This window comes from Phalacrocorax carbo, chromosome 3 (genome assembly GCF_963921805.1).
Source record: "Phalacrocorax carbo chromosome 3, bPhaCar2.1, whole genome shotgun sequence".
Taxonomy (NCBI): Eukaryota; Metazoa; Chordata; class Aves; order Suliformes; family Phalacrocoracidae; genus Phalacrocorax; species Phalacrocorax carbo.
Window position 1 is genome coordinate 30581995 of NC_087515.1, and position 116275 is coordinate 30698269.

The 116275-nt window shown below is 43.6% G+C and overlaps 3 protein-coding genes and 2 long non-coding RNA genes across 21 annotated transcripts; 2 read left to right on the top strand and 3 right to left on the bottom strand.

Annotated features, from left to right (window-relative positions):
* Positions 1 to 20101: 20101 nt before the first annotated feature.
* ACBD3 (acyl-CoA binding domain containing 3) lies at positions 20102 to 40408 on the bottom strand. Its single transcript, XM_064446367.1, has 8 exons — positions 40111 to 40408; positions 31962 to 32103; positions 30772 to 30912; positions 29944 to 30102; positions 27757 to 27931; positions 24031 to 24223; positions 22707 to 22991; positions 20102 to 22198 (listed from the first exon to the last, which is right to left on the bottom strand). The coding sequence occupies exons 1-8, from the start codon at positions 40385 to 40387 to the stop codon at positions 21987 to 21989; spliced, it is 1584 nt and encodes a 527-aa protein (XP_064302437.1). The 5' UTR covers positions 40388 to 40408; the 3' UTR covers positions 20102 to 21986.
* On the top strand, positions 40211 to 42647 carry LOC135312500 (uncharacterized). Its single transcript, XR_010372065.1, has 2 exons — positions 40211 to 41022; positions 42237 to 42647. It is a non-coding gene; the product is annotated as an uncharacterized LOC135312500 (long non-coding RNA).
* A 1347-nt stretch (positions 42648 to 43994) lies between these two features.
* On the bottom strand, positions 43995 to 67758 carry LOC135312499 (uncharacterized). 5 transcript variants are annotated; one of them, XR_010372061.1, is made up of 6 exons: positions 66441 to 67100; positions 57070 to 57310; positions 56375 to 56619; positions 49257 to 51734; positions 48942 to 49048; positions 43995 to 47224 (listed from the first exon to the last, which is right to left on the bottom strand). It is a non-coding gene; the product is annotated as an uncharacterized LOC135312499 (long non-coding RNA). The 5 variants fall into 5 exon arrangements; XR_010372062.1 differs by having other exon boundaries at positions 43995 to 44845; positions 47083 to 47224; positions 48942 to 51734; XR_010372063.1 differs by lacking the exon at positions 66441 to 67100 and adding an exon at positions 67477 to 67758 and having other exon boundaries at positions 48942 to 51734.
* Positions 66120 to 67100, top strand: MIXL1 (Mix paired-like homeobox). The gene is made up of 2 exons (XM_064446368.1): positions 66120 to 66491; positions 66560 to 67100. The coding sequence occupies exons 1-2, from the start codon at positions 66183 to 66185 to the stop codon at positions 67013 to 67015; spliced, it is 765 nt and encodes a 254-aa protein (XP_064302438.1). The 5' UTR covers positions 66120 to 66182; the 3' UTR covers positions 67016 to 67100.
* A 2106-nt stretch (positions 67759 to 69864) lies between the features above and the next one.
* On the bottom strand, positions 69865 to 110650 carry LIN9 (lin-9 DREAM MuvB core complex component). Of its 13 annotated transcripts, none has more exons than XM_064446381.1 (18): positions 110557 to 110612; positions 104412 to 104487; positions 100895 to 100927; positions 98520 to 98614; positions 96503 to 96564; positions 94603 to 94707; positions 92542 to 92675; positions 89435 to 89560; positions 84426 to 84583; positions 83225 to 83358; positions 82126 to 82245; positions 81852 to 81953; positions 77304 to 77387; positions 76852 to 76932; positions 73302 to 73427; positions 72780 to 72962; positions 72571 to 72668; positions 69865 to 71247 (listed from the first exon to the last, which is right to left on the bottom strand). In XM_064446381.1, the coding sequence occupies exons 6-18, from the start codon at positions 94612 to 94614 to the stop codon at positions 71142 to 71144; spliced, it is 1464 nt and encodes a 487-aa protein (XP_064302451.1). In that variant the 5' UTR covers positions 94615 to 94707; positions 96503 to 96564; positions 98520 to 98614; positions 100895 to 100927; positions 104412 to 104487; positions 110557 to 110612; the 3' UTR covers positions 69865 to 71141. The 13 variants fall into 13 exon arrangements, with proteins under 13 accessions (XP_064302451.1, XP_064302450.1, XP_064302452.1 ...); XM_064446380.1 differs by having other exon boundaries at positions 96503 to 96575; XM_064446382.1 differs by having other exon boundaries at positions 94593 to 94707; positions 96503 to 96575.
* Between the last annotated feature and the right edge of the window lie 5625 nt (positions 110651 to 116275).

A 116275-nucleotide genomic window follows, 5' to 3' on the forward strand; every position in this document is an offset into this window, starting at 1 on the left:
TTGTTAGCAATATATTATTTTTATATAATTATATACGCATATAGAATATATGCTATAATATGTTGTTATTTAAGTGTATGAGGTTGGGCAGATGCTTTTAATATGCTTAAATAATATATTCATTTTAATAAATATATATTTAAGCATATTAAAAAACATCTGCTCAACCTCTTACCAAAGTCACAAGGTGAGAGGAATCGCATACTATGATGGAAGGCTGCTGCTAGCTTTATACATCTGGTTTTTTTTTTTCCTGAAGGGCTGGTAAAGGTAGGTTGCCTAAGGTTTACTTGTTAATGTTGCCTTTTCTGTATTGTTTTTTAAGAAGAAGCAAAAGTTAAGTGGATTCTTCAAAAAGAAGAGACATTTTTGCAGATGTACAGCTATTAAAATGGCACTAACAAAACCATGGAGCTCATCACTATTGCCCAGGCCACAGCCACCAGGGGCCAGCCCAGGCACTTTCTTTAGGTTGTGTGACATGCTGCAGCGCCGAGAACTGTGGTTTCTCTCCCTCTCACGCATGTACCTGCTCTCTTCTGCCCTCTCCTCACCTCCTCCAGGAGCCCCTTTGCAGTTTTGCAGCAGATGCAACACAGTCCTAGTGATGACGATGTCTTTCTTGCCTATCTATCTTTCATTAGACACTAGAAGGCTCATTTCGTTTCTCTGACGGCCTGCCACCCTGAAGAGATTCCAGCACGTGCTCTGCAAAGCAGCTCAGGGCCAAGGTGTGTGCCTCTGGTTCCAGCTTGCAGAGACGATGTGCAAGGGAGCTGAGGAATGGGCTACGGTAAAGCCAGTGACAGGGCAAGCGTCCAATTTCAGCAGCCTCCTGTGTTGAGCTGGTGTCGTGCAAAGATGTGGTTTTTCCTCATGCCAGCAAAGGTCTTGTTGGGTGGTTATGGTTTTTACTGCCAGATGGGTGAACATGGCTCCGGTTGGGGACCAGAAAAGCTGCCTGTGCTTTCTTCTTCTAGCTTGAGGACTATGCATATCCATCCCCAGGGTGGAGACTGTGCATGTAGATGTTATATCTCCCTCTGACTCCATGTCCCTACCGCATACATGTGAGGGAAAGGCAGTGCTGTTAATCTGTTAGCCCTGTGCAAAGGGTCTTTGTCACATGAAAAATGGTTAAAATTGGTAGGAAAAAAGTGTTTTAGTTCTGGGCTTCCAGAAAAGTGCAACACCAAGCTAAAATGACCTTCTCAATACCTGACCAGTGGAGGAGCCTCATCCCTAGCCAGTCTAGTCTGGCTAAGGTATGCTAAGGTGGTACCAGTAAAAACTAGAGGTCACCCTCGATGTAAGATGTGTGTGCCGGCTGTGAAGTCCAGCTGAATGTGGTCCTGTCCCTGTCCCTGCCTTGCTGAGAGCCTGTCTGCAGTCAGCTTTGCCCCAGGGCTCCAGGGTCACAGCAAATGGTCCCCTAACCCTCCAGGGCCCACCCAGCTGCCCTCTCACTAAGCACCTGGGCGATGGCTGCTCCTGCAGGGAACAGCCAGTGGCGGTCTTGCGCCTGCAACTACTGCAGATGACCGAGGCAAGTCCACCTGCGGTTTGCGCTGTGTCAAAATGTCACCTACTGAGTACTGGGAAATCGTGTGGGAGGGATGGCACAGACCACGTTTGTGATTCCTGAGCTCCAAAATCCTGTTTCACATCAGTGTTCCTCATTTTTCTTTATACCTCTTTCCCCACCACATCCCCACTGTTCTTCTTCCTGCAAACAGCTTAGGCAGGCTCTGCCAAGAGTGAGAAATATTGGATGCCGTCTGGAGCTTGCTTTAAGCAAGGTAAAGAGAGAGCAGACAAGGTCCGAAGTAAGCTGTTTGACACTATGTAGAACTGCCTTTATTTAGCACCGTGGTGCTACTGTCATCCTCAGGATGTAGCCTGGCACAAATTGCTTCTCCTGTTGGTTTAATTACAATACATTGGTCCTGAGATGATGATGCTGCTTTTAATATTGTGAAGATTCACACAGTACCTGCATGCTAGATCCCATGGGTGCTGGTTGCTGCTGGACCACAGTGCCAAACCTCAGCTCCCCAGTGAAACTTAGTAAGATACTGAGTTACAGCTTTGGTGTGAAGGCAGTAAAATTAAACAAGACTCTACCCAATGGTACTTATGCAATGCCAAGGTTGTGATTAGTGTTTCACAGGTTGAGGAGGAGCCTGTTGGAAGCATTTTTGTATCAAATAAACCCAGAACCAAGTACAATAAACCACAGGGTGGAGCAGAAGTGTGGCAGAGATGCAAAGAAGCAGAAGATGAGAACCGGGGAAGAGCTGCACTGAGATGCAGTCAGCGGCAAGGAGGCAGACACCCAAACGCCCTGTGAGCCTGTGAGCAGGTTTTCTCTTCCTTGTCTTGGCCTGAGAATTACTTTCTCAACAGCTTTGAGCAACTTACATCAGTTCTGGACTTCCCTTTTCTCTCCTAAAAACAGGGTTACTGCTTTTATTCCTTTGCAATGGTGCTGGGAGGACTGTTACCATTTGCAACATGCTCCAAATAGCCACGAACCACTATGTGAGATTCACCCTGGAGATGAGGGGTTTAGCCCCCGAAACTCACCCTCCTCCTATTACAGGTCCTCTGAAAGCTGGAAAAGATGCTCCCCTGCTGGCAGAGCAAGAATTCAGGTGGGGCCGCAGGGGGGGTCTCTCCTGGGCAGCTTGGAGAGGAGTACACTCTTGCTGATGGAAACCTACTTTCAGCAACGTTGTTGAACACCCTGCTGTGCTAAATGCTAGCCTAGATGTTAATACTGATATTACACATTGCTGAACAGATTCAAACAGTGGGAAATACACCCACCTTATTTAAAGGCAGCTAAATATGTGCACTTTATTTAATAAAGTGTCATAAAGCATTTTTGGCATTACACCTGTCCTTGGTGCCAACAGTGTTGGCTCCTGTGTCTCTGTTGGGTACAGGGCTCCGTAGTGCCCACGTCAGAAGCCAAATTTTGGTTTTTTTTATGAGGAACCAACATCTTTGGCTGAGGATTTTGGCTCCACTTTGTGAGTGCAATCAGCCAGTGACGGTTGAAGATTATGACATTAAAAATATATTTTTTAACTACAGTTAATTGATTCTCATGGGAAATTAGCATGCAATGGGCCATTTACTCTCTATTTATCTTTGCTAATCGACATCAGCGCTGCTGTCTGTTACTGTGTCTCTGCTGTGACTGGTGAATCTCCTCATACCTCAGTGGTGCTGGGCTTTGATTTTGGAAGAGAGAGGTTAACCCCAGCTGGGGCCGGCAGCAGCCACCCAGCTCTGCAGATGCAGTTGGAAGACAAACGCTGCTGGATGATTTTAAGTTATTCTGTGGATACCCCGCTGTACCCTCCACCCCTATATTTCTTACTACTTCTTTCCTTTTCCTGCCCCACTGCGGCTCCGTCTGGGAAGCCAGAGCCACGTGCATGTCTCCAGGCTATACATCAAAACTAGGATTTCTGTGACCGTGGCTCTGCAATAAACAAGGAGAGCATGTCCCTGCTTGACTGGTAGGTTAAGCAGATGTTCGGTATCTAGGCCTCATTTCAGGCAGGCAGAAAAGGAAAGGAAGAGGAGGATGATTTTCCTCTTCTCCCTAACAGCCAATGATGCCCTTGCAAACCTGCGTTTGCAACGCCAGCCTGCAAATTCAGCGTTAACAGCTGTTCTTGAGCTGCTGGCTGGATTGCAGGAATGCTACCTCCCAGGATATTTGAGCGTGTGTGGAGCTGGCTCCAGCTGCAGAGATGGAAAGGGCTAAAAGGATGTTTTAAAGCCAGTGAAGAAATGCTGAAAGAATATGCTGGAAGCTTGGGGGTTATTGGGCTGTGTCACATCCTGGCTGACCGCTTTAACTCTCCTTCGAGCTAGTCTCCTTTATTTCTTACAGTAGCAGGTCAATTTTTCATAACTTCCCTGGGTGAAAGGCGTCTTATTATCTGTTGTTGTTGTTATTAGTCTCCAAGGTTACATAGCATCTCTGTGGTAGAAATGCAACCCTAAGAGCGAGCTGAGCCATCTTGGCTCTTGGTCCCATTTTCGCATCCATCCAGACACCTTTGCCCTCACGCACAGGCACCAACAATGGGGAAATGGCCCATTGACAGAGGGATTTCATAAGTGTTATTAATATAACAGGGTTTTATAGGCACAAAGCAAGAGCTAATTAATGTGTAAGTGTGCTCTAGTTAATTGGGGAGACTATAATTACCACCCTACCTGGGCTGGACACAGTTAAGATGATGTGGCTTGCTCTGTTTCATCTGAGGGGTGAGGAGCAGAGCTGGAAGTTCCCAGCCCTGTGCTCCCGCTAAGAGGTCAGCCTTCCCCTTGCCAGGTTAATCACCCCACCGCCTTCATCTATGTTGTTAAAATAACCCCTCACATTCCTATTTAAGCTGCTTTAACTGCACAAATGACATCTATGTAGGTACAAGAAAGACAGCGGTCAAAATTATAGCCAATGGCTATCTGGAGAGCAGAGCATCCATGCAACAGTGCTGTTAAGTTCTGAGTATTTTGTGGGAGAAAATGGAAGGGCAGTCCTGCCCTTTTTAACCTGCTCCAGAATAAATCCATCACTGAGCAGAACCATTTTAATCCGCAGGTTTCATAAGGAAGAAAAAGCCTTTCAGCAGCAGCACAATGGTCACTACAATGGGATGCTCGTAGCAAAAACCATCTGAGGGCTGTGCCAGGCAAAGAGTCTGTGCTTCACAGGACCCCGTGGGAGTGACAGTCACCTGGCTGGCTTCCTCTGCCCGGCTGCTGAAAAAATCAGAGAGCATCAGTTGTAGTGACAATGGTGGAAGCTGTTTTGCATAAATGCTTCAACTTCCCGTCATATTAAAAGGGTTCTCCTATAGTAAGGTTTCTCCTTAGTCTTACGTCCACGTGGAAGAGTGCCACTGGATCCGGTCAATGAGGCTATGCAGCTTCGCTGGGCATGAGGGACTGAATCCGGACCCTATCGAAGGAGGCAATGGCTTTCTCAGCTTCAATTCGTTCCTGCATGTCTGTGTTTCAGAAAAGAATAAACATTTTACAAGTTGAGGAAGAAGGGGAAAAAAAAAACCAAACCCACTACCCTCTTTGATCAACTATTTTGCTAAAGTAATTGAAAATTTCTCCTGCCTGTTATGCATCTTTTCTGGGAGGAGTGATACCGAGGGATTTAATGAGGTGTTGAGGTTGGCTGTTCGGTGTGCACAGGGGCATTTTGGATGGCTTTCTGCTCTTTTAGCAATAAGACAAAAAGGATTGGGAGTAAGAGACTCATCTGGGAGGAAAGCCGCCTGGGACACAGAGTCGATTCAGACAGGTAATAGGGTGCCTGTGTGCAGGAAGAAAAGTGATTTAACAGAACACAGGTCTCCATTTCCAAAAGTGCGGAACAGCTCAAGCCTGGGGGGAAGTTTTTGCAGGAACTCACCCCTTTGACAGTGCTCCTGAGGGCAGCAGCCACCCCAGCACCCACCTGGCTGGGCTCTCGCCCCTGAGATGCCAGGCACTGCACAACGGCGAAGGTCATTGCAGCTTTACCAGAGCACCCCACACTGATTGCTCATCCAGAGAAACCAGCAGCTGGTGCTGCAGAAGAGGAGGAGAAGGGGTGGGGAGGTGATTTTGGGTAGTGGGGGGAAGAAACTGAGGGTGTTTGCTTAGCAGATACGCTGAGGCTGCCCAGCACTGAGAAAGCTGGATCCCTTTCTTCTGCTTACCTAGTGTCATCGAATGAAAACAAGAGGCCAAAGGCTGAGGTTTATGACTTGTATGTCTGAAACAAATCAAAGGAAAGAATATTTGGCTTGCTCAAGTATGGCAGAGAGTGTGCTAAGTCTTTCATGTGGGAGCATGGCTGAAGTGTTACTGCACGCTGGGGCAGGGGTGGCATGTCCTGATGGGCGGGGATGGTGGTGGCTGCAAGGGACAGGCCAGGAATCACAGATATTGGACTGGTATATAAAAAGCCCCATAGAATAAACTATATAACTCAATGAGACAAGGAAAGGAAAGCTGGATGTCACCCCAGTAGTCTGCGGTCCCCTTTAGGGACCTCCAGTTGCACTGTGCTGCCTATTGCCTGCCTTCCCAGCCCCTTCCCCATCCCACCTCCCACCTGTGGCAGAAGTTGGCTATATGAAAGGATAGAATTTTGGAGATGAGATGAATGTGGTCTTTCATTTTCTTCCATGTGTGTTTGCTCACTCAGTTGTCTGCCTGACTTCCTAAGTCAGACTTTAGCACATATCACCTCCCCCTCCCATTTCCCTGCCTTGCCATTTGGGTTTTCCCTGAGCATTTTCCTACCCCTTGGGCTGCGAAATTTCCTGCTATGGTCACCCCTTGAATTTATATGTGCAGTGCAAAGGCTGACACGGGGAGATGAGAAGTATGGCAGCCATGCAAGGGGAATATTGGTTGTGTAAAGCTTGCAGCAATGACAGGACATCGCTGAGCTGGACAACAGGGAAGGCTCTGCAGCCTGATTCCACCATGCCAGGCCAACTTCAGGATGGAAACAGGTACAGGGCTGGAGGAAAACGTCTGTTGTTGGGCGAGTTGCTAGAGGAGCAACAGAAACTCCTGCGTGAGCTAAGCCAGACAGAAAGAAGCATTGTCATGTCTATTTTAGGATTTTGTCCTTCTGCTCCTTGCCATCCCGTCCAAATACATCCCTTTAATGGATGTTGCTCGAGAGAAAGCACATACATTCTCCTGCGAGAGGGTGTCTGTGCCCGTAAGACTGTTTTCCCAACACTATAAATTGGTCCTATAAAAGATGTTACCTCTCCCTGCCGCTCCTTAATAACTAGGTGTTGTGGCTATAACAACACTTTGCTGCCATCATATTTTTCACCCAGACTCAGTCCCCCCTCTTTTTCCCTCCTGGGTACTGAACAGCTCTCAGCAAAACCAGGCAGTCAATCATCTCAGCATCCCACAGCCCAGCATGCCAGTGCTAGTGGCAGACACTAGGTATGGCAGGGGTGATTGGGCACATGGATGTCAATAGAGGGCTCTGGTGAGGATGCTTTGGAGGAGGTGGGATGTTGGGCACAGAGTGGAGGGCAGTGGCATGTGAGAATTCAGGAGATGGGTGGGGTGGCTTGGGTACACATGGTGTGGTCCTGGACAGCCCTCCTGGGACCCAGCTCTGCAGTCATGCAGATAAAAACCACTATTTATTCACATTTGCCCTTCTGAGACGATGACTCTTTCACCACGTTGTGGCACTCTGTGGGAAGCCCAGACCTGAGACATGAGCTGCAGTGCAGGCTACAGGCTCATCCTTGGAGACTCAGCACTCCTTGTGTGTGAGGAGCCTTTTTGCTGCCTTCATCAAGCAAAGACAATCAGCGCTTGCCTGGTGGCAGGCACTGCCCTCTGCCAAACCCTCCTGACAATGTAAATCTCGAGGCGAGATGGAGCAGTGACGATGCCCAGCTGGCACTGGGGCTGCCCATCTCTTTCCCATCCCAGCCCTAGCATGTCCATGGAGAGCACCAGAAACCCTGCTGATGGCCCTGGCAACTCAGAAGGGGAGTGGAAAGGGCAACTTCCAGTTTTATTTAAAAACGATAAATGCCCGACTCCCCTGCTCACGTGGCCAAGCAGGAAAGTGCTCATCTGCACCCAGTTTCCTCCCATCGAGTGCCACTGGGACCAGCAGCAGAGTTAGGTCCTCTCCGCATGACCGGCATCCAAGTTGTGGCACTTGCCGGGTCTTCATGTAGCCACTACTTGGTGCTGCTCCTCTTCTTCACACACATGCAACAGGGATGTAGCAGAGCAAAGCGCATCTGAAAGTTCACGTTTTCAGATTTCTTTTCCCTGAGGACCTCGGAGCCCTTTCACTGAACACAAAAGATGCAGCGTGTGATCCTTCAAAAATGAAGCACAGTGTGTAAGCAGGGTGCAATGTGGTTGCTGAAAATCTGTGCAAACCCAATACCAGGGCATTATATATTACAATAATAAAGGTTGAAAATAAACCCTTAGTGGTTATTCGTACAGCTGAAACTTTGAGGTATCCTTCGGTTACTGGGTAAAGCCTTGGAGGGGGGACGACTTTCAGTCATGGTTCACCTCTTCTTGTCTCACTTGTATGCATGGCTGGGTGCCTTCAGGGTAACGAGGGGGAGCTATATGCTAGCGAGGATTCATACATCTTGGGTCAATCGCAAATCGCATCTTTATACTTAAAAACAGGACTTAAACATGTTGATCCTCTTTGCCATTCATTGTGTGAAGGAAAAGGGGAACATTTAAAAGGCAACATATCTTGTCAGCTCACAGCTGGCACATCCTGGCCAATAGGCTGAGCAAAAGCAAGCAGCTGAAATGTTGTCTCTCTCACTTGAACCTAGGTTTTTTACAGAAGATCCCACCCTCTTGCCACATGTTCATTCCCTCTTGGCTAAGCTGCGAATGTGAGACCCCCCTGCTGCAATGCTGCGGTAAGTTGCCATCAAAAACAGCCTCTTTGCTTTATGCTATTACAGTAAATCATGGCCAAGCATTTGCATGATGACAGTTTTAACAAGCTAGTTTTCTGACAATGCATATAATCTTGTTATCTTCCTGATAAATTAATGCTTTAAAAAAACCCCTTTTTAACTATCTAAAATGTTAACCATTATTGTGCTTGGGCTTATTAATATTTTGGTGTACAGTAGCAACACTGGAATAATGCCAGGAAGTTGTAGGTATTAACGCTTCTTTGCCTGTCAAGATATATAAGTCTTAGGTGTGGGATGTGGGTGATTTAAATAATTCCCATAGATTGATCAGCTTCCCTTGTCACATATATGGGAATGGGAGAAATCACACATATGAGCATGCTTAACAAATGAGCTGTCTAATGAAGCGCTTTCATCTACAGTCATTAACCACCTACTGACAAACAGAGGAGTGGAAAAAAAACCCAGGCATAATCCCATGTCAAAGTTTTGTACTGTGTCCCGCCATCTTTGACGACGGCAGCCGCTCTCACCTGTCACGTGAGAGATGCTCCCAAAATCACATTGGTGTCCAATGCATTTGGCCACCAGTGAAATGTAAGGCCCCGCAGTAAACAAACCCAGTTAGTGGGAAGATCATGATTAACAGGAATACACTAAAAGAAAGGTATTACAGAGTCTGATAGGAAGAGGCTTATTTAACAAACCCCGATGAAATCTTTAATTAGGCAGCTTTGAGCAGAGAGTCGCCAGTCCCACAAAACAGAAGAAATCCAAAACAAATAGCTCGTAACATGAGCATAAATTTAATATAAGAAAAAAACAGTCACAATTTTTCATACATGTATGTACTAAACAGAGGCTTTCAAAAAGATGCTCTGACAACACACCTTTACAACACGAAAGGGTCAAGGGCTCGCCAGCTGCAGGCACTGCCCAAAGCAAACGGGGGCTGCAAGGCCAGAAAACCAATGTGCTGGGCAGTGCTGCTTTGTAAGAGTCCAGGTAAATCAAAAAAGCAGGAAAGCCACCATGGAAACAGGAAAAAACGCCACCTACGATCTGTCCAAAACCTGTGCATTGATCAGCAGTGCTTTTGGGCCATGCAAAATGTCACCTGGTGCTTTTGGATGCGGGGCACCACGCTGGGTGGCCACCAGCTCCTCCCAGCTTGCTGCAAGCAGTTAAAAAGCATCTCCTGGGCTCCAGCCTTTCTGCCCCTTAGGTTGGGACAGAGCTATTTACCCATGCATGGTATTTCTCAACCCATGAGTGACCTGCCTCTTTGTTTCCCTCCTGGAGCAAATGGGGGGTTATTGAAATCAGGGTCCCCATGGGCTCGGAGAGGATGGGTGGCATTGGTGGTGGTTGACTCCTCACCGGGCTGCTGGGAGGGGTTTTGCTGCTGGGGGTAGGATGTCCATATGGGTCCTGAAGAGCTTGGTCCACATCTTTTCTAGGGTGTATCAAATACACATTTGTCATCTCCAAATCCAGGGCTTTTGACACATCAGGTGGGATTTTACCTGTGGGTGTGGGCTGTGAGTTTCCATCTATTTCCCAGTGCTTTAATCTATTTTCCCAGAGGCTGTCTGGGGCCCTGGCCCTGCTCAGTCTGGCCTGGGCATCTCTCCCATAAATGTTTCCTGACTCCCTGTGTGCAGGAAGCAGTTTTGGGGGATGTTGAGGAAATTCTTTGTCTCCACTTCCTATTTCTTTTCCTGCTTGACCCCCACAGCCAGGCACGTGCCCTGCCAGCTCAGGCAGCCTTGTGCTTCCTTGTTTTGCTCCATATCTCACCATTTATAGCTTATAAAAGAGATGGAAAGGGCTGGTTTTTTAATAGCTGGTGTTAGCCTGGGCGATACCCCAAGTGCTCGAGTATGCCCAGGCGCTGGTGCGGCTGTCCCTGGAGAAGCACAGCAGCTTTTGCCAGGCTGTTCTGTCCTTCACAGAGACCAGGGTGGCCCTTGCTCTGCAAAATATCCTCCCCGTTGGGTGGCAGGGGAGCAGAGTGGGTTTGGGTGCAGGCTGAGGGCCTGACTCCTTCTTTCTCAACCTAGCTAAATGGCTTTATTCCCACAAATAACAGGAGGTGGCATGCTGTGAGCGCTGCCAAAATCCTGTCCCTTTGACAGCATTGTGGTTTTTCCTCTGGTTTCCTTTGTTTGGGATTAGAAGGTCAATTGAAAAAAAAAAAAAAAGGGTCTTAAAATAACTTTCTGGACTAGCTGGTGCTCTAGAAACCGCCCCAAGTGCCCAGGTAGGTCTAGTGAGTCTGGAGACACAAACAAAAGGCTGTGACTGATGTTTTCCCACCAGGACCGATTTTTGGCAGCGGCCTGCCCTGCTTGACCCGACTTGCATGATAAGCACTATGCCTTAGTGAGCCAAAAAATAGAAAGCTTTGAAAACTGAGAGCCCTCGGTGTCTCAGATTAACCTTTAAGACCACTGAGCACTTCTCCTTGGGCTGTTGACCCATGCTTTGTGGGCACAGGTTCAGGTCTCTGCATGCCCCCTCCAAGGGAAGATGCTCACCCTGCAGCCCTGGGCCGCGGAAGTTCCTCTCCACCCTCCCTGCTACAGCTGAGGCTGCTCCCAGTTCCCTTTTCCTGCTGTAAAAAGAAATTAAGGTTAAGCTTCAACAACATGGTTTTAGTGTCAGGATTTTTTTAAATGCGAGACTTCTGGGTAAATGTGAGGTTTGCTTCCACGCGCTGCAGCGCCAGCCACTGCTGGGGGGGCAGCAGCTTCCCAAGATTGTTCAATAGTCACTTAAGCAGAGTAAGATCAAGTTTCCCTGTTGGTAATGCAGCCTTTAAAGAAAATTTCTTTCTTGTTGCTTAAGGTAAGGGAGGGACTTAATTTTCCTCCTGCAGACCCCGCCCCCCTTGCCTGTGCCCTGGGCCCCAGGCATCACGCTCACCGCTCACCGTGTGCCTCTATTGCCTTTACGGCAGCTGCTGCTGACAGCTCTGGCTCAGGGATGGGATGGGGTGCAGTGTGATGAGGTGGGTGGGACAAATATATCTGAAATCTATGGCTTTCCCTTACCGATTTTAATGAAAGAAAAGCATTTATTTTTCTTTTGCCCAGAAGAAGGAGCCATGGGAGCAGAAAGCCAGCAGCTATTCCCAGGCACTCATGTCCTTGAAGAGAAAAAGGGCTGGAACTAAACCACTTAGGTAGTAATTTGCAGTGCTAGGAAGTGGATTTGTGCTACACGGAATGCATCTGTGCAGGAAGGAGGCCAGCGGCCATGCTTGCATCAATGGCAATCAGGTAAGGGCAGCTCTGGGCTGAGAAAAGATGGGCGCGTACGTCAGTCCCATCCCATGAAGGCAGGAGCATGGCACCAAGCTGTGGCCTTGGCGCAGTCCATCAGGTGCGACCTGCCCACTTCCTTGTGAGCAAAATGTTACAATTCACTGGGAACCTGCTTGGGAGTAAAATAAAATGTTTATGGAAAGTAGGGAATATCAAGAGCCCGATGACACGGAGCAGTTTGGTTTTATGGCTTGTAATCCAGTAGTTACGGTATTGTGGTAGGAGAGATGCTAATGCTGGTGTGGTGAGAGCCAGCCCAGCTCCTTTGCCTCTGGTGCTGCTTTGTGCACTGTGAAGCCACCTGAGCTTGTGTGAGATGGCCTCGTGGCAAAGGAGTCTCGCTGTGGCTTGGCAAACCCTGGCCAAGCTCTGCTCTGTGTCTCTTCTCCCCAATCAGTGCCACTGACATGCTGATGACCCCAGGGGTCAGTAGGCTCGGGATCATTTTGGAGCTTCAAAATCTTTGTTGGATTTTTTAAAAAGATTTTAGCCTGTACCTGCAGCTCTGACAGTTAGCTGGTTTAGGTCAGAAATTGGTGAGGCTGAGCCTTTCTGTAAGGCAAAAGGAGCCCACAGCAGGCTAAACACTGGGCATCTGCCTTTGCTATGGGTCTTTTCCATTTCTGTGCTCTAAGTATTGCACCATGGACAAATGGAGGGTATTACAGGGGAATTAGGATGGATAAACTTTGGAACAACAGGAGTGAACACTGGCAATTTGGTAACTTCTCCCACCTACATCTTCCCACAGGCTCTGTTGGACCTCCTGTCCCTCCCGCCATGCCTCTGCATTCTGGAAGCATTCACACCCCCCCAGCAGACAGGGACAGCGGCAGGGGTGGCCATTACTTACCTGCTGCCTCTGGACAAGTACGGAATGGAGTCCAAAATGTAATTTACTAATCCTAATTCTTTAACTATAGCCCCATCTAATGGTATGATCCCAGCCGCTCCCTGTACAGCACTGGTGTCTGGGTAGATGCGAAGCCTCCCCTGGAGCTGGGGCTTTCTTGCCACACCAACGGCACTGCTGGGCCAGATCCAGCCCGCCAAATGTTTCTGGTCAGGGGCACAGAAACAGTGAGGGGCTGCCGCTGTCACCATGCTTGGCACACCAGCAGCTCAGGCCATGCCCCAGCCTGCTCCTTGCAGTGCTGGTATGGGCTTTCCCCTCTTCCCCACCCCCCCCACCGCCCCTTTTTTACTGGCATAAAAAAGCAGCAGCGCCTGCAGCCACTTTGATGAGGCATGTCGGGCTCTGGCTCCCGCTGCCTGAGCACGGCCGTGCCAGGCAGGACGCAGGCTGCCGGGCTCGGCGTGGGAGCCAACACGTGCGGCTGTTGGGAGCAGCAGGATCTGTGCTGCAGAAGCCTTGTGCCGGCTCTCCCTGAAGGCCCCTCCAAGGTCCTCTTCTGTGCCCAGGCTGGCGTCTGGCACATCTTCTGATGGGCGCCCATACCAAAGCAATGCAGAGCCCAGGGTGTGAGCAGCTTGATGCCGTCAGTGCTCCTGCACAGACCATGGGGAAGGAGCAGCGTGCCCGACACAGCAGGTATTAGGTGCTCCTGTGTGCATGTAAGCAGCACTGTGAGTAACCGAAAGCATTTAACGGAAATCCCTGCAATCCCTTGCCTGGAGGGTCCCCTGCATGTGAGCAGGAGCACATGTGCGCTTCAGCAGCAGCCCTGTGGGACACGCTGTCCTGTCCCCATCACATGCCCCAGCTGCCATGGGACCAGGGCACTGCCTGAATCTCAGGCAGAGCCATTGGGGTGTGGCTGCCTCCCAGCCTTTTCCAGTAAGGAAAATGGGCAGCAAACCCAAAGAACTGGTCCCAGGGCATACAGCCCGTACAGCCACCCGCTTCCCTGGGATTGCCTGCTCCTGGGCTGAAGCCCTGTAGCCATGCAGAGCTACACACCAATGTCCTAATAGTAACAGAAAGTTCACCTAATGGTGATTTCAGTTGAATTTAAGCTCTATCTAGGGTTAAGGTATGAAAAGCCATGAGACCCAAGGGCGGTGGGGCTTGCTTCACAAGGATGACTTGGCCCAGCTGCTGCCTGGAGGATGGGATCCTGCGCCTGCTTTGTGCCTTGCTGGCTGAAGCATCCCTCTCCCCACTTCTGCAGGCAGGGATGCAGGTGGTGGTAGCACTGGTGCTGGGTATGGGGGTGCTGGTAGGAACTGCCCATAGCCTGTGCTGGGCATTGCTGCTGCCTTTGCAGTACAGTTTCACATCAGGCAGGTTACTTGCTGGTTTAGGGTGGGTTGATTTTTTTTTTTTTGGAGCTGTATTTGTACATATCTTCAAATGTTGGTTGTGGCTGAAACCCAACCCCTAGAGCCAGACACAGCTGACCTTGTCATCCGGAGCCTACTGGTGATGTTGCAATGATCCAAAAGAAGTCTGGAAAGCCCGGCTGCATTGCTGCATCTGCCCAGGGCGAAGAGAGGCAAGCAGGCGGGAGGCGTCCCGCTGCCCTTTGTGATGGTGTGGGCACATTTTAGCTATGTTATCCTGGTGTTTCAAGGGGTGCGCTGGCACTGTGTGTGCATCCACAGCCCCATGTGCGTTACCAGGCTGGCCTGGGTAAATTCATTAAGGACTTGGGCTGCTAACAATGTGGAGTTGGCAAGTACTGATGATGGATGCCCAGCAGGCACCCAGCCACTGGGCTGCTGCTCTCTTCCCTAAAAACAGCTGCAGGGTTACAGTCAGGAGTGAGGTTTTTCCCAAGCCCACCTGAGAGAAATGCTCCTACCAATGGGCAAAGCAGCTCTTCTGTGCAAGAGGAGGTTTGCTAGACCACTTCCGGTTATGGTGGGTTTTCCCCTTCCCTCCCCTGCTTTCTCTATGAATGAGGTTGTGCCCTGACCTCCCGTGTGACGCAGGCCCCAAGACCCTCATGCTGGCTGAGTCTGAGTGGAGATGGTGGTGTTGGGGGTCTTGAAGAGCCCGAGGGCACGTGGACACTGGGAGGGAGGTGGCATCATCAAGCATCTTTGGGCATGATCAGGCATCATCCCTTTGGCTCCAGACCATGCACCACGGTGAAAGCGAGCCCCATCTCTCCTGCAGCCCCACCCCAGCTCTAAGTTACTCACTAGACCACAAAAGCACAGAAATCCGGCAAGCCAACTGCCACAGCCTTCTGCTGTTTCTCTTTTTTCCACTGTTTTTGGTGTTTGCCCTTCTCTTGGCACTTGGGAAGGGGCTCCTCTAACAGCCAGGGCCGGACCAGGCTTGCTGGGCTGGCACCCTCCAAACCAGCCAGCCCTGGCTAGGCTGGGTGGGGAGGTGGCTCCCCACTCCCCTGTGGTTTTCATTTGCCTCATGGCTGCTACAGCAAGGCTGGGGTGGGAAACCCAGCACATCTCCCGGCGGGCTGGCTGATTTCAGGGGGAGCAGACAGTGTCTCTTTGTGGGGTCCCTTCTGCTGAGAGGGGGAGCTCGCCACCCCAGCGCCCTGTTTATCCAGCACCAGCGGGCTGGCTACAAGACTACCTGTAACAATTAGTTTTGGCACAAGCATCCTGGGGAAAGCCTTTGCCAAGGGAAAATATTGTTGACAGGCTCTAGGAAAACAGCATTACTCATCCTGGGGAAAATAACCAAGCCAGGTTGAGCAACCTGCACAAATTTATTCAGCACAGCTTTATCTCTGACTGGCAGTGAGGTGCCTGCAAAAGGATAGTGCTGTTCCTCGGTGTTACTCCATGCCACCGAGCTTGCCTTACCTCAGCTTGGTGCAGGCTTAAGGGTCCCCATTCCCTGCTAAGGGATGCACTGGGCCAAAAGGGGGGCATTTGTGGGGTGTAGCTGGCTGGGGCAGGGGGTGGTTTCCCTGCCAGGGCCATACTAGGGTGCTGGAGGTGCTCCTAGCCCAATGCTGTGCTGGGGCAAAGCCCAGCCCTGGGGCACTGGCTGGGGGCAGCTGAGCTTGGCAATGGGCATGGCTGAAACCGACATTAAAACGTTTCCCACCTTGTTCTTCCCATCACCGGGTGTGCACTGAGGTCACTTCCCTGAGTGTATGAAGCAAGCAAAGGCTTAATGACTCTTTTTTTTTAGACAGGAAAAACCTCTGTTCTCTGCAAACCAGAACCAAATTTTACAAGCATCTTGTAAAGCTCTGCTAGTTGCTCTGTGCTCACGCTGCAATCTTGTTTGACTATCCTGATGCAGGCTGCAGAAAACTTTCTGGTGTTTTACAGCATGAGCCAAAGGTAAGTGCCTGAGAAATCAGATTCGAGTCAGTAAGTGACCGTTGAAGCCCTCCAATGCAAATTACAGCTGCACTGCAAAGGGCAGAAAGTTCTTTTGTAGCTTGTATTAGCTTGGAAACCTCTTTCTCTCCCCAGTGTGTAGCTGCCCTTCGGCTCTGAGCACCTGCAGACCACCATCCGAGACACAAGGTTGAGCCCACGACTGGCCTGGGCAGCCTGGTTTGCTTCATCAGATACAAAAACCTGGAGATGAGGAGGAAAGCGGTTTGTCTCCTATAAAGCTGAACTGCCCCTGCCTTGGGGGGGATCAGGCCTGCTGGGCAGGGGCACGTGGCTCTGGGGGCCGAGCCCTTGTTGCCACTCACCTGGGTCAGGGGCTGTAGTGAGTTGCACGGTCTCAGCCCCACGGCTCAGTGGCCAGGCTCACAGAAAGGGTACGAGCAGGGGCTTTTTTCAGTGTGACACTGCCATATGCATTAAACATCAGTTTGTGTTGATTTTAATTTTAGTTTGTGGAGGTACTTTTTGGGGGGAGGTACTTTTCCCTAGTAAGGCGGCGTATGAGGTGTATCTTGGTGGGTCTAGGAAGTAAGCCTGGGTCACAGCTGGCTGCTCGTGGGGTGCAGGAAGGGTCTGAAGGCCATAGCTAAGCCATTTTCACGAGCAGCCACAGCCAAACCAGCCCATGTCTGGCCCCGGGGCAGAGGAGGGTTTGGCTGGGGTCGCCACGGCTGTGGGGACAGAGCTACCCCCCAGTCCATCCTGCAGAGCCTGTCCCCACATGCCCGTAACTCTCTCCCTTGCACCCTGTGCTGTAGCTTAATAGCTGTACAGGCATTTTACTAACAAAATAGCGGCAGAATGCCAAGCATTTGTTTCGCCGGGTGAGCGGCGGCAGCCCTCCTGCCCACAGTTTGTCAAAAGTGCCAGGGGAGACTCTGCGTTTGAGCTTCCCTGGGCAGACAAGATGCCAGCAACCCTGTTCATGCTTCCCCAGCACATCCCTGCTGTGGCAGGGATGCAGCTGTGGTGGGAGAGGAGCCGTGAGTGGCCTGGCAGGGTGGCACAGGAGCAAAAATAGCCCTGGGGAAGGCGAGTGGTGAACTGGCCAGGCCAGGGGAATAGTCGTCTTTCTTTCAGACCAGCTACTCCATCAGGGGAGCACAGCTGAGGGATATTTTTGCTCAAACACCCTGCAAGGGATAACACCAAACGTTCTCCTGGGCCCTGGCACAGACCAGCCACCAGGTTGGGTGAGAACAGTGACCGTCACCAAGCAGGCGCTCCTTTAAAACAAGAGGGCGTACAACGCCTGAGGTCCAACACGGAGGAGAACACTAAACTCAAGTGAAGCATAGCCTGAAATAAGGGGTTACTTCCCCAAGTCTAACTACCAGCTAAGTGTGCCAGTGTTCAGCCCCCTGATTAAAAGCAGTGGTGGGTTTCTCACCAGCTTCACCATGACTCTGTATGAAGAAGATGGTACAAGACGAAAATGGTGAAGGCCAGGAGCAGAACTTCACCTCCTTTTCCCTGTTCCTTTTGATTTGCTTATTTTTAAGATACAAAAAAATAACTTTGCATACGCAATGTCTACATTGCATTGCAACATCTAAGTTTCATGCAATACCTATATCAGCACTAATCCAAATGTTTTGCTATTCTTCTTCAAGCCACTGCGACACTGTACCAACAAACCCCACACCTTTGAAAGGCTTTTCACGCGCATCTGGCAGGTCTCAGACAAGTGTATTTGGGGAAAGATTTGGGATACTGTTTCATGCTTTGCTTAATCTTCCTGTACGTGGTGCTGGATGTAGGTGCGGTGTGAGGTTGGAAGTTTTATTTTCGTAAGCAACAGACCAAAAATCACATAGCTCACACTTGTAACCTGCCCTATCAGACCAGCAGTCAGTGCAAACACTGCTGGCACACCTGAGCCCAATGCAGCAAGTAGGAACGAAAGCACCAACAGCCTGGCATTGGAAGCTGAAAGCTCTGCCACTGAGCTTGGCCTGCAAATGAACTAACAGCAGGAACTGGGCTTATGCATTTGAACTGTGGCTTTGGAGGGAGGTGGAATGGGGGGAACCAGAGCAGAAATAGCTAGGAAGTAGCAGTTTGCAAGAGGGGAACTATAATTTCCACAAATCCTGGATGTACATGCGTTTTAGCTGGGCTTTCGCTTTAAGCTGGTTCCTTTGAGCAGCACCATGTGTATGGAAGGTGCTGGCCCAGTCAAACACAGCAGAGGAGCTGAAAGAAGGGCAGGAGCTATGGGACTTGAACCTAGAGGCCAGGAACAAGAATCAAACAGGCCGGGAGGGCTTAGAGGTCCATCTTCCCCTTGCAGTTTTTTCACTGCAAATGTAGCAGGGGGGAAGAAAGAAGAGGATGGGCATAGGAGGATCTGGTGCTGGAAAGAAGGGAGCATCAAGCTGTCAGAAAGCAGCCTTCACATTGCTATTTTAGATTAATGATGCTAACAACTGCCCTGAGTGGTTACTCCGTCTGGAGAAGTGGCTAGCACTTGGATAAAGGGTGGCTGCTTTGCTTCTTTGTACTTCAACAGGTCTATGCAGCCTACTCTGACAATTTCTAAAACAACTGTATAAATAGGAGGAGGTTAAACAGCTAAACCACCCCTTAGACCTCCTCTGACAGCAGACAAGTTATTTTTATGACCCTGCCCATTACAGTTACCTCAAAGGCTGCATCCAGCTGCTCTAAATCACAATGTGTTTAATCTGTGACTTACAAAGCAAAGTACAAAGCAGAAAGAGCTAAAAGCCAAGGGGTGGGGAAGGACAGCAAAGAGGACAGGCAAGGATAATTTCATAGAGCAGCCAAGTGGCTTAATTAGCAAGTTGTTTCAAGTGTTGCTTATCTTTCTGGGACAGCACAGTCAAGGAAGACCATGCCTTGGTATCTCCCATGCAATTGCCTCAAAGAGGTGGCTCCACAAGCAACATCCCTGTTGACGGTGCTTCTGAAAATGATGTCATTCCTAACAACTGTTTGTCCCTCAGACTATTTAGCTTTTCTCAAAGAACCAGTATATTTGGAACTGAGGTTTGTCAACCTGTTCTGTTGCATCACCTGGATTTATTGCCAGTGACTCAGTTCATTTCAGAAAGTGTTTACAATAACTCTCTTGTGGAAGAGAGCTGCCTTAGGTGAGCTGGGAGGAATACAGTGCTTTCCTTTTAATTGGGGAAAGGGGAATTTATACATGCATGAGATGGGTAAAATAGGTCCAGTTGGGGTAGGCTTGCTGCTGTAATTACTTTGGTTTTCAATGCACTTGCACATTTCACATGGAACTAGTCTGTAACATACCCAGACTATAGGGTACATTGAACTTCTCAGCATCTTGCTTCTAACAGCACTTGTTTTGTTCTCACTGAAGAGACCTGCTCCCCAGATGAGACCTGGAACCACTAGCTTGAGAGGCTGCTGTCTACAGGGGCAGGTGGGGCCAACAGGACCTGGACCACAGATCAAACTAGTACAAAACCCACTTCTGACCTCAGCTCCAGGATAAGCTACTTACTAGTAACAGGTAAGCAGCAAAGGGTGATTTTGACCAACAGAAACCTTAGTGTAAGTAGCTGTTTTTGCCTCCAAGTTCATGCTTTTCTTCTTGTTCAGTCTAAACCATGCATGGTCCTGCCTGTCTCCTGCCCTTCGGGCACACCTTGGGGCTGGGTTCATTAAGCCTCAGGGGCAAAGGCAGGCACCTTTCTCCTAGGCAGAAAATAGTTCATAACTTTCAGCTGCCCACATCCAACCCTTTCTGCTACAGAAGATCACTTTCAAAAACCAAAGTGATTATGCTGTTCAAGCTGGGCTCTTCCAGTATTGACAGACGGCCTCATCCAGAGAGCTAGGAACACTTCTTGTGCGGAGCCTCTGGCCCAAGGGATGTGGCTGCTAGAACTACAGTGTTAGCATGGTACTGAATTTTTAAAAATGGGAGGGAAGATGACAAGCTTATCTTAGCTGAATAGCCATACACAGCAAGGCCAAGGTTTCCAAATTAATAAAAAGCCAACAGCGTTACAGATAAATGTATTTTAATTAGGATTAAATACTATCTCAAGGTATCTTGAAATCGCACTTGTACTGTACTAACCAACAGCCAGAGGCAATAAAAAAAGTCTGAAAACGTGAAAGTTCTAACATCCAACACATGACAGAAAGTGCTGCCATTTAAAGCGACAACCACCGCTCCCAAGAACAGATATTTTTAGAGGAAAAAGTCATAACATTTTTGTATGGACAAAAAAATTTAAATTGAAGACCGGAAGAAATATATTAGTGCCTGCCTTTTTTAAAAGTTTTTTCTTTACATTAAATACAGTTTTCTTTAAAAGCAAGGTACTTTCTAAATTAATGGTTTATATACTGTATGTACACAAGAGCAGAACATCGTACAGTGTTTTTGGATAAAGCAGCACTAACTAGCTATAAGCTGGTATGGTGTTGCTGAACCAAACGCAAGGTGACAAGCGCTCTAGGAGAAGTACCTCCATGGTTGGTAGGAGAAAAGTAAAATATCATGTATGTACAAACTGATTATTCAAACAAATCCTGCAAACTCAACATCATTTGCCATCGAACTGTACATGCTGCAGCTAATCAATGGAAGTCTTACCGCAAGAACTGATCTGAGGCACCCAAAGTAACCGTTTTCTTTCAGTAACAAAGTGCATTACCCATGCAGAGGGCACTTACAAGAGTTGTCATTGCAACACATCACCCCTGGGGTGCAGGGCTCCAAGGACATCGGATTCTCACTGCAGCCTCAAGTCAAGTAGCCACCTGCACTCTTCCACTAAACAAAATATTAAATGCCCCAAACCATATGAAACTGAGATTAAAGCTACATTATTAAGTATCTCTGTGCACACTCTGCCTTTCTGCAGACAGTTACGGATTAAAGCAGGCAGTTTACACCCAAGTATCACCAGTTCAGATTAAAACTGACTGGCAGTGATTTCCATAACTAGTGCAACTAACTCCTACACTTTATCAAAGCAACTTACTGTTCTTCAGATGCACAACGTGCTTATTCAGGTTTTACAAAAACAGACAAAGCAGAACATTAAGCAGGAAACTCAGGAAAATGGTTTCCAGTTTGTAGATTTGGTTTTTTAAGTCTACCCCATTAAAAACCCAAACTTAGAAATAGTTTGTGCCCTGGTTCAAAGTCAATTGCCTCAAAAAAATGACTTCTTTTATTCTAGGGTTAGCAGTGGGGCAGAGAGATTAAGGTGGTTCTTCTAACAAACTTTCAATTGTCATTCAGTTTACATCTTCAGAAGAGTTTATTTTCTGTACTTTCAGGATGCTGTTCATCCTTGTCTTCGCCACTACACTGGTTTAAGGAACTGAATGTTTCTTTTTTGATGAGGACAGAAGCAAGACAACTTGTTTCTAAACTGCATCAACTTAAAGTTTCAAGTTTTAATGGTGTAAAAATCTGACATTCAATTACAGTTAAGAGAAACTTGCTACACAGCAAACTGCATCCAAATCTACCAGTTATCGATGGGACCTTTAAGTTAACCGTTAACAAGTTATTCAAAGCATCCAGACCTGGAAACATCAGATCACCCAGCCAGTGAGCCAGCAACTCCCTCCCCCTTTTTCATGAGGCTTTAACAAATGCAACTGGTGTGACCGTAGCACTGGAGCCAATGACTTCCATTGGTTAACTCCAATACCCAAAAGGGCTAGGGAGATCCTGTGTTAAGCCCAATGCAATATGCATTAGTGTCATAGAGCAGGAAGATCCCAGTGTCTACTTGTTAAAGTTCACACAAACCATACAGATATAGACAGGATAAAACACAGACTCAAAAGGATCCATTATGCTTGAAGAAAATTTCAAATAAAATGACATCTTCTGCACAGGCCAGCCTCAGACACAGCCACACCTTTATCTAGTATAATAAACTCTGTAGTAAACTGTTTTTGACCTCCATAGAGAGTAGGAGTTGTCAAATTTAAGGAGGTAAACTCCTCTCCCTGGGTACTGGTGGCTGCCAGCATACACTTCTTCATGACAGTCTCGTCTGTACACAGGCACTATTTCATCTAGCTGAGGCTTGTTGGCGTTCTTTTTGGCTTTTTCTTCACTGCTAGTATTTTCTGCAAGGGGGGGGAAAAAATAAAAAAGGTGTCAGTAACATGGGTGGGTGCTTTGCAAGAAAAAGTTAGACTGATCCGTAGCGGATAAGGCACTCAGTTTAAAAATCAGACGGGTCAAAGGGGTTTATACCAAGGCCCTCTAGAAAGAGTTCATGATCAGCAGGGCAGTATTTTTCTTAAGGCTTTCAGCATGCAGATCCATGATGCTTATTATGGCATGGGTTTCGGTCTACCTTACTAAACAGCTGAACTGGACAAGAGGGCACACTAAGGAGTAAGTAAAACTTAGGAAAAGGGTTTCTCCACCCTCAAACTGCTTCAACCTAACTGTGACCAAACAAGGTGACTGAAGTTACTTTCAGAACTTCACTTCCTATTCAAAATTGAAGACAAGATTCCTCCTAGATAGAAGCTGGGGGAACTAGGAGATTATACAAGACAATCAGTTGGGTTTTCCCCCACAGCAAGCTCTGTAGGACTGGCAGTTTATATAAATAAGCACGCTTACCTTCTTCTTCATCTTCATCATCACTGGATTCACTGACATGCACACTGACTGCAGTATTGGGGGAGTCTGTCCATTCAAAATACACCCCAAAACCAATGTCATAATTGTCTGTAGCAAACTCCCAAAAGAGGTAAGACCCCTCTTCATGTGTCGGTACTCTAACTGTAACTACTTCTCCTCGGCCCACTGTGATCACAGAGTCTGCATCCTGCCGGATTTTTTCCTTGAAGTCTTTTATCTGAGGTCGTGTCCACATCGATGGGGCAGCTATCACTGGAACAGAATCTGGAGGGAGGAGGGGAATATCCGAGTTAAGCTTTTGTTTCAGCTTTTTTATGTTGCATGCTTAACTGTGCTTTAGGGGAACTTGAGGACCACAAGCATCAGAGTTGCTTCTAAGTAATTATTTTTTTTTAACTGAAGAAACATCCTTTCACAGGTTAAAAGTTGCATGAAATGCAGTGCAAGTTTAGATATAACCACACACACAAATCCTACCAAAATACCCATCTGACACATTTAAACTGACAGTGTTTACACAGAAAAGACTCAGAAGACAGACGTACTGCTACAGGTGATGGGGTTACATTGCACAGAACCCTGCATTGAAAGGAGCTTTAATGTGACAGAACCAGAGGCTGTGATTTGTCTAGAAATTGTCATATATTGACTAAAATTACTGAACACTGCTATGCAGACAAGGACCATGCTAGTGCTGGTTCCATACCAGGATCCAAGCAAGTCTTTTCAGGACTACTGATTGTGGCATAGAGGTAACACCCAGAAACACCAGTGATGAGAGAGCTGCTGGGTTGCTACTTGTCCTGCTCTACTTCCACAGCTTCCTAGAAGCTGTCTGAAGAAGGTGGGAAATGTGAGGGGACAGCAGTCTGAACTGCACATAGGACAGGGCTACACTACAGCAGAGAGAGTAAGAAGGATTTTGTTTATTTTAATCTGCAAGGCTAAATCAACACTCAGTTTTGACCTGAGTTCCAAGTAAGTTTGAACACATTGCACAGAACAGCTTTCTGCTAGAACTTTCGTGTTCCTTTCCTTCAAGTCAAGAGTAAAAGGAGGTTCTGGATCCCATCCACTTTGCTTAAAATGATTTTGCTGCTTCCTCTTTCCTGCCTGCCAAAGCTCAGTTTTGCCTATGCAATATTGTTCTCCCTTGAGAGAAACTGGACCCAGGAATCAAACCTAGCTCTTGCATAGCCCAATGAAGCCAAGCAAAGGGCCACAGTAACCATACTTGAGATACCTGAATCTTAAGAAAGGCTTTCGCTATTTATTTTTAATTGAGGAATCTAGCAGGTCCTACCTTTTGGTCCATTCTCCAGTGCTTCTTCCAAAGCCTCTGTATCCAGCTCTTTTTCAGGGCTGTCTGCATGTGTACTGGCCTGCCCATTAACAGATGGGGTGTCCCCTGGGGCAGGTGTATTCACCTTCGATGCAGTAGTCAGAGGTGTCCCTGTCGCTGCCACAACTGCCTCCTGCTGTTTTTGTAAGGCTGCCTAAAATGACAGAAATTAAGTCGAGTAAAACTAAAACCTCCCAAGATGCCTCCCTCTTCCAGCAGAAGGTATAAAGACACTTTTAAATCTCCCCCTGCACCCCACAAGGAGGCTTGACACAAAAGACCAGAAGCAGCGCACATTAACCAGTGAGAGTTGCATGTACTTAGTATCAGGGGAAGTGAAGTCACTTTGTTCTAGGCTTGTGGACAAACCTGAAGAAAAAGATTTAACTTTCAAGATAATTAGGGCATGCACAATAAATTCTTACACTTAACTATGGAAGTTCTGCATTGCAGTAACTTCTATAACATGTCTTTCAAAATTGAAAGTGATGACTTGTTTGCTGTTTTTTTACCAGTGGGCTGAAAGCATTCTGGCCTGAGCTCATCCAGGTCTAAAAAGAACTGGAAGTATTTAAGGTCTATCAAGTACTTTGCCAATTTGTGAGTTAACTTGCTCAACAGGGTTCTCTATCAAATCCATGACAACCAACAAAGGGAGTTACTTCATATGAAAGCAGGAAGCACAAGAAGCACAAGGACTGTGAGTGGTCTGGGAGAAGAGTTATTAAAGCTCAGAGGCGCTTCTTTTAGAACATGACTTATGTACATTGAAACTCTTTAGATAGGATTTATCATGCTGTCCCTGTGCAAAGGATTAAATGCACCTAAAAAGAGATTATACAAGGTAACAACAATCCTTCTGGATTTAAGCAGGATGCATTATCCCTTTAGCTTCAAGGCTTATTCCCCCACCCCTAGTTATCAGTACAGAGCAATTACATACACTTTTTTGTTGGGGCAGGGAAAAGGTCTGACGGTACCATTGAAGAATAACCTAATAAGCACATGACTTTGATGAATGAATGGAATACAGGTATCCTGAAGAAGTATAAAGACAATATAGTAAAAAATTAGTTAGACTTCAGATTTGAGCAACTCTACAGATTCTGCCCAGATCCACCTTCTACTAAAGAAGTTCTATGGAGTGATGCAATCTAGAGTTGTGAGAGCTTTTCCAGAAAACTATTGCATATAGCCTTTCCAAAATTAATAGTATCAGAAGCTGATCTGTAAGCAAACATGACAAATCAGCACTTTAACTGTACTAATGGATCCCATGGCAGCTGAGTTTCAGGCATCCAAAAGCAAAGCATTCCTCAGAAATATTATGGAGACTATGTGAGTCTTCTGGAAAGCCAAAGCAGAATTAGGTAATTAGCTCTGTTATACACTACTTCTCTACAAGAGCTGTCCTAGTGAAGATTTGAAAGATAAACTTCATTGCCTGGCAGGCTTAGTATTTTGTAAGCCTCTATAAAGGAAAGCCTGTTTTGCCCTGGGTCTCGGAGAACATTAGTCTTCTGTACATCAAAAGCAGACAGCCATGACTGAAAGGAGCAGTGCTGATAGCATTGAAGAAAATTGGCAGCAGCATCTCTGACACCTCAGTCTCAAGGGAAGAGTATCAATTACAGAAGGCATCAAGGACAAGAGGAAATGGCCTCAAGTTGCACCAGGGGAGGTTTAGATTGGATATTAGGAAAAATATCTTCACTGAAAGGGTTCTCAAGAATTGGAACAGTCTGCACACAGAAGTGGTTGAGTCACCATTCCTGGAAGTATTTAAAAGATGTGAAGATGTGGTGCTTAGGGATGTGGTTTAGTGGTGGACTTGGCAGTGCTAGGTTAATGGTTGGACTCGATGATCTTAAAGTTCTTTTCCAACCTAAACGATTCTATGATTCTATGACAAGACTGATAAGGCTATAGCTTTTGCTTACCACTATGACACCAAAGCAGCATTAAGCTTCAAGAGTAGCTATTACATGGCAGGAAGCCTCTGACTTTCCTTTATCACTTCAGCTCCACTGAATGATGGTTTGGGTTGGAAGGAACCTTTAAAGATCACCTAGTCTGATGCCTCTGCCATGACCTTGAACACTGCTAATGATGGGGCATCCAGAATTTCTTGGTGCAAACTGGTCCAGTGTCTCACCACCCTCATTGTAAAAAAATGTCTTCCTTATGTCCAAACTAAACCTACTCTCTTTCAGTTTAAAACCACCGCCCCATGTCTTGTCACTACAAGCCCTGGTAAAAAGTCTTTCTTATAAGCCCCTTTTAAGTATTGAAAGGCTGCAATAAGGTCTCCCTGGAGCCTTCTCCTCATGGTGAAACCATGCCGGCTCTCAGCCTTTCCTCATGAGAGGGGGGTTCCAGCCCTTTGACCATTTTTGTGGCCCTCCTCTGGACCATGCCTACCTTATACTGGAGACCCCACAGCTATATACAGGACTCCAGGTAGGGGTCTCATGAGAGCTGAGTAGAGTGGGATAATTACCTCCCTTGGCTGTCTGGCCACACTTTTTATGCAGCCCAGGATATGCTTGGCTTTCTGGGCTGCAAGTGCACATTGCCAGCTCATATCCAGTTTTTCATCCACCAATATCCCCAAGTCCATCTCTGCAGGGCTGCTCTCAATCCACTCATCCCACACTCTACACTGATACTGGAGGGTTGTCCCTACCCAGGTGCGGGACCTTGCACTTGGCCTTGTTGAGCTTTGAGGTTCACATGGGCCACATGGTTTCACATGGGTTCCCTCCTTGGATAGTTCTTTGCTGAAGGCATCAGTCTCATCAAAATACAGGTGACTTCATAGGAAATTAGTTACTGAATTTTAAGTCTTTAGCTCAAGAACAATAGACCTCAGACTGGCAGTTATAAGCCATTTACAATTCAGGTCCTGCCCTGAGAGGTCAGACGTACTCGAGTCTGGCTTACATATGTTTAAGACACAGACGGACATCCCTGAACTTTAAAATAGCTCGAGATGTGAATACAGCATATTTGCCAGAGATGCAAGATTCCCCTAAACAGAGAGGTAGCCTTCCAAGCCTGGGCACAAAACCCTTGCAAAGAAGTAAGGTACTGCTGCCACCCGTTGCTACCAGAAATATGAAAGTCTGTCCTCCCAACCAAACCGTGAGCAGCCTATTGCAGGCAAGCAAATTAGATACTGATGTCAGACAATAGATGAAAAAGGAGAGAGAACTTGGTAGCACTCAGGTTGACAGGGAGGAGCAATCTCAAACCCAGTAGTGATGTAGACAGTGCTGCCTGCATGTTCAGCTGGAAACACATGGCTGACCAAAGCCTGCTGCTCTGCACAGATCTTCAGGTACAACACCTACACAGAGTAACTTGAATATATTTGTTCATGCTCAGATGTGCTGGTATGTGCCCCCATTAGATTACACACACAATAGATGCTGCAGCAGAGCGCTTCACATTTGGTCTCCAAGAATTGTACTGAACAAAGTAATTAAAGGCTGCTTAGAATTTTCTTAACAGATGCTTCAGAAAACTACTCAAAAAGGTTAAATAAAGAGGCTTTAGCATTTGAATCGCAAAACTAATTGCTACAAGGAGAGATAGTGTTTCAAAGGGGATAAGGGTAGACAAGGTAACATCTCCCAAAGACAGCCTGGGACACAAAATCTAAGTTTCTCAGCTGGTCAGCCATACCTGTTGCTGTGCAAGCTGGACCTGATACAACTGCTGCATATATTGTTGATAATGCTGTTCCTGGAGCTGCCGAATTAGGATCTGCTGCTGCTCATAGTTGCCCGGATACTGCTGGGCTGCATACTGCTGGAACTGAATGGCAGTCTGGGAGTTCAGTGCTGCCATTATCTGTTGCCTAGATTGGCGGGAGGAGAGCAGAAATATTACAAGCAGCTGAGGGTATTGGGGAAATCCCTGTACTTAAGTGATTTAAGTGGCCTCAAAGACAGTTAATTCAATTCCTGCAAAAACCAATTAAAACAAATCTACATAATAGAGCAGAGCCCAGAGGTAATGTAAGCATGAATTTTGCCTAAAAATATGCTGAGAATATAAAGAAGGGAGCAACAATTTCTAACTCATGCTTGAAAACATCAAGTGTTAAAAAAAATCAAACCACAAGCTCTTATAAAACTCTCAATTTGTAGTCTTACAAAGAGGTAGTGCTAGAAAAATGCAAGACTAAATTTCTGAAACAAGCAAGGGAAAACCCCCACCTTTTGTTTCTCCAGAAAACATGCAGAAACTATCCTTCTAGCAGCCCTTCTACAAATATTAAGGATAGACCTGCTGTGGTACAGCATGGCAATGCTTTCTGGTAAATTTAAGAACAACACACCACATTACAGTCTTAATTTCCCAGGACGGTATGCAAACATATGAAAAACCTGACTGACTGTGGCCTGATTTCAGGAACAAAAGAAACACTGCCAAACAGGGCATCTGTGCCTCCAATAAACTCAACTGCTGAAACTTTAGGAGGAACACATGGGTTACTTATGCACTGGAGAGAGGGGGAAAACTGAGCCTAAGGGCTAGCAAACTACATAGTAAAATTACTAGCTAGATCCAGGGTTCGTTTTGTCCCACTTGTTATGTCCATCAGGGACGAGCTGTCAATGCTTCAGAGGAAGAAAAAGTATCACACAAATGCCAGAGTAATTCTTTCACTCCCATCCTCCTTCCTTCCCCAAAAATCATCCTCTAAAAGCTCCAGTATTAGAGTAGTTTGTGTCCTATGGGGCAAGATTTACTGCCCTTCAGCAAGCTATGACCAGTTTTGACACTTGACCTGTATATATGTATCCACATTCCTTTTCTGTCTAAACTATCTCTGTAACCTCCTACAACCACTTAACACACAATTGTTATTCATGTAAAAAAAACACTAAACAAATGCTTAACTTCAAGGCACACCACACTTAGCTCTGTGCAACACTTTTCTTGTATTCTGTGTTCATTTATGTCCATTTTACATTTCTCTGGCTCTCACCACGATAAACAAGCAGTAAAATTTGTGGATTAATTATTTGTTCCCTTCCAAAAACCACTGTATGCAGGATCTACTTCAGAGACATTCCCTGCAAAGACATTTTTGTTATGGAAAATGGTTGCTGACAGACGTGGAACAGTTTTGATGACCTAATATTCTCTTAAATATTATGTGTGCAAAGCCAGATCCACGTTTTCAGCATCTGGATGTGATGGGAAAAATGAAATATAACTAAAGCTGTATATTCTAAGTAAACAATTTAATTCAGGCTACAAAGAGAGGTCAAGTGCATTTAAACATGAACTTTGAACTCCTTTTAGAAAGGTGCTATGATCCAGTGATTGCCAGTGTACAAGTGAGATCTGCAGACACTTCACACTTCCTAGAAAGGGGGCACTTTTAAGGAGGTAGTGGTAGAGTACCAAGGTAAAAAGTTTCAGCCATGCATTCAAAAAATACCCCAATGAACTGCAATTACCCTTTTTCAAGGCTCTGCCTTCTCTGAAAGGATAGAAAATTTCAAGTCACAGTTCAAACAACACTTGCAGTTGGACACTTTGCTCTGCTCAGTTGAGTGCAGCATTAATCATTTAAGAAGCAGAGCCATAAGTTTTCACGCGGTGCAGCCCTTAAACCCACAAACCCCCAAACAGAGCTTCTCTTCAAAGAAAACTTCTCTGGCCTTTCATCTGAGAAGGCTGCAACAATAACATATTAGGATAATTACTCTCTGCAAACTGCGTCCCTCAACTACTGGTACAAATGCCACCACCAGACTCGAGTTCTCTCAATTCTAGCATAACTATTGAAACAGATACAATTGTCTCAAGTGCAAGACAGCTATTTACTTTGAAGTGTTTGTTTCAGCTACTCACTTCTGTTGTTCCATCCGAAGACGTTCCTCCTCTATTCTCCTCCTCTCTTCTTCTTCTCTTCTCAGCCTTTCCTCTTCTTCTCGCCTACGTTTTTCTTCTTCTTTTTGTAAGCGCTCACGCTCCTCCTCTTCACGCCGCCTTCGTTCTTCCTCTTCTCTTCTGCAACATCCACTCAATAAGCTATTTCAGCATGCCTACAATCCTAGGATGAATTATTTTCAACATGCTGTAACCTGCCTTTTGCCTGCCCAATAAGGCTTTTTGTTTGGTACCATCTCCCACTTCAATTTGACTGATGTGTCTTATTGGACACAAGAAGACAACACATTAATGCTTACTTTTACTGCACTGTGCAGTACGACAAGTGGAAATTATATTATAATTTGATATTCTAACCTATTACTTAGCTTAGCAGATAGCAGTAGAAAAAAATTGTCTGGAAACCTTAAACACATCTTCCAAGCTTTAATATGTGTTCAATAATTACATGGATTCTAGAGCTTAAAAATCAAATTATATGTAAACAATAGTTCTGTATGCGTTTAGTCCACAGACATATCAGGGCAGACATTTTGTGAAGCGTGGATTTCTTCAACAGATGACAGTATCAGCAAAATTTTAAAAACTCCTCATATGCCAGGTGTCTTTACCTCAGAAATAATCATTCACGACTGGGAAAGTAAAAAGGCTTAAAGATATCAAATGGTACCACAGCCACCTAAACTTCAAGCACTTCTCTTGCCAAGATAACTTCAACCTAAGCTAGCTAGTCACATTGTCCATAAGTCAAGAGTTAAACACTCCAACACCAAAGGACTCAAACATTACCTTTTCTTTTCTTGTTCTTCTTTCTCTATCTTGTGGGAAGTGACATATGTTGAAAACAAGTGGCAGCACCTATTCAGGAGCTTAACAAATTCTGTCATAGCTTTTTGCTTTGACATGTTTCCAAGGGCAGCCCATTCCTTCCTGAGAGAGAGAAATCAGCTGAAATAATGGAAGTCTCAACTCTTTTCAAGTCAGTAGTGAAATCAGAGCCCAAAGAAAAAAGGTTGGGAGACCAGGGCCCAAATTTATCATACACAGTTTCAAAGAACCAACAACTTTCTCCCATTCAAAGACAGACATTAAACCTGTCAGTTTCAGTGCTCTCTTCTGCCTGCACCAGAACAACCCTTTCAACCAGATGTACCTGAGTGCTTATATGAAATCTCATACATACCATTAACCCTACTTCAAATTCTGAACTATGTTCAAAAACTTCCCAGATACAAATGAACCTTAAATATTTTTACCCCTTTTCCACTATAGTTTGTAGAAAAAAGGCATATATTTTCCCAGGTGAACAAACATAGTAACAACCATCGATTATAGTGCTTGAGTTATTTGAATGCAACAGCCTGACTCTTCCTAAGGAAGGCTACGTCCATTTGGGAAAAGGCAGTGCACTGCCTCCAGCTCCAAGAAGCGAGCGCTGCATTGCACATTGCCTTCACGCTAGAAATAGCAATGATGAATATCAGAAGTGCAGCCTGAACTGCAAGCAATACAAGAGACAGGCCTGAGACCATCCAGATGTCATAAAAATTCATTCAGAGTTTGAATGCATCAGGTATCTGATTTCAGAAGTTATCTTTGATATTAAGAAAAGCTATGGTAAATGTTGCTACCATTGGCAAAAGTCTTGGCCTGCTGTAGCCCTGGTGTGGAGTTCGGATGAAACGTGGGCCTGCACATTAATGCACAGCTAACCAAGTCTTAAACTGCTATGAGAAACTGGACTGTTGGCACAGCAGCTCTTCCTAATGTGGTTGAAAAACCCAATAATCTTCTGTTAGCTCTTTACTGAGCTATGACTCAGATTTCTCAGATGTCTGTGGAGAGGCCACTCTCACTATCCACTACCATGCACACATACTGACACAATCCACATACTTGTCTTATTGCAGAAATTGGATGATGTTTTCTTCAGACAGGAAAAGCAGAGTTAAGATCAACAAGAGCACCAGCCCTTTTACCTTCTATCATTCCCCAGAACATCAAAGAATCCAACTTCAGGGCAGGTGTCAGGGTTGTAAGGTCCCAGCAGAACCTGCTTGTGCAGTGCCACAAGTTTGAGTTTTTCTTCGTATGTTGGATGAAAGGCTTTGCCATCTTTTTCTGTAGAAGAAAAATTTTCACCGTTGTGATTAGTTGATTAAGCACAGGACAGCAAAGAGTATTTTGTATAATCACTATCATGATTTCTCTGTAAAAGAGGAATAAGGAAGGTAAGTCACAAAAGGTTAGACAGATTAACTCAGTTCTACTCAAATAAAATATAGGTCTGTCCAGAAGAAACACATCTAACTTCAGCTACTGAAACTGAGTTATGAAGTGTTTTTCACCATACCATCTAGACAGAATCTTAGCTAGTAAGTTATCACATAAATATTTATGTTAATTAGTTGAACATCATACCATATGGATCTATATCTCTGAAATATTTAAAAACCTGAACTTGAATTCAAATGTGTCTGCCAAGTCTTTTGTAGTGTTGATAGGAAGGGTTTTCCATGAAGAAGGATGTGTTGTTAACTTTATAGATTGCTTTCCTTTTATGCTCTTCACATCAATGAAGGCAGAACAAGCAAGGTTTAAGGCAAGGAAAACCACAGAGAGGGAAAATTAGAATTAAGGAAATTTTTCCTTGAGGCAATTTGATTGCTACACTTTGCCAAGGCAGCTGGAATAACCCCTCACAATGAAAAGCCTTAGAGGTGACTCCATCAGCACCAACGCGTACAGAGAGCTTTGGCTGTAAGACACAGCCTGAACATCATAATCAGAATTCCAACAGCTTCTGAGCCAGTCCCAGTTACATCCCAGCACGTGTTTACTGGTAAGAAGAGACTTGCATTGATTTAAAATGACATATGAATTAGTCAGCTAGGACTTACCTCAGCACATTTAAACTGTCAAAACAGATCAAAGAAACAGGCACTGCTATATGTAGTTACACAGCTCATTAAGAAAAGACCTTTTTCTTGAACAGGAAAACAAATAAATAAGAATTGTCTCCTTTTGGAACGCCTGAAATGAGGAAGCCATTATCGGATGTAAACAATAGACATTTCACATGACTCTACTAATAACTGCTCTCCATGTAGTCAGGAACCACAGGCAGAGCTGCCGCTAATCTCCAGCTCTCCTTTCACAGTAAAGGGCACTTTGGAGCAAATTGTTATAGCCCCAAACTGAATGGCCCAATTCACACCCAAATTTTAGGGCAGACGTTTACATATTGCAAAATTGTCTGGCTGATGCTTGTAAACAGATTTATTAACAGGAAAAGAAGCAAATCTCAGAGCAGAACAGGAGGCAAAATCTCTATGGCTTATTGAGAAACTCTGAGCAAATACTTCTGAAAATTGGAAACAACCCCAGAGGGAAAGTATTTGCAGGTCACAGCAAGAAGCTATATTTTTGATAGGCTAAGTTCAGTACATTACTGGACTTAGTTAAAATATCACAAGGAACCACTACACATATGCCATTAATTTTGAAGCCGGAAAAACATTTAATCACTTACTATCCATTTCTAGAGGTTTACTGTACCCTCCAGAATCTCAAGTACTCACTCGTGTCCCAGTGTCACACAACCTTACAGCAAATACCTCTTCCAGCTTCAAAAGTCAGAAGCCTTTATCCACAAAAATATCTATTTCCAAAACTACCTGGTGGGGTAGAAAAGCAGGGGATGTAAAGACTGAACCAGAGTATATCCAGTCATATCCAGTGAAAGGACAGGAGGCAGCAGAGGTAAACAGAAATACAGAAAATTCCACTTAAGCATACAAAGTGGCTTTTTTTTTTTTACTGTGAGACTGATCATGCACTCAAACCAGTTGCCCGAAGAGGTGTTGAAGCCTCCACCCTTAGAGATATTCAAAACCCAAATGGTTTTGAATCCCAAGAAGCCTGCTCTGAACAGTGAGGGCTGAACTTGACAATCCCCAGAGGTCCCTTTCCACCTCAACAAGTCTGACTCTTAAGAGATGCAAATCACTGCATCCTGGTAACATCCCTCCCTGGACCTCAGGTATCCTGCTCTCAGGCTCTCAGTGCTCAATGCAATTCTTCACACTTCTCATTTAACTCAGAATTTGCTTATTAGGTAGCAAACACTTTCATTAGCCTCAATAAACAGCACGCACTTTGAAATTGTACTTAATATCCTGGGGCAGCATGGTTAAAAGTCAATTGATAAGGGTGCTACACTGAAATTTTGCCAGGCTTCTGAGAAAAGTACACTTCAAGGGGGTCCCTATGGCATAGTTTACTTTGCACAGCCTATACAAGTACAGTTGTGTGCCAAAACCCATAGCTATTTGCTGTACCAAACTGCTACCTAAGCCAGCTAACATCATCAATACTTGAACTCGCTTCTGAAAAGGGGTTAAAGAGAAAATACCCCATTGTTTCCCATGCTACACACAGCACATCTGCATCAGCACAGACCAGAGGAGTGACGCTTCAAGTCCTAACTATCAAGAGAAGCCAAAATCTGCATTTACAAAGAATGGTGACCCAAGGGAAGAACAAGCAAGCTAAATGAGGAAAACAGACAGATGAGAAAAATATGACACAAACATTCATGCAGAGTAGAAGCAAACTCTCAGCAAATATTTGGAGCCAGTCAAAAGAGCGAAGCTGTACACTAGCTGTTTTTCAGTAGAGTTCTTCAGCATGAACCACACTGTATAATTATCCCAAAGATATTGAATTGTTGCTGTGAAACTGAACCAGAGGACCTGTAGTCATCTGCAGAGTCAAATATGCCAAAAAAGAGCATTAGTCAGTCTGGACAAGTACAAGTGCCAAATTTATTCAAGCATCTGTGAACATACCATTTAAGTAGGTATTACCCACACAGCTAATACAGCTGTCAGGAAGCTGAAGAAGTTCTAGGGAACACATGGAAAAATTGAAAGAATGCACACAGCAGCGGTACCACAACTATACAACCCTATATGCCACTAGTATGTCTGACCCAACAGGGCCAAAGAAAGGCTCAGAGAAGATTAGGAAACCTTTCCTGAGAGTAGTTCAGACCATTGTTCACCTGAAATGGCAATTTCTCAAGTCAACTAAACTCTACACTTATGCAGTGGCCACTAACAGATCAAATTCAAGTAGTGATTGAGGGGATAGTTACATGAACAAGGCAGGCTATGGACCTATCATGCTTTATGCATGCTGCACCTAAACACCACACAGCCACTCGCTCACTCCCCCCACCCCTGTGGGGTGGGGGAGAGAATTGGAAGAGCAAAAGAAAAAAAACCAACCCTGTGGGTTGAGATAAGAACAGTTTAATAATTAAAATAAAATAATTATAATAATGATTAGGATAATGATAATATAATTAAAAGGGGGGAAAGCCAAAACACAAACGATACAACCGCTCACAACCCACCGACCTACACTGCTGGTCCCTGAGCCATGATTGCTGCCTGCCTCCCTGGCCAGCTCTTCCCAGTTAACATACTGGGCATGACATTACATGATATGGAATATCCCTTTGGCCAGTCTGAATCTGCTCTCTCAGCTGTGCCCCTTCCCCTCCCGGCTTCTTGTGCACCTGGCAGAGCATGGGAAGCTAGGAAAGTCCTTGACTAGTATAAGCACTACCTAGCACCAACTAAAACATTGGTGTGTTATCAACATTGTTTTCATACTAAGTCCAAAACACAGCACTATGCCAGCTACAGTGAAGAAAATTAACTATCCCAGCTAAAACCATGACACCCCACACATGTGCTTCACTGATGGCATGAAGTAGTTCACGCAGGACACTGAGAAAGACTGGCTCCCACTTACTGCAAGCTCAGGCCTCACTGATGTGTGCCATGAAACCACAACATTACATTACTGTGTTGTCACCCCTGCAAGGGAAATCCCTGCACACCTCTGTGTCGCCATGCAAACACAAAAGAAAGATAAAGCTATAACTAGTAATGAAAAGCAAGTAACAGAGGCTCACATCACTACGTATTACTGTACCATTGACATGAATTGGTATAAAACCGCCAATTCAGACTCAAGGGAGTTTGAGAAATACGCTGAAGAGGCTGCATCATGCAAGATACTGTTATTCCCATGTAACTTCAGATTATTATTTTTCCTGTAAGAAATACCGCACAACATGCTGCAGCCTCCACTCCAACTTCACCTACTGCACTCACTCTAAGTGCCTAATTCCTGTGGGACAGCATTCAGTTGCATCATCTAAAAGAAGCTAGAAAACAGTTTGCAAACTGATTTTTCACCTCATAGCTTTTAAAAGCAGAAGTCACATATGTTAATACTATTCATTTGCAAAGTTTTAATGAGCAAGGCCAAAACTGAGAAGCACAAGAACCAAATTGCTGCCTGCGGATCCCACTACACACTCTTAACACTTGTAGCTCTCCTGAAGATGTTCTGCATCAACAGAAGTTTCCAGCCAGCCTTTCCAATTAAACATGATCAAAGCTCAACCTCACATCAAACAGAGACGTTATAAGCCACGGACGTTGTTTTCATATTCTTGAAAACAAGAGCCTACTTAACTTATGAATTACAACCACACCATCAAATTAGCCCTCAAAAAAAAGGTCAAACAATTAATTTAGAATGATGTATTGCTGAGGTTGAAGATGCATTCTTGTTAGGATAAGAGTAAATAACTTGGGGAGTAAAACAAAATTAAAGTTATTAACATACCGGGAGAACTCTTAGATACCAAAATGATATGGTTTGTGTACTGTCTACTCAGATGTGCTGCACTGCAAATCACTTCAGACAGCGCATAGACACTTCAGGGACTGTCATATATTAAAGGTTGGGTGCAATGGTATTTCAAAGCCAGGTTGATACTGGAAAAGATTTGCTGGGAGAGCTATGCAAGCTACTCCCTCCTACTGCAGGACACAGCTGACACCTTAAACAAGTTGCCTTGCTGGCATAGCTCGTACCAGCTCAACGAGCAAAATAAGCCATCAGAGACACTTCCACTCCACCAGCTGTCCTAGGGCACACAAATACGGACAGTACAAGAGACAAAGAAACATACCCATTTCAGTAACATGACTGTGTTCCCCCCTGTACACTGATCCAGCACAGTGGAGCAGCTTCTTAATGGCAGCCAAAAAGCTGGTCAGCCTGAACTAGGCTCAACAGAGCAGTAAGGGAAAGAGCACCTATTTCACAGAAAGCTCTTGTTTCTCTCAGAAAAATAGACTGGAGCACTATTAACCATCTATTTCCTATGCCTCTATTATTCTGAAAAGCTTTCCTCGCAGGCCATTATGGACACTAAAAAAATCTAGCACACGTCTTGCACAGCCTAAGGCCTGACTGTTGAAGTGACACAGAACCAACCATTTTAGATCTGCTTCTGTCTTTATCAGAGAGAGAATAAAGTAGCTTGAGTCTCTTTAATATCCTAGCCTAGTTTCAGTTGCATTTTTCACATGATCTATATGCATTCCCACCCTGTCTTGTCTTCATGCAATTTGGTAGCATTCAACATGGCACCCCAGATGAGTGTTAGCAGCCATTGTAATAAGCAAATCCAAACCGTTTTGATCAGGCTCAACTTTTCTAGGGAGAAAATACATCATGAGTTACAACCAGACAACTCAGCCTGCACACTGACACTGAAAGGAAGCTGCTTAACTAGCAATTGCTGCTTACCCTCTGACCCTCACTCTAGCATCCCAACCCGAGCTCCTTCCATCCCAATAACCACAGTTAATCCAGACATCATTGTCTTCCCAAACAAGTGCTGCCCTAGGTCACTTGTTTGTTCCAAGACAGCTGTGTGAATAGGTAATGCCATGCACTGAGGCACGGATATCAACTAGCTTTAAGAAAAGAAAGTTTTCCAAAGATATCCCCCATCTCTAAATCAGTGTTTAAGAGAATGATCAGAAACAAGATCTCAGCATTGACCTATTAATGTGGGTCAACCTTCAGATCCCTCATATGTTGCTTCCTGAAGTAAAGGAGGAATCCTTATTTGTTCCTTGGCATCTACAAGGCTGCTAAACAAGCATGCCCACTCCCACAGTTGTTTTGACAGCAGATGCATGAAAATCATTTGGAAACAAGACCAATTATTTTCAGAGCCACACAGATATAGAACAAGCAGGCAGTATTACAAGCTCCTGTAAGTCACCATCACATCTATAAATAAAAATCCTCATGTTATCTCACTTTCAGCAAAAAGCTACAGATTAAAACATGGGCAATGACTTTGTGTGAGTTATTCCAGCTGTAAGGACAGAGGAACGAGGTCCTCATTTGGAAAATCTGACTAGTCTATACAATGTGGAAAATTTTCCTCTTATGAGCAAAACCATGAGTTACAAGAAATTGCAAAAGGTTAAAAAAGGGCAGTAGTAAGTTGAAACATGTTGAAATTAAGCTTTTAGTAAAAGGAAGGCAACAACAACACCACTGTTGAGACAATGCAACACAAGAAACTGGAACCTAGACAAAAGTAATCACTGACTTTTTACCATCCAAGAGGAGATAAAGAAATTTGTACTCTACATATAAAACATGAGACATAATAGACATAGGTTATCAATAATGCAGATAAGCTCATTCAGAGTGTGTAGTTTTTACACTGTAATTACAGGTTCCAGTAGAATATTAAACCCAAGACAAAAATGAGACCTCAGTGGACTGAAACAAGGCATCTACTACTGCGGAGACATTGCTTTCTACATCATGTTTTAAAGAAGAAACACTCATTAAACCAAAGTAGAACTTTTTCAAGCAGCTTGTTTTAAAGTCACAATGCTTCCCACCTGACATCCGCTTGCAGTGGCTTCTGACACAGGAAACTAAGGGAAAAAAACCCATATCAAGACCGTTACAACTCCTACAGCTCTCACAAAAAAAAAAAAAAACAAACCAAAAACCCCACCAAAAAACCCCTCTGTATGTCAGCATGCCAACAAAAAAATCGCTTGGTGGAAAAGCATCAGAACAGGGTCAAAGAACCAGAGTTCAAGAAAATCGCTTAGAGCCTTACATGCTCCTAACACCTATAAGGGTGCATGTCAGCCAAAGTGGGGGGGGGGGGGGGGGGGGGGAAAACAGACAACTTTACCTTTCTAGCACAGTTTCCACCTGCCAGTATGCTTGCCCTCAGAAGAGGCAGCTTTCCTGGAGGGGTCACCTAACAACCACCCACCACAAGGCTGACCTTTCTGAGTGCGGAGGCGTACCTCCCCTCACGCAGGCAGGCCGCTAGCCTCCCCGCTGCCCGCCCCACATTAAACAGCAGCCGCCGGAAAGCCAGCAAAGCAACCCACGGCTGCGAGGTGCTCGGGGGCTGCTGTAGCGCAGCGTAACGCTACGGTGAACGCGGCTCTTCCTCAGCGACCACGCGGTCCATCTCCTCCTCCTGAGGAAACCAAGGGTGGCAAGGTTCCAAGAGAAACAAACCTGGCTACGGGGGATCCCAGGCAAACGCAGGCCTGCGGGTCTACGCCCGTGCGGGCAGCTGACGGCTCCCGCGCACAGCCGCCGGCTGGAGTCAGGACCGCCCGCAAAGCGGCGAAACCGGACTTGAAGTTCGCATCCTGCGGAGACGGCTCGACACCTCACGCCAGCGGCCAGGCTGTCACCACACTCGACAACGCTCCAAGAGAGCGCTCCTCGCCTACGGTTGCACGGTTTTCCTTTGCACGCCACAAACAAGGGTTTTAATTTTTTTTCTTTTCTTCCTTTTTTTGCTCCGTTTTTAGGTCGCCTGGTGCAAACTCTCCGAAATGCCTTTCCGACCCCGCGGAGCGGGCGCACCGCGGCCCGGGGCGGCCTCCCAGCTCTTACCCCGCTCCCCCCGGCACCGGGAGATGCTCACGCCCGCCAGCCGCCGGGACACGATGCTCAGTTCCCCCCGACCCCGGGGGGCGGCGGGCGATGTTGCCGCTGCCGCCCGCCCCGCTCCGGCGCCGCCTCCCTCCCCCCCGCGGCTCCCGGGGGACGCGGGGCTCCGCCCGCGCCCCGCAGCCCGGCGGGGCGGGGAGAGAGCCCATGCCGCCGCCCGGCGCTTCCCGGGACGCGGCAGCTCCCCGGCCGCCCCGCTGCCGGCGGGGGTGTACGGGCCGTCTCACCGGGCAGCCTCACCTTTGAAGAAGCGCAGCGCCAGGCCGTAGAGCTCCTCCAGCGCGAAGCCCCAGCACCGCTCCGGGCTCAGCGCCGCCGCCGCCTCCTCCTCTTCCTCCTCCGCCGCCGCCGCCGCCTCGCCGCCGGCCTCCGCCCGGCCCGGGGAACCGGAGCTCCGGCCCGCCGCGGGCTCCCCCTGCCCCGGCCGCGCTTCACAGCGCGGCACCTCGGCGTTGGGGCTTAGCGTCAGCCCGTCTACCGAGACCTCGAGCCGGTCCGAGCTCAGCACCGCCGCCATCCTCCGCCTCCCTCCCGCCCTCCGCCTCCTGCTCCGCTGCGGCGGCCACGTCCCGACTTCCCGTTCCCTCCGACCCGGAACTTCCGTTCCTGCCCCCGCCCCCTTCCCAACGGCCGCCCCGGGGGCGTGGCCGGCGGAGGCAGTCCCGTGGGATGGAGGCGTCCCGTCCGGTCCCCTGCCGTGCCGTGCCCCACGGGGCTTCGGTTACGGAGGGCTTACACCCGCCTCTGGCAGCCCGCCCTGCCCCCGGGCCGGGGGCTGAAGACGGACTCGCCCCCACCCCTGCTTTCCCCAGGAACGCTGGGGCTGCCCGCGCCCTCCCCCGCCGCAGCCCTCGGATGCACCCCAGGGCATGGGGGTTACCTTTTCCCCTGGGGGAACTGCCGCTCTACGCCCTTACGTGCTTTTTGGTTACTTCATAGAACGGAGTAATGATTTTTCAACAGCTTTATCTGTTCACGGCTTTAGTCACGGAGTAGAAGCCTTTTGCTGTAGCTCGAAGGTAGCGCAGGGTCTGCACGGACTGAGAACAAGTCTGATGAGGAGCCGCTGTGGGAACTGAGGTTGTTTAGTCTGGAGAGGAGGACACCGAGGGGAGACCTTTTGTTGTAGTGAGGACCTTTGGTTGTCGTGAGGTGGGTGTTGGTCTCTTCTTCCGAGTAACTAGTGGTAGGACAAGAGGAAACAGCCTCAAGTTGCATCGTGGAGGATTGGATATTAGGAAAAATCTCTTCACTGAAAGAGTGGTCAGGCATTGGAACAGGCTGCCCAGAGAGGTGGTGGAGTCACCATCCCTGGAGGCGTTCAAAAAATGTGTAGACGTGGCACTTCGGGACATGGTTTAGGAGACATGGTGGTGTTGGGTTGATGGTTGGACTTGATCCTGGAGGTCTTCTCCAACCTTAATGATTCTATGATTCTGTAACCTCTCTTACTCCTCTATAAGGAAACACGCTTTAGGCCTTACACAGGAAAGGAAAGAAATGAGCCAGAGAAAGGAAAAAAAAGAGTACAAGGCAATTACTTCTCCAAGAGCTATATCTGCAATTAGCTCACTCCCTTGTGACCATGAAACACCGTTCACAATAATACTACTATCATGTGCTATGCAAGGGGAGAGAGTCGCGCCTACACATGGCTAGGGAGGTTTATTCCCAGCACTAGCGATCCTCCTCACAGGACTTGGGGAAAGACTGTGTTAGCACTGAGTGCTTTTGGTCACATTTCTCATCCAAACTGAGATGCAGACTGCAGGCCTAGGGAGCGGGGTGTCTGTGCCTTGTGTTTCATGAAGCTGGTGCAAAGGAAGAGAACTGCGTAGCTCTGCAACCTCCTGAAACTCGGCTGTGTGTGGGAGTTCCCCCCGTCCCCGGTACTTCACTGACGCCTGCCGCCTGTTTCTGGGCTCATCCCCTGACATCAGTCTCACCACCTAGGAGTTTATCTACCATTCGAGGTAGTTCTAGATCCATCTGCTGATCTGTCAGGAATGCTGAAGAGCTTTTATTAAGTCACACTTATAAAGTGCTTTGAAGTCTTTGGGAGGAGAAATGTAAAGCTTTAAATTAAAGTACTTCATTTCCAGTTAGTATTTCTTGAAAGAGTGAATGCCCCACTGGGCAGTGTTTACTACAAGTGGGGCAGAATTTAATTCAGCTGATGAGTCATTTAAGCCTCAAAAGAAATTTTACAACCAATTGGCAATCCTTTGTAGCTTCTTCACTAGCATTTTTGGATTGGTTTGGGTTGTTTTGTTGGTTTTTTTGGGGAGGGGGGTGGGTGGGTGGGTTGTTGGTTTTTTTTATTGAGGCTCAAACATGATGCCATATTGTTTGCTTTTTCCTGCCAGAACAAGGGTACATCATCCTCTTTTGACTGTTGGGAGTTCTCCAGGGCACACACAGTTCTCCATACTATTCGGTGCTATCTCATGGACCAGACTAACACCAGAACAGATTATTTTATCTCCTCATACAAGCCTGCACCCTGCTTTACAAGTCTGTCACTTCAGCATCAGATCCAACTTCACTTTCAGATTTGTTAGTTCATTTATAAAATCACTTGTGTTAAAACATCTGTTTTAAAAGTTTTGATCTGACACATCTCCTGCATGGCTTGAGGAGTTTGTGCTTCATAAATATTTTCTTACGGCATCAATTCTACAGTTTAATCCATAGTGAGATTAAAGTTCTTGCTTTAAGAAACTCTAAATTCTTTATCCTAAAATGCATCCTGAGAGTAAAAGAAACTGAAGCTCTGACTGATCCCTACTGGATTTCCTATGTTTCACCCAAATGGAAGGAAGTATTTACTTCATTTTATATACTAGCAAAACCAGAAGTGTTTCTGCTTCATGGTAGGAGACTGGCCCGAAACCAGGCAGCCCTTAGTTTGCTTATGTGTTTGGAGGCCAAGCTAAACCCAAGATGCTGCACAAGCATCTTGCTTGACAAGCTGATTTTAGGAATAATTGCAGAAAACCGATTTATCTCCTGACAGGCTTGCTCCCCTAGTAAATGTTTGGTACATTTAGCCAACGTGAGACTATTCCTCTCTTCTCCTGCCAGCATTGCTATACTATGCAACAGGCATGCGAGCTGGCGCCAGCGGAGCAGGTCTCTCCACGAAGTGCAGCGTAGTCTCTTGGAGAGGTCCCAGCTGGAGAGTCGAAGCATGACGTCTCTGGGAGCGCTCTGTCCGACCAAGGCATGGCTAAGGCACAGTGCTGCAGCCTGGTTTGCCTCCCTTCAGAGGACAACTGGGCTGCTCTTAGTGGCTCTTTGCCTGCCCTCCCGGTAGCACGGCTGTCTGGTGAGCACGGAACAGATGTGTTACATGGACACTCCTCTGTTTGATGCTGCTTCCGAGTAGTATCTATAAATATGGAAACTTCCTGTTACACTGCGGTGTCAATAAACGTTGTGATGTGCGCCTGGTGGACAAACCGAGTGCATGATCAGGGCAGGAAGGAGAACAGCTGTGAGGTGATATACTAGAAAAAAGTGGAGGCTCAGATTTTGAGAGAAGGCAGGAAGTCCTGGTCTGGGATAATGTAATAACAAAGGACAAAATATTTTTCCAGAAGAAAGTTTCGAATTTGCAGAGATAGCTATTTGAGATAAAGTGTGGAATCTTGGCTCATCTGGTATAAAATAGAGATTTACCCGGAGCTATGTGTCCAGGCAGCTGCCGGGCCCTGAGCACATCCTCCCCACTGCTGGAGGTCTGGCCCTGGGGAGCAGCCTGGGCAGCGTGGTGGGAGGCCACCACTGCACCCAGTCCTGGCCCTCCTGAGTTGCTTCTGCTGAGGCTTTTGCCCTCCCCTGAGCTATGTCCACAGGCTCCCAGACTGTCACCTGCACCCCAACCCACAGGCTTGCACTCCCAGCCCCCTTGGCTCCCCAGACCTCAGGGAGTGGGCAGCACTGGCTGTTCCCTGGCACACAGCCAGTATGACTTCTAACAACAGTGAATTGCTCATGAATCCCCTAAATTAAGAAGTATTTCCCAAAGGATTATGACAAAGAATTCCCAATAGTTTATGTATTTGAGAAAACCCCTAGCTTAATTCACAGATAGATGAAAATACTAAATTCAGCCAGTAAATGATTCATTTATTTCTTGCAACAGCTGGGTTTGCATAGGAAAAGAAACACAAAAGAAATACAAGTCCTGGAGAGCTAGTCTAGTCCAGCAAATGCCCTCCACGACGAACCATAGGCCTAGAAAATTTGTATAGAAACCATCAATTATTTAATCGAAGCTGGTGAATGTTTAACAGTTAAAAATACCAACCTACTCATTCCAATTACACAGTGAACCATTAAAACGTTCATAAAGCACTAGTCTCACTTAAACAAACAGCTCTTCTACTCTTCCTGGTGTTTGCAGGTACCAGACCGTCAGCCCTTCCTCGCAGACACCCGTGGGTAAAACCTGGGTGCTTCCTGCAGTGGGGGCTGTCCTTTGAAGTTCCACTTGCGCAGCAGTGGCTAACAGAGGAAGAAGCCCCGCTTTGTAAGATGTGGCCTAATGTGGTGTTTGTTAGAGCAACAGCTGCTAAATATTTGATTATCGCAAATGAACGTCTCCAAGCAGCTGGGTCTGGCACTGTGCTATGGATTCAGAAATGCAAATCATTCACCATGAAAATATTGTTATCAGCTTCTCAGGAATGGCTACGTTAAATAAACCAGGTGTGAACATTGCTTCCTGCCCTAGAGTTATCGTACCAGCCCAGAGCTCCTGTAGCTGGGAGAGAGGAGAGCAGACTGTCTGGAAGGAAAGGCTACGTGTATCTCTGGGAGGGTGACTGGGTTAATGGAAGAATTAAATTCCCCAAGGTTTGGCAGTTGAATTGCATTTGTGAGCAGTAACAGGATTTACCTTTTCCCAGAACATAACAGTTCTGTTCCGCTTTTTACTGGCTTCATTTTGCATTCATGAGAGTTGTACTGGCTGGAACAGACCAGGAACAGAAGGAAGAAAGTGTTCAAGTTCTTTAAATTACAGCCTTTCTCTTTGTCTGTCTCCCTTTCCTTGAAGGACAGATGCAAGCTGTTTGGTTAGGAGCTGATCTTACACCGTAAATCCACCCATGGAGGCACTGTTACAGTGTAGTAGGTTCCCAACTCTGCTAGCAACACGAAGAACATATTTGATTTGTGCTTTACATTGCTCTGGATGATATAATCTAGATTAAAGAGTATATGCAAATATTTTTGTTTTCCCCTTACAGTTCTCTTGATCACAGTCATTTTATAGAAATTGATTTTTACTTTTTTTGGAAGCCTGTTGGACAGTATCTTTGTCCCAGGAGCTACAGTGAATCTACCAGTGTTGCCCATTTCGTGAGCACTCAACCTCATCTACCACCAAGCTGCTTTTTTGTGGCTGCTTCTTGGTTTTCCTGAAGTTTAGGAGCCCAGGGTGACCCTGCTGTACATGTGACAGACAGCAGATCTTCTCAGTAACGCTTTAGATGTTCAGGACACAATAAACTCAAGGGTCATGCTCCAGCCATTTGTGCATGCACATTAAATCGGCTTTGGCCTCCTGGGATTGGCCCATATGGGATGACAAAGCATATAACGGCACCACAGGATTCACTGAAAAAAAATTCTCTTAAGTCATTTAAAACTCCTTTTGCATTACTACTTGTTTATTCAAATGTCATATGTCTGTGGAGAAAAATAAGCCGACTCAGGATTTGCTGTTTCTACTTTTCAGTTAAGCAAGAGAGCACTTTGAATCCAGTTCTGCAAGACCTCCACCACGGTCTCATCTGGATTGAATAGTTTCAGTTCTTCTAAGAACTAATGGAAGCTCCAAAAACAGGAAAAAAAAAAAAAAAGGAGAAAGGTAATTTTCCAAATAGAAACCTCTATGCAATTTCTGAGTAGAAACTTGTATGCAATTTGGGTCGATGCCTGAAAATAACCACAATTCCATTTTCTTTTTCCTTCAAGAGGTCTCCTTTAAAGCATGGTCTAATCTGGCCTGGCATCCAAGAGCAAACTGTGCTGTGCGCTTCACGTCCTGTTGGACAACTCTGAAGGATGGCACTACAGTTGCAATTTTGCAAATGACTCGCAGTCCCTTCTGGGACCTCTCTACAGTAGGGTGGATAATAGTTGTCTGCTTTGAGGCTAACAGCATTCACTGTGCTGCTGCCTTGCATTTATGTAGTAATTTATGGTGACATTCACCCTGACTTCTCTAAATTATTACACAAGGTGCAGAATAACAGTCAGTCAGACGTAGGATCTGGCAATACCTTTTTAGCCATGTCAGCAAACACTGCTGAAAACAGGTTTATTGACAGAGTGCTGTAGTGACTCCTGAGGAAACATGCGCATGCTAAAGTCCATCTTCACTAAATATTCCCATTTTGACAGACAGCAAACATCCCGTAGCATGGACACAGTTGTACCAGCTACAGGTTATCATAAAAAAACAGTTCAGTCTAATAAAATATGTGATACCAGTTTGAAGTATCTTATGCTGATAGGATTGCATCTGCAGCAGCGTAACTCTGTAAACAATCACACCTTTTACAGACACATGAGCTGAGAGAAGTAGTACAGCACTGTTATCAAGAAGTCTTTTCTAAACAAGATATGGCCAGGAATTTGAGCACTTCCTGAATTTAACCAACTCCTCTAATAAGGTGATTTTACAGAAGAGAGAACATGGAAATTGATGCAATTAACAATTGCATTTTTGGCTATCTGCCCAGGAAAAACTGTGAACCAACAGCCAGATGAATGATTTCCATCCATGTAAATGTGGAGCACCTCTGGATGCTCTTTTAAAACACCTTCAGAAGGGAGTGGGACCTCTGGGTCAGGGTCTGACCCCCAACTAACATGTGTCCCCGAAGGGGACAGAGATGGCACACCCCTGCCCCTGAGCTCTCCTGATGTTCCAGACACATCATCCTCTGCGCTGTGCTACATACCAGCTTCTTCCCTCCTGCGGCCACTCCTTTTGCCTTTATTTTCAAATGAACTATACCTGCCTTTGGGCCTCCAAGCTGCCCGATGGCACCGGAAATGATAGGCAGAGCGGGGATTTCTTTGCAAAACTGTTTGCTGACCCTCCCACCTGTCTCTTGGGAAAAGCAAGGCTATGTGTGCAGTACGTGGCGCTATTCATATCACTCCTTCCATTCAGCAAACAGAAGGATGACATACCTTTCAAAAACATGCGTTAAACACACCTCTCTTCATTTACTTATCAGATGCACTCTTCTTTAATGGAGAGTGTGCAGCTGGTTCCCATCTGCTCAGCTGTGGCTCACTTTTTTATGTTGTTGTTTGGGGCTTTTTTTTCCTGCTGTGGGTTAAATTGAGAATGAGGTTTCATGAAATGGCTGCTGTCAGAAGGAGCTGCCCTGGTCTGCTCCCAGCCACACACCACACACTCCCATCAGCGTCCTTGTTGCCAGCTCATTGGACCTCTCAGCAATGCCCTTCACCTTATCAAGCAGGCAGAAAAGTATTTCCTTCCTAGGTGCTGGTTTAGTTCTCTGCTGGTTTAGAGAGCTGGCCTTGTTTACTGACGGGTCAGGAAAGCACTGGCAGCAGCAGGAACACACTGCCAGGAGCAGGGAACGGAGGATGGGAGCAGGTTGTCCTTTTGGGGGCAGCTTGCAGTAAGAGCGATGAGTTAATGCCAAATAGTGGTGGTCGCACTCCACCACAGCTTCCAGCTGCATTCTCCCGCCCTTTCCCTTGCACTGAATCTAGTGATGGAGTGGCTTCAGGGTGAGCTGATTCAGCTGGCTGATCTGGCTGAAAAACTACTTATTTTTATGGCACGGTTAGTTTGTTGCTGTTATCAACCAGATGAACAGATTCGCCCTGTGGCCACGCAGCTACTAGATGCAACATAAGTAAGGCAACACGAACAGGAAACACGGGTAGCAACTAGCTTGTAGATCAGCTGTAATACCAAACTGTACCGTAAGAAGTAGCTACACCAATCCAGCCACCCCACTGTTATTGGAGTAATCAGATCGCTACATAATGTGCTTTCCTACCTGTGCTCTCCTGCTCTAATGAACATACTTTCAGTGCAGGAAGTGTATTTTTATCTCCCTCATTCTGTGCGAGTAGAATTGCACTCCAGCAGGCAGTTTCAACCTCTTCTCATTCATGGACTGCTAGCGGAGGGGCAGATCCTGCACAGCGGGACTAAATCTATTGACTTCCATTCCTTTGTGGCTTTTGTGGACCTTGGAAGTTGTTCACAGTGGAACAACCGTAGACTGAAATGCACTGCAGAGCAGAACTGCTGAGAATCACACAGGTCCCATCAGACTGGTGATAGTGTTTTGACATAATTTTCTTCTCTCATTTTTCTTCTTTCTCATCAAGGATAAAATCAGAGCAGATTATGGTGCACAAGGCTCGTGAACAAAGATGGAAATTTTGAGCTAAAACCTCCTCACTCTAGTTTCCTAATGGACAGCACAGGACAAAATACTGAGATAGGACTTCCCATTCTCTTTATCTGTGCAAGTAGGCGGTCCTCAAAGGAGATAAGAAGTATCATCCTTTCTTACAAAAGTAATGCAAGATCCTTGGTTGCAAGGCAAGTCACAAATGTAACTGTGCGTGTGTACGGGCTGCACGAGTAACCGTGCCTTTTCTTGGCTTGCGTTCCTCTTGGAGAGGCTGTGGCTGCTCTCCCCATCACTGCAGAAGGCTGCGTTTCGGTCCGATGGGGATTCAGTGACAATACTGGCTCATAATGAAATACAGCCTCCTTCCTTTTATCCCACTCTCTTTCTCTCTTTTTAAACTGGTTTTATTCCCAGATCTGGTTCACAGCCCAGCCCCATAAACAACTGAGTCAGTACAATTGTCAGGGTGAAAGGCTGCAGAGGAGCGTGAATGAGGGAGATGGCAAAGGGAGTGGCAGGCAGGATCTGCTTAAGCTGCCAAACCCTCATTTTTCATCAAGCCAGAGTTCAGGACTGGCACATTTAGTACATCCATAATCTAACCCAGCCCCTTTGTCTTAAAATGTCTACAGTGTATTTACACACCTTCTGGTCCGTATCTTGCTGATACTTGAGAGGAGTTGATGAACAGGTTGTACGTTTTTCCTCTTAAATACAGCGAGATGTGAATCCTCTTTATTCCACATGCTGTGCTTCAAGATAATAAAATCTTTGAATGAGGAGGGGAATGACATATTAATACATAATTTAAAGTAGTCATGGAGTCATCCACTGGGGACCTCATCATGTAGCTCATGTAAAACAGGGTCTGGGATGGCTGGCACGTGAGGGAGTTTCATCAGGGAAAAACAGGGCAAGAGTTCTCAAAGGAAAAGCTTAACCAAGGTGATTACATCTTACCAGCCAGATTTCTGAACCATATCCCCAGGAGAGAAGTATCTGAATGCCTGATTCAGTGGTGATGCGCTCCTACACAGTAGTCCTAAAATAGCAGAGGTTAACAACACTCAAAATGTCAGCACTAGGCCCCCGAGATAAAACGCTATCATGATGAAAGGAGCAATTCTCTTGCTTCCATCCATCTGCAGAATCTGTATAAACTGACCTCCACTTAAGGAGCCTTACAGTGCAATTATATGAGTTAAGAGCTGGGTCTTTTGCTGACATAGTTATGCTGGTAAAAGCCCTCGTTTAGATGTAGCTATACAGACATAGGCAGGAAGAGTGCGTCTAATCTCACTGAGATTCTCACAGCAGAAAAAAAAATATCTCTAGTATAGACAAGCCCTTAGGCTCAAAAATATGTGAATGTCATATCTCCTTTTGTGTGTTGCTTTTATTACAGGCCTCCATAGAGTGCCCATCATTGTAATCGTTGAGTAGCCTTTATATTACAGCAAACAACAATATTTTCCAGCTGGAGAACAGGCTCTGATATTCGCAACTGCAACTGCCATTTCTTTCAGACCAAAACCTGGGGAAGGGAATTGTTGCCAGACGGAGTCCCAAACATCACTAGTAGTATGCCTAGCACCTCCCAGTAACCTGTTAGCCACGGACAGACAGCCGGTTCTTGCTAATCCTTTCTATTCAAAAAGAGGGCAGTAGCAATCTTTGCTGGTTGAACCTTATCACTGAGGTGTGAAATGCCACATTCAGGTCAGTGGGTATTAGTTCTGACCCCCTCGCTATGTTTTGTGTGCACAATGTAATTATCTCACTGTTAATCACTTTAACCAAATAATCCAGTCCCCAGGCTGGTCATGTCAGGAAGGGGCTGGTCCTGATTAGGGCTCCCAGATCCCACAGAAGTAAGGGTATCCAATATGACTGCTTTCATGAAAATAATACTTATTTAGAGGCAAGTAATTTAATGCACTGTGAAATATCTAATAATTCTTATTTTTTTAACAGTCAACTAGGAGTCAGGAGAAAAATCCTTCAGGAGGACTGGAAAGTCCTGAAGATCTGAAGAAAATTTCTCTAACCCCAAGTGAAAGAAATGAGGTGTCAGCTTTAGCATCACATTCATTACAAAAGAATCAAAGTTTTTAATTTTCTTTTTTGAAGGAGCTTGTTTTTTCTCAACTTGTAAAATATATTAGAGGGAAAAAAAAACTGTTTTGAAAGAAAAGTTCTTTTTTTCCCCTCAGTGACACATTGCGAGATCTTGCCTTCTAATGCCTTGCAGGAGTTAGTGATGATTCCTTCTGACACTGTAAAGCTCCGAGTCTCTACAAAGAGGTAGCAAAAGGATTAAATACATTACTTGGTCACTGTGGAAAATCATAGCCAGGGAGTTGAACACCAGGAGCCTGAGGTTTCTATGGCTATTGTATGAGACAGACAGCTTCATCTTGTCACCCATGTAGGATTGCAGTGCTATTTTCTTTTCTTCTTTGAACAAATGGGATCGTGGCCAATTATTTACCAGTCTCAATTCTAGAAGTGTGGATGCCACTTAGTTGTTACAAAGCCTCAGACAAAGGTAGACAAAAGCTTTGCAAAAAGTCTCAGCCGTCCCTATTTAGAATAGAGACTGCTCAATATCTAAAAGGACTGAGCTCTTAGTTATCAAGGGATATAGTAAAGTCTTAAGTAATCTGCAGACTATTACAGGACAAATAACAGCTCTGGCTGGGAAGTTATTGAATGTTCAAGGATTTCCAGTATCCTGTTTCCTAGGCGCCATTAAAAAAACCACAACCTTAAATTCCACAGCAACTCGGCTCCCCCTGTGATACCATTATGTATACATGGCTGGACACAAAAAATGTGCCACCTCTTACCTAAAAGCATATGGCTACATGCTGTAGCATGTAAATTCATCTCTGCCAGTTGACACAAGTCACCCTTCTTCAGCATCACTTTATTTAAACAACCGTACAGTGTGTATTTGCATGTGTATTTTTTCATCAAAGAAACCAGCTCCCCCAGTCAGCTCCTCATCCTGCCAATGCTGCTCGTGCCTACAGCACAGGCAACAGCCAAGTGCCCTGGCAAAGCAGGGGAGCCTGAGGGGTTTCTGGAGAGCCGGCAGGGAAGGCTGGGCCTGCACCCACAGCACCATGCCTGGGCACTGAGGCTGCTCCCTGGCTCCCTCCCAAGCTTCCCCTGTGACTGGAGGCTGCTTGCTTTCCTTTCTGAGTGTCTCTAACACCCTCATGGATGAAACATCCCTGCTTGGGAGCTGGTTGCAGCCAGTACTCAGAGACACGTCCAAACCCGTCCCGCGGCATGTGCATTTGCATCCCTGCAGCTTTGTCTGATGCCAGATCATTCCTCACGTTGCCCAGCTGTCCTGTCACCTTCAGTAACAGCCGTGTTTGGCAGCTGACCATTTCCTTGCAGACTGGTGAGCTCACTGCTGCTTCAAACCTGCGTCAAGAGAAGTTTACACGTCACTTAGGAACAGGCTGTTCTTCACCCACACTGCAATGGCCCTATCTGCACTACAAAACAAACAAAATCAACCTGCTGACAACACTGTGGCCACTTTGCACTGCTGACTCTTGTTGAGGATGCAGAAGGCTCCTGGAGCTTGGGCTGATCAGCTTGGCTCTAGGAGGCAGGAGGGTGCTGACCCTCAGTCTGGCTGGTCCCCATGATGGACCCCACCAAGTCAGGGCTCAGCCCAGCAGGACTTCAAACAATCACGACAGTAAATTGGGCACTTGTGCGATTTTTTAATGAAACTTTTCTTTGTCCTGTTTATGTAGCTGCTGCTTCCTGTTCGAGCCGTCTTATTTGGTTGGAGAAAATGGAATTGGATGGTGGCAGTGTCAGCTCACCAGACAGCAGGGCCCAGTGACTAAAGGAAAGGGAAGGGGGAAAGCAGAGCCACACTCCCCATCTTGATCTGTGACTCACTGGCTTTCACGTAACTGTAGGCAGGTTGGTCAACCTTCCCATGTTTTAGCAGAACAGAGACACATCCCTGCAAAATGGATCAAGGTCCTCAGCAGAAGGAAGTCTACAGAGTGAAACTCAGGGATTACTCCTAAATGTTCATTGTTCAGATGTTAGAAAAGAATCACCTTTATTACAGCATCCACAGTTTCAGTCCTGCCCTTAACAGAGACCCAGCCAAGACCCCATCTCCAGTACTGTGATGGTGTATAGTCCTACCACAGTTCCACAGTCATTCACTTCTATCTGTTCATCCTAGATTTATAAATCATGTTTTCTGCTTTTATGCAAAATTTTGGCCTAGTTAGTGTGTTTTCAAATATACAAGGCCACATCCAGTTAAGAACAAAACCAGGTTTCGTATGTCAGGTAATATATTGCTGGACGTGTCCCATGCAGTACAGGCGAGCTCAGTTTATAACTGTATGTGAACAACATCCAGCTAAAGTGCCCAAAGGAAAGGTTTGCTGCTCTGTTGTCACTATGCAGGGATCACTAATAGCACAGAGTCAAGTGCTAGGTAAAAGTCAGGCTACATTGCAAAGCTGGATAAAATTACCTTTCTGTTAACGAACTGTGTAAAATTACCCCGTTTGGCTAACCTTGAATTCCTCCTGGTTTCTGGGGAATTTATGTCCCAAATTCCTTGAACTATATAATAAGATGATTGCTATAATATTTTATTTTGGTTGTGTGCACATGAAATAGGGCGGACTGGTAATACACCAGAGACTGTGTAGAGCAGCAGCTGTTACACTTTCAAAGAGCATTACTGAGCTTTTTATAGTTGGCTGCAGTTGACATCACGGCTAAATAGAGTCTCACTCTAAAATATATTCCACCCAGCCTATGCAACCTTAAAGCCATGCATTGCTGGGAGGAGAGAGGGTCACAGGAAGCAACGCAATGCCAGCACGGAAGTAAAAGCACAGGGATGAGTTTTCTTCTTTTTCCTGCATCCATTAGAAATGCTCTTGAAAGACTCTTTAGGAAGAGCAGCTGCCTCTGGAGAAGAACAGGGTGAAACCTCTCATCTCAGGACCCAGCATTCAAATCTGGCCCACATCAGCAGTGTCCAACAGCTGTAGTGACCTAGCAAGTAGGTAGCTCTCTTAGTGCCTCACAGGTGACTGCCCAGACCAAAAGAGGCTAAAATCACAGCTGCTGCTTTTACACTCTTACCACTGGTCCCACCGCGATGCTGCTGGGAGCTGGGTGAAAGCAGCTGGGCAGTAAAAACCACTGGTGAGGACCATCACACACGCAAGCCCCTTTATGGACTCGCTTCCAGAGCTTTTGGGAGAACGCTTTCCACCATGGTCACTATTAAGAAAATAAGGAAGCTGGGTTTGCAGAAAGCTTATCCAGCATCCGAGGGTATTGGGGATAATGATCCCCGAGGGCAACATCTGCTGCAGCACAGACCTCCTGAATGAAACCTCTGCATTGCTTTAGATCCTCACAGCCTGGCACACCACTGCCCTGATGACCTTCCGCAGTAGCATGAGGGGGATGCAGTTTGGGAACAAGCCCCATAAACCTGAGGATGGGGACTCACCACACTGATTCAGAGCAACTCCTGCCTGTACTCTGCAATCTCTGTAGCTAACACAAAGAGATTAGGGGCTAAGGGAAAAGCCTGGGCCAGGATGGCCCTTCGCACTGCAGTGCTCCATGAACTCACCTGGGCTACTACAGCACGTAAAAAGCCACATACTTCCCCAGCCTGCTATAGAGATATGGGATGAGATACATGATGTGCTTCTTCCCTATGCCTGCCTGGCACTTCTGTCCAGCTAGCAATGATGCCAGCCCGTGGAGCTGAAACCACACATACTATTCAAGTATTTTTCCCCAAAGTATCCATATTGTTGACCGGGTTCCTTCCAGGCTCCCTCTTCTCTTTCCATCATCACATCTGTTGACTGATAACAGACAGGATGATACAAAAATAGGAGCAGCTGCTGTGACTTCTTTATGTAAGTGATTCTCTTCCACGTGGGATATTCAGAAGACACTTTTGGTTCTCTTTCTTTCAAGGGTGCTGCTCAGGGGACTGCCCGTGTGATATGAGACATGCAAACTAGGATACAAGAATATAGCAGAGGCTAAAACACTGCCAAATAAAAGTTTAGTGGGGCAATTTCACCAGTGCTGACTGTAGGAGCTCTAGCGCCCAAAACTTCTAAATCCACCCTGTGTTTGCATGTAGCTGAATATCTGTACTACCAAAGTGCTGGACATATTCCATGTGAATGGCCTGGGTTTCCTGATGTACCTTTCATAGCTTGACACACACGGCACCTCCCCTCTGACTCTGTGACTGAAGACCATTTGGTTTTCAGCTGTGGTTTCTTCTGAGATCCTAAAAGACCTTACAGGAAAATGTCGATGTCTTAGTCTTTCCCTGACCTGCTCTGTTTCATCTTGCAGGGACCCACCGTCTTGGCAAGAAGTCCACTTAAAAGGCAAGGCTGGGGATGTCTAGCCTACCTTCACCAGGAAAGGCTGTGAAATGCGAGGAGACGGTGCATCACCACAGTCTGACAGCCTTCCCTGGGCGTTGGTTAGATGGTGTGCCAAAAATGTCATGGGTAAGAGTTACTGGTACAGCCCCTTTCACAATCTGCCACTGTTTACTGTCTTAAGGGTGTGATGGCACAATTTGACCTTAAAACTGCATGGGCACAAGCCTCCTCTATGCTGGAAAATGCATCATCCTCGTAGCCAAGTGCATTGGCACGTACGCAGCACAGCAGCCAGGAATGATCAGCACTGCCTTCCCCTGTCCAAAATGTCAAATGAATTTCTGCTTAAACATGTGACACTGGCAAACACAGAAGTCCTCTCCAGCCTCACCCCAAGGTTGTTGCTGCCCTCTTTATGCTGTGCTCCCACCTGGCACTACAGGAGGGGACCAGCAGAGTGTGTCACACCATCTTCTCACCAAGGCACAAGTAGCCCGTGTTCTTTGTGCAGGGCAACTGAGAGTGGTGCCCTCCAGTGTCCCCACAGTTACCAGTGCTGCCCTCTGCTCTTCTGTGCTATAATAAAACCATGGTTCCAACAGCAAAATCTCTGTTTTAACAAGCACTGATTATTTTCTTCAGGAAGGAGGTGGAAAATAATACTTTGCTATATAGCAACAGCCACACTAGGAGTGTTTTGCTAATGTCATCCACCAATAAACAGGTCTAATGGAGGCATTTCCTCATCAAAAAAGCGTCAGCCAAAGCAGGTACATCTCTTGCTTATTTCTGCTGAGCCTACCTGAGCCACTGCTGGGAAAGATATTTTCCACTTAGCTTTCTCCTTCCTACTCATACCATGTTTAGGGGTCAATTCCCAAACGGCCCAAACTTCACCCAGAAAAAAAAAACCCACTGCAATTATCTAAACTATGGCTATTCTGCAAGTGCTCCAAAGAGCACTTCGTGACTCCTTTTTTTTTTATGATTCATGATTTCTACGTGCCTACACAGAGAAAACCAGCAAGCTAGACCCAAAGATATAGAGAGGATTTCAGAGAAGTGGCTCTCCTTTTGTTGTGAAGAAAAAGTGAGTGAGTCTTTCCTACTGTGTGATGTGGTCCATGGTTTCTGCATCTGCTGAAAACACTGGCAAGAGTTTGAGAACTGACCCTGGGAAACACAGACAGAGAAAAGAGGTCAGGCAGACCTGCAACGACCTTCTGCAGCTCTTCGTGCATATGCATTTTACATGGTCCTAAGTAAAATTCCCATCCGAAACCAGCTTTTCCACTTCAGTTAGCCAAAGGAATCTGGCGAAGTTGCATTGCTACAAGATTAGATAAAGTCCTGGAGAGCACGAAGTAGGCACCAACCCTGCTCTGGAACAAGGATCTTCTAGGAACAACCCTGTGTGTCTCTGCCAGCGTGCCATACACCTCCCCTTCAGCAATGGGGCCACAGGCAAGTTACAGTGGCATTTGATGTATCTGTTTGGACAGCCCAGACTTGGCTAGACACTGTTAATAGCAACCTGCTGCTGTGGAAAGCTGAAATACAAAGACCTGTTTGAGGTGAAGGAGGTCAGTGCTCACACACATTCTGGACACTTTGTTAGGATGAAGAAAGAGCTCAACATACAGAAGTTTGCTGTGTGGGCACCTGTGTGGCTCATCGCATCTCACAGCTAGAAATTATCCTGGTGCCTCAAGCAGGAGCCTCCTCCATGCAGCCAGTGGAAAGATCACCATTCGTCTGAAGAGGTGCAAAAATCAAGTGCTTCGGGCAGGGAGGATCAGTCTTCAGTCTGTCAGGATTTTCACTGTCAGCAGGTTCCCTGTTTCTCTTGGACTGCTCCATACATGCCAGGACTCCTGCTGCCTCATCTGATAAGAAATACAAAACACGGAGGAAGGACAGTTCAACCAAGAGAGATTAATCAAAGGAAACTCCTTATCTTCTCACTTCTGCCCTTTGAAGACCCCAACTTTTTCTATCCTGGCAAGATTTGAGAGAAATACAGCCCTTTTGAAATGCTAGAAAACCATGAATGCTGCTATGCTGGCAGTGACCAAGACACACAGGATGTAAAACACCCAGGTGATGCTGTGATTGATGTGATATTGTGCCCAGTTTTGCAATTTCCAGCCACTGTCATAAAGACTTTGTCTACAGCCATGCTTCAGGTGTTGACAGTGAGCTGCCCAAGGGCGGTGACAAAAAAGGATAGCAGCAGTGGAACTGTGTTAGAAACCCACACTACAACCCTGCTGCACACTTTTCTGATCATTCAGCCTTGCAGCAAACTCTTGTAATTCCTTTATACCTTCTCTTACCTCAAAGGCATTAAGACAGCCTCCCAGATATGAAGATACGACAGCAAAAGAGGAAAAACGTGGTCTCACAATGAGATACGCAGGATGGCTAGGATGGCAGTAGAGAGCTGCTGCAATCACTGCCGCCTGGAGTCACTCTCGTTCTGGGATTGCTGTTGTCTCATTTGGAGTAATAAACGTATTTGCTCTTTGGCGTGTGTCCAGCAGCACGAAGAAACTTCCAGGAGGCGGGGAAGAAAAGCTGTCAAGGAGAAAATTCTTAAAACCCCCAAGTAATACATATAAGACAAGCCTGGTCAAATGCAAAAGAGAGGAGAAAGAATCAAGGGGGCTAAAAGATAACAGAGAAAGAGATAAAAGTACCAATAAAAGGCAAGAGGAAGACCTTTAGACAACAAAGGAGAGGATTAGACTAAGGAGGTGACAAGGGTGCACCCTTGACAAACAGAGCCAAAGTCAAGCAGAAAAATAACCCTGCCAGAAATAAAAGCAGAGAAGCTGAACTTGAATAATGGGGGAAGAAAAACAGCTGTGGTATAAAATAGGGATGAGAGAACAAGAGGCATTTTGAAGGTCTGGTGCAAGAGCTGCCTGAGCAGGGCAGCCCTGAGGGGCACCCGTCCCGGGTGGAGGGCAGGGACATGCCCTAGAGAGTGTGTTTGCAGAGAGGAGTGAGGCAACATGTGGGATGGTATTGAGCAGCTTATCTGGGATGGTTGAGGCAGGAGGACCAGGAGGATGGGATAGTGGGGGAGGAAGACACAGATACTTTTCTGTGCAAATGCGTGGAGCTTTTGTGTGAGTCAGACACCAGAAAATTGTGCCGTGGGCTTACAAAAATCAGGATAACTCACAGGAATAATACCTATTAGGTTCATTGCGTGGTATTTTCTTTCTTTTTCTTTTCTTCAGTGTGATTTTAAATAGCAAAGAAATATGAGTCAATTCATGCACAGAAGAGAATTACTTCATCAAATAGCATAGTAACCGCTGCACTCCCCAGCTATGATCACCCAAAACTGCTGATTTAATGATCAACTGAAAATCCTCAACTCAGGTGGAACTCCCACCTTCCATCTACACATTAAAGCTGAGAATCTTCCAAACTGTACAGAGATCACCCCAGGAAAAAAAAGCTAGAGCAAACCAAAATGGCTCTGTTGCAAATGCCATGATACACAAGAGACCAACAGCCCCTTGTCTCCAAAACTAATCAGAAAAGATGCAAAACATTTAGAATGAATTATAAGACTGAAGCCAGAGCACTGCCCTTGGCATGGGCCTGAGCAGCAGCAGGGAAGCACAGGGAAGCCAGCTGAAGAGATGTCCTGTCAATACCACTCAGAAAGGGAAGAGTTGTGGGGTTTAATAGCACCAGAGCAGCCAGGGGCAAAGAAAAATAGTGGATCCATGTGTGTATTGTGACAGGCATCCAACCTTACTGGGAAAGTTCTGGTTCTATATATTGCCTTCTAGTTTTAAACCACTGCAGCAAAATTTGCTTCGTGTTTGGATCCTTTTCTCAATAACCTTTAACAAAAATAAAAAAGAAGAAAAAAGTGAAATTCTCATAAAAATCTATTCATTTCAGTAGCTCACGTGCTCAGACAGATACCAAACAGTGCAAGACAGAAACAGAGAACCTCGTGACTGTCATTTTCTAAGCTGGAGTAGAAGGAAGATCTCACTGTGTGTAGGGGATGATGATAAGGGTTTACTAGTCTGCCAAGAAAAGGTACAAAACAATGCCTTAACACTGTTCCCTAAGGCCAAGGAGCCTGAGAAAGGAAGAGGGGACTGTCTGGAGCTTTTCTTTCTGTTATTCAGTGCTATTAAAAGAAAGAGGATGTGGCCTCTCTGCTATATATCACCCTGCCTTCCCCTGCCAGCCCTGCTATGTGTGTGTATTCTGGCTGCACCCTGAAAGGCTGCCTCTCCTAAGTAGGTGCTGTATGTAAAAGAGGTAAACAGGGTCTTTTTCCTTAGCGCTTCCATTCTTATCATCTTCTTTCTTTGGTTTTTGTTTGTTTGTTTTTGTTGGGTTTTTTTTCCCTCTGTGGAGATAAGAGTTTTTTTCCTTTGCTTGTACAGTGAATTAATTAAACGTTACTGGGAGTTCAGATAGCCCAGTAATTTTATACAACCACCTGCATCAACAGCTGTTACAAAATTCTTCATTAAGGACAGTATCTCTAAGAATGGGGTATGACCTTGTTCAGAGCATGCAAGTAAGCAAAGCAACATGATGAGCTCTATTAAATAGAGGCCTTAGGTTCTCTCGCAGCACCACATGCTATAAAATCAGAGAGGGCACAGAGATAAATTGTAACAAGGAATTGTTTAAGCCCACGGCTTGCTGCCACAGCAGTCTTTGTGGGACTGTCCGCTCACTGCAGAAGCAACAGTAAGTCAGGTACACGCATCCTGCCATCTGCAGGGTATCTCAAAACTCAAAGGCAGGCTGAGGTTTAACAGTGTCTAAATTCAATCCTAAATATCACCTGCCCTTTCAGCCAGCCTCTCCTACCTCCAGGTAGCTTCCTCCCTACTGCCCTTTCCTTTCCCTCTTCCCACCCCCACCATTTGCTTTTATCTCCCTCCCACTCCCCAATCCTTGATCTTCCTCTCCCTCCGAAGGTAGGGAGCCAGCTGCCAGCCATCAGACGTGCTCTGCTCTTGCCCCTTTGCTATGTCTGGGTCCCCTCTGAACCTGGGCATCTCGCCCCAAATCTGTTCCTGTTGGGATTTAGCAAATGCAGCCCCTTGATCTTTTCATATGCATTTGCTAAGTTCTTACGCCTCCCCCATGGCCGCTTTCTTCAAGGCTTTCTGTGTGTCTGAAGCTCTTATCAACTCCTCCGAACAGAATATACGAATGGCACCACCAGGTCTTGAAGTCATGTCTCACACCTCTCAGGAAATGGCTTACCCCACCAAGTCACATCCCCCTCCTAAGCACAGGGCTAAAGTCACAAGACACTATTAGTTCGTTGTTGCCAAAACCAAAGAGAGACACCAATTTAATTTTCAAAGGAAAATAGATCATGCTTATATAGATATAATCAGATCCTAGACAAGCAAGATAGTAATCTTTCAGAGGAAACACAACTGCCTGTCACATTGCATTTATTTTAACCCATGGAAGATCTGTGCATAGAGCTGTTGGGTGAGACTGGCCCTTTACTTTGTGATCTGAAATAACTGAAGCTGGGCTGGACTGCACGAGCATTGGGGACTGATGTCACCAGGCTCTGACATTGTTCTGGTCAATGCGATGGCCTACATCACGCATTTCTTACCTGTAGGTACACAAGCCCTGAAAAGGGTTCAGCCCTGCCCCTTGGTCACAGGTCACTGTGGCTGCACTTCCCTGGGTCACACCATCAGCCACGGACCAGGGACATGACCCCGCTCTCCCCTTCCCTCCCCAGCCCAAGTGCCCAGGTGCCTGGGGGCAGCCTGGAGTGTGGCTGAGTTCTTCTTAGTCAAGCTTCTGACCTTGTAGTAAGACACTGGATCCACCTCACTGTCTCACAGGTGGAGGCGAGCCTGAGGGTCAGAGACAAATGCTGCTATTTCAGTTTTACAGACAGTGAAGCAGAGGCACAGAAGTCAGTGTTCTGCCTGGGACCACCCAGGAGACCAGAGACGGAGCTGTGAACGCAAAAGTGGCATCCTCAGCCTGCAGCGCTTTTCAAACAAGTCACCATACTGATCACGCCCACCACACACATGCACTGGGAATGGCACAGGCCTAAGCATGAACGTGCCATCGTCCATCCTCCCGAGAGGCAGACAGAGCCCTCTACATCAAATACGCTTCCTGGCTGACCAGGAAGGCAAAACCCCTCTCCTCTGCAGAGTGCTGGTCCCTTTCTTTAGGGAGGCTGGGATCTGTTCTGGGACTCCCCTCAGAGCAGAGGATGATGTGCAGGGTGAGGCAGCGAGGACCTCCTCGGAGCTCTGGAGGGGAGGAGCTCTCAGGGACGCAGCTGAACATCGAAGATGAAATGGCAGCTCAAGCCTCTCAAGAATACACTTCAAGATACCTGCAAACTATGCCAAAGTGAACACTACACACAGCCCACCTTCTCAAGCTCTTCCTTCTTACAGCCATGAGGGCTAAAACCACAAACACTACAAAATGACAAGTTTAAATTAAAAACATGACATAACTGTGAGACCTCAGAACTCCACCTAAAAGCCTGGATGTGCCTTAATATAAATCTCGGTGTACGTACATTGGGAAGATCTGATAAACCTCTAGAAGCATTCAGAGGCTGTAAATTGCTTTGTCACAGTGACTAGAAGCAATCGGAGGGAAATTAAGCATTCATCTAAAGATTTCCTCTTAGGCAGAATGAAAAAATCCTCAAAACCTAAGCCTAGCATGCATTAACGATTTTTGCTATCAGGGCCCTGCTAGAGAACCTGGAAATCATACAGCGTTTTCATGCCAGCAGAAGCTCTGGAGCAAACGTAGTTATGTATGCCACCATAAAAATGTATCCGGTCTACAATTAATTTTATTTGCAAGATAGTTATACAGGCATTGCTTCTTCAATATAGCTTAAACTTAAGCTAAGCCTTATCAGCAAAAATGTGTTTTTGGTTTTTTTCTTAAACTTTTTCTAAGTTAATGAAATCAGGTTCGTTCCCACTGTTCCTCTTTTGGTCAGTCTCTTAATATAAGCTTTTGAAGTTGTTGGCCTGTTTCAATTAAAACTGATGTAGAAATTGAGACGTCCAAGATACCAAGTCTTTACAGGTTTAGTCAGGGAGACAAGACACTGCTAACTCTGTGCTACTAAAAGCTTCAATCTCGGGTTTAGACACCAGAGAATTCATGTTAAAGACAGCCACCAAAAAGAAAAAAAATCATCTTTGCTGGAATGAAAAATTACCGTGCAAGAGCTGTCTCCCTGCAGAGTCCTAGAAGGAACAAAGTGATGTGACAAGCCAGAGGAGTTTGAACCCAGCAAGGGCTGCACTGGTGGTTACAAACCACTGCATGGCAAAACCCACCATGTCTCATCCCCTCCAAGACTGAGCAGCAGAACTGCTCATATATGTTAGTTATCTAAAGGGGTGCGTCTGTTTTGGCAGCAAAGACACGACTGAATGTCACACCGCCACCTACTCTTGCCACGTGTTCCAGGATGCTTCCCAAGCCCCAGCTCCTCCAGTCACGTCAGGCAAGATCTTAACCTGCATGTTTAAAAGATAACTTATAGCCCTCAACAGCCTGAGAGAACCTCCCCAGCTTGTTATGCAAAAGGCTGAAAAGCCAGCAGGCCAGCAAACCCTGCACAGGGCCCACCTCCCTCTTCTCCAAAATCTGTGTTTCAGAGCCTGCCTTATCCTTGCTGGATGCTCGGAGCTGGCAGCAGCAACATGATAGCATTGTTCTTCATCTCAAGCCTAAAACTGTGTTTTCATTGCAGGTACAGGCGCATTTCGCATTGCAAGAGTCCCTTTGGCACAAGTGCCCCAGTGCAGAGGTACTCCCAGCATGGACGAAAGCATAAGGAATTTATCTCTTGAGAAATATAGCAAAGATCAATGTAATCAGCCTCTAGTAGGCTGTAATTTCCATTATCTACACAAGGTAGATACTCTCTTCCCTTAGAAATAGCTACCTCAATTTTAGCCATCTTAATTTCAAAAAGCAAGCCACTTCTGGATTTACGTCATAGTTTCTGCATCTCGGGGGAAGAAGTAAAATTCCCCTTTGTGCCGAGACAGGACACAAATAAAAGCCAGCATACAGAACAGGAAGGGACAAAAGTCTGAACGTCTTCCTAAACACTTCCAGCCTGTACCTAGGTATAACTCCATGCAGATGCTGGCACCCACTAGGCCTTGGAAACATTGTCAGACTACAAGGAGCACAATAGGATGCAAAACTTCTTGTTGGCAAAGGAAACACTGCCAAACCTAGACATGGTGTATTTTTCTTGCTGCAGGAGGCACACTGCAGTACCTCACTGGCTGAGCTTTTAGCACATAGGTGGGATGATGCTCTGTGGGAGCTGTGGAGAGGTGTGCCAATGTTGGGAGGAGAGAGGACTGGCAGAAGAAAGCAAAGAGCTGTCTTTCATGCTGTCCTGCTTGTCTATAAGGAGGCAAAAGCCTCCTACTCTGGTCTCCACCTAACAGCACACTCCTTCACAATTAGAGCGCTGTCCCCCCTTGCCCTTCTTCAATCTTGGATCCCTTTCAAACCAAGCCAATAGAGAAGGGTGGCCACCAGGAACCCACAGAGGAAATCAGCGTGTAATGCTTTGAGCAATGGGAAAGGGAAAATACGATTCCTGGGCTCTGGTCTTGCCCCAGAATTTCTCTGCTTTTGCTTCCAGCACATACCACTGGTACGCAGAAGAGGACTCACCACCAAGATACATCAACATGCTGCTATTAGCCAGACAGCCCAGAAAAGAAAACTGAGGCAGAGACAGTGGAAGTAAACAGAGGTCAGCACCACAGGTGTGCAGCCAGCAGCATGGCCAGGCCTGCCTACAGCTGCCTCGGCCACTCACGGGTAACCTGCAGGAACATCTGCTAGAAAATGCAATCGTCTGCAGATGGGCAATTCAGCGACTGTGAACCCCGCACCCTGGAGCCTGTGTGTGTAATTCCGGGCTGCATTAAGGGCGCCAACCATTTGCCCATGATCCAGTTGCAGTGGCACAGGTGTACCTACCTAACCTGTTGTTATAGAGCTGCAAAACACAGGCTTCCCGTTCTGTATCACAGAACTAGCAGTGAAACTGCACTCATACAAGAGCTACTGCAACTAAGTTTAGTAGGTAGAAGTTATTTTTCTTCCGCTGTAACAAAGTAGACTTTTTTTATGGTCTATAAATGTTTTATCTCTGTCTCTTAATGAAAGCTTTCAGTCCTGGGAAACATCTCCTTTCCTTTCCTCATCAGGGGAAGCAGGTTAGCTGCTGTTACAAGATAGCTGTTGGAACACCTCTGGTACCATAAAGTGCAAGGGAACTGAGGAGGCTTTTGGCCCAAAGGATGTCACAGCAATCAGAGATCAAAGAGTCAGCCCATTTCCAGATTTATGAGTTGGGAATAGGTCTATTAGCTCCCAGTACTCGCTCTTTCCTGAGTACGTATTCAATATACATTGATAAAATAGTCATCTTAATGGGAAGTCTGACACAGAAAACCACCACAGTCCTGGGCAGTCTGTCTGAGTTTTGTCCTCTTCTAGCTCCACATCAGATCCATGTGGCGGCAGTCCTAGAAGCACCCCCAGATGGGATCCCCTCGTTTCCCTCCTGCTCCACCTGGCAGTGCCCTCTTGCTTGTATAGCCGTCCCACGGGCTGCCGGTGACCCACCGCGGGGAATCCCAGCTCTGGATTAAAGAAACCCAAACAAACCTGCTTTTACTGTACAGTTAATTTAACTTGGATAAGTTCCCTGATCACACTGTGTGGACCCACATACAGCTTAGTAACCCATTCAGCTAAAGGGAAAGCAGCAGATCAGGTTGGGGGGGAGGAATGGACGGACAGTGGGGGGCCTGCGGTGCCAGCAGCTACTTGAGCCTGGGCGGCTGCTGCTGCTGAAAGAAAAACACATCTGTGTGTGAAAAAACATCTTCCTGAAAAAGCTCTGTCTGGCGTACTTAATTCACCTTAACTAAATCCTAGAAACTGAGGTCAATATCCCTATAAGGGCATAATTCAAAGCAGGATTAAATCCTTCAGAAACCTGAAGGGTGTCACATCTCTATGCTGCATTACACAGCAAAGAAACCTCTGCTTATGTTTTTCAGCAAATGTTATTGGATGTAAAACAGAGTAAAATATTTGTCATGGAAATGTAATACGGAGTAATTCCCTTTTGGTGCCACCCATGGCATCTTCTAAATCTGCAGAGAATCTGCAGAGTAGTTCAACCCTCCCTGAGTCTTTTATTAAAAACCTAAAATAACGCTGTCCGTGCTTTCTAGTTCCTCACTCCCCTGTGCCCTTCCTCACCACCATGCCCTCTCGTACACGGCTAACTGAGAATGCTGTACAAGCATCACGTTCCTGACCCCTGTCCACAGACTACGGGCCACAGTTTCAGGAACGAACGACCTAGAAACTTAACAGGAGCACTTGGATCGCTGCAAGCATAAAAGCACAAAGGTACAAACACACAAACGCTTTAGGAATATAACCTCCAAAAATAGTTTTAACAATCAAACCACCATTCTTTCACAGGAGATGGTCGTGTAAGGGTAACCCCTTTTTAAAGCACCTCGGGGAGGGTGAGGCATAGCCTGCTGGAACACACGGGCAAGGTTTCAGCGCAAGACCTCTCCAGCTGGGAAACGGTTATCGCAGAAGTGCCTGAGCTGTGCGAGTGTGAGCGGGAGTATGCAGGCATTAGCAAGTGGGTGGCAAAGTCGGCGACACCACTCTCTGTCTCTGCACCGTCTAGCTGCTGGGGTTCTCCGGGTGCATTTAACTTGCACCTTAAAAGGCAAGAGATGTTTCTGCAGCCAGCGGCAGCAGGCACAGCAGGAGGCCGTACACTGGCTGCACAGTTTGTGGCAAAGTCCTCCAAACAGAGCAGCCCTGGCCTCAGGAAGAAACAACTTTTGTTTACTTTGAGTCTCACACTATGCGAGATCCCTCGCTCACCAAAGTGGACAGCTGCTGGAAAACACCCCACACACACACCAGCAGCTGGAGGGAGCAAACTCCGTAACCACATCGGCCCAGATGTTGTATCAGAAACAACCAAGCTGCGGGACCGGGCCCTATCCGGGGTGCCAGCCTCCTAACGCCAAGCTGTTTTGCCCACAGAAAGGGGATACAAACCCTGCTCCGCTCTCCCCTTCGCTGCCCGTGGTCCGTGCAGGGGGTCGCCAGCCGTCACCCACCCCGTGGGGCTGCGGGGCTCCGGGCCGAGTAAGGCAGGGGACGCCCCAAGCGGGCACCCCACCGGCGGGCCCGGGGTGCGGGGCGCGGCGGGGTGCCCGCAGCTCCGCGCCCACCTTCCCCTGGGGCCGTGCCGCCTCCCTCCGACCCCCCGCCCCCGCCGACCCCCTCCCCGGCTATAAAGGGCGGCCGGAGGGCCCGCACCCCCTCCTCGCCCGCTGCCATGGCCGCGCTGCGCTTCGGGGAACCGCCAGCGGAGCCGCCCGCCTTCCCCGCCGGCAGGTGGGCGGGGGTCGGCGGGCCCGGCGCGGCCTCGCCCGCCCTCAGGGCGCTTCCCCCGGGGGAGCGGGGCCGGCCGGCGGCGGAGCCGTCAGAGGGGGCGCCGGCCGCCTCGCAGCGTCGGAAGCGGACCAGTTTCACGGCGGCGCAGCTGGAGACGCTGGAGCTGGTCTTCCAGGACACCATGTACCCCGACATCTACCTGCGGGAGAAGCTGGCCGACGCCACGCAGATCCCGGAGTCCCGCATCCAGGTGAGGGGCGGCGGCCGCGCCGCGCCGCAGCGCCCGGGGCCACCCTCACCGCCGCCCTCTCTCCTCAGGTCTGGTTCCAGAACCGCCGCGCCAAGTCCCGCCGCCAGCGGGGAGCGCCCCGGCCCGGCCCCGCCGCGCCGCCGCCCGCCGAGCCGCCGCCACCACCGAGCTACCCGCGGCCGCCGCGCTTCGCCGCCCTGCGCGCCCCGGAGCGGCCCCGCTACCGCCTCTCCGGCCTAGCCCAGATCGTCCAGATCAAGGAGGAGGGCTCGGCCCCCTACGAGTGGCCGCCGGCCGCCGCCTTCCCCCCCGGCCCCGGCTTCGAGGGCTTCCCGCCCAGCCAGCCCGCCGGGGCCGAAGCTGCCTCCTTCGCCGGGCCACCGCCGGCCGCGGGCCCCTGCCCGCCGGGCCGCCCGTTCTGCGGGCAGTACTCGCCCGTCTCGGAGGCTGAGGACACCAGCGGCTACTCGGAGTCGGGCTCGGAGTGGGAGGAGAACGCCCTCGGCGCCTTCCGAGCCCTGTGAGCGCCGGCCCGGGCGGGACCCGGCCCTGGGCCGGGGGTAAAACTGCACCCCCAGGCTGGATGCCAAGTCCGGCCCCGCCAAACCCGCGCCTGGGGGCGCGCTGCTCTGGCGGGGAGCACTCACATACTGCGCTACCTCACACACACGCCCCGCGACTTGTTGCACTTTATCCGGTAGTAACTGAATATACCTATTTATTTAAGAAAGATACGGGTCAGCTCCATCAGCTGAGGGCATCTTTTTACACTGTATTTAAAGACTTCCATTAGCACGTTTTGTATTTCTATTTAACTTTCTTTAGCCAAAAAGCTAACCAAATCCACTGTGTTTTGGGGGTGGGGGCTGATGTTAGAAGAGTGGGGATAGTCTGTTGGGATGTTTTCACCGAGGGGAAAAAAAATAAAGGTTTACATTTTTGCTTTACTTGTGTGCGTACCTGGGGCAGGGAAAGGGTTTCTCACCTTGGCAGACGAGGGGTGGAGAACAGAGATGGTAGATACCCCAGCCGCAGGTTCTCTTCCCAGGTCCTGGAGAGCCACAGCTGGGGTTCAGGTGTGAATAAGAGACCTAAGGGGCCTGAAGGACAGGATACAAAAACTGCCTTGAAATGTCTGTCAGCATTTGCTTTAGATCTGCTCTAAACAACATCCCCCATCCCTGAACAAAAATGCAAATTTATGGCCTAACTAATACAAAACCCAAACCCTGAAATCATTGTCCTGTTCAGACAAAAACCTCAGCTGTGCCACTTAAGCCAAGGTTAATGTTAAACTACAGAAAAGCAGGAGTATTTTGTTAACACTGTAAAGGCACTTTAACTTTGAATTTGAGTACTGGGGGCTACACAGAAGCTGTTTACATGACAGGTAGTGGGCTGAATGGCTCTGCACCCAAAACACCTCTGAACGCTAAAATTACTGGTAACAGAAGCCTCTCCTGTAATTCAGTCAATTTATGGAGGAACAGATATATTACTATACATGTATTTTGAGGATAAGGCCAATTCTTCCTGCCTACAAAGCTGTACTTCAGAGCCTTGCAGAGCAAGTTGTAGGACTCCAGGTATGGGAGAGCACCTGAATGCTGTAGGCTCTGATGGTTTGGAAGCACAGAGGAAGCATACTGGTGGCAAAAACACGCACTATCGAGAATCATGCCCCAACAAGGTTACCAGTGCACAAACTCCTTGGCATCACCCTATAACATACCTGTGCTTGCAAGGTCTGGGGCGGCTGAACCATGGTTGAACTGCAAGCTTGTAAGGATAAGTGGTGTAGCAGGACTGGCAGTTAATTCTCCCTCCAAAAACCAGAGCTGTCCTTGGGGGAAAAAAACACAAACAAATGCAAACTAACTGAGCAAAACCAGGTGCTTCCTGCCCCAAGTGGACTTGGGTGCTTCAGGAGCTGTTACATTAGGTGTTGGGAAGACCCCGGGAGAGAAATACTTACAGGAGGAGACAATCATTTCTTGGGGGTGCAGGGTGAATTCCAGTTTACTGACTATAAGAAACTAAACTAACTTGTTCTACTCCTGCAGACTTAATTTAGGGCTCTTATAGTGAATTCTTGAGATTCCTACTATGCTTAGGCCACATTCATCAGAAACACTCATATTTGTTACTGTATTTCACCAAAACTCAGCAGCATTAACTCTGACCTGAATGAATTAACTCTGACCTCTGACTGAAATGCAGCTTCTTGAAGAGACGCAGCGTGTATACGTTGCCTACGTGTGCTGGCCAAATGACATGTGAAAGTACACGGATACTTTTATTGCATGTTCCTATTACGTTACATTACCCTGTAATGACTAAAAAACCCACTTCAACACAAAACACGTTGGAAAGAGCGATTTTAAGAATCCACATGTGAAAAACACCATACCTGTGGAATCAGAGTTAAGATGAGTGTGGTGGGTATTGCAAGGTATTCTGTATCCAGTAAGGAATCAGGTTGTCAGAAAAAGCAGGTTCCCAAATCCCCTTTGCTGAATACCATTCTTGGTAGCAGTACCCACCAGCATCTACAACTTCTCTCTCCCTCAGTTTCGGGCAGTTGCTGTCAACAGAACAACGCTGGCCTCTGTGACTGCTTGATGCTTCGTATTGCGAAGTCCTATTCCATAAAAGCATTCATGCGTATGCTTCCCTTGTAAGTAAGTAGGCAGAGCCCTGACAGAGCAGTAAGGGATTACAGAGTACTGTAAGCCAGCAAGCTGCTGCTGGAAAAGGCAGTCCTTGCTGTTCCCTTCTGTTCGCACCGGCGCCCGTTGCACCTGGCAGCGAGTTCAGTGTGCCACACAGGTAGAAAGCTGGACAAGAAAGGTGAACTGTTCCTCAGCAGCACAGCTCCCTGAACCATCACGCTGACAGGTTTATGAGCTGCAGATGAGGAGGACGGGTGTAAGTAAGCAGCAAGGGGACGGTTCCTTTTCCCTGAGTTAGCTGTAGATCCTGTTAGTTACTGTTGGACTAAACCTACGTGCCTTAAGTTAGGCTTTGGCACCTTTCTCTGTTTAAATGGTAAGGGTGGTGGGAGAGGACCTCTCTGTTGTCTTTACCAAACAGATGGTAACACCACAAAATAATGGGTGATGTAATTACAAAAGTAATTGCAGGGACCACTACAATGTTCTGTTGCGTTAGGAGAGGTAAATTTCCACGGGTAACTCATCAAAATCAGTGTCTAGGATTATTTGTGATATCCCTTGTAAAGTTTCTATACACCTTTTAAAACAGCTACTTACCTTGTCCTCACAACATTTCATTTCAGCAATTATATTAACTTCTTTTAAAAACAAATTACCTGAGACCATCTGCAAAAAAGTTTGCATTTTTGTGAAATATATCAACTCTCATAGGTCAATTTATTGAGTTACAAATTTCATTGAGAATAAAAGATTTATGCATTTCTCTTAATTAACAGAACAAGTTTAGCTAAATATAAACTCTGCACTAAAGTTTTGCAGTGGCACAATACCAACACAGAATACAGAAGCATCTTTAAACTATACAAAATTTTAAAATTGAAAATAATCCTGTTTACATATTCTTTATACATTAACATATAAAAGGCCTCATTTAATGAGGCATCTAAAAGAATCAAAAACATCTCTACAGCTATCTCTGAAAATTTGTATCTGGAAACAATTCATTACACAGAAGCTTTACAAGACTATTTAAACAAACCAATACACACTTTTTACAAGATTAACATTCCAAAAGGTACTCATAGGCAGGTTGTCACTTTTTATTTTTGCAGTTTACCTCACTGGTTATCTTTAATTATAAAAATCTTCATATTTATATATGTTGGGTACTGTTGGATAACCAGTAATCTAATTTAAAAGTTGTGCAAAACAAACAAAAATTTGGAAAAACAATACGTTTAACCAGTCACTTATATAAAATACCAACTAAAGCACTACTTTTGCCCCGTGTGAAGGGAAAAAGCCATAACCAAGCTCTTTCTGCAACGTTACCAGTTATGTTTTTATATTCCTTCATTAGACCCCTTCTATAAGTTATGATAAATTAAAAGTTCCAACAAGACACTGACTGATCGATAGGCCTGCCCAACATCCTCAAGTTTACAGCTTCTGTTTGCTGTCCCTATCCGGCTGCTGCTTCTTTAGATCAAGAACCCTCAGCCTGCCTCAGCACTGCGCTACCTGAAGGCTGAAATGGCAACTCTCCCTACCCACACAGAAGCGTAGCTTTCCATAACAAAGACCTGCCGGGCGCTAGTAATGTGAGCCATTTCCGCTTCATCACTTCTAACATACCAGTAGAGCCAACAGCAAGAGGTGTGCAGAATTAATCTGAACTTTTAAAAACTAAGTTCCAATTATATGAAAGTGTGTCTTCAAGTTTATTATAATAAATGCAATTACTAAGAGATTACCAGTTAGCAAAACTACTGTATGTGAATAACAAGTGGAGAATCTAACGTAATGCTGGCCAGTAATGCTGGTTTTCTTAAGAAGCAGATAGAATATATTTGAAAGGGTCCTTTCTGAGAGGTTTTCTTTTCCCATATCTTCTGGCAGTTAGGATATTTGGTGAAGCCTATATAAAGGAAGAGGATTTTCCAGAACTACTTGCTGTACACTTGAAAGAAAATTTTCAGTCTCTGTTGGTGTTATTAGCTGCAAAAGCATGTAAATTTCCCATCTGGCTCAGACCACTCTGAATATGTGCAACATGGATCTCAACGTTATTCTGAAAACAACTACAGGAAGAAAAGAAGGAGGAAAAAAAAAGTGTTAAACCCCATATTTAAGAATTGTGTCTGAATATTTCTACAGTGTAAGTCAAGGTACATATGTAGCCAATACAAAAATTCTGATGAATCAGAGTAGTACAGACTAATGCAACTTGACAGAGACGTATGTGAAAATAGCATTTGCACCAACAGCTGCATAAAATCAACAGTTACTGGCTTGGGTACTTCAAAGAAGAATTTAACATGACCAGAGTTAATGAAATAAAAATATTATGAAGAGATGCTAAAACGCCCAAGATAAGTACAGTGAAATGGAAACAACATCACCTTCTTTGCAAGGTACATCAACCTTCAGTTGAATCCACTCCAACATGCAGTTTGCGGTGTTGATTATAGAGAAGTTTCACTAACATTTGGGGTTTATTTTTGTTTTTACTAACAAAAAATGCTATATAACAGCATTTCTCAATAATTATTTTGAAACCAAAATGCCATCCTACTGTCTTTACAAAACAAAAACAAACCAAAAGCCAAGAAATTCACATGTGCAGCCTCCCATTTTTATGTAGCAATACGAATATGGAGGGATAAGGAAATACTTAGCATTTAGGTATATTTTCTAAAGTTATGTAATTTAGCAGCATTGTAATTATAAAAAAATCCTGGTCACAAGTTGCTGGAGGCTGCAGTGTACTCCAGACAGGTATCACCACATTCTTGCTATTTTTATAAAGCTTCCTCAAGCACCTGCTTGTGACAACTGTTGAAAAATGGCCCATCTAGACTGGATGGGCCTTTGATCTGGCACATTATGGCTGTTCTTCTGCTTCTTGGTTTAAAATATTACTAATGGAAGCTGGTCAGAAGCTATAGTTGTCTCATATGCCAGCTTTTCATATTTACAGAAAAGAGGTTGAGTAACTATGCAAAAAACTATGCAAAAAACTATGAAATTGTACTGTTCTGTGATTTAAAGAACTTATATTTCCTAGTGGGATTTCAATGTCTGAAAATGTTCTAAAATAACTTATTAGTTGTCATAAATGACTGAAGAGTAAGAAAGTCTAGTTGTTGCTGCAGCAATTTAGCACTTTTTTTTTTTTTAAATCAGGTTACCTCGCCGATAGGTTCAAAAGAGAAAACTGCTAATTTCACACTCCCTTTAAGAACACCCCTTTTAAATGGGACCACTCCTATAAGTGAAAGTTACCGGAATAAACGCCCTAATTATAACCTTAATTATAATCAGCGTTCACCTCTAAAACACAGTAAGAATTGCTTGCTGGCACAAAATGTGTAATTAAGAATTAAATATTCAAAAAGTAATACCTGATATTTGAGGAGTCTATTGAATTCTTAATGTCATTTAATGAATCTGTTAGTGATTTAAATTCAAAGGAATTCAGATCACCTCCTTCTGCTAGACACTGTAGGACAAGAAAACAAAAAAAATGTTCTCACAGTTTGGCATAAAGAAACTGACAGAGCTTTAATAGTATGTATTTTATGGGAGAAACTATTTTTTGCAAACATTTTACCTTAATTTGCAGTAATATTGCTGTAAGTCTAGAGATAAGATCAGTTAAATTTTCACTCTCAACACAAAGCTGTCCTGTCGTTGAGGAATTTGCTTGCCTGACGATCTCCTGAGCCTCCTCTTCACACCTACGCCTCAGATCTGTTGGTTGGTCGGCAGGCTGGAGGCCTTGGTCAGGAGCAAGCTGCATAGATATAATAAAGAGAAATTAAGAATAAAGATCTGCTTTGGATTTGGTGTATGTGTGAAATGACAAACGATTTCAAAGAGAGTTCACAAGTATAGAGCACACAGTATTTTTTCTTCATTTGTGTACATGTTATGTCTATTTCAAAACCGGCCACTGAGATCAGCAAAAGCATGTGCATTCCGGTGAAAGAAACAGAGACAGACAGACAAAGGCAGAGACAGAGTCATTTCAAAGTGACCCCACCTATGCCTTATTCCCAGGAAATTCTTTTTTCTTTTTGTACTTATATTAAGCAAAAACAACAAGTACATACAGATTCCAGCAAAATCTTACCTCATAACAATACTGCTGAACTTTATGCAAAACTTTGTTTAAGTCTTTGTTTAGTTGTTCAAGATCTAGAACAATAGTTGCGTACCTCCTCTGAAACTCGATACCTATTGGCATAGAGTATGATTTCTGTGGAAAAGACAAAGCATATTAAAGTTAATGCAATACTGTACATTTATATCTCTTGAACTCATCAAAAGGAATTTTCACTTGCAAATAATACTGAGATACTTGAAATCCCAGGATTTAATAGAGAAACGTTAACATAAATATTTAAATGTAGTATTACTATTTAAAATTCCAGATGACAACTGTGTAATAGCTACCATGCTTTTAATTCTCTTCATAAAATGCTATGATAATCCGTGGTGGTAAATGCTACAGAAGACAACTGTGCTCTGATCTGCTTATTTCTTCAGTAGCTGGGGATGGCCTCTCTCTACTGTATGAACAGAAAACTATCCTGTCACAGTATAGGACAATATGGCCACAACCACCTCTGCTGCAGGATGGGAGGCACAGTTGTCTAGTAAGTTAGCGGTCACTTGAGGATGACTCAGTGCTACGTACCTTCTCTTACAGCTAACAGTTCTGCCAAAAAGGAAAGTTACTAGAGCTTATATTTGGTAACGTAAGTATTCTGGGTAAGCACAATTTTCCACAAAAAACAGATACTAGAATACAGTACGTTTTTCTTATACTGTTTTCAGAATGTATCTCGACACTGTTTGGGTGATATTTATGAAACTGAAACAAAACATGCAGTATATTATAAATATCCTCCACAAACGGCCTCTTGCAAGATAACCTGGATGTATTTCTACTGCTTCTCAGCCACAAGTCTGAGATACAGGCACCTCATACAATCAAACCTGTAGCTATAGATTTTACACACAAGATAAAGCAAATTGCAAAGTCAAGAGCCTTCATCAGGAGGATCCAGGTCAAAAGCTCAAAATCAAGGTTTCTATTATCAGTTCAGTTCAAAGTTCCCCATTAAACTTAATCACTGAAATGATCTCCAGGGATTTACAAGTCTGAAGACAAATTAATAGGGCTTTAAACTAACAGCATAACTTCAGAATTCACCAAAGAGCGAACTGGAAGCCAGTATCAATTTGACACACTTCCTGCAGCTCTGGAACATAAGAAGAAAATTGTAGCTTTCAGACCTTCTTCAGTGACCAGCCCCTCTAAAGCAGACTAATCCAGGTTAGCCATGAAAACCACAGACACTTATGAATTCCCCATCAGAGAGGAAAGGCCAAGGGCATTCTATACTGGTGACAATGAAAGAAATATTTCTCAGCACCAGCCCTGCTTCTGATCTGGGAGCAATCCAAGATCTGGAAACCCTGACAAACAGCTGAACTGGCAGACAAAAAGATATATGGCTTTCAGTAGATGGCAGCAGGTAACATCTCTTGAGGCTGAGCACCTACATGCTTCTATGCAAAGACAAGCATCACCTTTACCTTGTCTTTATCACAGCTCAAGTGAAAAAATGAACTAGCCACCCTTTTTATTCAGATTTGTTGATCCACAAGGCTATCAGAAAAAAGTGTTTACTGTTTTATGTACATGGTAACTTGTTTATAGCCTACAACCAAGACTAGATAGGGATGTCAAGATGCTTAACTATTAATAAGCTGTCATTTTAGAAAAATGAAATAGAAAATATGCAGTTGTATGTATTAATGGCTCCTTTGTAGGCATCCCCTTCCTCATGTAAATTCATTATTATTGTCAGACAATAATGGATTACATTCAGTACCAGTTCTGAGTTTGGTCAGTTCTGTTTATTTCTATATTAGATCAGTCATTTAAAACAGTCTCCACAAAAGGATTGCTTTAAACCAAACATTGTAACCAAAATTTTTACTCTTAACAATTACCAAATCACAATTGTATGAATTATTATCAAAGCCTGACAATTAAATTATACTTGAATCAACTCAAATGATTCTGTTTTATTCATGTGCAGGTATGTTATTGATGTTCAAGTGGACTGATGTCAATAAAGATTCTTGTTCATAGAAAATACATTTTAAAAGGAGAAACAACATATAACTCAGCAGCACAAACATAGATGGGATTGCCAAGGGACAAAGAGGATTAGAAGACAGGCTAAGAATATGGCCCAATAGAAAGGTATCATGTCCTCTATTTTTATCAGGACAGCCTTGTATAGTAATGGAGATTGCTTTATGATTGCTGGTTTACAAAGGCAACAGCGCAAGGGAAGAATTTCAAGAGTCTCTCAAAGTCCTTATCTAGGCTACAACTAAGCAAAAATATATAAAATTTAACATTTCTAGATCCCCTTCTTCCCTGTTGCTTCTTTGCTTTCTCAATTTTATTAGTTTCCTTGATATTCCACAACTCAGCTAATTTATGACTTAGTAGCTGAGTGACAGGTTAGTATCTGGATTCTTGGCAGAGGAAGGCTACTGTCATTCCTATGGATTTCCTTATCTATGCAAAAGTACTAATATCTCAGTAAAAACGAAAAGTTTTTTAGTTTGTTTTAAGAAGAGTTGGTAATTTTTCAGTATCAGTTACAGGTTGCAATGGTATGTTTTAATCTTACTTCTTTTTACATCTATTTTAATTATTAACATGCAAAATTAAGACAAAACATTTGATGCACAGGAAAAAATAATGTAGTAACTGAAATGATAAGGTTTTGAAAAGCAGCATCATAGCACAGAAGAAGAAAATTACAGAGATGTAAGGATGGGGCAGCAGGAGGCAGAATAACAGAACGCACGAGTGCACATGATCGCTGAAGGGACAAAGAGGGAAATCGTACCACAATAAATAAAATCTTTCACCATTCAAATATTCTACATAAAAGACCCCAGCGTTTTTGGTTTCAGCAAATAAAAAGGACTCCTCTTCCTCTCCACAAACCTTTAGCCTTCTGTCTGTACGTTGTAGAGACAACTGTCTGAATGGACACTAGCAGAAGGTTAAGACTGATAGCTTTCCACTTTAAAGTTGATTGATAGCCATGGGTGGTAGAAGAGGCATTCTTATCATTTTGATTTACTGACTGATGATTAGATAAAGCCTAGCAAGAAAAACAATTCTGCTGCTGCTAATTATGCTGTAGCTGCTCTGGTATTGTAATTGGAAATGACGGTCAAGGGCACTGAAGAGCTTTATGTACAAAATCTCTGAACTGAGTTATTGCTTTAGCGAGAAAGCTAAATAAATAAGTACCTACCATCCACAAAACAAAATTATGATGAATGCCTTACCAGATTAACTTGTACCCAAGATTCTCAAAGTACATAGTATTTCCTTACTTTACGCATCAACTGACATGGTATTCGATGTTAACATTAATCAGTTTCCAAAACATAATACTTTCAAAGAAGAATCATATTTGAAAGAACTGACTTATCTGACTTGACTTAAAAAAAACCCTTTCACATTATACAAAGCAATAAAATATAGATTTTATCTAGACTCTAGTTTTAATTGTATCTATTTGCATTAGCCATTAAAGCATATCCTGTTTTAGGAACTGAAAAGAGAACATTCTCACCAGCTTTTCTGCTTCTGTATTCATCTCTCTCAATTGTTTGATGTGTTCCTTCTTGATCATAAGGATTTTCGATAACCTGGTCTAAAACAAAAGGAACTATTTTTAGAATGAGTAGGCCCTTGAGCAGTTTTGAAATGCCACAGAAATTCAAGATAATAAAACGTGTTTCTTTCATCATTTTAAAATACATTTCTCAGTTGTTCATCAAGTTAAGATGCAGAAATAAGAACTAATTAAAATTAAACGATGGATTTTCCAGAGATTTTTAAAGCATTTTCAAGTACCCTAGATTGGAGAATGCTAAAAATCCATCAGCTGAAATTCCCTAAAAGAAGACTAACATAATTTATGGCCAGCTAGAGACTGAAGAATCAAGAACCTTTTTTTAATTTTTTCAGCCTGAAGAAAGGCCAAGGGTGTTATCATCATGTACTACAATTAACATCACTCACCTTACCATACCTTTTTTCACAGCCTGTTCTCAGCTGTGCTCTCGACCAAGGGCCAGCCCTTTGTGTACGCTCCTGCAGTAAAACCTGGTATAGAGATTGGATCTGTTTTGTACGGAACAACTCTGGGCTTTCCATTTCCCTCTTTCATAATGGGAGTACCCTGTTTCTGCTGCCCTTGGGACCTAGCAGGCTGAAGTGGAAATCACCAGGAGTGCTCTCAACACACACATCACTCCTAAAACTATTCATACTCTCTAGGGCCCTGAGAGAAATCCTAGCTCTGCTACAACCAGCAACAGTTTTATTACTGATGTAAACAGAGCCACATTTCAGGTTTTATAAATTGCAAAGGGGTTAACAGTATCCTAGTAGTGGAACATGGGCCTGTGAGAAATAGGAATTCCTAGTTCAACATACATACATCTGCTTATATATAATCTCCTTTGTTGATTTTCAAGTTTGGTCTTAATGCAGCCAGGTTTCTTGCCCTCACAAATCCAATGGAAAATTGTTCCAGGACCTCTTTTAGGTAATTATGAACCTTCTTGGAATTTCCATGTTAAATGCATCCTTGTTCACTTCATTGCAATTTGTTCTGCCAAAGCTGTTCTTCAGCTAAATATAGGCTATCCCTCCTTGTATTTATCCCTGTTTATTCACAGACAGTAAAGCATTTCTTCTCCACTGTTCCTTCACTAGACTAATCACAACCCAAGCCTTTCCAGTCTCCTCTCCCATAACAGGCTCTTGATCTCCTAAACTTTTGTGGCCCTTTCTGTATCTTTTTTCCATTCACTGTCGTCTTTCCTGAATGTGGGCAACAGAAAGCTTGTACCAGTATTCCAAATGACGGACCTATAAACCAGCATCAGTACTTCTCTCTTTCTACCACAGATGCCATCCGTTCACCAGATGCATCTGGGAGAGTAAGCTATGGTCAGACATACAGAGGCAATACTGCATAGGTGGTCACTCTTCCAATTCTAGCTGTTCATTCCTGTCCTTGTGCTGTCCCCCAACACCCGTGCTGAGCCAGCACTTGCATTTTTGCAGCTACATGAAGAACCCAATCAGGGAACTAATAATGACAAACAATAAATTCAGAAAAGGCAAGAAAAAAAAAGTTTTAAAATTACTACTTGTGAGCTAGATTATCTATTTGATCTAGTTTCTAACACAACGCACAAATGCTCACATTGGCAAAAAAACACCTGAGAGAGAAGAAAGCACTGTACACCATCTGCCAAAAAGTTACTTGCCAAGCTCTGCTGTTGTCATCATGGCAACTGCCTAACTTGTCTAAGTCCTCCTCCTTGATGAAGCTGGTGAGTCCCCAACTTAATGCAGAATGTGTTACTCATCCCCCAAACTTGCAAGGTATTTGGTGCTTAACTACTTCGATATCCAGACATATTTGAGGATGCAGGGCCCTAGTTCTCCAGTTCATGAGTTTGGATTTGATATTATATTCATACTATTCCCAGATATACTCCAGTGGTCAAGATAATGTGATTCTTTCTACAAGAAACTCTGACCTTTCACTGTATCTACAAAGTCTACCAACTTTCCCCCCTTGGTACCTTTTATTGCAGAGTCTTCCATTTTCATTTGCCAGTGTCATCAGGGAATGCTTTAACTCAGTTCAGCCCTATTTTCCTTGAGAAATTCTTGCCGAACAGCTCTATTTTCAGCATAACTCATCCTGTTTACTGTTACAGTTTATAGTTCTCATTAAACTGGAAATGAGGTTTTAGTACAATGTTTTTCCACATTACAAGAGATGAAGGAACAACCCAACCAGTATGTTTAGATTTCACTTTTAGTCAAGGGAGTATTTATACAAATACAAACATTTCAAAGTAAAGTGTGCAATAACTTACTATGGAATATTTTAAAAATTTTCATAAGCACAAAATTGTCAAAAATCCAGTATCCATTTTTAGATTTTTTCCTCATGTATTTAATTTAGAAAGATAGCACCTTTCTCCACAGCTATTGGGAAGACTCAATTCACTTTCCTGAACATGCTGCATTAACATACTCCCTCTTCTGGACACGAAGCAATCCTGCAAACAATCTGTCCTAGATAGTTTCCTTCCCAATCCAATGTTCCTCCCCAAAACAAAACAAGGGGGTGGCAGAGGGAGAGGAAAAATAGAAAACAAAAAAACCCCACCACCTGTAACTGAGCGCTTAGGAAAACATTCTCCAAATTTTAATACTGACCGGAATATAAGAATGTAATCTATCAATTTTGACCTGCAGTATAGCCTACAAAATATTCAAGGATACATTACATATTGCATGTAAGCATGAAAGACTTTTTTTATTACTTGCTTCTTGTTGGCTTTATTCTTAATATCTTAATGTTAATTTCCGATCCATTCTTCTCCTAATATGCATATATTTGTCCACAGTAAAAACCAGAAAGATTAGCAGTCTCTGATGCCAAAATGTAAACACATAGAAATTAATACAAAGATTTAGAAAAACTAAGACTCATCAATGTAGAATTATGATTAGAATAGTTGTTACAGGTCCTGGTGCTTGTTTACAACTGCAAGTTATATGTAAAGAGAACACCCCATATGTTTATTTGTCAGTGCCTGCACATTATTTTGGCTACACTTCCTTTTGTTCCAAATAATTTCAGAACCTGCAAAAGAGAGCTAAGGGGCTGGGTTGAAACTTTATTCAAGGTGTGCTGCATTTTTTCTGTTTTCTCCAGGATAAAGTTTTCCCATTAAACTGTTTACATGGTATCATAAATAATTGCCTGGCAATAGTTCTCCAGGAAGTTTTCTCTGAATCAAACATTTTCTGATCATTTACTTCCTGGATCACCATTAAATCAGAATGAGGGCTTCGACTTTTTTACTGTACCAGTGTATAAGAAAGGCTAGAACATCTTTAACAGTCACTTTTAACATAAAAATACCTCTGGACTGGTGAAAGCAGTGCAATATCAATAACCAGTATTCACCAGCCTTATATTTCACAACACCAAAATCCAGTACCATCCTTAAACTTCTAATTAAAAAGTTGATGCTTAAAATGCTTGAGATGCTAGGCTTAAATATAATGCACGGTCCTTTGATAATTTTTTTTAAGCCTCATGATTTTTTTATCAAAAACCTGGATAAAGTATTAAGATGCTCACATAAACAAATGCCAAAAATTTGTGGCTTGATTTTGTTCAAAATCTTTTGACAATCTTCAAGCAAAAATACATATTAATGCAGTAGCTTTGCAAAATGCCACCATTTGTAATACAAGCAAGAGATTTATAATTCTAGAGCTTCAGATTTCCCTATAACAAGTAATAGTATACCACCAAACATGACTGGGAATCACACATTTTCAGATATGGAATACAGAAACAGCATCATAAGCAGATGAACTTGATGCACTAAGTAGTTGTAAAGCTCAATAAACCTTAGTTACCCAGTTTCATTGATTGCACTCAGTGACTCAAGGACAGCTACAGATCCAGTTTAGCAGCATAAACAGTTTCTTTTGTGTATTTCCATTTTAAACATAACTGATCTTACATCAACTACATCTATTTTAAATTTTCTTAGCTAAGCTAGATGCCAAGCCACCTTCTTCAAAATTAGCTTCATACAATAAGTTTCCCCAAAAAACCTGAATAGATAATTCTGTCAAAATAAAATTAATTATGTTGAATGGCCAAAATATTAGTGTCTCGTGAGCTACAGACACAACTTGATTATTTTGACCATTTACATATACTTTAAAATTTGAGAAACATTTAGCAATATTATTTCTCAGTTCTTAATATTTTAAAACACAGATCATTCCAATCTCCTATTCAAAACAGCTTTCATTTTTAAAGAATCCAATCAGATATCTTAAGCTAAGCCAACACAAGCAATTACATTCTTCCATCATCCTGAAGAGTAACTTGCTTTGATGAGTTTTGATATTCAGTGAATCTCAGCTTCCTAACATTACTTGTCTGTGCTCTTCTGAAACTGGTGTACAAAAATCACTGAGGAACTATTTCATAAAAGATGAACAAAACTATTTTTTGTCTTATCTATAACACGTATGTTTGCTTTCAGGGAAAGAGTGATGCTTTTCTTCTCCGGGAGGGTAGGACATAACATAAAATACAGTATTGTACAATATATGATAATGCACATGGGCAAATGTTCTTTGCATAATGCAAGTTTATTTTAAATAATAATTTAAAAAGTCTTAGCACAGCACAAAGTCCGCAGGTAGAAATAATCTTTTTTCAGACCAAGCGGTAGAGCTGGATAAAATAAGACACACTTTTGGAGACATAAGTCCCTCCTGCAGTCTGAAGAGCAGCACATTTCAAAGCTTACAGACAAGTGAGAAAATTAAGAAGGGGCTGGGGTGTGTGTGTAGAAACAAATATTATTAACATATTTTCAAATGTTAATTTGGATATCACCATATCTGTCATAAATCCACAGAAGGTCATTTAACTGCAGAAGAATTGGCAGTATAAACACAAAAGGACAATACACAAAATTAAGAGTTGCAGTTAATACTTACCACTTGAATGAGGAATTCTACTGGAAAGCCTCCTAGTGTTTCACTATCTGTGCCTGAAATTTTGTTTTTCCATGAAGATTGTCCTAATAATGGATCACTGTCCTATACAAGAGAGAAATTTCATTTCATAGCTTATTTTTAGAGGGATTTGCTAAAATTTTTATCTTGCCGAATAACCTCAGAAAATTATTCTCAAAAACTGTTGAAGGTAACAGTTTCAATGTGTATTAGAAAATATTTAAGTGATTAATATTACATAAAAAAAATAACTTACTGTAATTGGAGACTGGAGTGAAGGTGCATAATTCAATCGGGGAGGGGTCATAAAGAACCTTGAAGGCCGTTGTTTCTGTCCAAAGGCAGCAATTGGCATGGTTTCATGAGGCTCATTGCTCTGTAAGACAGGAAAAGGAAGGATGTACTTCAGCTGTCAGACTAATTAATTTTACACACCTGCTGGAATACAGAATTTATTTCTGGAATCTGGACTAGCCGTGCTTATCCACACCCCAAACCCAGCAACATTAAACATTTTGCTTTTGGGCTAGCAGGAGCCTCAAAACGATATTTCTTTGCTGGAGGTTTCAAAGTGTTAGGGCATCGCATCAAATAAAACCTACAAGAATATTTCCAAAAACTCTACTGGCAAGTTGAAGACAAGTTGTGACTGAACAGGAGTTCAGCAGAGGCTCCAAACTCAGATCATGCCAGAGACTAGTTCTTAGACAAATTATGGGCCTTTAGTAGATTTAACACTACAGAAGATACAAAAGAACGTGAGGTCGTCCGAAAAGCTTGTAGTCTAGGTCAGACTGTTTGGCAGGAGCAATTCTTGGAGTTCATGAATTGATGCAAAAGCCTACAAGCTAGGAAATAATCCCAGATTTTTTGACCAAAGCAATGTTCCCACAAGTAGCTTCTTTACCATAAGAAGTTTCAAAACGAGCGTCAATCACCTCACGATACTTGCTTGTGACTACTAGAGGCCTTTCCAGACTTTGGCAAATTACAGGGGACCAGGTTTTCCTGAATATTTTCTGCAAATCCTGCCAGGACCCCATAGCAGAATTTTCTTTGGGATCTTACACTACTTGTTAGATTTCTTCATATTAAGCTCAGACTAAATTATTCCAGCCTGAGCCATTATGTTTTTATCATAGAGGGTTATACTGTTCTATAAAACTATACACAGCAGAAGCTCATTCCCCTGAAACTTCCCATGCATCTGTTATGCTTGTTTCTACTTTATGACAATACCACCTGCATGTAATATTTTGAATTTTCTTCTTTTTGATTAAAGCATACACAATTTTAATTTTTAAAAATTTTAATTTTTATTACAGCTATTTTAAGAATGTGTCATGAATACTTACAAGAACTTCATAATCTGGGACTGTGTGTGTTCCAAGACCCGCCCTGTCAAAAGTCACTCTGTATGTGGCATTAAGAGTGTCTACAGCATCTATTTGTCCAGTGAATAGCCCATCATGGACACCTCGCAAACGTGCTTAAAAAAAGAACAACAAACCAAACATTATAACGCTCTAATACCATGAGAAAAACAGGCTCAATATATTTTTCACAAGTAACCCTTTATATGTATATTTAAAACCCACAGGTTAAATAAAAAGAAAAAAAAGTAAACCCAGGAAAAGAATCGTATGCAATAGAAATACTACCCAATTTTTTTGCAAATTTATCTTTCCAAGTCAAGTATTTCCCAAATCTAATCCTTAGCACTACACTTACATCTAAATAAAACACTATTTAATACCCAGTACCTTCTGACAGATTTTGCAGGCAAAAGTCAATTTCCAGGTGTTTTGCATACCATTTTTCTTTAATCACTTCCACTGAAGACTGCATATTTAGCAAAAGACAATGAGGAACACAGCTCAAGGATACAGCTCTAGGAGAGTGAGGAGAGGCAGCATTGTGCACGCCTGCTCTTCAGTGAGAATTAAGGGCAGTGTTGCTGAAGAATGCAAAAAGCAATGAACAGTAGTGGCTTGAATGGGAGATACCATGCTTAAGCGAAAAGCATCTGGATCACAAACAGGATGGAGGAATTCAAGGTTTTATAAAATCAGACAAAACTTGTGGAATGTTTTTAACAATATTCCTTCCTCAGCTACGTGTAAGTTTTTTCACTAAGGCAATGTCATGTTTAGGATACAGATCCAACTACGCCACAATATCAGTTATATGTGTGTTTCAAAACAGATATTTCTATGTTTATGGAAAAATCAAGCTGAACTTTTATATTAGGTTAGATTTTAAACTTTCAGACTGCACTCAGCTCTTCGCATTTAAGCATCTCTTTCTCCAAGATTCGTTAGATATACTAGACCAAAAAAACCGCCCAAACCAATCTACAATTTGAACAGCAGAAATAATAAATCATACTAAGTTTGTACCTCAAAACTGTATCACTGTTCTAAAAATACTAGCTAATCCTCACAAGTACCTTCTCAATACGCTAACAATAAAAACATACAATGTGCACTAAGTATATTATGGTTTACTAAAATCTTTGCGAAACACTTGGCTGTTTGTTTGTTTTTAAGAAATTACCTGTAACTTTTGTTCCTATTACAAGTGGTAATGGAATTTCTTCTGGAAGATCTTTGAACTGTGAAATATCTGCAACTTTCCGCTGCTGCAAAAGTCTGATTTTCTGTCGTTTCTGTTTTAATGCTGATCTTTCTTCTTCAAAGAATGCAGAGGAACACCTATAACACAATTAGGTAAAAACTATACTTCAATTCGGCCCTGAAAACATACATATGTAAAGACACATGAAATAAAGAGGCATAGTTTACAAATCAGTGAGGGAAAATGAGAAAGCTTGGGGCGAAGTGTTCAAGAGAAAAGAATTTAATTGAATGGATTTAGACAGTCTTACTCCCCAGAATTATCATTCCTAAAATAGCAGTTTATTTAAGAATACTACTCAGGAATGCTAGCTGTTTGCATTAGTGTATCAGAAGAATACAACTTTTTAGGACTTCTTCTGCTTATACAGGTCTAGCTGGTGTCACAACAAAGCTAAAGCAGGTCTCACATCCGGTCTACTCTGAATACCAGTTGAATGCATGTAAGGAAGACTTATTGTGAGGTCCCTGTCTGCTGTCACTTACTGATACATAGTAGATCCCTTTCACATGTGCTCATTAGCTCAATTAAACTAACTTAGCATGAAAGGGCACCAGACTCAGAACATAAAAGGGCACTTCTCTGTCTCTTGTACCCTGCACAGATGCAAGCAAAACTCAGCCACAAAATCTCTATTCTGCAGATTAATTTTTCTGAGATTAACCATAGTAAAAGTACAAATTTGTTTGACCTTGGGCTATTGTGTAAAATCAGATAATCTCTAGCAGTCCCCTCCCCCATTTTTTGGGGGGAGTGTGTGTGTCTGTGTCCTGAAGTGTAATCTAAAAGATTAAAGACCCTTTAATCTCAAGGCCCTTACTTAGTTTTATTAATTTTTCACTTTTAAACTACTGAATAGGCATGATGCATGATGCATAAAGACATTAAGGACTTGATCCTATGTCTCATTCCTTATTAAAAAAAGGTTTTATCATTCTTGTGTCAGTGAAAAGTAACTTAAAAAAGGAGTACAGATGCTATTGTAGGTCTGATTAATTGCAGAAACAGTTATTTATCCAATAATTTACTACGTTTGTTAAGTGCTTTACGGCAGTCCAGTGCAATTTAAACATTTTCTGTGGGACTTATTGATCAGTAATCAATATATAACTGTATAAAAAGCCCTGTTTTATGAGGTTATTTTAGAAGACACTGACAAATCCTCTGCTGGTTCCCTCTTCACACTGCAAATTATCTTCTGTTTTAAATCCCTTCAAGATCTTCCTCAGTTATTTATCTTGCACTCAGTCCTGAGCAGTCAGGTCCTATTTCCAAGTCTGCTTCTACTACTCTCTTATTATATGCCAAAATAAACATTCTTATGATTTCTTGTGTATACCCCTCACTCAGAATTCCACAAAGCCATTTCACTATTATCCAAAATTTCTCTTCCTTGCAACATGTATGAGAAGATCCTAAGAACTAAGCTGCCAGGATGCTGAGACCACTTTCTTTCACACTGACCAGCAGTTTCACAGTCGTTTGTCTACACGCGTACATCATTTGCCTTTTATCTTATACATGGTTTATCTTATACATGGTTTCTAAGTTATATGACCATCTGTTTTGTCCAGTGTGTACAGTGTTAACACAATGAGATCTTAGCCCTAAGCAAGACATTAAAACAAACAAACAAACAAAAAGAACAGGAATGAATTGAAGCTATGATGTACTTCTGTCAGGTACACACAGTAATGCACTGCATTCCTTCACTGGGCTTTCCAATCACTATCACCACAAAAGTCGTCAGTAGACTTTGTATAGTCTAGAAACTGTGCTGTAGATTGAGCGACTGTAGGTGCGTGTCCCATTCACCAATTTATCACTGAAGAGCAGAACGTGTTTACCTGTAGTTCTGTATTGTCTAATCATCCTCATTAGGAATTCAAAACATCTGGAAAGGGATATGGCAGAGAAAGAGTGATGGTGGTTGGGAGACTTATGCAAAGCTTATCTGGATATTCTCATTTAAAGATGCTGTTTCCTTCATACTTATTACTTGGGAGGAACAAGTGTGAAATAATGCTTGTCATGGGCTGTGAATATGAAGCAGCAAAATGCAGGTCAGAGCTTTTAAATTCCATTGAGGAGAACAGAGTGACTAATCACAGCAAGACAAGAAAAAAAAGAAAAAAGAAAAAAAAAGGCAATATAGACTTTAATAGTAGCCCTTCTAATCATGTCCAGGGTCTTGCATCAGGAACATCAGATATCACCTGATGTTTTTTGACCCGTGCTCTCAGAAATACACATTAAAATGCTAATATCTAATCACTGACCTTGCAGATCCCTACAACAGCAACTACTGTTTTACTGCTAGCCCAGATGTTCTTAAAAAGTCTCTGTTCTAAATGCTGTAGGTCATGGATGTAGAAAGTATTTGCAATGTATTTCTGGCATCTGTTAAAGGGAATCTCCAACCCCATGTCCCCCAAATGTATTTAATAAAGGTTATCCCATCTTCATGCCATTCCTATGAAAAAATGAAGATTAAAACTATGGTACAGATCACATTGCAACCTCATCAGTTTTCTGTAGAAACTTTTTAAGAGGTTGAACATTCTTCTCAGTTTCTACCTTGGTCATGAGAATTTGAACTAACAGAGGAATCACCACCATCATACAATGGAAGGAAAAGCATGTCTGAGCTTAATGCATATCCATTGCTATTCCACGACGCCAATTAAGTTTACACAGAGTACACAAGACTGACTATTACCTCTTCCTTTTCTTGGAGCATATCTTTCCCCACAGTCTACTGGAATCTTACAAGCTTTGCAGGCTCCCATGAAGGATACTGTTGTGCCAATCAACCACACTGTTGATGGTGTGATAGGACATTTAAAGTAGCAGCAGATGTAAGAAAATATTACAATACTTAATACTTAAAACAGAATTTAAAAAAAGACAACAATCACGTGCACAGCTATCACACAGAGACACTATTATCCTCTGCCATCAACACTGTGGATGCAAAATGTTTGGTTGGTTGGTTGTTTTTTTTCTTCCCTCATGGGGAGATATCAGTATTGACATGGTATTTAGCTTACTTGTATACGATGAGGACAGACAGAAGAAATTTCTAACAGAATAGTAATGTAAAAAAAACCCTTTGCTCTAGAGGTAGATGAAAATTATCATGAAAAAGCATTCAAATGATTTATTCAAAATCTCTTAGAACTAAGGCCAAAAACCACTCTGGACATCTTGAAAAAGACTACCAATACATGTTTTGGTTTTTTTTAATTATTAAAGAAATAAAAATCCAATGGGAATACTTATTTCATGTTGATAAAAAGCAAGAACTTACAAAGTTTTCATTAACAAACAAAACGAGACTATATCCAGTCAAATACTTGCACTTCAGAATTCAGATAAAAGAACTTCCTGACCATTTAGACCTGTGGTTCCTTAGGCATGAGTCTCTCTTTTTAAAAAACTAACTGTATGATATCTCAACAAAAAAAACCCAACAACACCCTCCATTACCCCACCCCCACCCTACAAAAAAAAAAAAACCAAAAAGAAGGAAGTTTTATCAATGGTTCAACAGACTACTGAATGAGGCAAGCTGATCTTTTATAGTAGTACCCACTTTTGGCAAAAGTCAAATGAGTAAGTGATGATTAACCTCCAAATACACCATGTACCTCTTGCTGGGAAGCATGATGATAGAGAAATGAAAAACTATTTCAGTTAAGCTCAAATGATATGAACACTTTTCCAAAAGGAACTATTTTTAAGCTGGCTCTGCTGCCTTCCCTTGACTGGCAATTTTTAGTTATGTAAAGATGTTTATAGGTACAGGAGATGCAATAGCCTCCATCACACAAAATATAATCTGACTCAGTACAGTAATCTATGAAATTGATTCAGTGCTTTAGTGTTTGTATTTTCATAACTAAACCAGTCTTATTTGTGCAACACTACCTACACACTTTTCTCCTGATCTTACACAATGACAGGATAGTTGAGTTTGGGAGGTACCTCTGGAGGTCATCTGCTCCAGCAGAGTCACCTAACAAGCCGCTGCCCAGGACCATGTCCAGATGGCCTTTGAGTATCTCCAAGGATGGAGATTCTACCACTTCTCTGGGCAACCTGTGCCAGTGCTCAGTCACCCTCACAGTAAAAAGAAGTGTTTCCTTATGTTAAGACTGAACCTCCTGCATTTCTGCTTGTGCCTGCTGCCTCTTGTCCTATCTCCAGACAATAATGAAAAAAGCCTAGCCTTGTTTTCTTTATGCCTTCTGTTCAGGTATTTATACACAGAGATGAGAGATGAGATCCTCCCTGAGCCTTCTCTTCTCTAGGCTAAATTGTATAGGTTCTGTGAAAAGGCTGAACTGCATCAGTGGGTTTAAGAATTAAGAAATCTAAATTACAGAAAAAACTATGCCCTTTGCTAAATTCTGGCTTCTCCTCTACGATGTACAATATTTTATGGGTGACTTTCTCCCCTCTCTGTTTTGGCAGCCAAGCCAGGAAAAGATGAGAATCTTAAAATGGTTTAAAAATACTAAAATAAATGAGATGAAAATGTGCATTTGTTTTCCCCATGAAGAGCTAGTTATAGCCAGAATAAAAAAAACTTAGTGAAAATTTTGCCTGTCTTCCATGCCAGGAAGCACTGCAGCATAGAAGATACAATAAAAAATTTCAACATATCCTAGCTTGGACACTCAGTTATCTGGAGTGGGAAAAGAACATTTCAAGCATAGGCTCGTGAGAACTACATGCACAGGACACATGCATATAAGAAATGGGGGGGGGCAGCATGTGTGCTCAGAGAACACCTTTTCAATAAAATGTTTTTCTATTATTTTGCTTTACTACCTGCATGCAAAATTATTTGAGAAGGAACAATTCCAGTAACATCAAAACTACATGTAGTTATTAGTTGAAAAGAAACAAAGGAAAAAAATTACCTCCGTGGTTTTCCCATTAATCGTCTGATTTTCCCCCACTCTACTCTTGTCAATTTTCTGGTTTTCAAATTTGGAAAAGATTCTTTCAGGCATACACAGAAGTCATTATCTCCTTCAAATAGTGGTCTGTTGAAACATAATTGATCCTCTGTTAACTACGCTTAGTAAACTTTTGTCATGAGATTTAAAAAAACCCTCCATCATAAGAAATACATTTGGAAACAAAAAGTTAGTTACATGAAAAAGGCACTCCTATTCAAAGGACAAATATAACCTGAAATAAATTCAGCTAAAATCAAAGACAGAACATATCCAGGACTATTGTTCTATTTGAGCCTTACTATCAGTGATATTTTAAAATGTTCCCCTCTCTTGTTACTACAGGGAAACATATGTATACATCCTGCTTTGTAACATATATAAAGGCATGAAATGGAACTTTGACAAAACCAATGCAGTGTCATGAGGATGCTGCAACACACTGAAGGAAACCATAAAGATATAATGAGGTATTGAGAATAAAGGAAGGGACAATGTGACACTGAGAAACAGAAAGACGGTACCTTTTTCATAAATTTATTCATTTATAACCCAGATTCTCAACAGAGGGTTGCAAAACACAGGAAATTGAGGCAGCTTGTCATCTTCTACAGCTATATGGGCGAGACTTTTATTCTATCATACCATGACTCCATGATGAAGCAGAGGATCAGGATTACAGAAGTGACAGTTCAGAGATGTACACAACTTATGAATTCCTCTTTGATGCTACAATCTGCCTGTATCTCTATGTTTTATGCCTGCCTTTTACTTTGGAGTACTACATTCTTCTTGGGCTGAAGAGCCAAAGGAGCAGCAATGGGTATGCCTGTCTAATAGTAGGTTAATCATTAAAGACTATGTGCAACTGAAATAGATCTCACCTGGGGAGAACAAAAGAATAACTGCATCCTACATAAAGCTGCTTTTCTCCACTCTGCAGGGCACTGGGGTTTAGAGGGGAATATCCCCAAGCACAGAACAAAGAGGATCTTGTAAGCAACAGCACTTTCAAGTGAGTGGGTGGGGTGCCAGGAGAGACTCAGGCAAGAATGGAAGAGAATATTTTTGTGGTAGAAGGATCTGCAGCTGTGGCACGAAGTGAAAAGGAAACCACAAAGAATGATCAATGAGGCTCAGGAAACAGACAAGAAAGTGTACAAAGGAGTTTTATTTTATCCAGATTTGCTGCTGCTAACATATCTGCTAAGATATCTGTCTAAAGAACAACTGTTTTGTTTTGTTTGGAGAAATAGAGTCTCTATTTGATTGTTTTTACTATCACTTGTCCCTAAGCTGGCAAAGTGTAAACCCACAGCATCCACAAGATTGGAAGCTCTGGGAAATGGTGTAAGCAAGCTACCGCTGCATGTGGTTCTGGAGGGCCTATCCTATGATCACTGTAGTAGTTAGCAGCTCTTGAGAAGTCTGTGTCAGAAGCCAATGGGATTTTACAGAAAACAGTCCTCTGCAACAGCACAGAGCAAATCCAACTGAAACAGCTTCAATAATCTAATAATACAGATGACGGTTGTAGAGATTAAAATATTTGAAAAACTTATAGTAGGCAGGGCACTGAATTGATTATTTCAATTTCAGATAAGACAATTCAATTAAAATATTTCAGACTTGTACAGTGAGCCGTATTTTGTCATTTGACGCTTTAAACTTTAAGCTTCTCATTAAGTCTAGATTGTATGACTCAAAGCAACATACATCCAAGTTTTTCTTCCAGATATGTAGTTTCTTTTTAAACTATGTTCTATCATCTTGACACGATCATATCTTACTTAGCATCCCAAGTATACATTAGTAACTATCAAAGAGTTTTTCAGAATTACCTGCTAAACTCAAATTCTAGTCTACTGATAGACTTAGATTTTCACAGACAATTATTTAAGAGTAAACGGAAAGTTCTTGGACTGCTATAAAAATCATAATTATAAATGTCACATATTAAAATTACCAGGAATAAGTAGAGTTTGGGTTCTTGACGGGTTTTTTTTGGTGGGTTTTGTTTGTTTTGTTTTTTTCTTTCCAAATAAGGGGAGGGGCAAAAAAGCATGTAAAGACTACTTCTTTCAAAGGAATTAAACCCTACAGATGATGAATTTAAAACTAACTAAAAGGGACATGTAATTTTTCTACTTGTGATGAACATATCCTAAAATGTTTTTCTGTTGCTATGACTGCCTTCTCAGTTAAGAAAAACAGCCACAGCAATCGTGATTAAAATAGGAAAGAAAAACAGTAATTATTTTGTTATGAATAAATTCTGGAAAAGAATGCTTGTTAACTCTGAAGCCATTCTTCAGAATATTAAATACTGGTGTTTCATCTTAGTCAATCAGCATAGATTTTAAGATTCCATTAATCAATAATGACTATTTCTTTTTAGAATTATTAGTTTTTCATTATTTGGGACTAAATTTAAATGGTTCCTTTAAACAATTCATACCACCTTGCTAGTGGCATTAAGAGAACAATTGCAAAGACTCTGAGGCACAAATTGCAGAAACAGTCTAGGACATAGATTAGGAGATCCAAGGACGACGCTGATATCTAGACAACAGCTGAATGGTCACAACATGGAGCTCTGTTAGTGATCACAATAAAAACAGGATGATGGGGAAGAAAAATCCAAAAATCAACATTCACAGCTTTTAGGGAAGCAGCGCTCTATGAAGAAGCAGTCTCCTTCCCATCCCCCCATGTGTAACACTGATCCAAGGGTTCAAAAAAGTCTGAGTGTTCTGATAACTTCGTGCTTAAGACACTAAAAACATTATGAATAAAATCTTGTATATGGTAGAGGCAGAGGTGATAAAAAATTATTTCCATGAAGGAAGGCTTTCCATAGAAGGCTACCCAAGGAACTACCCAAGTAGGTTGCTCATTATAAAAAAAAGAGAAAAAAAAACCAACAGAGCAATAAAATAATTTTCAATAACTAATAACTTAAGAACAAGCTTTGGAGTATCTAACCAATATATGGAAAATTGCAGCTCAACTTCAGAAAATTACTTGCTTATATAATTTTATCTTATTAGTATAGAAAACAAACATACTTATCTATATTTGAATAGAACCATTCATATATACACCACTTGTGAGCTTTGGGAAGTTTGAGCAGATTACGAAGCCGTAAACCAATCTTCTGTGATGCTTTCTTGTCTGGTGTTGGCATTGTTGTATTAAACTTCTACATAGTAAAATAAAGGAAAAAATTAAACACATTCTAACATTCTTCGATATTCAAATAATTAAAATAGGTTTTCTTGACAAAAGTTTGCACATGTGTAATTGTTACACTTTAATCACACATACTGTTTCATGACCAGTTTTTTTGTTGCAGATCGATAATAATCCTCACTGTGTTATATCAGCAATGCAATCAAACATAACAGATAGCAAACTCTAGCAGGAGCAATACAACAAATTATCTCTATACAAAGCTCTTTTAACAGAAATGTTTTCCAACGCTGAAACTACAATTGGTAACAATGGCATGGCACTAGAGTACACACAGACTTCAAAAGTTTGAGGCACCACTGAACATTGTCTCAAGCGAGCGTGATGTTGCAGCTCAGATGCTAGCAACACCAACTGCCTCATTTGCACTACTGCCTCTAGTCTTGCTAACGTTTCTTAAACTGAGGATGAAGCTAGCACAGGAATGTAATACAGCCAAAGCTTTTAGCAGAGTGTCTGCTTTTTCGAAAACTCCAAGAGGAACTGGCATGGACATAAGCAATCAACTTTTAACTACATTTGAAAGTTAAATTGCAGAGAAGACACTGTCTTAGATTGCATGCATAATACATAGACCTGTGTTTAAACAAGACTGTAGCAAAAGAATTCCGTAATTTTGTTTCAAGGATGGCTGTCTTAACAGAGAGAAAGAACAACTTATTTACAAAAAATAACAGCTTTTTGAGAATATTAGTTGAACTGGGTCCCCATGCCATAATCAGTTGTTATCCTTCCCCAAACGCTCAAAAGTATTTTGACCTTCAGAAGCAGCAATAATAGGATAAAACATAAGGTAGGCACCTTGCTGGCTGCTGCTGCACTTAACCACTACCTTTTACATACAGGTCCCCCTTCTCCCACTGGAATTCCAGGAAACAAAGCCTAGCAGGACAGCAAGATCTGTGAGCTACAGCAGCTGCAGTCCCTCACAAATGTTTATCTAGCAATCACTGGGCCCCCTGAACCAGACATTTAAGTACAAAGAAACCAGACTTAGACCGTTATCCAGGCCTTTCTACTGTTAAGAAATCATGGTCATGAATAGAGAAACATTGTGGTCCTCATGTCTGATAAAATGGACCCAGAAAAATGGCAACTGCTAAGTCTTCCACATTCGACACTGCGCAGTGCAGTTCAGAAGGCAAATAAGACTAGTAATCAAATATCATTTTTTCAGTGTGGCAAATTCAGGGTCATAAGGTGATGGTACAGAGAAGCGATTGGGTAGATAAAGGTACTAGAGAGCCAATTCTTTGTGACTAAGAGATGTTGCCCTCTCTAACATAGCAAATAAAGGTTGCGAGAAATTACAGCTGCTCTTTCATGCTCTGTCAAAGAGTAGACAGTCGAGTAGAAAAAAAAACTGTTTGGAGGACATGGTCATTATAGGATCAAGAAGGAATAGAGGCCATGAATACATTTCAGCTACAAATCTAGAGCAAGTTCCTAACTCTTGGAATACATTAAGTTCTATAGCAGTCTTCTAAATGATGTAGTCAGTGCAAGAAACCTAGTCAGTTTTTAACTGAAGCTGAATAAATTTATGCAGACTACAGGATACAATTTTTTGCAGGAACAAATACAATTTTTTGCAGGAACAATATCAGCAATTAGTCTGGAATCCTTTCTAGCTCTGTATGCTTATGTCCAGGATCAAAAAGAACAGGTACTCCCATAAACAAACCGAGGAATCCAGTTGTGAGGAAGAAAAATATAAATCTGTTTTGAATTGCAGCTTACTCGTAGCAACAGCTTTCCTCACAAGAATATTCATAAACTGATAATGCAACTTGAAAAGCAAACGTATTCTAACTTTTAGCTAACACAGACAGGTTTGTTTCCCTTTTTGGTAAAAATATCTGCATACATGTAGGTACCTGTGGAACCATCGCAACCTTCTGATTTCTTTTGGGTGACCTTGTGTTTATTTGTCTGTCATCTTCTTCACAGAAGAGTCGACTCCGCTTTGAATTTCTGAAGGGCTGCATGTATCAAAATTAAGAATGAATTACAAGAAAAAAATAATCTGATTTCTCTCTTCATGCACAGAATTCACAGTGAGAGAAATGGAATGCCTTTTCTCTTGCCACCTATTGTTTTTAAGGCACATGGTACTCAATAAATAGTGCCTCCTAGCAGTTAGAGATCTAAGGGCTGAGAGATGAGAAGAAGGAATTTAAGATTCCAGGCTTTCCAATGCTAACTATAACCCATTACTATACCACTGGCCCAGTGCCACGGAAGTATTTAGAACCTAACTCCCACTTGTTTCCAGAGGAGTTAGGTATCTAAACACTTGTGTATCTAAGCTTAAAATAGGCCTTGCTTTGGTTATAAGCACATCTGTTAAAGAGTTTGTTCTGAATTTTGGGTCACAAAAAAGTTTATTCAAACAGCGTATTTGTTTTGGTATGTTCTCAGTAAAAACATTAGTCAGGTATTTTTTTTGCAAGCATTTCTTACGAGTCTAATAAAGTGTTGTGGGCTTGTTGTTCGGTTTTTTTTCTTTTTTTTAAAGTCATTGAAAGTGCCTACACTGCAAAATGCCAAGAAGCTGAAGTCTGAAGAAACTAAGCTTGAGTGAGTTATGTGACTATATCACAAAAAGAGAAGAATTTAGGATTTATGCTAACTAAAATTTACCTGTGTGCCAAGATATTATAGCTCTAAGAGAGTTAGAAGGCTGACTGAAAACAAGAAACCATATTGCAAATTTGTGTAATGAAAAAAAAAACTTCCATTTAGTTATTCCTCAACATTTTACCCTATATAAAAAAACCTGTGCTTCCAATGAGGGCAAAAGAATAACCTATGACTGGCTGGTAGTGCTGAGAGCGAGCAGCTTTTCCTTCCATGAAGACTTTGTGGCCCAGCACAGGAGCCAGCCACAACTGAAATGTGTCTCCTTTGCAGAACCCCAAGACTGCACGCTGTAGCGTTCCTTGTATTTCAAACTATTTACAAAGGTGATGAGCAAAGGCAGAACAAATGCAGATTTCACTTCTTTCAGTACAGATGGTAAAAGTGCTATGAATTTATATGGGTATGAAACCTTTAACACCCACAATGTGAAGAATACTGATGACAAAGATAAGCCCTTAACAGGAGTCAGATACAAAATATAATCAACAAAGCAAAATAAAACTTCACTAATAAGCATTTACATTTAAGAAAGACATTTAATAAGTTTGTGACTGATTAAAGTATCTGTTTAAAAAGAGATATTCTCTATTAAATTAGCAAAAGATCTGCCCCATGCCACGCAAACAGCTGGAGCTTTCCCAGGGAAATGAGTCTTTCTTACTCTAAGTTATATATATTTTATAAATATAACTACACAAGTGTATTTAAGTAACAGTAGTGCCCTGTATGCGCTAGGCACCTAAGCATATTCAGCACACAGGCAAAAACGTCCATTCCCTGTAGATGTTACAAACCGGGAAAGAGACACACACTGAACAGAGGAACTATTTATTGGCAAGGCAACCAAATGATGCCCACATCATATTAACATAGTAATTAGTTTATCATATTAATTGTTATGGATGTTGTTCTTCTTTCTTCACCTAGATAACATTGAGTTCTTTTCTTCACATCTCCCAATTCACTAAACCTTAAATACAATCTTAAATTTCAATGGCAATATCTTTATGTTCTTTTATAACTTCTCTGCTGTCATTGACAAACCATCACCCTAAAAAAGAAGGGTCAGAAGTATTCTAACTTTTGAGCAAGAAAATAAATCCACAATCCTATTCCAACAACAAAAATTCTTACATTGTAGAACTCCAGGACTTTTTAAGCACAGCATTCTGCCCACAGGATGAAGAGCCAGGTTCCTATAGAAGATCTGCAATTATATTTTAGTCTTGACATTTGAGATGCTGGTTCCAGAACAACATTTTTCTCCCAAATGTCTATATAGTTCTTCTTGATTTTCTGATGCTATACCAGATGAAAAGCATGTGCCAACACAGGAACACAAATGCTAAAACAATCTAGACAAAACATAAGAGTTCCTTCAACCTTATGCTAAAGCTATGATCGAGATCAAGAGAACTGTTTTACAACCCTCAATAGAAGCTGCCAAATTCTATTCCAAGAAACTATGCACAATGATTAGAGTGTTTCATCAGTCTGGATTGCCAGTGCCTCACACAAGAAGGAAATAAAAAGCATCCCAAAGAGGTATCATCCATGTCAGCTAAATGGGTCAGGCATTTTTTGCAAGATTTTTCAACTAACGGTACAACATATCTGCAAAACTTCCAGTGTTCATGGAACTCAAACTGGCACGGAACCGAGATGTGACTACATCCCGTCTCGGCAACATGGACCACTGCTAACACATCAAACTATCCCCTGATCTTTCTCCCAGCTTTCTATGGAATACTGAGCTACATTCAAAGTTTGACTCCTCATTTTTAATACCTAAAGATTGACAAAGTCTTCATACAAGTGTTATGGCTTTGATTCTTTAGCACATGCAATCTTCTAAATTACTGGTAAGGCTTGTTGCTGGGAGAATGAGCATTCCTGAGGAACAGCTGAAAACTGTGACATGAACTCCTGCAGGAACTAAGGCCTATCACGAAGTCCTGGTCACTGTCTGGAATTGTGTTTTGTAGACCTTATATTCTCTAGCATAAACACATACCAACATGTGTGTATATATATCTGCGTGAATCCTACCAAACTAAATACCTTCTCTGTGTCAGTTTCTTTCTACAGGGAGAGGATCACAGAATAAGCCACATAAAACAGATGTTAGTCATATTGCTTAACGCACCACTGGATGCTCCTCAGATATTTTGATTATGTGCAGAGCAGGCAAGTGCAAGTTTTCAAACAAAATATTTCCCTTCCAATAAACAAACAGTTCACAAAAAAAAATGATTTGAACAAAAAACAGGTGATAGCTGGCAAATTGGTCACAATCACTGTAGAAGAAGCCAGCACCAGAAGAGTATGGGAGAAACATCTGCCTAGGAATTGAGACAGTATTTCATATACTCTCAGGGTATAGTAAAAAGAGCACACAGTATTACAGATGTAGCCAAACAAGGCACTGGGTGCAATATAGCTGGTGGCAAAACCAAACCAAAATCACATAATTTGGTAAGGTAGAGGAGGTTGAGAGTAGTCAAGAAAAGCTTGAATGTGATACATCAGGGAGAAAAACAATGGAATATTTCAAAAACAGCCAGGGAAACGGTCAGCCCAAACACCTGCCTTTGGAGGCTACAGGCTCACTACCTTTCATTCCCCCACCCCAAGGTTGTTCTTTAATGTAAGGTCTCCTGTGAGACCTCTCAGAATACTATGTGACATTTCACCGACATTCCTTTATTTTTATTAAAATCTGTCCCCAGAAGGCACAATGATGGAAGTGAATTACGACATTTTCCCTTCCTTTTCTTTACGCATAATTTCTCAGGCATAATTAGAAGTGAGATATTTCATGAGATAAAACAAATGGTTGATCAGAAATGGTGATTCCTAAGTTCAAGGTGGTAGATACAATACAAACATTTCACACAGCACTTGCTTTACAAAGAAAAAGAGATAAAACGATTACGAGCTATTTTGGACAAGGTCAGCAATTTGTTTGATTATTCATATATAAAATATGTTTTCATCTCATATTCAAACTGTGTAGACTAATTGTGAAGAACAGAGTTTAACATTTGGAAAATATGAAAACATAAATCTCAGCCAAATGTTTTGATCCTTAAATTTGATTCATTTTATGGTATTTTACCAATCATGAAGTTGTCTTTTTATTGCTTCTTACCATTTCCACTGCAGAACCAGCATTCTTGCTTTTCCAAATGGGTGTTTTCTGCAGAGAATTATACTTTTCATTCCACGAACTCGATAAACTTCCCTCTGTTGTAAAGAAATCATGTCATTAACACACATATACATACATGCATGTTTTAACATAACTGCTATCCAAAAGCTAGTATAACATCATCAACTACTAGTAGATTTTTGTTACTTGCAACATCTTCTTTGAATGCAACTACAAATGGATTTTAGATTTCAATATTTTTATTGAATTGTTCTGAACATTAATTTAAAAAAACTGAAAGAGACTTTCAGTCCAAGGAGAAACATGAACAAACCATTTTTTACTCCTGACAACATTTAGATTTCTTCAGACCTCCTTTGCTGGAATCAGTTACTTCCACTGCCAGGTTGACACACATGTAGACAGCTGTATTGTGGCTGTATCTGGAACCTGAAGAAGGTCAAGCTGTACAAGACCTGGCCTTCTTCTGGTTCTAAAAAATTAAGTGGGCACACACAAACAGTAAACTAAATATTACTGAAACAAACTTATATTATTTACAACACATTCAACAGACCATGTCTTCTTCCTTGGGTAACAGAAGCCTTGTAATATATAAAGGAACTTCTTTTGTTGGGCAGATAAGTATTCAAAATTTGTATGAATATTCATGAAGACAATTTCAAACAAAAATATATAAGAAACAGATCTTTGATTTAGCCCACAACTTGCTGACAGAAAACACAATGAGATTGTGAAATTCCTTCCTAATGCAAATTTTGTTACATGTACAGGACTCACTAAGAAGCCTTCTCCTATCTCATCCTCAAGAGAGGAGAGATTACCTCAATCTTCTCATCAAACCTGATGCCTAGGCAGTACTTAGGAAGAAAAAACACATTTCAGGAATTTCACCCAGAAAAGCAGTGTCCAAACACACCACAACATATGTAGTTCCAACCACCAAGGATTATTAGTCTACAGCGCTAACAAATATACATAATAAAGCCAATTGTATTTCAACAAAAAACCTTCTTCAGTGTGATTTTCTTGAACTTTTTGAAGCCATAGAATCATAGAATCACTTAGATTGGAAAAGGTCTTTGAGATGACCATTGAGGGAGGGTGTCAGGACAATGGGACAAGACTCTTTTCAGTAGTGCCCAACGACAGGACAAGGGGCAATGGGCACAAGTTGGAACACAGGAAGTTCCACCTAAACATGAGAAAAACACTTCTTTATTGTGAGCGTGACAGAGCAGTGGAACAGGCTGCCCAGAGAGATTGTGAAGTCTCCTTCCCTGGAGTCATTCAAAACCTGCCTGGCTGCGTTCCTGTGCTCTCTGCTCTAGGTGTCCCTGCTCAAGCAGGTTGGATAAGATGATCTCCAGAGGTCCCTTCCAACCCCTACCATTCTGTGATTCTGTGAGATCAAGCCCAACTGTACACCTAACACTGCCAAGTCCACCACTAAACCATGTCCCCAAGCACCACATCTACGTGTCTTTTAAATACCTCCAGGGATGGCGACTCAACCACTTCCCCGGGCAGCCTGTTCCAATCCCTGACAACCCTTTCAGGAAAGATATTTTTCCTAATACCCAATCTAAACCTCCCCTGGTGCAACCTTAAGGCCATTTCCTCTTGTCCTACAGCTTGTTACTTGGGAGAAGAGACTGACACCCACCTTGCTACAACCTCCTTTCCTATTGTTGTACAGAGTGATAAAGTCTCCTCTCAGCCTCCTCTTCTTCAGGCTAAACAACTCCAATTCCCTCAGCCACTCCTTACAAAACGTATCTCCAGACCCTTCACCAGCTTCATTGCCCTTCTCTGGACATGCTCCAGCACCTCAGTGTCTTTCTTGTACTGAGGGGCCCAAAACTGAACACAGTATTCAAGGTGTGGCCTCACCAGTACTGAGTACTGGGGCACGATCACTGCCCTACTGCTGCTGGCCACACTATTCCTGATACAGGCCAGGATGCTGTTGGCCTTCTTGGCCACACTGCTGGCTCATGTTCAGCTGGCTGTCAACCAACACCCCCAGGCCCTTCACCACCAGGCAGCTTTCCAGCCACTCCTCCCCAAGCCTGTATCATTGCATGGGGTTGTTGTGACCAAAGTGCAGGACCTGGTACTCGGCCTCGTTAAACCTCATACAATTGGCCTTGGCCCATTGATCCAGCCTGTTCAGGTCCCTCTGCAGAGCCTTCCTACTCTTGAGCATATCAACACTCCTGCCCAACTTGTGGTTTGCAAACTTACTCAGGGGGCACTCAACCCCCTTGTCCAGATCATTGATGAATACCTCTGAAACTAAGTACACCTGAAAGTCAACTTGGGTACAAGTAAATAACACATTAATTTCTTACCTTTCAAGCTCACAAGTGCTTTTGCTGAAGAACCTGCAATATATAAAATGTCCAGATAAACAATGAGTTATTTCAAACCATACAACCTATGCAGAGTCTACTCATTCTTAATTCATTCTTAGGCAAAAAATGGAATTTAATATGAAAACTTTCACAGCTGAATGAGTGACCCCAGTGCATCCTCCATGGCACTAAGTATAGCATTATATGTTTATTACCCAATAAATCTTGAAAGCATATTCATGTTTTGTTTTTTGCTTTAGTTCCGCAGCTTCAGACACTGAGCAATTTTGGTTAACACAGCAAATTCTGCACAAGCTTTATGTCCAAACTACATACTTCCACGTGGCTGCTTGTTTGATGCAGTTATAAATATATTATGCAACTGATAAGGAAACTGTAAGGAATGCCTTTTTTTTTTTTTTTTTTTATTTCTACCAATTCAAAATTCTTCAATGCCAAAAATTTCCATGAAAGCAGTAGTTTATGCTCTCTAAGCTTGGTTCACAAGTAGGGAGATAGATAGTTCGTTGCCCCCTGGTGGAATCTCCTTATTCAGAAAGGCATCAGATTCAGATATAAATGCCGACAAGACCCTTAGTTTGCTTGAACTGTTCAAACTGTCTAACTCATCCATCAAAGTTTCACTTCTCCCCTTCCACTGCATCTGTAGGATCTCTGCAGTGGTTCTGGGCCAGGAAGGACAAAACTGGGCCTCACTACAGCCTTCATGCTCTGGAATTTTCAAAAGTCTAAGAACAAGCTGTTTGAAGCAACTACGTTGGCAGAGGGGAAAGATATTTCTGCATGACAGTGCTTCCACAGATTCATGCTTTTCTCTCAAATCAAGTTCATCTTTCCAGCTATGTTCCAGTGTTGCAACCACTCCTTCTTGCATTGCATCTTCTTCTCCCTCTCAACTTTCCCTACTCCCTCCTTCAGCTTCTCTTTGGAACTGCTGATCCAAGAACATTTCTGACTCCAAAGGTGTGGAAATTCCTTTTCTTGTGGCTGTCCTGTATCTAGGTCCTAATCCCGCTAATTTCCCAGTGCCAGAGATCCTTGCCTCTAAGATGGTACATTCCAGTGAATATCACATACTCAAAAAATGAATTATTGTGCCTTTCCAGGGAAACAGAGCATTTTGGTTTTGTGTGGACTGTTGAAGAGAATACAGGTGTGCAGCAATGGCAAAAAACAAACAAACAAAAAAACCCAAACCCTACATTCCTTATTTTTTCATCATATTACTTTGTTTGCTGCCATCTTATTATGCCACGTTTTAAAAAGTTCAATAAAAAAAGTTTCTGTTCCTGTCAAAAAATTAAAAAAAAAGTTTAAGATATGAAAGTGAATTAGTTTTGACTCACTGGTGGTTTAGAGGGCCCCTACTCCAGTATCTCCCAAACTGTTCAAATCTACAACAGCTAACATATGGGATTACCTGGCAAAAACAAGGTGACAAACCTTGGCTATACTGTTGCCCTTACTGCACATTTCATTGTTGACATGTCACCTTTGTCAGGTTGGAGACCTAACAGTGACTGGTAGAGGAACATGCTTCTGTGATGATCCGATTCACAGTGAATTCAGCTCTTGTAACGAAGCTGTACATTAAAGGTACCACAGGATTAAAGCCTTTTTTTTCTTTATTTCATACCAATAATCACCGTACACTGTGCTTGCACAAATACACGGGTACCCTGCTATCAACCAAGAATGCAGTCCTGAACAGTAAGAACAGTGAAGAACTAATGTGCCCCCCAAATTAACATAAGGGGTGGTGGGAAGTGTGTGCAGGGATTAATAAGCATGCGCAGTTTAAGAACTTGGGGAAAGTACATGTCATTGCAGATGGAGAGGCAGAAGCAGGGTCTTCGGGACTGTCAAATGGAGGAGATGCTGGTGTTTCAGAATGGAGCGCTATTCTGAAGGATCTCAGGCACTTCATCTGTAAGACTGAACATACAATTATTTTCCTCTTTTTCTGACCATTTTGCTCATATGAATCAAGTTCAACCTATTCAGTCAAGGGTGAGTATGTCAACAACAGAAACAAAACAGCTCAGCAAGAGGCAGCAAAGCTTTATATGGGGGATGGTGGCAATCTCATAGCTGAAGTGCTTGAGATCCTTTGCCAAACATCCAACTCAGATGCTTCACCTGTGAGACTGATGATGGATCAGCAGAGCAGGGCATTAGATGACTAGCACCAGAAACAACAGGTAGAGAAGTGATGGACAGCAGGATGTTATCGCACTACCTCCTAGCTTTATAAGATTACCGATCCAAAACAGCATTAGTTGCCAAGGACTTTTCCACATGGGATAGTTAATCTTCAAAAGATGCATGATAGAATAAGGCTGCTCATTTGTTTTCACTTAATCTGCAACTGAAGTAATGTAGCCAGAAAAGGGCATCTTTTTTTAGGAATACAAGTGTCCAAATAAGAAATTCCTGATCTAGGCAAGTTCAAAATTAAACTAAACTATTTTAATATAACAAGTTTCAGGAAATTATTAACACCAACACTTCTGTAGCTTAAAGCATTAGAATACATGTAGGATATCAAAGTGACAATGGAGATGTCCATAACCTTAATTTTACCTTAAAGGCAACAATATGATACATGGGTTTTCTTGTCAAGTTCTATATTGATTTTAGGGGCTACCTGCAACAACACCAAACTTCAAGGAATACAGTACATTTCCCTACTTTTTCCATTTATTTTGGCAGTACTGTACCAGGGCCACAAAACCAGAAACTAGGATGATCTTCTAAGCAATAATGTGTTACAATAAAAAACAACCAACATTTAATACAGCTAAAAGCATTTCAGAAACTATAAAAATTGTGAAGTGATTCAGGATATTGTTTATTAAAACCATCCAAAATTTTAGTTAAAATAATTATTAGATTTATAATATCCCAGCCTCATGTTAAATGCCAATAATTTTGTAGACTCCTGTTCTGAATAACAAATATATAATCATAGGCTGTCTTTTTAACCAGCATTTTAATTATAAACAGAGATTAAAGTAGAATATACACACATGCTTGAATGTAAATACCTATTATGACAATGACACAGATTTCATTTCTGCAGACATCAAACACTTAAAAAACAAGTGGGTGGAAAGGAAGAAACAAGATCTATGCATCATTTAGGGTATTACAACCAAAATCTACTTCCAGCTCCTCCAGGGTCAGAAGATCATGGAGGTGACTTTCTTAATACTCAGAGTAAAAAAGCCTCAATCTAGGGAGGAAATACAGCCAGCTCACCACAGCAGTGGCTCAGGAATTAAAAGGCCTGCTTTCAGGAGCTTACACTGCCATACTGTTCCAGTGCAAACTGTGATTAGCTTCGTCTTGTCTTATTATCCTATTGAGTGTTGCTTTGCATATGTTGTTAGTAAATTACTTGAACACAGCGTTCACACTTGACAGAGTTTGAAAAATTAGGAAAGGATTCAGAACAGAACTAGGAGAAAGATTTGAAGATCTATAAACATGCCTTATTGCGAGAAAGTCAAGACACTCCAATCTTGTTCTTCCCAAAGAAGGTCAAGATCTGCACTGATCACAAGTATCTACAAAGGAAGATAATTCAGACAGTAAATAGCTGTGGAGCCTTTTTTTACAAGGAAAGGCATAACTAGGTCTATTTGTCGGAAAATGACATTGGATAAGTTCAGGTTAGCAATGAATGCAATGTTTAACAGATTTTATGTAACTATACTAAGAAAGAGCATGCCAAGCTTCCTGTGATTCAAAGTCTTTAAACCAAGTTTACATCTATTTTTAAAGAGAAAACTATAGCTAAAAAGGAACCGTGGACTCAATGCACAGAAATTCCAAACAAGTATCCTAGCATGCTTAAGGAAGAATGTAAGACGATTATAATGGCCTTTTCTGGCCCTAAAAAAAAAAACCACAAAAATCTGTAAAATATGTGCACCACAGATGTGCAGTAAAAATAACTGGGTGCTAGATTATGAAGCATTTAATAGAATGATACAGGAAGCTCATTAGTAACTAAGAGCCAGGAGTAAGTGTATTTATATGTTTTATAACACTTGCAAGAAGTGATTTTCAGGAAGCCCATGTAGAAATGAATTAAAAAAAAAAAAAATCAGCATTAAAATAACCTCAAGTCTGCCATGTCTAGCATGGTAAGAACCCTGATGTTTTCATGCTAGGCTAGCTAGAAACTTGACTCACTTCAGCAGCTGCCGATGCGGGGTCTGGCGGATGGACAGCTCCTCGAGTCCTGAACTACCGCTCTCCCTGCACTGGTGCAGCTGCCAGGAACCCTTCCTCTAGACCCAACCTCATTCTCCCAGCACAAGGGAGCACGGTCAGAGGATTACCATGAGGAGAACCTAAAAAGCCTCCTCTAACTGCTCAGCAAGCAGTATGAACAGACTTAAAAAGAAGTTCCAATAATTTGCCCTCCAAGAAGTATTTCTGATGTAGAGATAGGCTTTGAGGCATGGGGTGAAAAAAACCAACCAAAACAAACCCACTACAAAAGCTTTTCTCCTTTTCAAAAATTCAAGTCAGGCTTAAGTTTAAAAACAAGCATCTACTGCCTCCCCTCATTTGAAAATACCGTAACTGAACAAAAGAGGTGGAGTATGACTGCAATTCAAGACAGGCAGTTGTGGATGCCCTGATGTGTATTTTCAGGACTAACGTGAAGCAAAGCAGCTTAAATACAGCTTCTCAACAGCAGATCTTAAAATGTAAACAGGATCACAGACAAACACATTACATTTGTGAAAGTGTTTTCAGATTTTTTAATAATTAATTCTTAAGAGCTGATTACAGTTTTGAAAGTAAGGTTACAAGTAACCACAGGGATATTCCATAGCTACTGATTTTATTAGTGTGTGGGTACAAAGGGGCATACCTAAATCAATATAGAAAATTCTAGGATCCAGATAAGCAATTACACAACGTAAAACCTTTCCTCTCCAGATCATTACACTATTTTGTCTAAATTCTGCACAGGTGAGCAGTTATTTTAACATTGGTTGCATGACTACCTTGAAAACCTATGTAATTAAACTACATCGCTGGCACTAAAATGGTGTGACAAGAAACTCACGGAGAAGGGAAAAACACAAGCCTTTTTATAGATTGAGTCATTAACCCTCTGAGAGATCATTCATCTACACAAGCACAGCACAAGTTGTTTCAGCAGAGGAAGCATCTCAAATGATTGGCCACTAAAAGGATAGCCTAGTCAGGAAAGCTTAGAAAGTAAAAAGCACACATCAGAGGAAAAAGCTTTTAAGTTCCCCCAGAACTTTGGGCTTGTTGAAGAGATAAATAAATGAATAATAACTTCTCACTTCAAGCATGAATCAGTATTTCTCTCATGTTATCAGCCCACCAATAAACTGACATTTGTGTATTTCCAAATGCTAATTTAACTACCGGATAGAAGTCAGTTTTTCAGTCATGTGACCCCTTTCACAGGATTTGTGCAGCTGATACCCACTGATAACCACAATACCAAAACCCTCTTTGTAAGACTGCATTCTCATGATGGACAATATGCTGATACCATGGTAACATATAATTTTAAAGGTATGCAGAACAAACAATCCCAAAATTATTAGTTGTGAGTTTTAGCAGCCATGAAACTAGTTTTGAGCCTTCTCCCAAATGCTGTAATTTCATACAGTTCTCCTGATTTTTTGCCTTAAATGAGCACAGTGGTGCTAGGCTCCTGGCCCCATAGGACTGGAAAACAAAAGTGGCAAGAAGTATGCCACATCCCTCCTCCAGCTATCCAGGAAAGCATCAGAGCAGAGTAACTGGCTATGCAGGGGCAGGGTGACCGCGAACCACAGCGCAAGGTTGTGATGGGGGTAAAGACAACGATTTCTGCATGAAGTGCCACCCTTATGCTGCAACCTCCATCCCTGGGATAAAAAGCCATGCAGAAAGATCCTTGTCCCCCTTCTCTTCTGCCTCCCCTACAACACAAGCCCTTAGAAATAGCACCAGTGATGTCTACCAATATATGATATCTGGCAATATACTACTGTTTTCAGTATTTGTACTGTAAAAGGTTAACACTTTGACACCCATTGCTACTAGAGCCTGGCTTCTTTCTTCAATTCCCCTGCCACTTGTTGGTGTTTGCCTACATACAACACAGCAACACTGCACTCCACAGTAGCTCAGTGGTTTACTCCTGGTGGCAGCCCCGTGCTGATGATCATTTAGTTAGCTAAGCATGCTCTCACTTCTGTCAAAAATGGCATCTCACTCTCACTTTTACAGGCCGATTCCAGGCGTCCTCCTTATTCAGACTTGCTTGTGCAAAAGAACGCACCAAGACGCGGCTTCACCTGTGCTGGTGTCTGCAGAGCTCTGCCTCTGTTGGGACTAGGACAGCCTTCTAGCCACATTCGCACATGTCAAAGTCTCACCACTGCTTTACTGCATGTACTTTATGACAGAGTAATCCACAAATAAGATTGCTATTACTAGTAACAAGAGACAGGGAAGTGTTATGTACACCCCAATACAATCAACTGTTTTTCTCTTCTGAGACAGAGAGAAAACGACATCTGGTTTGCAGCAGTAAAACTGCCCACCATTTATCTCCGCTGCAAAATTACCAGGAGATGGGGGTGGGGGTGGGAAGATGTGCATTGGCTAAAATTAGTCACCCATTGGGCACCAACCCAACAGTCTACAGAAATGAATTTTGTCTCCAAAATATAAATCCAATTATTAGTATTGAAAGTACTTCTGCAGTTGAGACCTTTAATATGCTGGAATTTTTCAGCTAGAAGATTTGCACAGAATTCTTCTTTCTTGAGAGAACTTTGCTCCATCCCAGGTTAGGATATCCCCCTCCCCTAGCAGCACTAGTAAGAAAAGGCCTCAATTACAGGAAATACATGTTAACTTATGTACAGCCATCTTCTTAAGTTTTTAGGTTGTCAGTGTGAACTCTCTTACCCAGATGAAAAGGACAGAATGCCAGTTTCAGAGAAGAATGGAACAACAGTAACTTCAGCAGGTAAAATAAGCATGTATCATGAGAGACACCTATATGCATTACAATCATCTCCCTCCTGGGTTAAGGAATATTCAGCTGCATTACAGAACTTGCCAGAGGACAAGTAGGTGCTATCAGAATACTCTGGGACAAATTCCACTTAATCAGATTTACAATTTGAAAGTGAAACTGGATAGTTCTTACCACACGGCAAAATTTCACTTTCTTGTCACTGAGTATGCTGTGTTTAGTTATAATTCTTTTTATGTGAAAACTCAGTTATGGTCTACTACTTTACTATGAACTATGCTGGAGAAAATTCACTAGGACAATACATAAACCTGAAAGTCTGTTAGTCACGAACTATTCTAACTTTTTTAGCAACCTATTTTTACACTACTGTGGAAGATTCCAAAAATGATTTTGCAATGCTTACTGTTATCATCCCTTATAAATTACATACAGACTGAAAGCTGCATGGAGTCAGTGTTAAATCAGTCAGGACTAAGTTTACATCTTCATTCTTTAACTGGAAGTGAAAGAACTATGTGCGGCGATAGTTACAGTGTAATTTGAAAACATCCCATTCACCAAGATTAGAAAGAATAGGAATAGAAGCACAAGGCAAACACTCTTTGAAATTTCTACATTTCTAGCAGTTCAACTGCACTATGGAAAACATGAAGCTTCCTATTTCATGAAAACCCAAAACACCCCCTACTTGCACCAAACTTAGGTAAATACAAACCTTTGGAGCAAGGCCAGCACAGCAGAAGCCTATTACCCTCACAAATATACACACTGTGTGTCTGCTTCACCTGCCAAGCAGATACCGTAACAGTGACATTGCTGGCAACGGTCTGCAGTATAGCACAATCCTAACTGAAAACGAGTCACACACTCTATTCTAGTGTCTGTTACAGGTGAAGCAACAGACCTGTCAAGTCTTCCTGATGCCACTGTAGGCAATATAGACGTGGCAGTGATGAAAAATTTATTTTTCATACTTTATGTTAATTTATTGAAACACATGGTGTCTTCCCTGGAAGTTAGGTAAGGCAAAAGGAGGAACAGTAACTTAAACACAGTCCGTTCTAGCAAAGATGGAAAGTTGATTTCCTGAATGTTAATTTCTTGAAACACATGGTGTCTTCCATGGAAGTTAGGTAAGGCAAAGGGAGAAACAGTAACTTTAACACTGTCCGTTCTAGCAAAGAGGGTAAGTTGGTTCAATAAGCAATAAAATGCTGCTAATTATTAATTACGGTTGTCTCAGTTGGTCCAGACTTGTATTAATCAGACTCTAATACAGTACAACGTACATGACTGATCTGTACCAAATTGAGAGTGTCAGTTCTATCCTTAATTTACAATGATCCTTCATAAATCTGTTCAGTTAACACAACGACACTGGCCACGGACACATATTGACCAGTTTTTCTCCTGACAGTTGTTGGACTTGTAACAAAGACCCACACAGAGCAGTCATAAGCAAGATTTCAACTCTGAGTCACCTCTCTCCGAGAATCTCCTGATATAGAAATAGTTGGTATGTTCATGAACTTGCATGATGATGCACAAGTATCACGAAAAATGTAAGTCTACCCTGTTGTGTGCACATTTATTGAAACTACTAAATGCCGGAGTTTTAGCTTGGCATGTATTTACAGTTTGTAAGGAGACATACCAAGATAGCACATAGACATGTTTTACACTGAATGATTTCCTCTTCTGTGACACTCAAGTACCTTGCACGTGAATCCATATATACAGCAACATGTGCATCTTTTTCATCTATACCTAAGTTTTTATCTAATCCTCACGTGCATTGGAAATTACATCCACACAAACCCTGTGCAGATGTATAGGTCTGTATGTATGCAAGTGTACATTTTCATGCCGTCTTCCTATACATCTAGCTTTCCTCTAGTGACACACAATACAGGGTCTTTGAGGTCTTCCTTCTGCATATATCAGTGCCCCCTAGATGCAATGTGCACGCCCTATCCCCCCCAGCCCTTCAGGGGTGCTCGCACCGTGCATAGCACACGCTATGAACGCATAAGCCCGCCCTCCCTCCCTCCTAGGACGGCAGAAGGGACAGGATCACTGGGCTACTCACCCCTTCCCGGGCAGGACTCTCCTTCCCCCGCACCGCCCTCGCCCCCACGGGCAGGGCAGGCTGTCAGGTGTGCCCCGCACACTCACGCCCTCCCCTCCCCGCCCGGCTCCCGCTTCCCGCGCCCCCGCCCGCACCCCACCCGCCCAGCAGGTGACGCCCGGCCAGCCCCGCCGCCTCACCCGGGCGAGGCGGGGGGCCCAGCCCCACCACCCCCGAGGGCAATGGGGGTCGCACCCTCGGGAAGGAGCTCCCCGCCCACTACCCTCCTAACGACACCGGCTGGGCCGAGGCCTCGCCCGGGAGGGGCGGCGGGGCGACGGCGCGGAGGGGGGCGGGGGGGGGGGGAGCCGGGCCGGCCCGGTTTCCAGGGAGGAGGCTTGGGCTCTGGCCCCGCACAGGGGCCGCGACGAGAGGAAGGGAGGCGGGCCGGCGGCGGGGCGCGGGGCGGACGTCCCGGGGGCGGAGGGCGGCGGGGGCGAAGGGGCGGCGGCGGGGGCACGGGTCGGTACTCACTCTCGTCAGGCAGCTGATCGAGCTCCGCCATCTTGAACGAGCCGCGCCGCTTTTTCAAAGGCTGCCTAGCGCGGTGCATTCTGGGGGAGGAGACGGGGCCTTGCGCGAGGCGGCGCTGCCGCGCGGGGACGGCGATCACCGGCCCGGCCCGCGGCGGGCGCGGGCGCGTGCGCGAGGGCGGTGGCGGGAGTTCGCCGCCCTGAGGAGCCGCTGGCGGAGGGGAAGGGGCAGCGGGCGGGCGCCTGCTCACCCCGCGCTCCCGGGCAGCTTGTGGAGAGGAAAGGGGTTTTGCCCCTATGCGCTTCGGTGCGAGGGAGAAAGGGACAACGCCTGTGACAGAAACCGTACGCCACCTTCCCCCCCCGGCTTCCTGAATCCTGGCAGGATTCGGGAGTGGTAGACCATCACTTGGTTTGAAGGATCACCCCAAAGTAGCTGCACTAGCTTACTGTCTTCAAACACCCCCTGTATTATATCCATCTACCTTCATTACATTTTTGCTGAGCTGTACTACTTTTCCTTGTCCCTGCTTTTCACTGTTTGCTGTCCCACACCTAAAGAAAATGATTGCAAAGCTGAGACTTCAAAAGAAGTAAGTGATAAGAATAAAAAACCCAGCATAATCAGTCCTGGCGCGGTAGCCATTCCTGGACTATGGCACTCCTCCTGAAAAGCCAACTGAGAGGGGCACCGAATCCAAGGCCTGAAGGTCAGGGTCCTGCTTGTCCTCACCCAGACAGACCACTGACAGTGAATGGGTGTTGCCTAACAACCTCCTTGCCTTGCTCTACCCTCTAACGCAGCCCCAACCATCACAGCTGAAAGCTTTCTGCAAGGAGGAGAGATGGTTTTCTTGTGTAGTCCCCTTCAGTCCCTGCACCACACTGAATGTTAAAGCTTCCACATCAAGAAATCCAAGCATGGAGGTATTACCATAAACCACAAGCACTGTACATGCTTATGGGCCAGACTCTTTACATGTGTCGGGCTTTGACAGCAGTACCTACTGCTCCTTATATTCTATTTAATATATGAAAACGCAAATTGAAGTTCAAAATAAATTAACAGTATATGTTAGTCAAGGCTATGTCAGTGTCACATCTTGAACATTGCCAACAGCACCATGGTGTAATGCAAAATGGACGCCATGCCTCTTTGTTTGCACCCCTTTAAAAGCAACTACATGAAACTAAGGATTTTGCAAAACACAGAAAATCTATAGAGTTTTAATTTGTGTTCTTAATTTGCTGATGGACTCAGATGACTAGGCACTCTAGCAGGTTGTGAGGTGCAGGATATAGGTCATGTTAATAAACAATTTAAAAAGAGAATCAATGCTGCCCTTGTGCTTAAAAGGAAAAAGCAAGTTTCTAAAAGAAGAAACAAACTGAATAAAAACCTTTAGAAATCACCCCAGGGCTTTCTGTCTACATTGTAGCAGAGTTGGTTTTTTGTTTGTTTGGGGTTTTTTTTTTGTGTTTTGTTTTTGGTGGGTTTTTTTGTGTGTTTTGTTTTAAAAAGAAAAGGCAAAGCCTAGCATGCATTTCCACCCTTTTTTTTCAGGTGATTTTGAAAGCCTGATAAAACAGCTTTCCTTCCCCTTTGCCCCCAAAGGGCCTAAGACACTTGGAGCAAGAGCTTTCCATACAGCACAGCACAAAACAAAGCAACTACAGTAGAAAGATGCAAAGCAGCATAGGCATAACGCTAAATAACCTAATAACAAAAAGCAACAAAACAGTAATCTGTGCTATTTCAAAGGCAAAAACTATGCAACATCAAACGCTGTAGTATTTTACCCTTCAATAAAACACCTCCACTGCCCAAAAGGCCTGATGTGCACCAGACCTTCCAGGCTGAGGCAAACAATAATGTGTTGACAACACTTTTTCTGTATTTCAGCTAGGCTCCCCTTGTTCCAAGGGTTGTATGTTAATGCTCAACTAAGGGTGGCAACACCGAGACTTCCACAGTTGACAGAAAACACTGATCACCAGTGAGATTTCTGCTGCTGTCTTTTGTGAACCTTGTCATCAGGTCTTGCTGTGCTGAAAGCAGCGGTTGCCCAGCGCCACCCTGATGCTACAGCTTTCACAGAGGGAAGGTATTTTCAGGGGAAGGAAGAAAAGTTTCCTACAACACAATTGCATTTTGCAACAGTCCTCAGAGCCTGAATTTCTAGAAGGGAAATGAAAGAGGAAAAAAGAAACAAAAAACCCCAATGCCTTTCAGGGCATCTTTGTACATTGTGATAAAACTAGAAAACAGATGAAAAAGCTAAGAGAGATTTCCCTCCACCCCCAACACCTCCTGCCGCTCATCCTAAAAATTACCAGGTCAGAAGGCAGAATTCAGATCCCAACAGCATGATGCTGGGTATTCGTTCATTTCGTTCTAACAGCTACATTTGGAAAATATTTAGCAGAAGCTATTACCATTCACTGTGCTGAAAAGGGTAGCCATCAACACTTATGAGGATTCTTGCTATGAAAGGCCTTTTACGAATGCTGCAGTATCTCTATATTCTGGGTTTTCGTTTCTCCTGTGCACGCTGTTTCCAAGTCACACAAACACAACCCCGTTTGACAAAGCCATGGCCAGTGCCATTTGATGGCATGCAAACACGCAATGTTTTCGGTGCGTCATTTTACTACTCTGGCAAATTTGCAGTTTGCACTTGGGTGACGTGGAAATGACATAACTCTGATAGACAGGCACAGTGACAGAGAACATCTGCCGCTAACAACCTGCCATTAGGTACTGATGACTCACCTGCCTTGCACAGATGGAGGGAGATCTTTAAGCTGGCTTCACTCATGCCATTCGCTTTCCCAGAGGGTCATGTTAGGCAACTGCTCTTAATAGTGTGTGCCAAAACACTGCAGAAAGCACTTCTGCGCTCTCATTTCTCCTTAATTACTGCAGGTGATGTTAAGACATGGGTTACACCACCTACTAATCAATGTATTCAGAGTCTTGTTGGTACTCCTGCTATGTCCCAGGGACAGGAGACAGCCAGGGTGCCATTTTCTCACCTCCCCTAGGCAGGCACTAGTAGTAGGAAGAACAACACAGATGGCTGGCAGAAGAGTCTGCTCTTCAGTCACTGAAGCATGTTCTTGTGAAGTCTGAGTCCTGCTGCATTAATCATGTTGTGAAATTAGAATTTTTAATGAGGGGGCAGGGGAAGCAGTATTTCCCCCTTTCGGTTGTTGGGAAGCCATTCCTTCTTCTTGCCTTCAGACTCTACTTGCATATCTCACTTTCTGTGAGAGCAAGCCACAATGCTCACTGGCTTACATGCTACCTTCACACTGGAACCAGCAAGTCATCTTGATTGGGATCTAGACCTGCAATTCTTCTCATAGATGCCACTGCCTCTGCAAAATGATTGGTCATTTCTGGAGAAGTAGCCTGGCATTTATTTGAAAGTAAAAGGACACACAAGCTCGTGATCAGATGCACATACTCCATAACAGTGGAAACTACTTTTTTTTTTAATGGGCTTAATGGAAGGAGAGTATAATACACTAAGTTAGGGGCCTCAACACATATATAAAAACGATTTAAGCAAAACACTAAGATGGGTATAAACTGGCCACAAAAACACTTCAGCAGAAAATTATGCCCCCAGAACTCATAGAGGGAGGTTTGGAACAGTCTTCCAGAAAGAAAGCTGAAGCAAAGGCCTCAGTAGTTACCAACACTGCATGACTCATTTAAGAACCCAAATACAACTCTTTATGGTATTGAGAAAGTTTGATGTGCCCAGAGGTCTTTCTCATGTATAAATTATTTGGGTTCCCCCTCGCCCCGCACCTTTCCTCTGATTAGAAACAGAAGGTGGTCAGGGTGGGATTTCACTAAAGGCTGTACCACCTGATTTAAAGATTGCTTTATGCCTAAAGTACAGGGTTGGGTGACCTGTGCTGCACTTTTTTCTGAGCCACTCCTTTCCTCCATGAACTTGGGCAAGTCACAAACAATTTACATTGACTGCCAATCAGTAGGCCTAGGCTGGCTTCCTTCAGTTTACCCAATTCACATAAACTGCATGGACTAGTTTAACATTTGTGAGCCACTGTACAACAGAGCCTCTAGCCATGCTAAATAAATATAAAATTGTTAAAATATTTATACATTGTTGCTTTTTTGTAGTCGGAAATCATTCGTCAACATCCCTCCTCAGAAAAACAGCAGAGGATGTCATAGGACCTAATGCCTTGACAACTCATTCCTTTCAAGTAGTTTTGACAGAAATGGGACTACCTATGCATCCAGCTCTGCTTTGTGCACATCCTCCAAAAGTAATGCCTTCAGTGGTTGTCACTGTGCTACTCTTCTCAGCCTGGCCCCAGGGTGGGTCTGTCTGTGTGCTGGGTCACAGCAGCACCAGCACCTGGATTCAGAAGAAGCAGGTCCGCTTTGCAGTCGGACAAGCTGCCAGCAGAAGCAGCACCCTGAATTCACACTAGATTCCACTGCAGGACAGTCACACCATGGCTCTCCTATGGTCCCCAAAGGGCACCTGTTGCCTCTTCAGAGAGAGTCCTGTCCCACTGTATCTTTTACTGCTGTATTTGCAAGGGTAGAGCAGAGCTTGGGATATAATTGCTTGTGCTCCAATTGTAACTCAGCACCATGTACACATCGTAAAACACTCCTCCTGCTACAGAGCACTTACAGCCATATCTCAGGGCAGGACAAGAGGTCTTAGATCAAAAGGGAACTCTGAGCCACCTCTAGTACAGGTGACAGGGACCATCAAAAGCATCAACCTTTAATTTCTGGTCCCAAACTCAACTGCAATCTGGATTTTTTAATATTGGGGGGGGGGAAATTCTACCTCACAACTAAACCATTTCTCCTGTTCTCTTTTGGAGACTGACATGGTTATACTTAAGGCTTAAATGACTGTTGGTAGTGAAACAATCATTAGCCACTGGCTAAGCTACTGAAGAACCAGAAGACAAGGGCCACTCTCTTCACTTCCTCTCAAATACATGAGCACCAACTGCAGTTGATTCTCTTGTGTCAGTTCCCATGTCACATCACTTACCCAGTCCTTCCACATTTCCTTCTCTCCCCAACAGCAGCTGCTCTGTTTTCCATCTATCACTCCTCATCCTCCTCTCCTTCACAGGTCCTGGAAACAGCTGCTCCATAAGCTACCACTTTGGCTTGGAGCTCCTCTTTCAAAAGGCACATGGGCATCACAACATTTTAGGAAACTGATCTGGTTTTTCCATGCAGGTTACCAAAGACTGAAGCCGCAACCATCAGAAAGAGCTTAAACTGTCCCTTCTTAGGAAGGGAACTGTCATAGTGGAAGAGATACTGAATGCACTGTCCTTGCAGAACTGTCCCTGGGGATTAGCCAACTTGCCCTAATAGCTCAGGGAAATCAGTAATTTTTGAAGAGAAAGAACTGATGTTGCACTACAGTCAAGTATTCCCATACTGCTCAATGAGTTACTGAAAGTGAGTTGCTTTAAAATAAGTAATAACCATCACTGACCATTGAAATTATTAGTTTATACTGATGTTTCAAGACCACCCACAGAGTGGCAACATCCCTCACTCCAGGTCATGATGAGTGAAGCTTGAGCCCAAACTCAGCTTACAGCTTTGTTAGGACTAGAGTCTACAACAACCAACTTACATCACGTTGAAGGTAGATATTAAAAGGTGGTTTATTGGGGCTAATACTAAATTCAAA

What these genes read in the sequence shown, in the direction of transcription:
- MIXL1 (XM_064446368.1), top strand. Translation starts at nt 66,183, where the DNA reads ATGGCCGCGCTGCGCTTCGGGGAACCGCCAGCGGAGCCGCCCGCCTTC. An exon ending in TCCCGGAGTCCCGCATCCAG is followed by an intron (nt 66,492 to 66,559) that starts GTGAGGGGCGGC and finishes CTCTCTCCTCAG; the next exon opens with GTCTGGTTCCAGAACCGCCG.
- ACBD3 (XM_064446367.1), bottom strand. Translation starts at nt 40,387, where the DNA reads ATGGCGGCGGTGCTGAGCTCGGACCGGCTCGAGGTCTCGGTAGACGGG. An exon ending in GGCGCTGCGCTTCTTCAAAG is followed by an intron (nt 32,104 to 40,110) that starts GTGAGGCTGCCC and finishes TTTCTTCTACAG; the next exon opens with AAAAAGATGGCAAAGCCTTT. An exon ending in ACTGGAGAATGGACCAAAAG is followed by an intron (nt 22,992 to 24,030) that starts GTAGGACCTGCT and finishes TCCTCCCTCCAG; the next exon opens with ATTCTGTTCCAGTGATAGCT.
- LIN9 (XM_064446369.1), bottom strand. Translation starts at nt 110,635, where the DNA reads ATGCACCGCGCTAGGCAGCCTTTGAAAAAGCGGCGCGGCTCGTTCAAG. An exon ending in CTCTCCATCTGCAATGACAT is followed by an intron (nt 100,928 to 102,736) that starts GTACTTTCCCCA and finishes TATATATTGCAG; the next exon opens with GTTCTTCAGCAAAAGCACTT. An exon ending in CTGGTTCTGCAGTGGAAATG is followed by an intron (nt 94,708 to 98,519) that starts GTAAGAAGCAAT and finishes TGATACATGCAG; the next exon opens with CCCTTCAGAAATTCAAAGCG.